The 144,179-nt window shown below is 30.4% G+C and overlaps 4 protein-coding genes across 5 annotated transcripts; 2 read left to right on the forward strand and 2 right to left on the reverse strand.

The window, feature by feature from the left end:
* The first annotated feature begins 15,578 nt into the window (after positions 1-15,578).
* On the forward strand, positions 15,579-66,670 carry LOC119616166 (tetratricopeptide repeat protein 21B-like). Its single transcript, XM_037972447.1, has 7 exons — positions 15,579-15,862; positions 16,003-18,308; positions 30,300-30,441; positions 43,896-44,148; positions 45,834-46,031; positions 64,451-64,691; positions 64,755-66,670. The coding sequence occupies exons 2-7, from the start codon at positions 16,197-16,199 to the stop codon at positions 65,811-65,813; spliced, it is 4,005 nt and encodes a 1,334-aa protein (XP_037828375.1). The 5' UTR covers positions 15,579-15,862; positions 16,003-16,196; the 3' UTR covers positions 65,814-66,670.
* On the reverse strand, positions 46,033-47,104 carry LOC119616167 (survival of motor neuron-related-splicing factor 30). The gene is made up of 2 exons (XM_037972448.1): positions 46,942-47,104; positions 46,033-46,885 (listed from the first exon to the last, which is right to left on the reverse strand). Exons 1-2 carry the CDS (start codon positions 46,981-46,983, stop codon positions 46,202-46,204), a joined length of 726 nt encoding a protein of 241 aa, XP_037828376.1. The 5' UTR covers positions 46,984-47,104; the 3' UTR covers positions 46,033-46,201.
* Positions 50,186-50,708, forward strand: LOC119616168 (mitotic-spindle organizing protein 1-like). Its single transcript, XM_037972449.1, has one exon. The coding sequence runs from the start codon at positions 50,304-50,306 to the stop codon at positions 50,580-50,582; it is 279 nt and encodes a 92-aa protein (XP_037828377.1). The 5' UTR covers positions 50,186-50,303; the 3' UTR covers positions 50,583-50,708.
* Positions 66,671-101,920: 35,250 nt separating the features above from the next.
* Positions 101,921-141,072, reverse strand: LOC119616165 (proton-associated sugar transporter A). 2 transcript variants are annotated; one of them, XM_037972445.1, is made up of 8 exons: positions 140,807-141,072; positions 140,412-140,639; positions 127,001-127,263; positions 126,622-126,909; positions 126,196-126,530; positions 121,627-122,087; positions 116,399-116,573; positions 102,086-102,316 (listed from the first exon to the last, which is right to left on the reverse strand). In XM_037972445.1, exons 2-8 carry the CDS (start codon positions 140,597-140,599, stop codon positions 102,086-102,088), a joined length of 1,941 nt encoding a protein of 646 aa, XP_037828373.1. In that variant the 5' UTR covers positions 140,600-140,639; positions 140,807-141,072. The 2 variants fall into 2 exon arrangements, with proteins under 2 accessions (XP_037828374.1, XP_037828373.1); XM_037972446.1 differs by lacking the exon at positions 140,807-141,072 and having other exon boundaries at positions 101,921-102,316; positions 140,412-140,599.
* Between the last annotated feature and the right edge of the window lie 3,107 nt (positions 141,073-144,179).

Raw genomic sequence — 144,179 nt, forward strand, 5'->3', positions numbered from 1 at the left:
CTGAAAGCAGCCAATCTAACAATAGGTTTAAAAAAGTCCATGTTCTGTTTTAAAGAACTTCGATACCTTGGCTTTATTATAGGAGGCGGAGTATTGAAACCCGATCCCGAAAAGGTTGCTGCAATTCAGCGTATTTCACTTCCGAAATCACCAAGAGAAGTTCGTAGCTTTTTGGGAACGGCTGGTTGGTATCGAAGGTTCATTAAAGATTTCGCCTCGATATCTGCACCACTGACGGACACATTAAAAAAAGGAAAGAAGTTCGAGATGACGCCGCAAGCTATCGAAGCCTTCAAATACCTAAAATACTCGCTAACAACCGCACCTGTACTTAAACATCCAAATTTTGCGAAGAGCTTTTACATACAATGTGATGCCTCAGAATATGGAGTTGGCGGAGTATTATTTCAAAAAAATGAAGATGAATCCGAAAATCCAATAGCGTTTTATTCACAAAAACTAAATTCCTGTCAAAAAAATTATTCCGTAACGGAAAAAGAATGCCTGGCGGCCATTTTGGCTATAAAACGTTTCAGACCATATGTGGAAATGATGAAATTCACTGTAATCACCGATCACGCTAGTCTGAAATGGCTAATGTCAATGAAAGACCTAAGTGGTCGACTAGCCAGATGGTCACTACAGCTTCAGGCGTTTGATTTCACCATTGAGCACCGCAAAGGATCGGAAAATGTCGTAGCAGATACGCTATCAAGGATGTCAGTAGAAACTATAGAAAGTCTCGATGATGATTTTTTTGATTTTGAGACAAATGAATTCGAAAGCGAAGACTATGTTGAGCTGGCAAATAACATAAACAAAAATCAACATCAACTCCCAGACCTAAAAGTGGAAAATGGCAAAATCTATAAAAGAACATTTGAGCAAAATGAAGAGATGTGTGAATCAAATTGGAGATTGTGGATACCTCAACAGCTAACTCAAATATTAATTGAAAAAGCTCACAATTCAACAACGTCGGCTCACGGCGGTATATACAAAACAATAAATTCTTTAAAACGTTTATATTATTGGCCCAAAATGAGCATACAAGTGAGAAACTATATTTCCAATTGCCAAATCTGTAAAGAAGCCAAACCGTCAAACCAAAATTTAAGACCAACGATAGGAGAGGAAGTTAAAACAGAGAGGCCTTTCCAAAAGCTGTATATAGATTTTTTAGGAAAATATCCAAGATCAAGAAATGGCAACGCTTATATATTTATTGTTGTAGACCATTTTTCGAAATTCTCATTTATCAAAGCAATGAAAGATGCAACTGCTAAAAATGTAATTGATTTCCTGATCCTTGAAGTATTTAACAAATTTGGAGTCCCAGAAGTTATTCACAGTGACAATGGTCAGCAATTTGTCTCCAATGCATTCAAAGAAATGATTGAATCTTATAAAATCTGTCATATAAAAACAGCATTCTATTCTCCACAGTCAAATGCATCTGAAAGGGTGAACCAATCTATTATAACTGCTATAAGATCCTATTTAGAAAAAGACCAGCGAGATTGGGATTTATATTTGCCCGAAATCGAATGCGCTTTACGTACATCAATACACTCCACCATTGGAACCACTCCATTCTTTGCATTATTTGGATATCATTGGTTTTCCAACGGAGCAGATTATAAATTAGCCAGGAAATTGAACTCAATGACTGATCACCAAATAATTAACCTCGATATAAATGATCGTAAGAAAATAATTCACGAAAAAATTAGAGAGAACATGCATGAAGCATACGAACGAAGCGCAAAAAGATACAATGAGAGAGCACGTGTTGCCAAATTTAGACCTGGCCAGGAAGTTTATAGACGAAATTTTATACAATCAGATTTTAAAAGCAATATAAATGCAAAATTCTGTAGAAAATTTCTAAAAAGTAGGATAGTTAGACCAATAGGGAATAATATGTTCGAGTTAGAGGATCTCAGCGGCAAACCAATAGGAATTTTCCATGCAAAGGACATAAAAATATAATTGTGATAGAATGAAACTGTGATATTAGAAGATTTTAGTGCAATATAGGTATAGAGTGCAATATAGTTTAAATCTATGTTTGTTTCTGTCCTATAATGTGGTGATTTTTTTTAAATATTATAGTTTAAGTTCTGTCAGTGCAATACAATAGAACAAAACTGAGATAATCTAAAAATTTTAATGCAATATAGATATAGAGTGCAATATTAGTTTAAGTCTATGTTTGTCTCTGTTCTTTATTGTATGGATTATTGAAAGGATTATTATGTCACTTATTGTATGCACATTCGAATTATTAAAATATTTATACAAAAGTAAAACTGTCCATTGTATGTTTCCTAAACTTTACCGTAATGTAGATTCTTAACTTGGCAAATTGCTTTAATGAACTAACTTGACGACCCGTTGACATGACATAGCTAACTAATAGATTTACTCTTAGTGGAAAGTTGTATTTTTGCACTCACCTGAAAATGCCCGGCTGGTGGAATCAGGGGTGGGAGGGAGTTCCCCACGTGTTTTTCAATTGGCCCAAAAGGAAAGGACAAGCCCATTTGATTACACCGCACACCGTTTCTGTTGCAGTGGTCCTTTACAGTAGCGGAGTTTTGTTGCGTGTAGTAATAGTCTCCATGGTCACTGATGTGGTTTGTGGCTCACAGATGGAACTGTTGAAACAAAAGGAAAATTAATATTCAAACAACCAATAATCTTAACTTACATGAGTATGTTAGCTGTGGATGATGTGGTTCCATTTCGCGACCGATCCTATATGCTCCGGTTGTGTGTTGATGTTGTTGTGTTGTCTTTCCCGTGTTGTTTTGTTCGGTTTTGTTATGTCCTGTATGTTGTGATCTGAGTTTCATGTGGTCCCTTGTTGGTTGTTTCTTGTGCGTTGTGATTGTTTTGTTTGTTTGGTTTATTGTTTGTTTCATGTAATGTTTTATTTTATGTGTATTTCGAGCAGTTTTTGTGTTTTGTTTAATATTGTGATGAGTGGTAAATTGCAATGTGTTGATCAGCTGTTGTAGATCATGTGGATTGTATGTGCGTAAAAGTTTTTGTAATAGATTAAAGAAAGAAAACTTATAGGTATTGCCAGATTAAAAAAGTATAATAATGACAGAGATGTATACGTCAGGAAAATTCATTCATAAATTATCGTTATAGTATGATGAACATTCCTGTTTTAGTTTCGAAATGTCAGGAAAATAAGTGTAGCTTTATTGTAGTGTCTGGAAAGGAAAATTTTTTGGAAATGTTATAGGGCATGATAATATGGCGAAACGTTCACAAGCGCCATTACTAGATCAAAGTTACAACACAATAGAAGCACAAATCTGAAAAGGTGTTAAAAATTTAATAAATAAATTTAAAGATTAAATATTGAAATAAATTGATAATAACAACAAGTAAATTGAGGACAAAATTTTACATTGTTATACACAAATACATAAGCTGAAGCTGGTATTAAAACAAAAAAAAAAGTAGGTACAACAGGTTATAAATTAAATAAAGGCTTATGGAAAATAATAATAATTTATTTAGCTGGAGGCTAAAGGAAAATTTACCGCAAGGAAAATTGTTTTTGAAGAAGCTACGACAGGCCATCTTTTACCAACACCAAATATAAGTCAAGGTGGAAATTTATTTTGGGTAAAAAGCCAAGGCAATTGTAACCTGTAAGTAGACAATAAATAAAACAAGAATCCTGGGCAAAAGCAGCCTCCAGTGAAAAATTAAGTGCGAAGATATTTGAAGCAAAAAAAAAAAGGTTATTAAAAGAAGAAAAGTAAATAATACAGACATTGAAAATTAAATCAAACGATTTCATATATGTATATATAGTCCGACATATTTAAAAATGGATGCTTTATATAAGCCGATAAATTAGCTCCATTTAAATCGCCATCTTAAATTAGTTTTATATATACATATTAAGTGTTGTGACTAGCGATCTTAATAAAAAAAAAAAAAAGGAGATTTAGACGTTAATAATAATAAGCTTTAGTGTTAGTTTTTTTTTTGTACAATTAGTTTTAATTTTTTTTATTTTCACATAGTCATAGTTCTTTAAGTTTTGAATTGTTGTAATAAGGGGAATAATAGAGTAATAGTACCTACATTTGTGAGATTGTTTTTTTTTTAATTGCGATAAAAACATTTTTTTTTGTGATTCCAATAGAGTATTTTTGCAACATATAAAGTTTAATAAAACAAGTGAGGCTGAAGTCAATTTAAACAAGAACATTTAGTGTTATATTAAAGACACTGTGGTAACCTAAGCGAGCTCCTTTAGGTTAGGTTTATTGATAAATAGTAATTAAAGTTCTTATAGAAAGCCTGAGGTAAACTTTATAGGTTGTGGAAGGTCTGTTGTTTGTTAATTAGAGAAATAAAATTTATACTTATATATCCACAAATTTAGGTTAGAGTATATTCTTGCCCTTAAAATTAAAATAATTTGTTAGTCGTTATTATATTTAGACATTAGTTAAAAGACAATTTTTTTTTATATTTTTTTATTATTTCTGTTTGAAGACAAATTAACAAACAAATAATATTACCATTGGTTTTCATTAACCGTTCGATTTAAATTTACTCTAAAAAAAGTTTCTATTTGTAAAAGACCAAACAAAAGAATAGTTAAGGCTAGTTTAGTTTTCTTTTTAGATTACAATTTAAGAATAAATTTAATAAATTATTTGTAATGTGAAATTAGAAATGTTTGTCATGTGGTAATTTTTGTTTCTGGGGTTTAAGTTAACGATGTGAGGTAAGTGTGGTTGAAGTGCAATAATGGGGACTGCAATAAAAATATGAAAGTTTAGGAATGAATAGCAGTCCAGGTTGGGAGGGCAGTCGTGAGGTATGTAACAGCTCTACCTATCTCGAGGTGCAATTTTCGTTCGTGATAATTTTTTTTTGTTGTTATAGTTGAATTATTTTTAATTCGTTGTGCTTGTCCTTTGGGTTGTAATGGTGGGTTGGAACCTTTCCCTAGGTGAGCCGTTGAGCTAGTTGGCATCACCATTACAATGCTTTTTGGGACACGTAACAATATGGCGCCCAAACAAATAACGAAGCGTTAGGATGTATAAACATACAACTCCCTAACTTGCTAAGTAAATATGTATGTATGTCATCTAAATGTACAAAATAATAAACCAATAGAATTCTACCATAAACTAAATGTCGTACAACGTTGGTTATAGACAATATAATCATGGTCTGTAGACCTAATGGTTCCAAATTATTAAAAATTTATATATTTGTGCAGCAGTTTCATAGATTGTAAAACTATAACCAACTGAATGTACGAGTCCATAATACAGGAACAGTAAAAATCCGGAACGTGCAAGATTTTAATAATAATAATAATAGAAAACTGTCATTTGGGGATTTAGCTGTTCATTTTCAAAATTTAGTTTCAGTAAAGTTTTACTTATATATAATTTGTTTTCTGTTAAATGTAATGTTAGAGAATATCGGTCTTGAGCCCGAAGTCAAGGCTTGTTATAATATTTATCTAGATTACAAATATACTATTTATATGCGTATTTGATCCATAGAAGATAAAAATATTGTGAATATAAGGTATACAGAATACAATCATTTTCTTTTTGTTTAATGTTTAAATTTGACTTATGCACATTCGAGAAGTCCTTAAAAGGCACGAGATTGATAACTAGTGAAGACGAATAATAAAATTATGCACAACCACAGATAAACCATTTTTGTTAACTGAACCCATATACATATATATAGTCCTTGTTTTGAAAAGATTTTTTTTTGTTTTGTTGTGATTGTTTTTCATATTACATTTTTTTTTACAGTATAAAAACCAAAAAAAAAAAAAAAAAAAAAAAAAAGAGAAATTTTTACAATTTAAAACAAATCAAAAATTAACCTTGCTATAGTAATATTATCAGTATTTTTTTTATGTATACATCTAGTTTGTTTAAAAGTAGTATAATAAATTAATGTCAAATAAATGTTTTTTTTTGTGTTTAGATAGTTTCAAAATTGTGTATGATTAAATTATATGTTTTTAGTTTCCACACAATATAAAAATATAGTCGCTATAGTTTAATACAAACATAAAACTCTTGCGGATAATATAAGACAATTAATTCATATTTTCAAATTAGGTAATTAATTTTTATTTGGCTTTAACAGTTATGTCTACAGCTGACAAAAGCGATTTAAAAAGACATAGGGCTAGAAACATTTCATTTGATTTAAATAGGTCTTCACCACAAATTAAAGAAAAATACGCAAAAGACAATAGAGCGAGAAGAATGCCACCACCACCTACTAATTCTAACATTATTGACATGTCAAATACAATAAATACACGTAACGTCAACACGGGAGCAATACCAAAGAACCGCACCGATGATGGCGCTGCATCCATTCAAAGTGCAAATTTATCAGATGAATTGCCTCATTCTGTTAAAGAGATGGTGATAGATAGTGTTGATAATATGAGGAAATCGTTAAAACACTCAGTGCGTGATATGGTGAACGAATCTGTGAATAGAGAAATAGGAAAAATTCATAACAGTTTAAGTCTATTAAATAATGCGGTTAGGGCTTTATCGTTAAGCCAAAATAATATACAAACTCCCAATGCTCCGGTCGGAAATAACCAAAATCCGAGCGTGCATCAATTTGATTTCCCACCTCCAACCATTGAGAGTAACAATATAAATGTCAATCGTACTAATGCGACACAGCCCGAGTATTCCAGACCTCCTCCATCATCAGCCCCACAGTTAGCCCCAAATTTTAATCCTGTAAATTATTATGCAAATAGAGCACGTGTAGATAGGTTTGGTTTGAAATTTGATGGAGAAGAAACTCACCTTTCAGTAGAATCTTTTGTTTTCCGATTGGAATATTGTCAGCGTCAGTATCAAATTCCTTGGAAGGAGATATTGGATGATTTTCACCTTTTGGTAACTGGCCAGGCAATGGACTGGTATTGGCTGTATGTGGAAACCAATCCAGTGTCAAACTGGGAAACATTACGCCATTCCTTATTGAGCCGTTTCAGAACACACAGGACCAATCTAGACATCATGCATGAATTAATGGAAAGAAAACAAAAAGTAGGTGAGAGTATTAATAGCTTCTTCTATCAACTAAATCTATTACGCTCAAAATTACAACAACCGATTTCTGAATTTGAGTTGATTAAATTAGCAAAAATGAATTTAAGAGACAATATAGGTCGTATAGTTTATCCAATACCTATTTCTTCACTTGAACAATTGAGAATTTAGTGTGTAGAGGCGGAAAGACAGTTTTCAAAACGAGACTTTAAAATCCCAACACCACCAACTCGTAAATATGTCCAAGAATTAGATATTTCTCAGGACGATTATCAAATAAGCCATGTTGAAGAAATAAGTAGTCTTGTAACTTGTTGGAATTGCAGACAAACTGGGCACATATTCATTGATTGTCCCTCTACACAACGTCATCTTTTTTGTTATAAGTGTGGTAAGCCTGACGTCATAACCCCTAATTGCCCAAATTGTAAGAATCGGGAAAACCAAAGGCGGGGCGTGAAGTATACTGGGGAATCACGTCCTTTGACCGGGACCCCAAACCAACAACAGTAGAGCCTAATAGGGAAATATGCTTTGCCAAAATGCGTCACGTTCTTCCAATAGAAGTGCGCCAACAAAACTATAAAGAGACCAGACAAAGAATATTTAATGAAAATTCAACAGAAAATTTTAATGATATGAATAAATTTCGACCTAACTTAACAGAAAGATTAGATAAAATGGAGAAAAGATATTTAAAAATTTTGCAATTAAGGTCCGATTACACAAAACGAAAGCAAAAACGTAAATTAATATCTGAATCCATAATCCTAGCTGCTAAAAATGATCCGCGACCTTTTGTACAAATTTCAATTGAAAATGAAATCTATACTGCCTTATTAGATTCGGGGGCAACAGTAAGCATCCTTGGAAAAAATTGTAGGGAAGTTGTTGATCGAATTAAACCTGAAATAACTAATTATTGTGCAAGTGTCTACACAGCGTCAGGGCAACCTTTCAGGGTGCTAGGCCGAGTAGTTTTACAAGTGCAATATAAAGGTGAATGCAAAAATATAACTTTCTACTTATGTCCAAAGTTAGAGCAGGAAATATATCTCGGTATAGATTTCTGGAAAGAATTTAACATTGCTCCGGATATATTGAAAAGTGAGGAAATTAGTATAGAATTAGTAGAACAAGTACAGGGAAAGGTAGAAAATGAAAACATGGAATTACACCAATTGACTTCTGAGCAAAATAAGAAACTTCTGGAAGTCATAGGCAAATTTGCGACATTTGAGGATCAAGGTTTAGGTTGTACCAGTTTTGAAAAGCATGTGATAAAAATACTAGATGGTTCTGAGCCGGTAAAAGAAAAGCATTATCCAATCTCTCCGGCAGTACAAGAATTAGTCTATAAAGAAATAGATAACATGTTGGAGCTTAAAGTCATTGAAGAGAGTAAAAGCCCGTGGAGCAACAGAACAACATTAGTTCGAAAACCTGGTAAAAATCGCCTATGTCTAGATGCCAGAAAGTTAAATGCGGTAACGATAAAGGATGCGTATCCGTTGCAAAATATCGACGGAATACTTAGCCGAATAGATCAAACGAACTATATAAGTAGTGTCGACTTAAAATATGCGTTCTGGCAAATTGAACTCGAAGAGGAATCCAGACCATATACCGCCTTTACCATACCCGGTAGACCCTTATATCAGTTTCGCGTAATGCCATTTGGATTATGTAATGCGGCCCAACGTCTTTGCCGTCTAATGGATAAAGTCATCCCTGCCAAACTGAAGTCCAATGTTTTTATCTACCTTGATGACCTACTCATAATTTCCGACAGTTTTTCGATGCATCTGAAGCTTTTAGAACAAGTAGCCGAATGCCTGAAAGCAGCCAATCTAACAATAGGTTTAAAAAAGTCCATGTTCTGTTTTAAAGAACTTCGATACCTTGGCTTTATTATAGGAGGCGGAGTATTGAAACCCGATCCCGAAAAGGTTGCTGCAATTCAGCGTATTTCACTTCCGAAATCACCAAGAGAAGTTCGTAGCTTTTTGGGAACGGCTGGTTGGTATCGAAGGTTCATTAAAGATTTCGCCTCGATATCTGCACCACTGACGGACACATTAAAAAAAGGAAAGAAGTTCGAGATGACGCCGCAAGCTATCGAAGCCTTCAAATACCTAAAATACTCGCTAACAACCGCACCTGTACTTAAACATCCAAATTTTGCGAAGAGCTTTTACATACAATGTGATGCCTCAGAATATGGAGTTGGCGGAGTATTATTTCAAAAAAATGAAGATGAATCCGAAAATCCAATAGCGTTTTATTCACAAAAACTAAATTCCTGTCAAAAAAATTATTCCGTAACGGAAAAAGAATGCCTGGCGGCCATTTTGGCTATAAAACGTTTCAGACCATATGTGGAAATGATGAAATTCACTGTAATCACCGATCACGCTAGTCTGAAATGGCTAATGTCAATGAAAGACCTAAGTGGTCGACTAGCCAGATGGTCACTACAGCTTCAGGCGTTTGATTTCACCATTGAGCACCGCAAAGGATCGGAAAATGTCGTAGCAGATACGCTATCAAGGATGTCAGTAGAAACTATAGAAAGTCTCGATGATGATTTTTTTGATTTTGAGACAAATGAATTCGAAAGCGAAGACTATGTTGAGCTGGCAAATAACATAAACAAAAATCAACATCAACTCCCAGACCTAAAAGTGGAAAATGGCAAAATCTATAAAAGAACATTTGAGCAAAATGAAGAGATGTGTGAATCAAATTGGAGATTGTGGATACCTCAACAGCTAACTCAAATATTAATTGAAAAAGCTCACAATTCAACAACGTCGGCTCACGGCGGTATATACAAAACAATAAATTCTTTAAAACGTTTATATTATTGGCCCAAAATGAGCATACAAGTGAGAAACTATATTTCCAATTGCCAAATCTGTAAAGAAGCCAAACCGTCAAACCAAAATTTAAGACCAACGATAGGAGAGGAAGTTAAAACAGAGAGGCCTTTCCAAAAGCTGTATATAGATTTTTTAGGAAAATATCCAAGATCAAGAAATGGCAACGCTTATATATTTATTGTTGTAGACCATTTTTCGAAATTCTCATTTATCAAAGCAATGAAAGATGCAACTGCTAAAAATGTAATTGATTTCCTGATCCTTGAAGTATTTAACAAATTTGGAGTCCCAGAAGTTATTCACAGTGACAATGGTCAGCAATTTGTCTCCAATGCATTCAAAGAAATGATTGAATCTTATAAAATCTGTCATATAAAAACAGCATTCTATTCTCCACAGTCAAATGCATCTGAAAGGGTGAACCAATCTATTATAACTGCTATAAGATCCTATTTAGAAAAAGACCAGCGAGATTGGGATTTATATTTGCCCGAAATCGAATGCGCTTTACGTACATCAATACACTCCACCATTGGAACCACTCCATTCTTTGCATTATTTGGATATCATTGGTTTTCCAACGGAGCAGATTATAAATTAGCCAGGAAATTGAACTCAATGACTGATCACCAAATAATTAACCTCGATATAAATGATCGTAAGAAAATAATTCACGAAAAAATTAGAGAGAACATGCATGAAGCATACGAACGAAGCGCAAAAAGATACAATGAGAGAGCACGTGTTGCCAAATTTAGACCTGGCCAGGAAGTTTATAGACGAAATTTTATACAATCAGATTTTAAAAGCAATATAAATGCAAAATTCTGTAGAAAATTTCTAAAAAGTAGGATAGTTAGACCAATAGGGAATAATATGTTCGAGTTAGAGGATCTCAGCGGCAAACCAATAGGAATTTTCCATGCAAAGGACATAAAAATATAATTGTGATAGAATGAAACTGTGATATTAGAAGATTTTAGTGCAATATAGGTATAGAGTGCAATATAGTTTAAATCTATGTTTGTTTCTGTCCTATAATGTGGTGATTTTTTTTAAATATTATAGTTTAAGTTCTGTCAGTGCAATACAATAGAACAAAACTGAGATAATCTAAAAATTTTAATGCAATATAGATATAGAGTGCAATATTAGTTTAAGTCTATGTTTGTCTCTGTTCTTTATTGTATGGATTATTGAAAGGATTATTATGTCACTTATTGTATGCACATTCGAATTATTAAAATATTTATACAAAAGTAAAACTGTCCATTGTATGTTTCCTAAACTTTACCGTAATGTAGATTCTTAACTTGGCAAATTGCTTTAATGAACTAACTTGACGACCCGTTGACATGACATAGCTAACTAATAGATTTACTCTTAGTGGAAAGTTGTATTTTTGCACTCACCTGAAAATGCCCGGCTGGTGGAATCAGGGGTGGGAGGGAGTTCCCCACGTGTTTTTCAATTGGCCCAAAAGGAAAGGACAAGCCCATTTGATTACACCGCACACCGTTTCTGTTGCAGTGGTCCTTTACAGTAGCGGAGTTTTGTTGCGTGTAGTAATAGTCTCCATGGTCACTGATGTGGTTTGTGGCTCACAGATGGAACTGTTGAAACAAAAGGAAAATTAATATTCAAACAACCAATAATCTTAACTTACATGAGTATGTTAGCTGTGGATGATGTGGTTCCATTTCGCGACCGATCCTATATGCTCCGGTTGTGTGTTGATGTTGTTGTGTTGTCTTTCCCGTGTTGTTTTGTTCGGTTTTGTTATGTCCTGTATGTTGTGATCTGAGTTTCATGTGGTCCCTTGTTGGTTGTTTCTTGTGCGTTGTGATTGTTTTGTTTGTTTGGTTTATTGTTTGTTTCATGTAATGTTTTATTTTATGTGTATTTCGAGCAGTTTTTGTGTTTTGTTTAATATTGTGATGAGTGGTAAATTGCAATGTGTTGATCAGCTGTTGTAGATCATGTGGATTGTATGTGCGTAAAAGTTTTTGTAATAGATTAAAGAAAGAAAACTTATAGGTATTGCCAGATTAAAAAAGTATAATAATGACAGAGATGTATACGTCAGGAAAATTCATTCATAAATTATCGTTATAGTATGATGAACATTCCTGTTTTAGTTTCGAAATGTCAGGAAAATAAGTGTAGCTTTATTGTAGTGTCTGGAAAGGAAAATTTTTTGGAAATGTTATAGGGCATGATAATATGGCGAAACGTTCACAAGCGCCATTACTAGATCAAAGTTACAACACAATAGAAGCACAAATCTGAAAAGGTGTTAAAAATTTAATAAATAAATTTAAAGATTAAATATTGAAATAAATTGATAATAACAACAAGTAAATTGAGGACAAAATTTTACATTGTTATACACAAATACATAAGCTGAAGCTGGTATTAAAACAAAAAAAAAAGTAGGTACAACAGGTTATAAATTAAATAAAGGCTTATGGAAAATAATAATAATTTATTTAGCTGGAGGCTAAAGGAAAATTTACCGCAAGGAAAATTGTTTTTGAAGAAGCTACGACAGGCCATCTTTTACCAACACCAAATATAAGTCAAGGTGGAAATTTATTTTGGGTAAAAAGCCAAGGCAATTGTAACCTGTAAGTAGACAATAAATAAAACAAGAATCCTGGGCAAAAGCAGCCTCCAGTGAAAAATTAAGTGCGAAGATATTTGAAGCAAAAAAAAAGGTTATTAAAAGAAGAAAAGTAAATAATACAGACATTGAAAATTAAATCAAACGATTTCATATATGTATATATAGTCCGACATATTTAAAAATGGATGCTTTATATAAGCCGATAAATTAGCTCCATTTAAATCGCCATCTTAAATTAGTTTTATATATACATATTAAGTGTTGTGACTAGCGATCTTAATAAAAAAAAAAGGAGATTTAGACGTTAATAATAATAAGCTTTAGTGTTAGTTTTTTTTTTGTACAATTAGTTTTAATTTTTTTTATTTTCACATAGTCATAGTTCTTTAAGTTTTGAATTGTTGTAATAAGGGGAATAATAGAGTAATAGTACCTACATTTGTGAGATTGTTTTTTTTTAATTGCGATAAAAACATTTTTTTTTGTGATTCCAATAGAGTATTTTTGCAACATATAAAGTTTAATAAAACAAGTGAGGCTGAAGTCAATTTAAACAAGAACATTTAGTGTTATATTAAAGACACTGTGGTAACCTAAGCGAGCTCCTTTAGGTTAGGTTTATTGATAAATAGTAATTAAAGTTCTTATAGAAAGCCTGAGGTAAACTTTATAGGTTGTGGAAGGTCTGTTGTTTGTTAATTAGAGAAATAAAATTTATACTTATATATCCACAAATTTAGGTTAGAGTATATTCTTGCCCTTAAAATTAAAATAATTTGTTAGTCGTTATTATATTTAGACATTAGTTAAAAGACAATTTTTTTTTATATTTTTTTATTATTTCTGTTTGAAGACAAATTAACAAACAAATAATATTACCATTGGTTTTCATTAACCGTTCGATTTAAATTTACTCTAAAAAAAGTTTCTATTTGTAAAAGACCAAACAAAAGAATAGTTAAGGCTAGTTTAGTTTTCTTTTTAGATTACAATTTAAGAATAAATTTAATAAATTATTTGTAATGTGAAATTAGAAATGTTTGTCATGTGGTAATTTTTGTTTCTGGGGTTTAAGTTAACGATGTGAGGTAAGTGTGGTTGAAGTGCAATAATGGGGACTGCAATAAAAATATGAAAGTTTAGGAATGAATAGCAGTCCAGGTTGGGAGGGCAGTCGTGAGGTATGTAACAGCTCTACCTACTATCTCGAGGTGCAATTTTCGTTCGTGATAATTTTTTTTTGTTGTTATAGTTGAATTATTTTTAATTCGTTGTGCTTGTCCTTTGGGTTGTAATGGTGGGTTGGAACCTTTCCCTAGGTGAGCCGTTGAGCTAGTTGGCATCACCATTACAATGCTTTTTGGGACACGTAACAAAAAGCGCGTTTTATTCGCAAAATTTGTCTTCCCAATAGTTAAAGTTATGATTTTCAGTCATTCCACGTTTAATTAATTTAATATATTAATATTAATAGTTAAAATTTGAAATATTTGCTAAAAAATCGTATTTTTATTTTGTTTATTTGTTGCTTTTCCATTCTCCGCATGCAGTTTATTTTGACAGATGGGATTATTTACAATAACAAATAGCCTGCTGTTTTTGTATTGTTGTATTTGTTGTAGCGACGAGGCTACCTTATTAAGTGTACACCAGGGTGCACTTATAAGGTGAAGTCAATTCAACAGCTGATCACACATTTTTTTTATTTGAGGTAGATACAACTGTCAAAGTACACCATTTAGAGTTGCCACAATCCGAAAAAATATGTACATCTATCTAGGGATTCATTATATTTTTAGGACAAAAAATTAATAAATAAATTTTATATTCATTTTAATCCATAGTAAATTTATGCGAAATACTAAAAAATTGCACAAACTATTTGTCTTAAATATGAATCTATTTTATCAATTATAGGGAACTTTTTACTAATCAATTGAGAGTACAAACATTCCACAATTGTAAATAAAATTATTAAAACTCGATTTTATCATAGATATCTTAATTTTTGACAACTTTCCATGGTAGTGGTTTGGTCACATTTCTATAAAGATCATTATATATTTCTTATACGACAATAGTAGAGACCTACACGGTATTATAAGATCCCAATATTGACTGATAAAAAATAATATGTATATACATAATTTGTATTTTTGTACTTCTTACAATTTTATAATCTAATACTAATTTTTTGTTATTTTAATTGATGATTTATTTACTTTTTTAATAAGTAAATAATAAATAATATTCCAACCACCTTATTCACAAACAACATTTTTATTTTATAAAAGGTTTATAAAACAAAATTTCCATACAAAATACCGTTTATAAAATAAAAATTTTGTTTGTGAATAATTTTTCAATTCATGTATAATTTTTAATAAATTTTATCTTATAATACATATTTAATTTACGTGAAGATATTTTTGGGCATGTGGGATTGTCTTTTTGTAAGGTAAATCAAAAAAAAAAACACGGTGGCAACATGTAAATTTTTTGACAGAAGTATCTACTTTTGTTGTTTTTGTAGAATTGACTTCACCTTATAAGTGCACCCTGGTTTACACTGTACCTTATTAAATGTACACTGGCCGCCACTTAGTGCCAGCCGTCGTTAATATTTGTCGGCGGAGGGCTCTGATGTGCATACAACAACAATATATGTTATGCATTGTAGATTTTTTTGTTTGGTGTGAAATATTTTCATTTGTTTCCATCGCGTCCAAATAAAAAAATATATATTTTTCGTAAGTGTTTTGAATAATATTTTTTTCTTTCTATTTCTATCAAGTTCACCTTCTTTATTTACTGCACAGTATTTTGAAATGATAAGCACCTTAAATTTTACCAAACACTTACGACGTTATGCCACTGACCACAGAATAATACAGAGAGTGCTATCCAGTGAATTGCGGGAAGCATTTAATAGTCGTACATATCATCATCAACTTTATGTTTTAAGGGAAATTCGAAAGTTAAAGACATATGTGGGAGAAGCAAATGTCGTTTTCAGATTCCAAATGCTAATGAATAGTAGATCTTCATCGTCTGCAACTGAGAAAGGGAGTGATATTGAACTAATTGTAAAACATGATCCCGATGAAGGAAAGTTTTACGTTGACGTGGAAGATGTTGGTAGCGCATATATAGAGTACGATAGAAATGAAGAGTTGGTTATTATAAAGCACACAGAGGTACCGAAAGAATTAGGAGGTCGGGGAATCGGAAAAATACTAGCAAAGGTCAGCTGGTCATTCAAATACTCTAAATAAAAATTGTTTGTTATTTCCATACTATTTTAATTGATTTCTGATCACAAAGAATACTTTGTGCTCTGATTTCTTCGCCATTAACGAGTATTTGGTTTCTTTTCTTATTACAGATAGCTTTGGAATATGTGGCTAAAAACGATTTGCAGCTAGAAATAAAATGTCCTTTTGTTCGTAGCTATGTTTGTAAATATGAACCCAAGTACATAAAATATATACAAAAATAAAATTATATTTTAAGTAAAAGCTGATTAGTCTTTGAAAACGTTTATATCGTGCTGAAATATTATTACTGTGTACTGTAAGTATGTTGGATACGGATGATTTTGAAAGCCTCTTACTATACTATGGGCGATCAGAGTTTTTTCACATTATGCAGAAGACTGCTTTAGACGGATTGGCACGCTTTCCGTCACATATTGTGTTTAGACTTTACAATGGCATTGCACTAGTGCTAGGAAACCGGGTACAAGAGGGAATACGCGAATTGAATCCTTTAAAGAATGATTCAGATCTTGGAATTGGCGCTGTAATTGCTCTACTTTATGCACACAAACACTGCAGTGTTGTCGATCGCGATGCAATTGGAGTGCTTGAAAAACGATTAACGGATGACCTAAAAAAGGGAAGTGCAATTGGATTTTACAATGCAGCAGTATTCCTTTTCTTAGCAAGGAAGTACGAAAAGGCTCGCGAATATGTTGATAAAGCATTACAACTCGATAGTCAGCACGAGTATTCTATTGTGTTGAAGGCGTGGACGGAAATGTGTCAAACTGTAGGTCTCGTTGGTGGAAATATATTAAACACCCTAGAACACGTATTGGCTAAGAGCAGCAAGAATATTGATTTATCTTTGGCACTAGTGAGATATTATCAACTAAGAGGTGAATTTGAGAACGCCATTAACAACTTGAATAGACTTTCCGTGCGATTTCCGGAACTTAATATTCCCTTAATTGAGAAGATGAACACTCAGTTGGCTGCTTTAGATTGGGATCATGCCTATGAGACGGCTTTACGCATAATAAACTTGGAGCCTACTAATATACCGGCTTTACAGGTAAAGGCACTATTGTTGATTACACGAGAGGGGAACATGAAGGGTGGTATTTCTACTCTGCAACAATTACTAGTTGCTACTGAGCGCGTAGAGTCTAGTAATTCGAAAATTCTTTTGAAGATATGTCAGCTATTTGCTCACATAAGTTCACGCAATGCAGAACTATTGTCGCTAACGCTACGATTTATTGACAAGCTTATTCAATCTAATCCATCGGGTGTAGAATACATTGTTGAGTTGGGAAATGAACGAATGCTATTAGGAAATATCAAAGAGGCGGCGATATGCTATCGCTCAGCAATTAAAATAGATAGCAATAACTTTAACGCTCTTTGCGGCCTTACTGCTTGCCAGTTGTTAGAACATGGATGTACTGAGCAGGCTCAACAACAAGTTGAATTTTTGAACGAGTTACGTCCGGGCGACTGTGATCCATTGTTATTATTTTTACGAGCGAAAATTACATCTAGAAGTGATCAAGCCATTGCACTTTTGACCAAAGCAACGGAAATTCATATGCGAAAGTTGGAAGGACACGCTTTTGGACCAGAATATGCTCACATTATGAATCCAGAATTTTTATTACAGATTACAGCTGAATTTTTGCACCATTCACCGGTTCAAGTTAACATTAAGCATGGACTCAATTTATCTCAAGACACGTTGCATATAACACTTAAACATTGTATGACGATCTTAGATAATATTCTTAAGTTTTGTCCTTCACATATACAAGCAATATTTATGAGGGCCAAGGTACATTTCTTGTGTGGTGAAGTGGCTATGGCAGCTACAATATTGCAAAAAATTCTCAATGATATTGATGTAACTTATACGGATGCATACCTCCTATTGGCCCAGATCCAAATGCAGCAGCAACAGTATTCTAAGGCACTGCAGTCTCTTGAGTTAGCCCTTTCATATAATTTTGCAATTAGAGAAAATCCTCGATATTATTTACTGTTGGGCATTGGACAGCGTCATCAACAGCAGTACACGGAGGCTCAAAAAAGCTTTATATCTGCCATGCATTTGGTAGGCAATGAAACTTCACTACCAGAACGCATTCAATCGCCTAATAGCAGAGCTCGAACTGAGTTGCTCAGTAATTTTACTGTCGCCGATAAGGTGACCCTGTATCTGGAATTGATTAGCACTTACAAAGATATTGGCGACAGTCAGGGAGTTTATGAGAGCGAACGTCTATTACAATGCGCTATGGAAGAATTCAACGAAACATCTGAGGAAGGACGTTTAGTTATTGCTCATGCTGAATTTATGCTACAAAATGCTAATGTCAATAAGGCCATTGATCTTTTATCAGCCATACAGCCAGGTCAATCTTATTACATTCAGGTTTGTTGATTATTTGTTGTTTTAAAATTTAAATTTAAAATAAGAACGAAAATATTCGATCGATTTACTGAAGTAGTTATTATTGTTAGCAATGCTGTTTTATACGAGTAATCAGGAAACAAAATTAGTTTATTTAATATCATAATTAGCTTTAATGGTTTATTACTTTATTCATAACCAAGTTTGAAACCCGATATCGATTAAATACCGTTTAAAATTGAATAACTGTATTGATACCGATACCAAAATAAACGGTATTCAAATACCGTTTACCCTTATACCAGTATCATACCGGTACAATACCGTTATCATAACGGTATCAATACCGGTATTATAACAGTTTCAATTCCGATATTTTGTAATAAAAATCTACTGGTCATTACCAAAACATGAACATTTTTAATAGGTATATATTATGCAGAGACTGAAAATAACTGGTCCACATAACCAAAGTGAATGAATTGTGATTTATTTTTGTTTTTTAAAATAAATCACTCAGAATAACAGTTATAAAATGATTTTTACTTAAATGTTTTAGTATAACCTTTACTACTTTTGTTTTGTTACTTATGTTTTTGTCTGAGCACTTGGTTTTTGTATTCCTTTTTTCTCTTGCTTATATGAGAGTGGGAGAGTATATTGTTGTTGTTTGCTATGATTTCTGAAGTAGTATGTGTGTGTCCTAATCGTGTATTTACATTTGCGACTTATTGTTTTGCTTTAAAAATAAAAATCATAAGCAGACCTTATTAAAAATGTTTACAAAATAAAAATCAATTGTAGCGAGTTATTTTGTTTTTCTTTTCGGTTTCTCTCAACCACTTATCAAAAAAAATCTAACATAAAGGTTTCTCTCAGTGATAAACTGCAAAAACACAATTATAAATGGTGATCACAGCAATTAACCTTATAAAAACCAAGTGGACCCGTTATTTTCAGTCTCTGATATTATGTATTATTTATTTTTAAATTAAAAAAAAAATACTATATAATCTGGGTCCGTTTTATGATGATCTGTAAAACATTATATTGCCCAAGCCGAGGATCCTCTAGAAAATATGCAATATCAGTCCACAATATCTCCTAGCCCTCATACCAGCTATAAAATTCTGTAGACTTTGGTCCAAGATAGTACTAAGTAATTTAATCTTAATCCAAAATGAAGGGCACTATTTATTTCATTAATTTTTGAATTAATTCGTGAATTAATTGTGAATTGAATTAGCAAATTTTCTTTTTACATAAAAAATGAATTGAATGAAATTTGAGTCAATTCATATGAATTTGGTAAAAATAAAATGCAATTAATTTCCAATTCAAATGAATTTGGTAAATGAATTGCAATTCGTTTCCAATTCATTTGAATTGAATTGATTTTTAATTAATTCAAATGAATTAAAAAAGGAATTAGCGATTCATTTCCAACTCATTGAAATATGAATTGATTTTGTTAGTAAATCTACGCTGTAGATTGAATTACAGAAAGTTATTATTATTGAAGGAGAAGAATGAATTCTAATTAAATATACTTGATTTTTGATTTAGTTATGAAGAATTGTTCATATGTGAAAGATCGTTTTATTATTATTTTTTTTTTTAATAGATATTACCAAAAAGTTTGTAATTGGGTGGTGGTGGGTCACAAAATTTAATAAAATATTCATTGACTCTTAAACATTTAATGTGTTTTGTCGTTCGGAGTATTTCAAAATAAATTAGTTCTTCTCCATACTCCAAACACCATGTTTTCTTTGATGAGGTGCGGATCCACGACAGAGCTTTTCAATTTTGATACAGAATTATTTAATTTTGGTTTGAAGCATTTCCTTTTGTTATTCCCCCTAGATCTGCTTTTGAATTTGTTTGATTGCTCACATTTGATTTATTTGAATTGCAATTTATTGTTCTAATTCATTTGAATGAATTGCAATTCATTTGACAAATTCATTTGAATATGAAACGAATTGCAATTTGACAAATTCATTTGAATATGAAACGAATTGCAATTCATTTGAATTAGAAACGAATTGCAACTCATTTGGTAAATTTATTCGAATTGGAAATGAATTGCAATTAATTTTTATCAAATTCATTTGAATTGATTCAAATTTCATTCAATTCTCTTTTTTGTGAAAGGAATTAATTCAAAATTTAGGCAATTCGTTACGATATAAAATCAGAAATTAATGATTTATTTACAGCTCTTTCGGAAATTCAGATTTGGCAAATATAACTCTCTTGTTTTCTTTTTTTATTTATTTATTATTTATTTATTTCATCTATTGTAATATTTTAAAGCCACATTTGACCAATAATATTAATATTTATACATACATATTAATAATAATAGTAAATACTACAGAATTATTTATAATTACAAGTAAAAACTCAAAACTATGAAATATGGCTTTTAACTTTTTATTTCTTTTAACTTTTTTTTAATTCTAATATTTTTTATACAGGTATACTGATACCATTATAATTTAAATACCGTTACCGATACCTAAATAATAAAAAAATTTAATACCAATTTCGATACCGTTATTACGGTTGCCTACCATGTTCATAACTACTATGGATGAGTAATATCTTTGTTCTAAATAATAATGATTACAAATTAATATTTTTTGTTTGCTCATTGGATGGAACATATATTTTTGGAAAGGGCTTTGTCCGGTGGTTAATTTACATTTGAACAAATGAGAATTGTTTTGGGAACCTAACTATCAACTCAAAAAGTTCAATAATATAAAATTTAGGTTTTCATTAACACACTTTTTACCAGATTTCTTTATTTTTGGCCCAATTTTTAGTAATTTTTTGATAAATTAAAAAAACGTGAATTACAGACTTACAGATCTGAATTTATCCCTCATAGTTCATTTCTTACATTCCCATTTATACCTTTTCCGAAAAACTGTTGGAAATGTGAGTGATAAAAATAGCATCAATTCACTAAGATTTAAGGTTATTAACATAACTTTTAATATTTTTATGACAGGAATCCATTGTTAGAGATAGTGAATGGTATGAAAAGCCAATAATCGATTTTCGATTTTTTCAATCAACTATTTTAGTTTCCATTTTTAAGTCGAATAATCGGGCCCAATAATCGATTATTTTGACCGATTACGACTATTTTTAAGATTTTTTATATAAAAATTTTTCAGTTTTTAATTAAAAACAGGTAAAAATGTTATATTCGTTCGAAATCTAATTAAAATATTATATGTATCTCAAAGAAGGTACTTTAATTACCCTTCTTAAAATATTTATTGTTATGGGGTTTACTGTTGTCCCTTCGTAAGCATATTTAGAAGGAAAATTCACCCAGCTTGAAAAATTATTGTTTTATTTTATAATGGTTCCCAAAATATTTTGAGTATTCGTGACCTGTTACAAAAAAGCTCCCTTTTAGATATATTTTATTTTTTTAACTTTTATCATTTAAAAGGTTTTTTGAATCCGCGTTTAACAGTGCACTATGTTTCAGATGACCACTTTTTTGGCCAAAACTAAAAATGTGTCCAAAAAATATTTTTATGGCGTTCTAGATGGTGTAATAGATCTACTATTTTGCTTAAAATTTAAGTGTAATGACAGAAAAATATGCCAATTTACATAGTTAAGAAATTTAAGTTTTAACAGAAATTTAAAATATGGAGTTATTATTTTAAACCTTTAGATATATTTCAAATTTTTCGAAAACATAAATATGAGTTATTTATTTAATTAAGCCATATTATAGTTATAAATTACTATCCAACTTAAAATTTGTATTCACCAATATTTAACGATATTTGCTAAATTTTGGAATATTTAAAGAAAATATCCCTTTATAACAACATGTCCGTTTTCCCAAAAATCGCAAAATATTGCCAGTTGGAATAAAATCCTACTATTTCCGACAAACAGATTCTTAAAGTTTCATACTGGGACGAGGTCGGACCTTTTTTAAAAGCTTATATGAAATTGGTGATCGCAAAGATTTAAGAAGTTATACCAAACATCCATGTTTTACGTACCCCCCACATTCTTTTTAGGTCAGCTTTTAATTAGTGTAAGTTTACAACGATTTTGCTCATGATACAAAACCTATATGAATTTCTTTATTTTGGCCGTCTAAGTCCAGAAAAAATATTTAAAAAATCTAGGACGTAGAATTTTTGAATTATTCATAATGAATGAAAATGCTAAAAAAGGGTTAAATTATGAGGAAAAAATTGGATATTTAGAGTTGTAGTTATTTTTTATATAAAAAATTTTACTGGTCTTCCTTACAACACTCTAACAATGGATTCCTTTCACGAAAATATTAAAAATTACGTTGCAATAATCTTAAATCTTGGCGAATATGTGTCATTTTTATCACTCACACTTTTAAGAGTTTTTTAGAAAAAGTATAAATGAGAATGCAAGAAATGAATTATAGGGGATAAATACAGATCCGTAAGTTTGTAATTCTGGTTTAAAATGTCAATATTTTTTTTTTCTTTAATTTTTAAAAAACGTAACAAAACAATTACTAAAAATCGGGTAAAAACAAAAAAAGTGGTAAAAAATTTTAAAAAAGTCCTAAATTTTATATTATTGAATTTGTTTCTGAGTTGGTTGTTAGGTTCCCAAAACATGTGCAAGCTCCCAAAAAACAATTCTCATTTTCAAATATTTTTCCAGCACTACAGAAGAAGGATGCTGGTTTTTATCACTTTATATCAAAATTTCGACGTATAGGAAAAAAATAAAAATTGTTAATTAATATTAATTTGTAAACTTGTGTTATTAAAGTACTTCCTTTTATATTTTATATCCAACATTAATTTTTTAATTTTTTTTTTTTTTTGCTTAAGTTGAAAAAAGAATCTGCAAAAATCTGTATTCGAAATTATATATTATTTTTTTTTATGAATAAAGCAACTTTAGTGGCTTGTTATTAAAGAGTAATTTAATGTTGATGGATAAAAATACATTTTCTATAGCTCCGAAGTATGGCCTACAATACTGCATTGAAAAATTTTTTAAAATGCGACATAAAAGAACAGGTTTGGCCAAAGAAAGTGGTCGTCTAAACCATAGTGCAGTGTAAAAAACTTGATAATGTTGTGCATTTTTTTATTTTTATAAAAACCTTACAATTATATACATATTTTGTTTGGATTATGACAATTATAAGGAGGCCGTTATTTATGATTTTTCACCAATGGATGCGGCCTTACAAATGATAACCCATATACATATATTGTATCAAAAATATATATGGGCAAAATTTCGTATCAAGTGACCCAACTCAAAAAATTGATTTGGATGAAATTTTGCACCAAGGTTAGTACTATTGAATAGTAGCCAGACACAAATTTTCAGCTCTATCGGTCAAGAACTGCCGGACTTAGAGGGGGTCGTTGCGAAACTCTGCCATGATGTAATCCTACTTACATATATCACTAAAAAATTTCATTGAAACTAAAATCGTGTTATTGTTACCCAACGAAATTGCACATATACTAAATTTAAAAAAAAAAATAATTAGAAAATATCTTTTTTAAAATTGGTCCAGCTTACGAATGGTTATCGCTAGACTCAAAATACCTATATTGAAAATCGTTCTAAAACAGAGCAAAGTAAATTTTAAAAGGGGTAACAACACGATTTTAGTTTCCATGAAATTTATTAGAGATATACATATCGTGGGACTATATTCAATAGTCGCTATCTGTCATTTTCATGAAAATGAGATTTTGATGGCAAAATATTCAGCAAACTATCCCGCATCAGTGATATAAATCTCAAAGAAAAAAATATTTTTTTGGCAATTTTATAACATTTTTTAAATTTCTTAAAAATTTAATTTCTTAAAAAAATAAAAATTCTGGATGCAAAACTCTCTATCTTATCCAAAAATTGCTTCAAACTCTATTATTTTAGATAATTTTCTGTTGCAAAACAAGTCTTCTTGATAATTTGGACATACTGAACACAAATCCATCTAATAGTTCTTGAGTCTAATAGTTTTTGAGATATCGCTCATTATGATACTAATTAAATTAATTTTATTGTCGTGTTTAACCGTATATCATTGATTTTGTACAAAAACATTATAATCTGTTGCTTTTTCAACAATTTGGTTTCTTTTATTCCATTAAATTGCATAAAATATAATATTTATTGATATTAATTCAAATAAAAATGTTATATTTCTACGAAAAACTCTCTATCTGTTGGTTGTATGAAAATTTTCGTAGAAAAAAAGCTCTATCTGATATAAATTTGTGAATAATTTTGTAAATAATGCAAAATTTAAAATTCTTTTTATATAAGGATTTAGAATATGGTCGTAGAAATATATTGTTGAAGAAAAAATTAAAAAATCCTCACGAAAACAGTTTTTTTTTGCTCTCCTGAAAACTTTTATTAATTTAGATGTATGGCAGAGCTATGCCATGGTTTACATAAAACTTGTTTGTTTAGAATTGTATCCCTATACATATAGGTTGTTGTGCTTTTTTATAGAGACTGCCGACAAATGTGGACTGATTTTCATAATATTTAAGAGAGTTATAGAAAGATAATTTGTGTAAAATTTGATAATTAAAAATTTGAAACATTATGCTTTTTATTTTGAGAAGCAAAATTTTCGATTAATCGATGCAGAAAATCGATTTCAGTATAAAATTGGTAGTGTAGAATCGATCACAAAATAATCGATTTTTTACAGCAATAATCGATTAGTGGTCATAATCGAAGTCGATTTACCATTCCCTAGTTAGAGAGTTGTGAGGAAGACCAGTAAATTTTTTTACATAAAAAATAGCAACAACTCTAAATATTTCATTTTTTCCTCCTAATTTAACCTTTTTAGCATTTTCTTTATTTATGAATAATTTAAAAATTTTACGTCATAGATTTCTTTTAAATATTTTTTCTGGACTAGACGGCCAAAATAAAGAAATCCATATAGGTTTAATGTTATGAGCAAAATCGTTGTAAACTAGTGTTATTTCTTAATTTACTTCTCTATTTTACAAGAATTATTTCGAATAAGAAAATTTCAACTAGTCAGTGACGCAAAAAATAATGCAAAAGTTTTAATATACCAAATATTTATATTTGGTTAGAGTAAATAAAGTACAAATATACTTTTGTTGTTGTTGTAACAGATTGGCTGCGACTGGATGTTCTTCCCTGAAAATATTAGATATTATTAATTATTTGGTGTCATGAGATATTATTGGAAGCTGGAGAAATTGTGCCACCTCAGTCGGTAGGCCTATGGGAGTTAAGTTTGTGGGCCAATAGGGACAGTTAAAAAGAAGCACTGTGTCATGAGGGATTTGGAGACAGACAGGGCATTGGTTAAGGGTGCCTGAAATAATTCGTTCTTGGTAGCAGTTGAGAATACTACTCCAACCGGCTCTTAACTCTGCGAGTGTAGAACGAGTTTGCCTGGGTAATTGCCTCTCACTATCCGAAATCGCAGGTGGATGTTAATTTAGCCTTTGACGTCGTTGGGTAGAGTGGAGTTCGAGATGTCAAAAAAATCGACAGTATCAAAAGCTTTGGATAAGTCCAGAGCCGCAACAATTGTGTGTTGACACGGTCGCTGCTGTTTGAGGCCGTTAGCGATTTGAGTAGTTATCGAGTTTAGAGCTGTCGTGGTACTATGAGATTCCCTGAAGCCATGTTGGTGGTTGGCTAGTGAGAAATGCTCTTTCAGGGATGGTAATAGTAGCGATTCTAAAACCTTTACTACTGGTGATACAAGTGAAAGTGAGTTTATCAGGTTTTAGAATGGGAACAATTCGCGCAACTTTCCAAATATTTACATAAATTAAGTACACGCTTTCGAATGGTTTTTCTTTTGTCAATCAGGCTTCTTTAATATTCACTTTTATAATTATATTTTATTGTTTTTTTATTATTTATTTTTTTATACTTAACGTGAACGTGTGGCGCGTGTCGGTGTCCCTCCAATCCTGCCCTTTAACTCCTACCTTTGGAAATATCTAGAATGTAATTCTAGATTTCTTCTTGCCCCTAAGTCTTCCGAGTGTGAACTTCCAGGAAGATTTCCTATTGCTTTTGCCCTGAGTCAGTGCTTGCTTACGGTATTACATCTAGAATGTAATTCTAGACTTCTTTCTTGGCCCTAATTTTCCCGAGTGTATACTTCAAGGGAAAATGTCTATCACCTCTGCCCTAATTTTCCTTTAGCAAATGTAAACCCGTTAAAGGGTTTGTTTGTCCACTGATTGTAAACCAGAGACCTAATCTTAGCCTTAATATGTTTCTTGCTAACCTAGCACTGCACACTGTAATTTTCTCGTTTTTTCTGTTCTTTTTTCGTTTTTTCTGTTCACTTGTTAAACCGCAAAAGAGACTGATTGTTCGTTTGTCTTATTTTATATTAATACTAGCTAACCCAGTGTGCTTTGCTACCCTAAAAACCACACTTTACGATTTTTGAAGATTCTATTTCTATTAGTTTCCCAGATGTATGAATTTTTATTTTAATGCATATGGGAGGTACCATCGCCCCTTTTCTCGTTTTTTCTGTTCTTTTTTCGTTTTTTCTGTTCACTTGTTAAACCGCAAAAGAGACTGATTGTTCGTTTGTCTTATTTTATATTAATGCTAGCTAACCCAGTGTGCTTTGCTACCCTAAAAACCACACTTTACGATTTTTGAAGATTCTATTTCTATTAGATGTATGAATTTTTATTTTAATGCATATGGGAGGTACCATAGCCCCTTTTGATAGTCCACAATAGGGGTATGGTACCTCCCATGTTCACATCAATGTGAAAATTCTTCGTGCAAAATTTGAGGATTCTAGATTCAAATATTCACATGTCCGAGTTGTTAGCGGAAAATTTATGGATTTTAGCTCTAATAGTTTCTCAGATATACAAATTTTTGTATTTAAATCATATGAGAGGTTCCAAGAACCCCAAATGAATGTCTGAACATTTTACTTCCAAATGTTCACTTTTATGTTAATATTAAGATTTTACCTCTAATAGTTTCCCAGATAAACGAATTTTTTATTTAATTCATATGGGAGGTACCACGGCCCCTATTGCTAGTCCGCCAATTTTCCCCCAAAATGTTCACATAGATGTTAAAGTACTTTGTCCAAAATTTACAGATTCCAGCTCCAATAATTTCCCAAATAAACGATTTTTTTATTTAATTCATATGGGAGGTGCCACTCCACCTATTGCTAGTCCGCTAAATTAGAGGACTCTAGCTGTTATATTTTCTCAGATATACTAATTTAAGGTTTTCTTTATATGGGAGGGGCCATGCTTACTATAGCTAGACCGCCCATTGTTCATGTGGATGTCAAAGTTGTCCATACAAAATTTGAGGACTCTAGCTGTTGCAGTTTCTGAGATATGTGATTTTAAATACTTATTATGTATGTGGGCGTGGCACTTTGCCCACATGAAATTTTAAAATAAAAAGTAGCCTGTAGCTCCCCCAAAATGTTCACATAGAATGTGCTTCGTGCAAAATTTTAAGATTACAGCTCCAATAGTTTCCCAAATAAACGATTTTTTTTATTTAATTCATATGTCCTAAGTATTCATGTTGATCCTAAAGTGGCTCCGAAAAATTTGAGAACTCTAGCTGTTTTTTCTCTGATATACTAATCTAAGGTTTTCTTTATATGGGAGTGGCCCTTACAAAATTTTAATACTTTAGCTGTTGCTGTTTCTGAGATATGTGATTTTAAATACTTATTATGAATGTGTGCGTGGCACTTTGCCCACATGAAATTTTAATTTATGCTCTTCTCAAAGTTATATTTTATTATTTTTTTGCACAATTTAAATACATTTAATAGCCCGAAAAGAATCTATTTTTTACAAACGAAAAAAATATTTTTTATTTTTTTGACATTAAATTTTTCGTGTTGAAATTAATACCCCATTTACACATACACGAAATCTAGTACTTATGAGATTTCGAGCCAAATCTACTTGATTTTAACTTGATTTCCCATACAAAACAAAATCTACTTCGTAACTAAATTTCGTTAAAATCTACTCAAAATCTAATAGTTTTTAGTGATGCAACTCTGTTTTTTCCTAAATAATACTAAAAAATACGACACTACACAAGAAAAAAGAGGAAAACAAAACAAACAAAAAAAAATTAAAATGTCGACAAAATTTTTATAAATTGAAAAACATGAATGAAAAGTTAATCTAAAATAAAAGGTAATGTTATATTTAAATATCTATTTTTTTTATTTTAAATGGAATTTTGATAAATATCCCATTTTTCCTTCTTATTTTTCATATCACACACTTTTTCAAGAAATATTAGAAAAAATGAAATCTTCTTAAATGTCAAGAATAGTAAGTGTAAACGGACTAGATTTGGAAAAAGATTTTAAATGAAATCTACTAGATTTCGTGTATGTGTAAATGGGTTATAAAACTGAAAAAAGACAATGTTGTAAATTTTCGTATGGTACAAGAAAAAAATATTTCAAATAAATTATTTACTTTTCAATATTGCAGATTAAAAAGCCAACATACATTCTTCTAAAATGTGTATAGATAAATTATGTTGCAAAATATTTAAAGAAATCTTTTAAAATAAAAATTTAAATGTAATATTTATTTCCAATATTTTTAAATCCGACTTTTTGCAACTATATTGACTTGAGAATTCTACTAATACATTCATAGAGTTAGGTACCGACTGAAAGTAGACTTAGGTACTTTTTGACAGCGTTTCACTTCTTGATGTTCAGTGGTTTAGTTTATGAAATTATTCTTCTGTTTTATCTTCTTTAAAATTGGGCATTCACATGAGAATGATAGTTTGACATTGAATACGAAATAAATAAACATATGAAAAAACGTAAAGTTATACGAGCTTTTTTAATTGAAATTACCAACAACATTTATACACAAGTGTAAACTAAAACAAAAATACACACGTACATATTACAACACTCCCTCTCAATTAGATAATTTTGATAAATCTCTAATTGCAACAAAGTTACTTTTATCTAACGCTTTCGTAAATACATCAGCAACTTGATTCTTCGTAGAAATATGTTGTATCTTCAAATGACCCTTTAAAACATGATCCCGTATGAAATGGTGCTTAATGTCAATGTGTTTTGACCTTTTACATTCAGCATTTTTGCCCATAGCAATACATCTAGCATTATCTTCAAAAAGTACGATTTGTTGTTCTGCTGTTGTTACCTTCATATCATCTAAAACAACTTTCAACCATTAGCCTTCCGAGGTAGCCAAGCTTAAAGCGACATACTCAGCCTCGCTTGATGATGTGGCAACTGTAGTTTGCTTTTTACTACACCAAGACACTGGACACCCGTACACATAATAAATGTAGCCACTTGTTGACTTTCGGCCATCTGTATTAGAAGCCCAATCGGCATCAACATAACCCACCAGAACATCTTCGCTTTTATAATGTTTGTCAAATTTAAGCTAAGTGACATAGTTCCTTTTAGGATTTTTTTAATAATATTGAAAAAATAAATAGATATGTATTAAAGGATAAACATTTTTAAAGGCAAAGTATAAAAAATACAAAGTATTTGCCAACTCTTCTTTTTTTTTTGACATCAAATTTGTCATTATTTTAAAATATTTTTTGAAAAATTAACTTCTTTAAAACTTTGAAGTCTTTGGAAAAGGACACAGGAACACGAAATAAAAAAATGCAATTTTTCTCCATTAAATTTATATTTTCAGACGTATGTATATCATTCGGTTCAGTCTAACGAATTTTTTCTCTTTTTGTCGGACGGTGTTATTGGCCATGAAGGTTTTTTCATTGATATTGAATAATAAACAAATAATTATTAAAATATACTATGCTTAAGGTATATAAGATTCAACATTTTCTAATTTAGCACTGTTTCTTATTTATACAAAATATATACCATGTTAACCTACACATATTTATAGATATTTTCCAATTTTTATTTTAATATTATTGAAGGCAAAAACACATTTGGCAAATATACATTTACAATATCGTAAAGACCGTGTCGCGTTTGCAAGGTGTTTCAAAGAACTGGTAGAAAATTGTCCTGAATCTGAAAGTTATTTAATGCTGGGAGAGGCGTACATGTCTATTCAAGGTAAATTTTATACATACATATAAATATATATGTATATATATAAATTTTATTTTTACTCCTTATTAGTATTTAATAAGTAAATATTACACACGTATTTTAAATTTAATAACTAAATAAATGTATTTATTTCAAATCAATTATAAGAAGTTAAATTCAGTTAGATAGATAATTAAAAATGTGCAGAGTTGTGAAAAATGGATATTTGAAATAAAAATAAAAAATAATCAAATACTTTTATTTTCATATAAAAATACAAAATAGATCATATTCAATTTCTTTGAAATTAAAAATATAAATAACTATTTTCAAAATATTTTACTCAAATAAAATAAGTTTTTTATGGTTCAAATGGATGAAAATTTAAACAAAAGCAAATTGCTCCAAAATAAGATTGATACGGAATTTTACACAGCTATTTTTGCATTTCAGGTGAAAAAATACAAAATAAGTATTTGAAACGTTTCAAATAAAATATGAAATATTTTTTGAGGTAAAAAAATTTGTTCAAAATAAAATACATATTTTCTATTTTTATTTTAAATAAATTTATTTGAAATAAGTTACAACTCTGAACATGTGAGCAAACCAAACAAGTTCAAGAGAGAGAGAGAGGTGGCATAATTAAAATAAAAGTGTTGACCACCAAGGCACATACAGCTGTGGTCAGCTAATTGAAAACGCTCTCTTTATATTACTGCTTGAAAATATTACGTTAGATTTTCAGTTCCAAACACTTGTATAAAGTGATGTTGTTATAATAAAATGGTATGCATTTTGTTGTGGAATATTTCTTATTTCCTTTTTATACCCTCCACCACCATCAGTGGTGATAGAGGGTATATATAAGTTTGTCATTCCGTGTGTAACACCAAGAAATATTCATCTAAGAACCAACAAAGTATATATATTCCTTATGAAATTCTGAGTCGATTTAGCTATGTCCGTCCGTCCGTCTGTCTGTCTGTCTGTGTAAAACACACTCACCTTAAAACGAAGCAATGTAATTTAACCGAATTCACCCAAAATATTCATTATTATCCGGTACAGTTTGGTATTGAAAATAAGCAAAATCGGTTCACATCGGGAAAAGTTATGAATCAAAATTTAAAACAACTCCGAAAAAATAAGCATTTTTACACATTCTGATGTAATTTTCTCGAAAACTATGCAAGATAATTTCATGAAAGTCATCATACATTCGTTTTTACACAAGATCTTGATTCCTGCTGAAAATTACCATACCATTACATATACCTCCCATACAAAAGTACATATTCGCGGAAAATGAGTTTTTTGTTAATAACTTCTGTCAGAATGTTGATATCTTCACAAAATCTTACAAATTAAAATCTTATGTCAATGGAATTCATTGAGAGAAAAAATTTTCTGGATCGGTCCATAATTGGACATAGCTCCTATACAAGGTCCCCTCCCGAAAATCACTTAAACGCACATAACTCACTACTAAATTAAGATATCCATATAAAATTTGGTACAAGTATTGCTCTCAAATACAGAAATATTACTTTGAATTTTTTCCGATCGGTCCATAATTGGTCATAGCTTCTATACAAAGTCCCCTTCCGAAAATCACTTAAACGCACATAACTCATTACTAAATTAAGATATCCATATCAAATTTGGTACAAGTATTGCTCACATATACAGAAATATTATTATGGAAGATTTTTTCGGATCGGTCCATAATTGGTCATAGCTCCCATACAAGGTTTCCTCCCGAAAATCACTTAAACGCACATAACTCATTACAAAATATTGATATCCATACATTTAGCACAAATATTGCTCTTATATACATAAATTAAACTATAAAATTTTTTTACGATCGGTCCATATTTGGTCATAGCACTCATAATAGGTCCCCTCCAGAAAATCACTTAAATGCACAATTTTCAATGCCAAATAATGATATAGATACAGAATTTTGAAATTTTGTCTTTATATACATAATTGGTCATACAAGGTCCTTTTACGAAAATCTCTTAAACGCACGTTACTCATTACCAAATAAACCTATTGATACAAAATTTGGCACAAATATTAGTTTGGTATACAAAAATTCTATTTCAAAATTTTTTCACGATCGGTCCATAACATGGGTTCGGTCGGTCCCATGCAAGTATCCCTTCAGAAAATCACTTGAACACACATTATTACTAAATTACGATATAGATACAAAATTTGACAGAAATATATGAAATATGCTTAAAGAATTTTTTACGATCGGTCTATAATTGGTCATATCTCCCATCCTAGGTCCTGTCCCTAAAACCAATTTAACCGTATTTAACTAGTTGCATTATCAATTTGTGTAGAACAAAATTATATATATGTATTTTGAAAATCCTTAAATCTTACACACACATGCATATATGCACATTATTAAATATCGTTAAAGCATATCTTAGGGCGCTATAAAAATATAAAAGAAAATGGGGTTTGTAATGTTCAATAAATCTTGGAATTGTAACAGATTTAAGCTGTTTAAATCTTTGGGTTTTTCTATTTAAGACATGAGAAAACTTATTTCTACAAATATTTGATCAATTAAAATGGTATTAATATAAAAGTAGCTGGTGGAGGGTATTTAAGATTCGGCTCAGCCGAATATAGTACTCTAACTTGTTTAATTTTGTATTTGGTGAAAATCACCCAAAGACAACTAATTGGAAACGGCCATATTTTATAAATTTTTTTAAAGTTAAATCTAATTTTGATAAAAAATTTAGTATTTTGTTATTATTTTTAATTTAATGTATAAGAAATTATATATCATTATTTTTAGGACTAATAATGAAAATAGGCCAAAGAAATACTCCTGTCCGGGTTGATCCATTTTCGCAAAGTAGTTATATCTAATTTTTCTCAAATTTACCGCTAGATGCCCGTGGATGTCATTGGGTCTGCTTTGAAGATTCGTCTTATCATTCGGTTTGGGATGGGCGGATGTTTTTCTGGAAAATTTTTGACGCGGAGCGTTAATATAAGTGTCATATTTTTTAATATGCTATAAATAACTAAAAATATTATTTTTCGAGCAATAGGGCTGTTCTTTTATATTCTTTTACGACTTACAAGCTTTTTGAAGTTCAAAAATGGATCTACCCTGGGCAGGAGTATTTCTTTGGCCTATTTTAATTATAATAATAATTGATTGTCATGCTTTACAAACGATATTTTAATCACATCCAAAAATGCAATTACATATATTTCGCATTTATAAACCAAATCTTTCCTTACAAATGAGAACCCAGTTAAAAGTGAGGAAAGAGATGTAGAAAAGTCACTACAAAAAACATTCGAAGTACTTAACATTTGGCTGAAAAACCAATGCAATTTACATAAGCGTTTCATTGAAAGAATGTGGTTTATTTTTGACATACAAATATCGGATTTTTACAGCTTCTAAAGATAAGATTAGATGTAGTTCATAGTTGTCAAAAATTAACAACATCCCTCCAATGACACGCTAATGTAAAATTCATAGGTTTTTCACCTGAATTTGAAGCACTTCGGGTTACTAGTTCCCAGCAAAAAAATTTTGAAGTTGTTAAAGAAGAAGGGATATTTTCATGATTTCTTTAGTAAGTATTCTATTTAATGCTTTTTAAATACATGCCTAAATTCTAATAAATTTGTCATCAGTGAAGGCATGAAAAATGCACCCAAATTCACTCATGTAACTCCACTATAGGAATTGTAATATTTTACTGTAATTTGGTATTCTCTTAGGAGATTTAACGAAAACGTGCATTTCATACAATAAAGATTAAAAATGACATTAATTTTTTTATTAGATTTTTGTTAAAATTAGTAATATTAAGTCCATTAAAATTAGTAATATTAAGTCCATTAATAAGAGAAGGAAAAAACCAAGACTGCTTAACGGATTTTAAAACACAATGGGTATTTTTCCTCTGCATGAATTTAAATCCAATCAAAATCAGTTAGTTATGTTTTATCTTATTCTATTTTTGTCAATATCACTCAACAAAATTATTTAAATATTGATAATTAAATCGAAGTACCATTAATGCATTTTTAAATAAATATAGTGCACCAATGAAAATTCGCTTGAGAATCATCGAATATTCATTGGTTATAAGAACTCATTTAAATGACGAACTATTTTTGCAAATACGAACCCATGCATGCCAATGACACGCTAATGTTAAAATCATGCATGTTTCCCCTAAATATGAACCAGTTCATTATCAGTTCAACCCATGCATTTACTACTTTTTTTGCACGTCTTTTTTTGCTGGGTTGTGATGAAAATTCTACATCTTTTTCCACACTTTTTTTGCTAGGTTGTGATTGCTTGCTTGATATGTCATGTTGATTAAACAGTTCCTCCTGGGATGTCATCGGAGGAGTCATCCCAACTTTAATATCACACAGTTGGATGCTCCCCCGAGGCATGTCAGAAAGGATCTTCGTATATACGAGGAAACATATGCAGATATGTGCAGGATCCATTGGATCAGTCGTCGTATACGATCGGGATGGAGCAACATGCTTAATATCTACTGGTCACGTATAGACCGTGCCGTCCCCAACGAATCCCAGCAAAAAATAATTGATGTCATACTTTACAAACGACATCTTAATCACATCTAAAAATGCGATTGCATATTTTTCGCTTCTATAAACCAAATATTTCCTTACAAATAAAAACCGAGTTAAAAGTGAGGAAAGAGATGTTGAAAAGTCACTACAATAACAATAACATATACATCAAATTTTGGTGAAAAACCAATGAAATTTACATAAGCGTGTCATTGAAAGAATGTGGTTTATTTTTGACATCCAAATATAACATTTTTACTGCTTCTAAAAATAAGATTAGATGTAGTTCAAAGTTGTCAAAATTGAATAACATCCCTCCAATAACACGCTAATGTAAAATTCATAGGTTCACCAAAATTGGAAGTAATTCAAGTATGTTATTTGTAGTGAAAATTTTACTTCTTTTTCCTCACTATTTTGCGTGTCATTAGCGTGTCATTGGAGGGATGTTGTTAATTTTTGACAACTTTGAACTACATCTAATCTTATCTTTAGAAGCTGTAAAAATCCGATATTTGTATGTCAAAAATAAACCACATTCTTTCAATGAAACGCTTATGTAAATTTCATTGGTTTTTCATCAAAATTTGAAGTACTTCGAATATGTTGTTTGTAGTTACTTTTCAACATCTCTTTTTTCATTTTTAACTGTGTTTTCATTTGTAAGGATATGTTTGGTTTATAAAAGCGAAAAGTATGCAATCGCATTTTTAGATATGATTAAGATGTCGTATGTAAATTTCATTGGTTTTACATCAAAATTTTAAGTACTTTGAATATGTCGTTTTTAGTTACTTTTCTACATCTCTTTCCTCGCATTTAACTGTGTTTTCATTTGTAAGGAAATGTTTGGTTTATAAAAGCGAAAAATATGCAATCGCATTTATAGATGTGATTAAGATGTCGTTTGTAAAGTATGACATCAATAATTTCTTGATGGGTAATTTTGGCGAAATTTTAGGCATACCGCCGCATGTAGCCTATGTTGTATAAGTAATGAATATAATTTATTTGGGTCATTCGGAATTGAAAACATCACGCATCAACACCAATTTCTTCGATTAACCAACTTTTGTACCCATTTCATCACCTAAAACGTTGGAGTTTCTAAAAATCCTTTCGTAATGGATCTATGAAATGCCAAGGAAACCTAGATCGAAAAATTCATGATTCTAGTTTTAATTATATTATTATATATGGTAAATAAATAAAAAAAAAAATAAGGCAATGTTTTCAGTCTGGAACGGCTCGTGTCAACCAAAAATTCATATTCATTATTTAAAAATTTTCCAAATTATTTCTTAAAAAAGTCCAGTAACTACATCTTTTTGAAAACGCAACTAAAATGACATCCTATATACATAATCGAACCTTGAGTTTTCTTCTGGAAACATAATTGAAATTGCTCTTTCTATTACTACTTTATCACACTTTGATGACATGAATCGGATCAACGTGATATTTATATCATTTACTTTGGAAAAGTATTTCAGAATGCATGTTAAATTAACTTTACCTTATAGGTATGGAGAAATTAACGCAGAAACGGATATTAATTCTAAATTAATTAAATTAATTCAAAATAGCACATATATAATTTTGTTTTTCAAAGCTTATATTTTTGGATCAGGGATTTCTGGAAACTTGATTTTCCCCCTCATTGTAATATTTTTTGTACTGAATAAAATGTGATATGAATGGTTGTCATATCTGTGATATTTGATTTTATATAATTTTTTTTTTTTGTAAATTAACCGAAAAAAGCTACTGTTAAAAATTCGCCACTTGGATAGAACATCTCCCAGAAAAAGTGATTTTATAGCAACTTTTGTAATTAAATTACACTGAGGGAGAAAAACAAGTTTCCAGAAATTCCTGATCCAAAATATAAGCTTTGAGAAAAAATAATTATATATGTGCTATTCAAGTGGCGAGAAGTGTATGTAAATTAATTTTCTAACTTTCATTTTAATAAGGACCGACATGAATCAGGGTTAAAATTTAGTTTAAATTTGCCTCAAGGCTCCAAAAATATTTCTTTTCTAGAGAAAGGAAAGATAATGTTAAATATCTAGGAATTATTGATTATGTACATACATACATTCATACATACATACATACATACATACATACATACAACATACATACATACTACTACATACATAATATATATACATACATACATACTACATACATACATACATACATACATACATCATACATACATCTACATACATACATACATACATACATACATACATACATACATACATACATACATACATACATACATCATACATACATACATACACATACATACATACATACATACATACATACATACATACATACATACCTCATACATACATACATACATCAACTACATACATACATACATACATACATCCTACATACATACATACATACATACATACATACATACATACATACATACATACATACATACATACATACATACATACATACATACATACATACATACATACATACATACATACATACATACATACATACATACATACATACATACATACATACATACATACATACATACATACATACATACATACATACATACATACATACATACATACATACATACTACATACATACACATACATACATACATACATACATACATACATACATACATACATACAACATACATACACATACATACATACATACATACATACACATACATACATACATACATACATACATACATACATACATACATACATACATACATACATACATATGTGATAAAGCTGCACAAAATGTTTAATGTTCTTGTAAGGAAAATTACTATCATTTAATGAGAAATGCGGAACGTATTATGAATTACAACCAATTTCAGTTGTAATTGTGTTGATGTTGCCAACCTAAAAAGTGCTTTTTTGTCATAAAATTAAGTGAAAAGTTTATGAATTTGTGGTTTTCGTAAATGACCATGATACAACCATAGAAAGGTAGAATCAGTAGGGAGAGTTGCCAATTCTTTGCCTTCTTAAGTCAAACAAAGAAGAACTAAAAAGGGAAAAACTTCAAAATCTTCAAATGAAAAACAACGAAAAATACCATGAAATGTTAATTGGACGGCACACGCAAATAGTATTCCACTCTGCTTATCCTGCTTTTAAACCTCATGCTTTTAAACAGGTATATAACATTGTTGGGAAACATAAATCACCTTTTTGCCACAATATCTGTATTGACAACGTTACGGTAACCAACAGTGATACATGTTCTGCGTATTTTAAGGAATACTATTCCAACATATATACGGAAAAACTTCCTGTTAATCCGGTGGCCGATCTTGCTCATCGTGTAGGCTCGCATATTGAGAATATATCACACCATATATATTCTTTCAATAGTGAGTTCAACTCTCTAGACAATGAGGATGCGTACCATTTTACAAATGTCCACAACATTAAATCGATCATATCGAACATAAAAAACAAAAAATCCAGTGGCCTCGACGGCATTTCAAATTTCTTGATAAAAAAATTCCCAGACCCAACTATTGAGCTTTTGACTATTCTCTTCAACAACTGCCTCAATAATTGTTACTTTCCACGGGCATGGAAAATAGCGAAAATTTTGCCAATGAAGAAGAAAGGCAGTTGTAATAGAGCTGAGGACTTCCGTCCAATTTCACTACTGTCAAACATTGGCAAACTGCTTGAGCATGTAATCAAATCAAAACTTGAAAATGAATTTCTGATCGAGCCCATCCCATCATATCAATTTGGGTTTAAACGCCACCATTCCACTCAACACGCCCTAATGAAATTCCACGATGATGTAACTGTGAATCTGAGGAAAAGATGCTGTACTCTGGCCATATCACTGGATATCGAGAAGGCGTTTGATTACACATGTCATAAAGGCATCCTGTATAAACTGGTAGAACTCGCTGTAGATCCATTTATTGTTAAACTTTTTAAAAGTTTCTTTACAGACCGACAATTTTGTGTTCAAATAAAGGACAGTATTTCCTCGTGCGGGTTTGTGAACAGTGGTGTACCACAGGGTAGCATTCTTGCTCCATATTTATTCAACATATTATTGTATGATTTTCCGCATACAAAAGATAACTCCACAGCAATCTTATATGCTGACGATTGTTTGGTTTACAGCCACAATGATTCGCCATTACAAGCACTGAAAAACACCGCCGCACATTTGGGTTCTATCCGTGATTTCTACGACAAATGGGGAATTAAGATAAATGCTGCAAAATCGAAGGCTATATGTATTAGAAACGCATCGGGCAAATGTGCAGACTACGTGGTCCCCCAAAGTAAATGCCTACTTCTCACACTAAATGGGATAGAAATCCCAATAAAAGACAATATAACATACCTTGGAGTTAATTTCAACAAACTTTTTAAGTTTAACTGCCATGGACGAACACTTCTGACAAAAACTAAACGCATTGCTTCGATGTTCTCTAGGTTGCTGAATAGTACTTATTTTCCCAAAAATACTAAACTCCTCCTGTACAAAGTGGCAATAAGATCCGTCTTAACATATGCTTTTCCAATATGGTTTTCCATATCTCCAACGGTTGCGAAAGAGATAGAACTTCTGGAAAGAAATATTTTACGTAAATGTATAAACCGCAACTTTAAAAATCATACGGAAAGATTTTCCAACTCATTCATCTATGAGACTGCTTCTGTGACTCCATTTTGCAAGTATGCTCTAGCTCTACAAAGGAAGTTTGTGGACCGTCTCGCTGATCATGAGAACCATCTAATGAACGAGATTTTTGCGGCACAAAGGGATATCAGCTGGCATAACCCCTATTATCTATCTCCTGTTGGAATACTCAATGAGAATATTATCTTGGACGACGCCATCTACGAACTGCCAGATTTCTTCAGGAAATCCGACCAGGGGACACACAGGGGCTGATATTTTATATACACTTTTTTCGAATTTATCTGTGATATTTATACATACATATATGTGATATTTTATATACTTAGTTTACTGGATTTTGGTACCATTTTTTAAGGTTACGGGTGGTGAATTGTATTATTTTCACTGAAAATTCTACTTATTGCCTTCTAAACTGCTTTATGGATGGTTTATTGGAATCAGATAGAGTCCGATTTTATATCTATCTCTGTGAGATGAACTCCTTTCGGATAATTATATTAATTTGTGATCACGATCTGGAAACCTTTCGGTTTTAATTGGTTTAACGTTCTGTTAACTGTAAATTTTGATTTGTTCAATTTCACTGTTGTGTTAACGTTACTTGACAGTATTGTTTGTATTGTATATATTAGTTTTGATTATTGTATTGTTTATTTATTTTTAACAGACATAGCTCTGTTAGTCAACATAAATGCCGCGAGCAAGCATTGACATTTCATAAAAATATAATGTACACATAGTGTTACATCTTCCATCCATTTTGCAGGCTAGTAGCCATTTCAATTCACCGTGTATTAGAATAAGACGAATATAGTTCTAAGAAACCTTGTTACATATATCTTTACTCTTATAAGATTTTCGTAGTGTCAAAAATGAAATAAGTCTCAATAAAAAATTACTACTACTACTACTACTACTACTGCTTATCCTGCTTATGATTTTTTGCGATCTTTTTTATTCAAATTATCCAATTTTATTTTCTTCACAAAAAAATTTTCAATAATTTTTATTTGATGTTTTTTTATATTTTTTAATTTTCTTTTTTGTGACAATTCAAGGCATGTCAAATTGAGAACGTACTTTTCTACTGATTCTAACTTATTATTGTTTGTTATGGTAAATGACAAAAGTATTGAACATCTTTTTATTGTAAATTCGATTGAAATCAGTGATTAATGAAATTTAAGGAAATTAAAAAAAAAACTTTGCTTTGTTTTATTTTAAAAATTTATTCTAAACAATTGAGTTGTAAAATTTCCAAAAACGTTGTAATAAATTTCAACTTTAAATTTTAAGTTGTTATCGATAATACCAAAGAGCAAAATTTCAGCTAAAGAAGAGTTAAGTTGTAAACCACAATAGGGGCAATTAATCTGATACCCAACAAAGTATATATTCCGGGTCCTTATCAAATTCTGAGTCGATTTAGCTATGTCCGTCTTTCTGTCTGCCTAAAACACACTCACGTTAACTAAGCAAAAGAAATAAACCTATTTCACCAAAAATATTCATTATTATCCTAAGCAGTTTGGTATTGAAAATTTTCAATATGCAACACTATTTTTGGGGGGGCGAAAAATTCCTTCACAAAATGAAAGTATGTCATTAGTGTATTAAAACCCCCGAAGAAACTTTTACGCTATCGCTAATTGAAAGTTCATAGTGGGTTAACGGGATTTTTAACTTTAATTAATAGAAACTATTAACGAATGGGGTAACATATGAAAGCTCCTTCGAAGTGCCATTGAATAATATGTAAATGAAGAACATCCATATCGAAATTTTCGCGTTTTCCGAATAAAAGCACATTTTTTGGAAAATCGAAAAAATGATATTTAAACGGCTTACTAAATGGCGAAATGCACTGTTTAATGTGTAAAAGTTAAATGCGGAAAGTTTGAATATATTTAAATTCTTAAAATATGTTTTTTTTTGAAAACTTTAAACTATAATATTTTTTTTTTAAAAGAAAATTTTTGATTTTTTACACATTTGGTATAAAAAGGTGGGGGAAAATATTTTAATTTGAAAATAATTGCACGTTTTAGATATAAATTTTGAGACTGTAAAAGAATGGACAAAAACGCGAATATAAAAAATAATAAAATAGAAGATTCATTTAATCACATAGAAATTAAATAAAATTTGACTAATTTGTCAAAATAATCCGTATACTATTCGAAAAAATTTAATCTTTTATTAATATTTTATAATTTTACGGAAGCTGCGTTATGAATATTGGAGATTTTTACATTTACCAGTGCGCTTTCGAAAGACCTTTTAAATGATACCACTGTCGCCCTACTCCGATAAACATTTATATCTTTGCATAACAAGTGTTTACAAAATGGACCCGAATGACCCATTAAAAAATCAATATTTGTGGTCCGAAATCTGCAAGATATATTCCTTGCAAAGTTGTTCTGCAGATAGCTGAACAAAACATATGTTTTTCAAGTGAACTCTGAAAGTATTTGTAAAGTTTTAATAAACTTAGTGTTAAAAAGCGCAACTTTCAATGACCGATAACATAAAAGATTGACCTACCAACGCCGAACGGTTTGGGGGCTTTAATACTCTAACCTAGTACTTTAAGTTATCATGGGAATTTTTCACCCCTCCAGACCATGACCCTCAATTTGTTGCATAGTGAAATCAGCAAAATCGGTTCACAACGTTAAAAGTTATGAGTAAAAATTTCAGACTACCTCAGTTTTCTCAGCAACTACAAGATAATTCGATAAATTTTGTCACACGTCATTTTTTTTACCTAGGGATCAATTATGTTTAATATCATAACAATCGAATTTCCCATAGCCCCCATACAAGGGTACATATTTCCGTAAATTGATTTATCGTTAATAACTTCCTCAAATATATCGGTATCAACTCAAAATTTTGCACATATAAATATAATATGAACAGAAATCGTACCACTAACGTAGATTGTTATCGGTCCACAATTGGTCATGGCTCCCATATAAGGCCCACTTCCGAAAATAACTTAAACGCGCATATATCATTGATAATTTAAGCTATCGAGGTATAATTCGACATGAATATGTTTTGTGTATGTATCAAGCGCTTTACGAAATTTTTTCCAAATCGGTACATAATTGCTCATAGCTCCCATATAAGGTCCACTTCCGAAAATCACTTAATCGCTCATATTTCATTAACTAATAAAGCTATGGGGATAAAACTCGACACGAATATGTTTTGTGTATATATTAATTTTTTTTCGAATCAGTCCACAATTGGTCATAGCTCCCATATAAGGCCCTCTTCCGAAAATCACTTAAATGCGCATATTTCATTAATAAATAAAGATATCGAGATAAAATTTGCCATTAATTTTTTTGTATGTATCAATCACTCTACGAATTTTTTTCGGGATAGATCCGTAATTGGTCATAGCTCCCATATTAGGTCAACTTCCGAAAATCACTTAAATGCACATATAATATTATCTAATAAAGCTATCGGGGTAAAATTCAACGTGAATATGTTTTGTGTATAGTATACGGATTTTTTTCCAGATTGGTCCATAATTAGTCATAGCTACTATATAAGGTTCACTTCCGGATTATATCCGGATAAAATTCAACATAGATAAATCATATTGCTAACATGTTTTCTAATTGGTCCATTATAAGTCGTAGCTCCCATATAAGGGAAAAAACATCGTTTCAATAAATACTAAAAGGAATATATTTCATAAAAATCTCGACGTTGGATTAAAACTCGACAGAAATATGGTTTGTAAATATACAAATCATTCTCCTAAATTTTTTGGCATCGGCAAAAGTCCATATCCGAAAATATCCGAAATTTTTTTTCGACCTAATTAAAATAAGTTCCATAAAGAAATTACTAAATGATGGTACCCTCACAACGGAAACAAAACCTATGAAGTGTTATAATGTGGGTTTTAATAAAAAGTAACTTGCTGGTGGAGCGTAATTATGATTCGGCATAGCCGAATATAGCACTCTAACTTGTTTAGATTACTTTTCCTTTCTTTCGCTATTTTTTGTAGTTTCTTTACATACTTTTTAAGTTGTTAAATGTTTTAATAATTTTAAGTAAATATTCAAAAGATAAAAATAATAATAATAAAAATTTTTTTTCGTTAGGAAATTTAATTAATATTTCTGTTTATTTTTTAGAGCCGGATTTAGCTGTTGAGGCATATCAAAAGGCGTTAGAGTTAAATCCACATGATTCTCATTTAGCTAGTAAATTGGGTAGAGCCTACGTTAAAACACATCAATATGTTAAAGCTATACAATTTTATCAAGAGGCACTAAAAAACCAAAATCATGAAAGTTTAAATCTAAATTTAGCCGAACTTTTTTTAAAGTTAAGACAGTTTAAAAGCGCTGAAGAAGTTTTAACAAAAAATGAAGATCAAAAACAAATGTAAGTACATATTTTTTATTTATTATTTACAAAATTTTAAAAACTTATATTAATTATACAAGTTAATAAATTAATATTTTTTGTTTGCTCATGGAATGAAACATATATTTTTAAAAAGGTCTACGTCCTGTGGTTATTTAACAATTTTTATTTTTTTCCTATACGTCGAAATTTTGAGATAAAGTGGTTTTCATTTACCATCTTGTTTCAGTAGTGCTGGAAAAATATTCGAAAATGAGAATTGATTTTTGGGTGCTTGCACCTGTTTTGGAAACCTAACAATCCACTCAGGAAAAAAAGTCAATAATATAAAATTTAGGTCTTAATTAACCTACTTTTTACCAGATTTTTTTCTTTTTGGCCCGATTTTTAGTATTTTTTTATACATTTTTTTTATTAAAAATATAATAAATTTCGAATATTTTATTCGCATTTTATTCCTGAATTACAAACTTATGGATCTGAATTTATCCCTCATAGTTCATTACTTACATTCTCATTTATACTTTTTCCGAAAAACTTTTGGAAGTGTGAGTGATAAAAATGGCAGGCATCCATTGTTAGAGTGTTGGGAGTAAGACCAGTAAAATTTTGTATATAAAAAATAATTAGAACTCTAAATATTAAATTTGTTCCTCCTAACTTAACTATTTTTTAGCATTTTCTTTTTTATGAATAATTGAGATTTTTTTACGTCCTAGATTTTTTAAATATTTTTTCTGGACTTAAACGGCAGAATAAAGAAATCCATATAGGTTTTATATCATGAGCGAAATCCATGTAGTTTTATTAGATTCAATAAGTAAATTTAAAGAAGTGTTAATCTATAGACGCTTTGACCACTTTAACCCCTCCGATTTAGTTATAAAATCTTTTTTAATGAAATATTGTAATCATTTTTCAAAAAAATTATCAGAATTTCACACCTATCAAAATGTATATTAATTCAGTAGATAAAGATTTCGTAATATACATACATGTTACATATCGTCACCCGAAACGCAAACGGCCCTGTCTAACCAAAAATCAAAACAAATGTCTACACAAAAAATTGGACTCCTCCGACCAAAATTTACGATTTTATTGACAAAAAACAAAAGGCCCTATCTAAAAAAATTTAAATATTCACCCCTATTCTGTATTTCAATTCGAATCGAAATTTTCTCCGTTTCGCAACTTTGATATTCGGCATTTCGATTCGAAGATCCGTCGTAATGTAGAATACATGCAATCGTTAAGCATTGAAATAAAATGAAATTGCTTCCTCTTTTTCTTACGATTCCGTTTTTGTTGGAATGCCTATTTTCGCTCGTGGCGTAGCTGAATGCGGAAATGTAATCGAAATGCTGAATAGGGGTGATTAAAGGTAAAAAGTCCAATTTATACATTTTCATATACACCATTTTCAACTATCATAACAACTGATAGGTTTCTCTATTAAACAATTTGTTTATTTACTAAAAATAAATCGCGTTGATAGAAACAAACCTTTCAATTTCAATAGTTTTTTGCCGTTTGCGTTTTAGGTGACGATATGTATGTATGTTACTGATAACATATGAACAGATATCTGTTCAAACTCTACAAGATCTTGCTATGGAAGTTGCATGAAGTTTTAATATCTACATACAATAGTTCTAGATTTTATTACAATAAATATTTTTATGCAAATTTTTTTATAACAGAGAATTGTTGGACATTGATGGACTACAATTGAGAACTAAGCGACTTTTATTATTGGCTCGCGTCCATGAAAAAGCTGGAAATAATAGTATTGCTATGCAAATTCTTAAAGATGCTAAAGAAAATCAATATAGAATACAGAAGCGAATCAGTGTTGATCAATCAGGAAGCATACAGGAGCAAAATAAAACATTGTCCAAGTAAGTATGCGAAATATTTATTGTATCTTTACTGTTATAATTCTTAAACACTTACATTTGTATTTACGATTTAACGTTTATATCTAATGGTAACTATTATATGTATCTGTAAAAAATCTTACATCAGAAATGACAGGAAATTGAGAGGCGGCAGTGTAAACATAATAATATTATAGTCCCTTGCGATATTTTTCGCCTACAGTAAAATCAGTCATTCCTTTGCCCGAAACGCCACAGGTACCAATTCCAACTCTACCTTCTACATTTTCTGGTGATGCAAATATACTTTTTGACACCACGCCATGTTTTTTTGAATTTTTTGATGTAAAATTAAGCCACTTGTTCTTATCCTGTTCTCGTTCCTCTTCTAGCTCTTTGAATCGTTGAAGCTTTTTCTGTTTACGTTTTTTTAAGTATTCTTTTTGGTTAGGTCTATGTCGTTTATTTGATGGAAATACTTCGTTGCGTGCCGAGCGTTCCCGCAGCTCCTTCAGCAGTGTGGTTGAGCGATTCTGATAGGCATCGAAAATAACACTAACTTCGCCATCATCTGTTATGCCTTCTATGGTAGCATCGTAATATTGCCCGTCTTCTGTCCATTTCGCTTGACATTTATCGCCAATTTTCCATATTTTTCCGGGAGCAATAAGTTTTTCTGCTTCCAATAAAGCTGCCTCTATTTCATCGTAAGAAGCAGATGCCTTGGAAGTTGATGGTTCAATATATGAAGACTTTTTTTGTTCTTCCAACTGTGTTTTGATAAGATCGCGAGTTAATTCAATAACTTCTTCCAAGTCCTTTTTTAATTTGAGTAATTCATCATTTTCCGGATCAGTCAATAATGCAGCCTCCACCTGCAAAATAACTCAAGATTACTACAGAAATTTAGAAAACTTCCTTAATTCTTAACCTGCTGAAGTTGTAATTTATAGTTTTGTAGATCGTCGGCCATTATGCTGATGGTAAATTAAATAAATTCTAATAATTCTTTTTTTCTTTTTGTACTTATTACTATTTACGTTTGCTTCGAATAAAACCTACCCGTAATCGTAGTTGCCAGATAAAATTAGTAAAATGTTGCCAGACGTCAAAAAATCGCGATTTTAAATCATCAAAAGTAGGGTTCTATAAATCGATTGTCTAGTAAGAAAAATTTCGAAGAGGTTTACACAAAAATCTAGTAGAATTCAAGCCAGTGGAAACAGTGATAACTGTTTAAAAAATAACAGAATTCTACATAAATAAGTTTTACACGTACCAAATCCGGTCTATATATGATGAAGATGACTTTAATACCAAGTTCACACGAGCAGTTGAATTACTTAATTTAGCCTCAGAATGATAATAGGCAATTAACCCGTATCTACGACACATTCGTGATTCCTTTTTACAGTTTATCGCCATGTTTTTTGTTTCATACTTTATTTTGTCATGTTATGGAATATTAGTGTATGTGTATGATACAAAAATACGTTTGTTACATTATTTTAACAAATTAAGTTATATATTTTCTATTTATTTGCATTTTTTTTGTAATTTTATTTTTTGTTTGTCTCCAACAAATTAAAACAAACAGCTGATTATGATTAAAATTAAAGATGACACTCATTCATTCTTAATTCGTTTGTTATTCAAACTGAATTACGTACAGCTTGTGTAATTCGCAGATGAAATTTTGTATGTCATTTATTATGTAATAGGCGGTTGAATGATGAATGAGAGCGTGAATGACGGATAATTGCATCATGTGAACGGGGTATAACGCTCATTACTGGCTTTAAAATACGTGTGCAGAGATGAAATTCAATATAAATTTCAAAAGAATTTTGACAAGTAGTGTGTGTGAAAAACTTGAACGTGTAACTGCAGGGTTATATATTTTGGTTGTTGGGCAACACTATAGTGGTGGTTCACACAGAGAAACTTTTTTTGGAAAACTTGATTTTTGGTGGGAGAAAGAGATGGTTCAAGGCGAATTTAGATAAGGTGGTGGCAGTTCGGCAACAACAAAATTTTCCATTTAATTTGTTTTTGCATTTGGTAGGCACCAATCAAACTACATATAAAAAATCAAAAGTGTATTAGCAAAAAACAATCAGCTGCTCTATTAACACTACCTTATAATTAATATACCTTGGTAGGCACTGATGTCAAAAACAATAATTGCGGCGAATTCATTTAATGAAACCGGAAAAAACTGCACAACCCTGTGATTATACTGCTAACTAGGATTCCATAAATCGACTTCAAAAAATTCAAAGAATCGACTTTTGTCGGAAAAATTCGAATTTATTATCTTAATAAATTCGGTAAGCCGACTACTTGTAAGAGAATGTTAATTAAGATAAATAAATTTTATTTAATTAAAAAAATACTTGCAAACATTCCAAAAGTCTTTATTATATTTTTGCTTCAAGTATAAAGTGTACAATTAACAATAACCAATGATTTCAATTATAATTTATTTACAAACTTAGAACAAAGTTTGAAAAACTAAATAGCAGTTTGGTTGGTTGGTATTTTTGAAATGGTTTTAATATTACGGTAAGAATAAAATCTCGAAAAGTCGACTTTTTGTTTTAACTATAGAATTTTATTATTTTGTTGCTAACTTTTATGCAAGGCGAATTCATATAAGGTGGTGTTATTCAATCAGCTGATAATTTTTTTCTTAATTCGCTTGGTTTACGTAGCTGTCAAAGTTTGTTATTGTTTACATTTTTATATTTAAAAATGTCCCTTAAACGGAGAAAAACTTCGTTAATATTTTGAATTATTTATGTAAAAAATCTGAAAATAGCAAACATCTCGTAAACAAATATCATTTTATTTAAATAATGGCATAATTGGTATGTATAAAAATATGTTATTTAAGAAAAATATTTTTCTATTAAATGTTAACATATTACACAATATTGTTTTATATTAAAATTGTGCAGATAACGTGATTAACTAAAAAAATATCTTCCGGAACACTTAATATTAAGAAACGCATATGAAGTATTTACCCGGCTGGCGGCAGCTGACTTCTTTCTACGTTATGGCTTAATTTTGAAATCCTTTAAATGTTAACAAATTAAATAATATTGTTTTATATATACGCTATGTAGATAAAGAGATTAACTAAAAAAAGTCTGTTCCGGAACGTTTTATATAACAAAACCCATATGAGGTATTTACCCGTCCGGCGGCTGCTACATTATGGCCAATTATTGAAAATTACTCCGCCGGAGTAGAATTATCCATTCGCAACAAATATTCATTTATTCGTAATATAATATTTTCATGAGTATGTACTTTTTTATGTTTATATTTCACATAAAATTAAGTTTTACTTAACTTCAGGCACTCACTTAAATTTTGCAAATTAATCTGCCGGAATAGAATTTTTCGTTTGAAACAAACATTATTCAATTCAGAATATATTTTCCTCACAAATTTTAATATCTTTATCTTTATTTTTTAATAAAATATAAACATTTTACAAAAATTTTTCATCAAATGAATTCGCCGTACTTATGGTTTTTGACATCTACGTAAACCAAATGCAAAAACATAATACGTGTAAAATGTTGTTGCAGAACTGCCATCACCTTATCTGAATTCGCCTTGGTTGGAGGGGAAGAAGAATGGTGTTTTTCACCTCTTTTCCTATATGAAACAAACTCAAAGTTGAAGCGTGTAAACGTTATATCTGTGGCAGAGATACAACCGTGAGGGCTCCAGAGATACAAGCCGAGACGGCTCAAATCGGCGGCGCCTGGCCGCCGGTAATGTTTTGCAAGCCGCGCCGCCGCCGACTTCTTTCGGATCAAAAGCTGAGCCGGCTTAAACGTAGCCGCTGATGAAGATTGGAATCGCACATGTATTTCAGAAAATTATTTCGCCAATTTGAATTCTTATGGCAAATTGAAAAGAGTTGCCAAACAATATTGTGCTAATATTAAAAAAGTGAAACTACTATAATAATGTCCATTTTCTGAATGAAAAATTTATACAGAGACAGGTTTCTATATAACAGACTATTATACAGAGTTTTTTCAATATAATAAACCTTTATAAGGTCAATTTCTGAAGAAAAAGTTAAATTGAGCCGACAATTTAGCCGCCGTCGATATTTCCTATAATATGCCGCCGCCTCCGACCTAAAATGGTTGCGCCGTCGATCATTTTGCATCGGCTTGTATCTCTGATCTGTGGTGTAAACATCGACAAACAAACAAAATTTTTTTATGTTTCTGTCTGGAGTAAACTTACTGTATGATAAACTAAATGACTTTATTGGCCAAAATGTCAAATAATTCATGTGGAGATTTTGTTGATGGAGGGTCTAACAAAGTTAATGGAAGTAATTACTTAAAACTTCAACAATCACAAGTAATACGCAATAATATACATGGAATATCACAATTACTCAATACTGGCCTCAACGCGGAATGTTTGGATACTTGTATTAAACTTATTGAAGCAGGAGTTCATCCTCAGGCGTTAGCTGAAGTCATCACTCAAATAAGGCGTGAAGTTACTGCTTTAAACAACGATGATAATTAAGATACATATGAATATCCATACCTTTGTTTATTATTACTACATTATATACATACATCCATGCATACATAGTTTACAATAAATATGGTTGCCAAGATATATTAATTATAAGGTAGTGTTATCAGAACAGCTGATCGTTTTTTGCTATTATGTTCATTTTTCGCCGTGGTGTATAATTAATGTCAAACTTTGTTTACATTTTGTAAATGTCAAACTTTGTTTTCATTTTGTTAATGTCAAACTGGTTTCATTTTGTATCTGTGAATTTTGTGATTAAAGTGAAATTGTGTGATTAGGGCATATTTTTGTGTTTTTAATCTTTAAAAGTTAAAACATCAGAATAAATTATAAACAGATTCAAATTTATAAACATTTTTTGTTTAATATAAATTCGCTTTGATTTATTTGTCAGCTGTTTTTGAGATTTTTCCCTTACAGCAAATTCGCCTTCAAGTGCAGGCACAATCAAGGTATATTAATTTTATAAGGTAGTGTCATCGGCGAATTCAGAATACCAAGCGAATTGGTTATATTTTTTTTATATGTAGTTTGACATTGTGCCTGCACTTGAAGGCGAATTGGCTGTAAGGGAAAAATTTCAAAAACAGCTGACAAATACATCAAAGCGAATTTAAATTAAACAAAAAATGTTTATAAATTTGAATCTGTTTATAATTTATTTTGATGTTTTAACTTTTAAAGATTAAAAACACAAAAATATACCCTAATCACACAATTTCACTTTAATCACAAAATTTACATATACAAAATGAAACCAGTTTGACATTAACAAAATGAAAACAAAGTTTGACATTTACAAAATGTAAACAAAGTTTGACATTAATTATACACCACGGCGAAAAATGAACATAATAGCAAAAAACGATCAGCTGTTCTGATAACACTACCTTATAATTAATATATCTTGGGCACAATGTCAAACTACATATAAAAAAAATATAACCAATTCGCTTGGTATTCTGAATTCGCCGATGACACTACCTTATAAAATTAATATACCTTGATGGTTGCTATAAGCAAATCATTTTTAATATTAACGTTCTAAACAAATAAATACATATTGAAAGTGTAAATTAATAGCCGGAAGTATAATGTTGATTTTAAAATAATTCCACAGGCCGTTCTTTTGCCGATTATTTACTTAACTAAAAAAATATGTACATATATCGCCAAACCATGATATGTCGTCAAACAACACAATTTACCAATCTTTGCTCGAGTGTAACTATGCTCGTTCCGGAGCAACGATTCAATTCGTTCCGAAGCAACGATTCAATTGTCATGAGAAAGCATGGTCTTTTGTAGGTTTTTGAACCCAAATCGGCTGCTTCATTGATTCCAGTATATTGCATCAAAACAAATGTCAACAAAAAAATTGGACTTCGCCGACAAACTTTTATAATTTTATTAACACAAAATAACGGCACTATAACAAAAGTAGTTGAACATAAAAACTAAAAGACCTAGCTTATCACTTATGTATAAATATAACATAAGATGTGTTTGCATATTTTCCAGTAAAAACAAGGTTAAAAAAACTACATTTCCTACTAAGTTTTTTATTATTGCTTTAACTACCGCTCCAAAGAATTGTCTGAAGTTGTAGTAGTATGTATTATGTATTTGTCTTGGTTTGTAGTCAAACGTTTTTAAAACTCTTGATACTTACCCCAGGAAAATTAGGCAAAAAATGAGCAATCTGGGGAATTTCAGATAGCTAATTGAAAATTTGCACATAGCTTCCCCTTATCATAATTGGTAAGGAATTAAAATTGCTACATTTTGATTGGAGAATATTTTTACGTATCATTAGTTTTCGAGCTATAGTGCATTATTTTTCAATTGCACTAATATTTTCAATTCTTAATATAGATTGTACTAATAACAAATTTGTCATAATTTTTACGTTATTCATAAGCAATTAGTATATCATGAATTCCATGAGAAATCAATTAAGAATTGACCGATGATCTTCAGATTTCTTTAATTTTTTGTTAACACAGGTACTCTATTAGACAAATAAGACATACCAACGTTATATCCTCAAAATTTCCAAAAAACGCGAGTTTTGTGGCGATTTTTATTTGTTCCAAAACTACAAAAAATCAGAAATGTAAAAAACTTTGAAGGTTCGTATCATTGAGAGTTTATATAGGATTTTGTTGATTTATAACACAATTTAATACTATGCTCTTTCATTATAATCCCAGCAAAAAGTTACATGATAAAAATGTTGTTTCATCAGAGGTGCAAGTGATGACGAAGTGGTTCGATTTAGGTGAAACATGCATGATTTTAACATTAGCGTCTCATTGGTTTATGCGAGAATTTCGAATGAGTTGTATTAGCACTGTTATTAAAGAAGTCATGAAACTTACATTCACTTTGCACTACCGCAATTTTTTTTGCTGGGATATAATTTTGTTTATGCGAGAATTTCGAATAATCGAACCAATGCAAATTCGGTAGATATAGATATATGTAAAGCACGCCACAAAAAAATATTTTTATATTTTGCATAAAAAGCTTCAAATAATCGACTTATGATTTAGTATAAAAATTATATTATAATGAAAGAGCACAGTCGTAGTATTAGATTGTGTTTAAAATCAACATAATCCGATGTAAACTCTCAAAGATATGAACCTTCAAAGTTTTATACCTTATTAATTTTTTGTAGTTTTCGAACAAATTAAAACCGCCACAAAAATCGCGTTTCTTGAAATTTTTCAAAATAAAAAACGGTGTTGTTTTATTTTCTACATAAAGAACATATATTGATAATATGAAGGACATTGAAAGACATGAGGTCAAAAATTGTCAGTTTTTCTGTATTCTTTTCTGGAATTTATGATTTGCTTAAACATTGCTCCATGTTTTATTTCAAACTCTCTCTATAACCCATAGTGCAAAGTCTGTCTTTCCATAATTTCAGAAAGTACCAGTTTATGATCAGAATTAGAAAAAAATTGGTGGTCACAATCCCCATATTTGGTGTAATATTTCCACCAAATTTTGTTTAAATCATACTTTGTTTTAATTTTAAGTTGCCCCCTTAACAGTATGATACCACTAAGGAGGGATTATTTGGCCTTGAAATATTCATAACGCCATCACCAATTACGGCGTTCGCCTAAAAGAGCCTCGTCCAAGAACTGCCAATCCGACCTATACCTTCGTATAGGAAGCTGGAATTCCCGAACTCCGCTCCTGAGTTTACTGGTCTCCACCAAAACCTTAAACGAGTTTTGTTTGGTACCTAGGTTTGCCAGACGTACTGTTTTCAGCAGTACGCGTACTTCTTTTTAGTGATTGTACTTTTAACTGCATAACCCCTAAAGAAGTACGCAAATGTACTTCTTTTTAGTATTTGTACTTCTTTTTTGAATTTAACCATAATTTTATAGATGTAATCATGACCATATACAAATATTCTATAGAATCGCTATTTAAGGACTTCAGAGATACATAGTTTGAAAGTGGATTTACTAAGCTCAGAAAGGCAAATTCAACTATAAGAGGTTTCGATGCATTTGTCATGCATAAAATAGTGCGTTTATTCAAAATGCTTTAAAGTTGTTAAATTTTAATTAAGATATCACTGTAATGAAAGTTTTTAAGAATGACAAATTTGAATAACAGAGTAAACGAAACTAAAATTTAGGGAATTTTACACTTTTTAAAGAAAATATATAAATTAATAGCACACTAATATAAAAAAAATGTTTTGTAATTGGATTAATTTTATTGTCATAAATTAGTTTTATATAAGTTTTTTTGTGAAAAATCATAGCAACCAATGTCAATATAGCGTTTTTAGAACAATTTAATTTAATTTTTTTTTTTAAATAAACAATTGTACTTCTTTTATTCAATTGTACTGCTTTTTTAACTACGATGTACGTTTTTCGTTGATTTCAAATCTGGCAAGCCTATTGGTACCCCACCATGTATCAAATAAATTTTTAGGTTATCAAAAAGAATGCATATGGTTAATGCATGAAACTTCGAAGAACCGTAACGCGGTACAGTTATGCGACTCCACTTTACATTAAACCAATGCGAGAGTGAAACGCAAAATTCTCGAACACGGGCGGCCTGATTACCCTTAAACGATAATCGCAATGACGCGCGTAGGTCTTTATCCACCCAGAGCTGAATTACGAATGTAAAAAGAGTAAAAACACTGTGGTTTACATTAACCGTCTTGTCTATACCCGAGCAAAATTACGTACATCCACACCCATCATACTCGGGTATGTCATACAATTAATATGGCTATTTCATCTTTTTATACATTTATAGTGTATAATTCAGATAAATAATACAAATAATTTAATAAAACGAATGAATAAATAAATTAAATAATTTTTGAACACATACCATTAAATTTTACGATTTTTTTAAGTTTTCTCATTGTTTCCCTAATTACAAAAATATCATATGCAAAAAACCTAAAGTAAAACGCCTACATAACGTATAATATACATTATGCATAATTTGACTTTGTAAAATTTTGACTTCAAGAAGCTATTACACAGTGACCCGGAAAGATAATTGAACATCATATATTATTTAATAAGGTATACAAAATCAATTACCATCAAAATCGTTCCGTATTTGTAAATGTTACTGGGTCCATAAATATTTCGCATTCAAAATTATGAACAATGAAAAATTTGTTGTTTAGCTCAATATATATAATTCTAATAATAAAACATAAAATTTATAATGAAACTTAATTTTTGTCCGATTACTGACATATAATTTTTATACATACCCGGGTATGTCGGGTATTGATGTATGAGGTAAAAATAAAAAATCGGTCATAAATCGGTTTAAAAAATATATCTAACTAATTTTTGGAAAATTTATAGCAAACATTACTCTGAAAGCATAGTCCAAATTTCAAGTCGATACGATATATAGATCTCGAGATATATCACTTCAAAAATGAAAAACATACCCGGGTATGTGGGTATTGACATAACGGTTGATATTTTAAACAAATTAGAGTCGGTTGTCTATATTAGAGCTAGTTTAAGTCGTAGTCGGATTTCAATGAAAATTGGTGGAAATACATATATTCCTGACTTTGTAGATTATGTCGATTATTTTATTTTTCAAATTATAATCATAATTGTGGCCTGTGACTCCATCGGAAATTTCGGATAGACGGACATTGCACTATGGACCTGAGAGTGATACTTTGATAAGGGATGTAACAAAAATTAATTATGTATTTTTAGCTAATATTGGAAAGAAAAAATGCGACATTATCTGTATTGGAGTTAAAAATATTAAGATTTGAAAATGTGATTGCAATGAAAAAATAATGCACTATGGCTCGAAAAAACTAATGTTATGCGAAAATATTCCTCAACCAAAATGTTGGAAATTCGATTCTCTAGAGAAATTATAATAACATCAAAACGTGTACAACGCATAATAAGCGAGATATTCGTTAAAAACAGAATGTTTTAACCTTTGACCTCCAATATCTCGCTTAGCGTACACGATATTTTCGGTGACTTTTAATTCCTTACTAATTATGCTAAGAAGAAGCTATGTGCCAATTTTCATTTATCTATCTAAAATTCCGCAGCAAAACCCTTATTTTACTGGGCTATACTATAAAAAATGTTATTCTCAAAATATAGCAGCAGTAACAAAACAGTAGTAGTAGAAATAGTTATAAAACATTAACTACAAATGGAGTAGTAGCTTAAACATAGAAATAATATTATTGCTACATTGATAAGCAAATCGTTGTTGATGATTGCAGTTAAAGTTATTGAAGTAGCAATAGAATAAAACAAAAAATTTCGTCAGCCAAAAACAGAGTAACAAACATATCCCAGCGGAAAAAAATACAGTATAGAATAGAAGCCTTACCAAAGGCATTCATGTCTGTCCTGTAAATCGAATCGGTTACAAAACCGATAAACTTTTAAACCCGAATTTGGTCTTCTGCAAATCGAATTTTTATTTGAACGTAAAAGTCAGAAAAATAACCATATTTATATTTAGTTACAATTGTATTAAAAAACGCAGAAAAATAATTATTTACTTTTTTAGAATAAAACTAGCAGCGCGTACCCGGCGTTGCCCGGGTTTCTTCTAAAAGTAAAGAGATTATTTTTCTATCTGTAATGACTACACCTTTTGTAATAGATGTCAATATTTAGCTTATAACGATAAAATAGTTATTATATTTTTCTGCATTTTGTTTAATACTTAAAGTCAGTTTCTGGACCAAAATGTCCCTTAAAAATTTACAAATTGAAAATTAACTTTAATTAGGGAATTTTGACTAATTTTTAGAAACATTTTTTGAGAAATTAAACTGAAATCATCATTCTCAATCACTGGTAGGGAACTAAGGACACTTTCAAATTAGTTGTTTTATTTTTCCCATGTGCAGTAGATTTAAAGAACTGTTCAGTTTAAATTCGGTCACACTGTACTTTGAATTGTAGTGGCCCTGGTGTATAGAGGCAAAAGGCTTTAATTTCGGAATTTGTGATTGGAAAATATGTGCTGGAGTTATTCAAAATCATTATTTAATTTGAAAAGCTTGGAATAAATACAGCAGAAAAAGTTGTGCAGAATTTTTGGTGGATAATTTTCTAAAAGTATAAAAAGATATCGAAAGATCAATTTATCCAAATTTTATATGAACAAACAAATTTATATCAAGATAATTTTTTGATGGCATATTTACCTGATCATAGATTTTTATTGTTATCTCCATTAACCATAAATTTAAATTTTATATTTTTGATATAAAACTCGATTTGTATGGAAAATATGAGTGATTACGGATCTTTATTGTTTTCTCAAATTGAGAGTTATTTAAAGTAAATTTTTAAAGAGTTATATAAATAGAAATTTTAAGGGAAAATATGAATGATTTTCTAGATAGATTTAGGTGTTATAAAAGGAACCACAGCCGATTTAAAATTCGACTTTTAGTGAAAATGTGATATGAATATATTATTTTCCCTATTTTAGCGGTTTTTGTCCAGTAGTTTTTATTTTGCATACAAATGTGGCATCGTAGACATTCATTCAAGATCTAATAAAGATTCTGCTTTAAAATAGTTATTTTCTGAGAATATACAGCAGATTACAGTTTTCGAAATAAAAACAGTTTTCTGGTGGAAAACACTTTAGATGAAAATCGATCTTTGATAATAAATTAAATTGAATACAGATTTTAATTTTACCCATAATAAAAGTAAAATAAAATAATAAAAAAAAAGAAGTAAAAAACCTTGGGAACCCCTGCTTTAAAGGGTTAATTTAATTTAGCTTTTTTCGCTCTATTTTAATTTCCAAATATTTCGGCTATATATTTTATATTATCTGGACTATAAAACTTTGAATCAACATAAGAACTCTGATATCAACATTAAACTGTCCTTCAGACTCCCTGAGGTATGTATTGTCTTTCAAACAGAGATCCTAGCGATCTGGAAAGTGACGGAATCATATCGATCCGGTGTCAGTTGTGACAATTTATGTTGATAGTCAAGCTGCTCTCAGAGCATTGCACAGTAGGAAATGGTAGAAAAAATATTCAAAAAATAGACTTCCTACCTTCTATTACCGTATTTTTATCATTAAATCATAGAAAAGTTGTTATTCGGTTTAACGAATTTTTCGTTTTTACGAATGGGCCTGACATTATATCTTTCGTTAAACCGGGAAACCACTGTATTTTAGTCCCATTTAATAAAGCCAATTCAAGAGAATGTTTGTTTAGTATGCAAATGTGCAATATCGGTCCACGTTTTCTCATAGTCCCCTTACAAGTGCCTCCCCGGAAAACAGTTTTAACAGTCATAACTGGTTTAGAAATACCAGTATAGCTTTGAAATTCCACATAAACAAGTTTTATATGAAGCAAAATCTCTCTACCAAATTTTACGAGGATCACGCCATAATTAATCCTACCCCCCATATAAAGTTCCCTTTATAAAATGACTAACGCTCATTATTGGCTTAAAAATAGGAGTAGAGCGACGAAATTCGACTTAAACAAGATTTGTACAAGTTAAAATTTCTCTTCAAAATTTTATAAAGATCGGTCTATAATTGTCCCATACAAAGTCGCCTTCTGAAAATTACGACATAACTGGCCCTACCACCCATATAAGGTCTCCTACAAAAAATTACTTTAAAGCTCATTACTGGCTTCAAAATACGAGTACAGCTATAAAATTCGACATAAACAAGATTTGTACGAGCCAAAATCTGTCTACAAAATCGGTAGATAATTGACCCTACCCTCTCAGGAAAACTTTTTTGAAATAAAAAAAAAAAACAAGTAAGAAATTATAGTCAGGCGAGGCCGACCATATAATACCCTACACCTTTGACAAAAATATAATGTGATTTAGTTGCCATAATAAAGTTGAATTGTACCATGCCTTAGATATACATACTTAATCCGTTTATTGTTGAATAAAATTGTGGACATTTAAGTGAAATTTTGATGGGGGCTTTTCATAGGGGCTAGGGTCATATGAGAACCTATTATTATGGAATTCGTGAGTGTCATCAAGTCTTGTATACAACTTGGTTTTTGCAGCTTTTTGTCGAGATATGAGTATATTAAACATAATTATGAACTTAAAAGCCCTATTCGGCGGGTTCAGTTGTATGGGGGCTAGGTGAAATAATGGACCGATGTAAACCATTTTCAACAGGCTTCATCTACGGCACCATAAAAGATCATGTGCCAAATTTCATTGAATTATCTTTAAAATTGCGACCTGTAGTTTGATTACAAAGTTTAAAAGCCCTATTCGGGGGTTCAGTTGTATGGGGGCTAGGTGAAATAATGGACCGATGTTAAACATTTTCAATAGGCTTCGTCTACGATACCATAAAAGATCATGTGCCAAATTTCATTAAATTATCTCCAAAATTGCGACCTGTAATTTGATTACAAGGATTACAAGCCCTATTGGGGGGTTCAGTTGTATGGCGGCTAGGTGAAATAATGGACCGATCTTAACCATTTTCAATAGAAGATCATGTACCAAATTTCATTGAATTATCTTCAAAATTGCGTTCTGTAGTTTGATTACAAGGTTAACATGGTCGGACGGACATAGCTAAATCGACTCAGAAAATGATTCTGAGACGATTGGTATACTTTAAGGTGGCTAGAGGACCAATATTATTGTGCGTTACAAACATCAGCACAAACCCAATATACCCTCCCCACTAAAGTGGTGTAGGGTATAAAAAAAGACATACATCACGATATACTAAAGCTTTTTAAAGAACCTGAACATATCAATTATCTCAATGAGAAATAAATATAAAAAAGTATACATACCCAGCAAAAACTCGGTAATGCTTGTACTTACATAACACTTACTTATTAATGACTACTACTTACTTTTAAGCATACTTATAATGACTTACATATAGTCATATAATTAAGTTCTTTATTTTGAGTTTTTCAACACACAGAACGCTTTTCTGTGAAAACGAATATTGGACACAAAATAAAATAACTAAGCATTGGTAAGACAGCGAACTAAAAAACAAGAAGACCGACCCATATTCTGTGTTTTAGTGTTTTTAAAACAAAACAACTTTTTATCTCTTTATTTATAAGTACTTATATAAGTAGTGATTTATAAGAGAGCGTGGTAAGTACTCGCCTCCAATGTCATGACCGTGTTAAAATAATGATTTAAAATGCTATTGAATAAGTAGTGAAAAACGGATTTATTAGCTTTTAACTCATTACTTTTCAATATAAGTTTTTGCTGAGTATTGGTAGGTTTTTATTTATTCACAATTAATTTATATGTATAAATTATATTTAGATAAAACTTATTTCTATATAAGTAGTTAATAATATCAATTATTCATTAAATCATTACATTCGAAAAGAAATATTACCACAAAAGTTGTGTTCAAGCTGTTGCAATAAAAATATTCAATTTCAAACATATATTACCAAGCAACCATTGAATTTTTAAAGCTCATATTAATATATATGATCAGAAATATTGTCAAAATTATTGGTGTCAAATTTTAGCCATTTCTAACAGATAGAAAGTTACAGATTTATGATCAGAAAACGACAAAAATTTCCCACTGTGCATTGGCTTGTCACACGGTACATTCGGGCCTGGTTGTAGGGACATTATGAGACCTTTTGCCATTAGAATGTGTTGGGTGCCGGGGCACTATAATGTGCATGGTGATGAGGTTGCAGACGAACTGACTATATTAGGTTCGAATCTTGATATAGATGACAGAGAAAGGATGGTAAAACCACCCTTTTGTCATTATTATAGGTTGATATTCGAATGATGCCGTGACATCATAGATCAGTCCTGGAATAGTAGAATGAAACCAGTCTAAGGATTCTGATAGGAATGCTAAAGGGGCACTGCTCAGTTATGGCCTTTGTCAGTAAGTGGGACAGCAATTTACTGGACTATTGCAAGTTGTGCGAAGATGAGGAGGAAATAGAATCAATCGAGCATATAATTTACTACTTTCCTCGGCTGAAATGGCTAGGCAATAGATTCCATGATGTAATGCGGGATATTGCGTGTCTCGACCCTCGCTGTTTACTAGGTTTTGTTAAGGGAATTAGTCACTTCTTCGGCTGGGCTTTATAGGGGCTCAAAGACTTTCTCTCTCATATCTGCAGTCTTTATGTCATTGACTGATATTGATTGATTATTTCTATCCTTTTACCTATCTTCTTTCTTTCTTTCTAGTTTTTCTTGTAGAGTTTTTGTTTCTCTGTTTTTGAATCTTCACTCTTTGAAGGGAATCGCAGTGGACCTTATGTCTCCGAGTGGATATGCATCTTTTTATGGTGCATAACCCTTCCAAAAATAAACCTATAAAACTCTGGAAACACTTTATATAAATAAAGTGTACAATAGGGTGGGTCGAAAAAAAAGTTGAGTCAGTCACCCCCTACGATTAAAGATATGGCTATACTGGAATAAAGTACATTTAATTACATAAAATATAGGCTTTTAAAATGCTCACTTTTTTGCATAAAGAGCTATTTTACAGGTATTTAAAAATACCTGTATAGTTCAAACTACAAACAATTAATTTGCTAGGGATGTGGTCGAAAACAATTTTTTTCAAATTAATTTACAATACAAAAATTGCATCCTACCCCTATCTTAACAAAAGAAAGATCATTTTATTCAGCATTTAATTCTATTAATTAATAACAAAATCGCGTAGGTACATAAAAATTAAACATTTTATTCTATAAAAATCGATGAAAAATTAAAGTGTTATGCTAAGTTTTACAAAAATGTATGAAAAACATTTTTTTCCATACAACTACTTGCATGTTTCTTTTTTTTTAACAATTTTTAAAAATGTTTACACTGATTCTTTTAAATAGTTGCATATTTCTAAAGAAGTTCTTTAAATAATAAAAACTAATTAAAAACGAATAATCGGGAATGGCCGACCATATGATACCAGATATGAGCATAACTAAAATATGATTTATGTTTTAATATAGCATTTATATTGAATTTTGTCTTAATTTCCATATCGTCACCTGAAACGCAAACGGCCCTAACTAACCAATAATTAAAAATCGATTTTATTGTTGATTATAATGTATTGCATCAAAACATATGTCCACACAAAAAATTGGACTCCTCCGACCAAAATTAGCGATTTCATTGACAAAAAACAAAAGGCCCTATCTACAAAAACATTTAAATATTAAAGGTAAAAAGTCCAATTTATCCATTTTTATATACGCCATTGTCAACTATCATAATAACTAATAGGTTTCACTATTAAACAATTTGTTTATTCACTAGAAATAAATCGCGTTCATAGAAACAAACTTTTCAATTTCAATAGTTTTTTGCTTCTCCTGTAAAATTTTAAAAATGTTAGATAGGGCCGTTTGCGTTTCAGGTGACGATATACTATTTGAGCAACTTATTGATGAAAAACTGATTTTCTGAAAGAGACTATATATGGGAGCTAGGATCAATTATGGACCGATCCTATAAACATTTGGTGGAGGGTTTTATGTTCTTATAAGAGATAGATATGCAGAATTTCATCCTAATTGTACTGTTTAAGAGGGAATTAACGACCTTGAAGCCATTATTAAGAGCTCCAAAGCCCTATTCGGGGAGTACGGTTGTATGAGGGCTAGTGGAATAATCCATTTTTAAACATTTTCGATATAATCTATATTCAAACAACTTCGTCCTTGGGTAAAATGAAATATATCAGCCTATTTGCATCGAATTATCTGGAAAATTTCGACTTGTGGTTTGATTACAAGTTGGATGGACAAAGCTAAACTACTATAGTGCTGTAGGATATAATAAACTTTCCTCTTTTTTGATAGGAAGTAGGATCTGGAAGGGTTTGTAACTGAAAAAATAACAGTTTTATAATTCATTTTCAAAAAAAAAAAAATGTTTTCGACGGTTTTTTCTGGCAAATTAATTATTTGTTGTGAGAACGGTTGATAATGAATATATGAACATTTTTAAATATCTATAAAATAGCTGTTTATGCATAAAAGTGAGCATTTCAAAAGCCTATATTCCATATAATTAAAAGTTAATAAAGAACTTGTATAGCCACAATTTCAGATTTTGGAGAAGGATCCGAGATATCAGAAGTCGGGCATAGAATGTTACGTCTAATTTAAAAATCGTCTAAGGGTGAAATGTAGCTACAGCCAAGTCATAAATATTGATATATGATATGTTACGATCGGACTTAAAATGGCGGAGTAATATATAAAAAACAAAAAGGGCGGTATTTCTAGGCGTGGCAAAAAAATAATTTTTATATTTTTGGAAATGTTATTAACATATCTTTAATCCTAGGGGGTGACTGACACAACTTTTTTTTTTGTCCATAGAGACCGACCCACTCTAGTGTACAACCATAATGAATTAATACGTATTTTCTAAAATATTACAAAAAATGCGATTTTCCAGAAATACACTGAGTTTAAATCGCCTTTTATTTCCTTATCTATAGATTAGGAAATAAAACGCGAGCATGAGTTCGTATTTGGCAAAATAGTTCGTCATTAAAATGAGAGCTTATATCCAATGAACATTCGATAAATCTCAAGCGAATTTTCATTGGTGCACTATATTTATTTTAAAATGCATTACGAATTAATTATTAAAATTTAAATTAATTTTTTAGCGTGATATTGATAAATCTTAAATATGATAACAAAATAAAACTGATTTTGAATTGCATTAAAATTCATTCAGAGTAAAAATACCCCTTATAATTTAAAATCGGTTAAGCAATCAACTTGATTTTTTCCTTCTCTTATTAAGTAAGATGTTAAAATGTACTTAATATTACTAATTTAACAAGTATTAAATACAAAAATCTAATAAAATTAATGTTATTTTTAATATTTATTGTATGAAATGCACGTTTTCTTTAAGTCATAAGAGAATACCAAATTATAGTGAAATATTAGAGCTACTACAGTAGAGTTACATGAGTGAATTGGATGCAATTTTTCATGCCTTCAAATTTATTAGAATTTAGGCATGTATTTAAAATGCATTAAATTGAACACATACTAAAGAAATCATGAAAATAACCCTTCTTCTTGAACAACTTCAAAGTTTTTTTGCTGGGAAGTAACAAAATGCTTTTTTTTATAATATATCCCAAAAAAAATTTACAGCATCTGAAAATGTATGATATTACAATATTGAGAAACATTTTGTTTTTTTAAACGAAGACTAATAAATATGAATAAATAAAGATTTATCGACCGACGCTCATGTTTTAATTTAAATTTTTGTTCTTATTTATTTTAGAATTTGTTTGCTTATGGCACAACATTCCATTAATTTGAGAAATAATGAGCAGGCATTATCTTGTTTCAAAGAATGCTTAAAATATACACCGAATGACATTGAGGTATTGACATCGCTCGGTCGCCTTTACATGCAAACGAATGCAATGGAAATGTGTCGCGACGTGTGTCTGCAAATTTTGCAGATTGACAGTAACCATGAAGCAGCATCTGTAATGATGGCCGATTTGTCGTTTCGAAAAGTAAGGTTTTAATTTAAAAAAATCAATAAGAGAAATAATTAACATCACCTTTGATTTATTTAGATGGATTTTGAAAATGCAGCTTACCACTTTTCGCAGTTGTTGTTGGCCCAACCTTGTTATTGGACAGCATTAGCTCGTTTAATTGAAGTTATGAGGCGCTCTGGTTCATTGCTGGATGTTATGCCATTTCTACAGCGTGCAGAGCAAGGAACTCAAAATCCCAACCAAGCTCCGGGACTTAATTACTGCAAGGGACTATATGAATGGTATAATGGAAATCCGAATGGTGCACTGAGATACTTTAACGCCGCACGAAGAGACTTTGAATGGGGTCCTCAAGCGATATTTAATATGATTGAAATTTGTATCAATCCGGATGGAGACATTCCAAATGGTTCTGATCTATTAGATAATGGTGACAGTGGAGACTTTAGTGATGCACGTGCTATAGCACTACGAACTGCTGACAGATTGCTCAAAGAATTGCGTCCTCGACCAATTGGTTTAGACAATGAGACACTTAACCATCGAATGTTACAAAACTTTTTAAAATTGGCCTCAAAGCAAAAGTTTCAAATCGAATCTGCCCTTCAGGATTTTGCCGAATTGGCAGCTCGTGATGAATTTCAGAGTTCTGTCGGAACAATATTAGGCATGGCAACCGGTCTCGTGCAGTTAAAACAAACACAAAGGGCTAAAAATCATTTAAAACGTTTAGCTAGAGTTAGTTGGAATTTTGAGGAGGCCGAGTATTTAGAGCGTAGCTGGTTATTATTGGCTGATATTTATGTTAACGCCAACAAATGGGATGTCGCTGAAGGTTTGGTTGATAAAGTTCTGGAACATAACAAATCAAGTGCAAAGGCATACGAACTGTCTGGGTATATAGCTGAAAAATCGCAAAATTATAGAGACGCTGCAAAAAATTACAATAACGCATGGAATTGCTGTGGACGTTCTAAACCTCATATTGGATATAAACTGGCTTACAATCATATGAAAATCAAACGGTTTGCAGATGCTATTGAAATTTGTCAACAAGTACTTAAATTACATCCAGATTACACTATAATTCGTAAGGATATTCTTGAGAAATGTCGAAATAATTTAAGACCTTAAATAATTAGTAATAACAGGCTTGATTTTAATTCTTTTGCTTAAAACAAAGGACTCAAAAAAGTAAAACAGCCCTGCAGGAAATGGAACTAGTACCAAACTAGTATTTTACTAGTACCAAAATCACCAGTACTAGTTCCCAACTGTAAACTTTCCTATACCATCATAATGCTCCAATTAACATTGAGTGTGTTTGAAAAATTAGTAGTACCATTAGTTCTAGACTTATACTAGTACACTTGGACCCAATTGGGTTCTTTAGAACTAGTTTGATACTAGTTCTAATATTCATAAAAGTCGCACAATTCCAAGTTAAAATTACTACACAACTAGTTTTTTATAAGGTTTTATTTCTAAAGATACAAAAAAAAAAAATACAATAAAAAATGTTGTAAATACATTTACCTAACAATTCAATATGAAAATTTGAAGAAATTCTGGTTTCCAAAAATTCCTTTCAGGCACATATCTCCATTTCGTTATAAAAACATTTGCCGTACGATAAAATTTAATAGACGTACTTACATAGGGATTTGCCAGCAACCGGACCTAAATTTGCATGCACTATTTATCCTCTCATTTGAAGGGATATGTTTGAAAATATCGTTTTTTATGCAAAATGTTTCAAAATTATATTTTAATAATTTAAAAAATTTATTTTTTTCAACACATGTCAAACAAAAATCAGCTTTAGAAAATAAGCACAGTTTTTAGTAACAATGCAAGAAATCTAACATTTAACTTTTATCTTAGAAAAACCTATTTTTATACCCACCATCAAAAAAGATGGGGGGTATATTGATTTTCTCATTCCGTTTGTAACACATCGAAATATTGATCATAGACCCACAAAAGTATATATATTCTGGGTCCTCATTAAATTCTAAGACGATCTAGCCATGTCTGTCCGTCTGTCCGTCCGTCTGTCTGTCTGTTGAAAGCACGATAGAGTCCGAATGGAAAGAGCTAGTGGGTTGAAATTTCACATAAATATTTCTTATAGGTAAGGTTTGCTTGGTATAGAAAATGGGCAATATCGGTCCACGTTTTCGGATAGCCCCCATACAAGAGGCCCCTCGAAAAGCAGCTTTAACAGCCATAACTTGTTTAAAAATACGAATATAGCGATGAAATTCGACATAAGTAAGTTTCTTGTGATCCAAAATCACTATGCAAAATTTTATGAGGATCTGTCCATAATTGACCCTACCCCCCATATAAGGTCCCCTTCAGAAAATGACTTTAACGCTCATTACTGGCTTAAAAATACTAGTATATAGATGAAATTCGACATAAGTAAGTTTCATATGAGTCAAAATCTATCTAAAAAATTTTATGTTGATCAGTCCATGATTGACCCTACCACCCATATAAGGTCCCCTTCAGAAAATGGCTGCAACGCTCATTAATGGCTTAAAAATACGAGTGTAGCGATAAAATTCGACACAAATAAATTTAATACGAACCAAATTCTGTCTACCAAATTTTATGAGGATCGGTCCATAATTGACCCTACCTCCCTATATAAGGTCCCCTTCAGAAAATTACTTTAACGCTTATAACTGGCCTAAAAATACGAGTATATAGATGAAATTCGACATAAGTTTCATTCGATTCAAACGAGGTTTGATGGTGGGTATATAAGATTCGGCATAGCCGAATATAACACTTTTAATTGTTTTGTTTGGTTCTGACATACATACATACATACATACATCCACACATACATACATACATACATACATACATACATACATACATACATACATACATACATACATACATACATACATACATACATACATACATACATACATACATACATACATACATACATACATACATACATACATACATACATACATACATACATACATACATACATACATACATACATACATACATACATACATACATACATACATACATACATACATACATACATACATACATACATACATACATACATACATACATACATACATACATACATACATACATACATACATACATACATACATACATACATACATACATACATACATACATACATACATACATACATACATACATACATACATACATACATACATACATACATACATACATACATACATATATACATAGACTTATCGCGATAGCATCACGTTAACTGGTGACACCACGGCTCTGAGGGGAAAACGATTTTTACAAAAATTTTGGCATTAAATTTATTTTTATGGATTTTAACATCAATAATTAGAATATATATTCTATTATCGTTCCAATAAGATATAAAACACATAAATCGGTAAAAAATTGAAAATGTTATTACAAATTCCTCCGATCCTTCAGTGTCACAAAACACTTAAATGCAAAATATTAAAAAAAAAAAATAACAAATTTTGGGAAATATTCTAATAAGATCATGTGATTACGTTAAGACCGGGTTTTTGAGTTGGCAATTAAATGCCAATTAATAATTAGATTAGTTAATCTAAACATAAATTTAATCCGATGTTAATACCATTTGATGTTTTTGAGTACAAGATTAAACTTCGCAGTGTTGCCATACAAAACAACAGAAAACGTCACTGTTTGTTATCAAAACAATGCATGTTTTTTAAAAAAGAAGAAGACAATTTAAATTTAATATGAAAATTAATGAAAACTTAAATTTAAAACAAAAAAAAATTATTTTGAATAGTCCGTAATTTATACTAATCAATAAATAGAACATTTTAATGTTTATTTTTATAAAAATTGTATTAATTTTTTTGCATCAGCTGTTTACACATTTTAATTTTTTGCTCAAGTTTAAACCACCTCCATTGGGCGCTTAAACTTGCAAACAAAATTAACTAATTGAGTACTCAAAAACAACTTTCGAGGATTAATTTTAATTTAATCGCTAATCTTTCACCTAAAGATTGGCCCTAAATATATTCATAAAATTAAATTTAATCAAATGAGATTTCAAAAACACATACAAAAGAAATAGCTGACCCAAAAAGTGTAATTACCCAGCAAAAAAAGTGAGGAAAAAGAAGTAGAATTTTCAACACAAATAACATACTTGAAGTACTTCCAATTTTGGTGAAAAACCTATGAATTTTACATTAGCGTGTCATTGGAGGGATGTTGTTCATTTTTGACAACTTTGAACTACATCTAATCTTATTCATAGATGCAGTAAAAATCCGATATTTGGGTGTCAAAAATAAACCACATTCTTTTAATGACACGCTTATGTAAATTTCATTGGATTTTCACCAAAATTTGATGTACTTCGAATATGTTATTTGTAGTGACTTTTCAACATCTCTTTCCTCACTTTTAACTCGGTTTTTATTTGTAAGGAAATATTTGGTTTATAGAAGCGAAAAATATGCAATCGCATTTTTAGATGTGATTAAGATGTCGTTTGTAAAGTATGACATCAATTATTTTTTGCTGGGTACATATATTGATATAGACGTTCATTACTAATTTATTTATTAAATTATAAAAATGACGTTTGAAGTACAAAATATGTTGAGGTTAGAAAAACATATCTCAATTGTTGATTTATGAGTAATGACTCTCAAATACGTAGGATGCATTAGAAGAGAGATATGTATGTACTGTGAGCGTCAAAAGAAACTGTACACCAGTGGCATTTATGTTTAAACTTTTATTTTATTATTTTTTTTATAATGTAACTTAAAATTTTTTTAGTTTTTATTTATTATATGTCCTTCTTAAACTTTTTATTAAAAAACAAAAACAAAACTTTAACAACAACAAAAAATATATAACAAAAACAAATAAATCTTCAAATTCCACGCGTCAAAAGAAACTGTACATTATTTCTACATTAAAATAATAACGTTAGTTAAAAATAATTAGTATTTAGTTTGATTGCCATTTGCTTTTATTACAGCTTGCAGTCTTCTGGGCATCGATTCCACAAGTTTTCTAGTAACTTCAGGGGAAATTTTCAGCCATTCCTCCATTATAGCTGATTTGAGGGAATCCTTGCTTGTAATTTCCCTTTTTCTTATTTGTTGATCCAGATGTTCCCACAAATGTTCTATGGGGTTGAGATCGGGTGACTGGGGGGGATGATCCAACTGTTTTGGAGTATGGTAAAGCAGCCATTCCTTTACTATTTTGGCAGTATGCTTGGGATCGTTGTCTTGCTGGAAGACCCAAGTTCGATCCAAGCCCAATTTTTCAACGCTCTGTGCCAAGTTGTCCTTTAAAATGTTGAGATAATCTGTTTTATTCATAGTATTTTCTATGAATACCAAATTTCCTACACCATTCGCTGCCATACATCCCCACACCATCACCGACCCACCACCATGCTTTACTGTGGACATTACATTTTGCCGATCGAATTCAGAATTTTTCGTTCTCCAAATTTTAACTGGTTTTTTCTTACCAAATATTTCAAATTTACTTTCGTCAGTAAAAAGCACATTGTTCCAGAATATATTAGATTGATTTTCGTATTTTTTGGCAAACTCCCGACGCCGACGTTGATTGATTGGTGAAATATATGGCTTTTTTCTTGGAACTCGTCCATGCAGTCCATTTGCATGTAAGGCTCTGCGTATTGTGCTGGCACTGACACTAATACCGGAGCATTCTGAAATATTTTCGGATATTTTTACAGCACTTTCCGTTGGGTTTTTCTTCACTTGTCGCACAATGGACCTTATTTGAGTACTGTTTAGTTTAGCTGGCCTTCCAGATTTAGGGCGATTTTCTAAATTTGAAAATTTTTGGTACTTATCAATTATATTTTTTACAGTGTTGTGACTTCGTCCAATTATTACACCAATCTCTCGTAAAGATTTTCCTTCTTTGTAAAATTTTAACACAAGTTCACGAACATCCAAAGAAGTTTGTTTGCCCATTTTTAAAAAATACAAAAGTTTCCTTGTTTGAACTGCTTGTGACAAAACCAAATCTATTAATATCTTTAATAATTAGTTAATATTGCTTAAATTGTCATATGAAAGAAAATAAAAAAAAATAACGGAAGGTTTTTACTGTAAAATTGCTTATTATTTGTTGTACAAAATAGTTGTACAGTTTCTTTTGACGCGTGGAATTTGAAGATTTATTTGTTTTTGTTATATATTTTTTGTTGTTGTTAAAGTTTTGTTTTTGTTTTTTAATAAAAAGTTTAAGAAGGACATATAATAAATAAAAACTAAAAAAATTTTAAGTTACATTATAAAAAAAATAATAAAATAAAAGTTTAAACATAAATGCCACTGGTGTACAGTTTCTTTTGACGCTCACAGTATATCTAAAAACTTGATTATTTTAACCAATATTCGTACAATTAAGACATGATCTCAGATCATTTTTACCATCAAAATTATAACATCGAGGTTATTGTCTGTGGTAATTTTTGCTTTATTCGGCATTAAATCCTTAACGAGAAATGTATTAAAATGTTTAAAAAGCACTCAGTTCCTATGACAATTATAAATGTAGCTAAATAAAAACTGCAATAACTTCCAAACCCATTGAGATCGCATTTTAAATTTTTAACATCGCAATAATAAACAAAATATCCTTTTTAAGGTATTCAAGGATAATGGAAATTTTCCATTATTTGGACGTCATGTAATTTTTATTAAATGGCAATAACGAGAACAGTTTTACGCTCTTGGTTTTGGCTTTTGCAAGTTTTTTAGTAAATTAATGCTTTTTCTGCAAAAATTACTGATAATTTATTCTAATTAGTAAAAACTTTTAGTTGTTGAACGGACCTAATGAAACTCTTATAGTAATACAAAGTATTGTAGTGTAAACCCACTTTTTATATTAGTCTAATTTACAATCTACTATAAATGGTCTTGTATCATTGCATTTGCAAATGGTTTAGTATATTTTTACAATACACTACTAACAAAATATACATGCTACGGTTTTTAAAATATACTACACTTAAATACGTAGTTTTTATTTGCTCAACATTTTGCTATACAAACTGACAGCTCAAAAAATAAAAAAATTATATAAAAACAATTAAAAAAAAAAAAAAACAAACGAAAAAAGTAAAAAAGCAATAAAAAAGAAGAAATTAAACAAAAAATGGACCAAAGGCGACAAATATGATTATAATATATCTTCTAGAAGCACCGGAGATAGAGGTAATAACGAATTTAAAGCGAAAAGCCAGCAAAATGCCGTGTATTATGTGTGTTTGTAATGGGTGTTGTAAATAAAAGCAGAAAAAATAGTTCACAATTAATAGCAAATATTTACAATAGCATAAATTCAATTGCAAAAATACACTGGATAGTGAATTGGGCTATTGATTTTATATTTATACTATGATTAAATTATATTTACTTCATTCGATTTGGGAATCTTTATTGATTTTATTAACATTTTTATTCTATAATCATGAAAATTGCATCGATTTTTATAATAGTTATAATAGTACATAAGTAATAACAAAATATTTCTCTTTTTGTAATAATGTATTTTAATATAGTTAAACCAATAAAACATAACTTAATTAGCACTTTGCACTTGCCTAAAAATCTGTATTCAACTTTTATTATTTTGTGTCTACATTGTTACGAAATTGAATTTCAATTTAAACTCAAAGGTTTGTAATGGCTGGTTTTAAAATTCATCTGTTTATCAATATTATCCCATTTCCTTACAGTTTTTCTTCTCCTATGACCCAAAAATGTTCTCAAAATGTAAGTTAGGATCCAAGAGGGAAGAATTAAGTTGTTCAAGTACAATGGAACAACAGCCATTTCATTACAAAGGCCACTGTTCGTTTTGGGTTCTTATTATGCTAGAGGTATCACCTAATAAATGTGCCCATTACTGATACTCACTTCTTCATATTATTACCCAGCAAAAAAAGTGTGGAAAATGATGTAGTATTTTCATCACAACTAGTAACCCCGAGGTGCTTCAAATTCAGGTGAAAAACCTATGAATTTTACATTACCGTGTCATTGGAGAGATGTTGATCATTTTTGACAACTTTGAACTACATCTAATCTCAGCTGTAAAAATACGCACAATCTTTCAATGACACGCTTATGTAAATTTCATTGGTTTTTCACAAAAACTTGATGTACTTCGAATATGTTATTTGTTGTGAATTTTCTACATCTCTTTCCTCAGTCTTAACTGGGTTTTTATTTTTAAGGAAATATTTGGTTTATAGAAGAAAAAATTTGTAATCGCATTCTAATATGTTCCAATATATAAATATTTTTACTATTGTGCAAAAAAAATGTATTGTCGCGGCCCCACCGTAGAAATGCAACCTCATAACATGGTTATTATGTTATGAGGTTGCATTTCTCACCGTCTTAAGCTATTTTAGTACTAAAATTCCATTATAAAGGATTTAAAATCATTCTTTGAATTTAAATTCTAAATTAATTCCTAAGAGAATTCATTATTCATAGGAATTATGAAATGAATTCAATAATCATTCTTATTTGTTTAATTCCTTACATTGAATGAAAGAAAAAGTGTTTAATTAAATTTTTAATAATATTATGTATATTATACAGAATGCTTTTGAATTATAAAAAAAAAAAACTTTCATTCAATCTACCTTAAATTAAATGGTTGAAAAATTTTTAAATTCAATTTGTAATAGATTGAATTTAAACAAAATTTTTATCATTCAGAAGGAATTTAAAAATCAATAGGAATTATTAAAATTTATTTTAATTAAATTTGTAACTGATTGAATGCAATCAAAATTCATTTAACATTTAAAATTCATTTAACATTCAAATTCATTTAACATTCACTAGAAATTAATTCATTAAAGAATTAATTGAACTACATCGAAAGCTTTAAGAATTAATTAAAGAAATTAAATTTAATGAGTTTGAAGAATTGTTTATTCTTTAAATATAACTCAATTTCAAAAAAAAAAAATAGGGAATTCTTTTAGAGCTTTGTATGTAAGTCCCCAGAAAAAATAACTGATGTCATACTTTACAAACGACATCTTAATCTCATCCAAAAATGCGATTCCATATTTTTCGCTTTTATAAATCAAACATTTATTTACAAATGAAACCAAGTTAAAAGTGATGAAAGTGGTGTAGAAAAGTGCAAGTACTTCAAGTATGTTATTTGTGGTGAAAATTCTACTTCCTTTTCCTCACTTTTTTTGGTGGGTCGTTGTCAACAGTAAAATTAGCATTTTTTTAGTAATTTCCTATAATTTTTTTATTATTTAAAGTTGATAGCAAATTGATGGTATCGATAATGACTTACATAATATTGGTGAATATTTATATGATCCCTGCAAACATTTTCTATTGCGCTAAAAGCTCGCCAGGGATATTGCGGAAGTATACGAATTCTTGTCACCAGTCGGAAAGAACAGATGCCTAACTGGGTAACGTCTAAGCGTAACGTGGAAGATAATATTATAGTAATATATAAAATATATATATATAACTTTTTTTGGCATTGTATACAAAGTGCCATATTTTCTATTTTAATTGATTTATTCAAAATTATATAATTGATAATAATAATATTATGTGTCTTCATTATAATAACAACAACAAACGTTTAATTCCATTTGGCTGTGAAATACAAGAAAATAATAACTGAATTAACTCCATAAATAACTGTTCGAAACTTAAGCAACTTTTTGATCTTCTTATGAGAATATTTGGTCCTTTTGAGTTCCAAACACCTATATTCCCCAGCGACTTTTAAGCCATTCGCAAGCTGCAATATTTTCTAAAACGGCGAGTTTCGACCCAGCGCTTCAGAATGCCGAACAGCATCTCTAAGGGACTTGAGTCGGGAGATTTTGATGGACAATCAAATAATTTGGGTTTCATTACTCTATAACTACTATTAGATCAACTTTGCCAAAGGTTTTGGTACATTATCATTAAGTTGTTCTGTTCGTTGTTCTCAATCATATAATTCATTTTGTTGGCGAAAAACGTCCGAAGAAGAAAAACAATCCAACTCTGTTTGTGTTTCAACATCAGGACTAACCCTTCTCTTCAAAAAACATGGCCACACCCTTAAATTTTTGCTCTCCATTCATTATTGGGCCTTCACTAAAAGGATATGTTATAATATTTCCTTCAGCCTTTGAGCCTCACATATTCTGTCTGAATTTAAGAAGGAAAATGTGGACCCGTTTATAAATAAAACAGTTTTTTATTAGTCTTGCGTAATCTATTTCAATATTCTACCCAAAATTATACAAAATTTGTGAAAAATCAAATTTCTTTAAGTAAACTCTGTGCCATGTCACTGCGGGATTCATATGCGGTTACATGATCGTACATTAAAGGCTTAAAAAAACAAGGAGGTCAAACAATTAAGGTTGTGGACAAGATTTTTGGTGAGTAGAGTAAGTCCTGATGTTGAAATACAAATAAAATTGGATTGTTTTACTTTCTGGGACATTTTTGGCCAACAAAATGAACCATAGGCTTAAGTACATTGAACAGAACAACTTACTTTATTGCGATTTTCAGTATAATAATCTGGTGCTAACTTTTGAGCAAAAAAAAAAAAAGAAATGCTCGTTTTGAAAAAAAATAAATAAATGAAAGCTATGAGTGTTTTCTATCAAATGATAGTTTAAGAAAATCATACTTTTCTCACTGATTTATGAAATTTATTATAATATACAGTAGGATCAACTTCTAATAGAGAAATTATGTTGTATTTTAACGTCAAATGGAAGACTGTAAAATATTATTGAATTATTTTGAGGGAAAGATCCCGCGCATCGCTGCCAAAGTTTGTAAATGCTTTTATATGGAAACAAGTTAGAGTGCTAAATTCGGCTGAGCCGAATCTTAAATACCCTCCACCAGCTACTTTTATATTAAGACTTTTCTAATTGGTCAAATATTTGTAGAAATAAGTTATCTCATGTCTTAAATTGAAAAATCCCAAGATTTAAACAGCTTAAATCTATTACAATTCCAAGATTTATTGAACATTACAAACGCAATTTTCTTTATATTTTTATAGCGCTTAGCGATATTTAGTAATTTGCATGTATGCATGTGTGTGAAAATTAAAGGATTTTCAAAATACATATATATAATCGACACAAATTGATAATGCAACTAGTTAAATACGGTTAAAGTGCTTTCAGGGGCAGGACCTAGATATGACCAATTAAAGTCCGATCGTAAAAAATTCTTTAAGCTAAATTTCTGTACATAAAAGCTATATTTCAGTAAAATTTTATACCTATATTGTAATTTAGTAATAAGTAATGTGTGTTTAAGTGATTTTCGGAAGGGAACCTTGTATGGGACCGACCGCACCCATGTTATGAGCCGATCGTGAGAAATCTTGAAATAGAATTTTTGTATACAAAACTAATATTTGTGGCAAATTTTGTATCAATAGCTTTATTTGGTAATGAGTAATGTGCGTTTAAGAGATTTTCGTAAAAGGACCTTGTATGAGAGCTATGACGAATTATATATAAAAACAAAATTTCAAAATTCTGTATCTATATCATTATTTGGTAATGAATATTGTGCATTTAAGTGATTTTCTGGAGGGGATCTAGTATGAGAGCTATGACCAAATATGGACCGATCGTAAAACAATTTTATAGTGTAATTTATGTATATAAGAGCAATAATTTTGCTAAATGTATGATATCAATATTTGGTAATGAATTATGTGCGTTTAAGTGATTTTCGGAAGGGAACCTTATATGGGAGCTATGACCAAGGTTGGACTAATAGTGAAAAAATTTTGAAATAACATTTATGTGTACAAAAATAGTATTAATGCAAAATATTTTATGGGTATCACTATTTCCTAATGAGTTATGTGCCTTTAAGTGTTTTCTGAAAGGCACCTTGTATAGCAGCTATGATCAATTATGGACCGATAGGAAAACAATTTCACAGTAATATTTCTCTGTATATGAGCAATACTTCTGCCAAACTTTATAGTTAGTAATGAGTTATGAGCGTTTAAGTGATTTTCGGGAGAGGACCTTGTATGGGAGCTATGACCAATTATGGACCGATCGGAAAAAAATTTCACAGTAATATTTCCGCGCATATGTGCAATACTTGTACCTAATTTTATATGGATATCTTAATTTAGTAATGAGTTATGCGCGTTTAAGTGATTTTCGGGAGGGGACCTTGTATGGGAGCTATGACCAATTTTGAACCGATCCAAAAAAATGTTCACAGTAATATTTCTATGCATGTAGGCAATTTTCATACCAAATTTTATATGGATATCTTAATTAAGTAATGATTTATGCGCGTTTAAGTGATTTTCGGGATGGTACCTTGTATGGGAGCTATGGCCAATTTTGAACCGATCGGAAAAAACTTTCACAGGAATATTTCTATGCATATGGGCAATACTTATACCAAATTTTATATGGATATTTTAATTTAGTAATGAGTTTTGCGCGTTTATGTGATTTTCGGGAGGGGACCTTGTATGGGAGCTATAACCAATTATGGACCGATCGGAAAAAACTTCCACAGTAATATTTCTGTGAATATGGGCAATACTTATACCAAATTTTATATGGATATCTTAATTTAGTAATGAGTTATGCGCGTTTAAGTGATTTTCGGGAGTGGACCTTGTATGGGAGCTATGTCCAATTATGGACCGATCCAGAAAATTTTTCTCTGAAAGAATTCTATTAACATAAGATTTTAATTTGTAAAATTTTGTGAAGATATCGGCATTGTGATGGAAGTTATTAACGAAAAACCCATTTTCCGGGAATATGTACTTTTGTATGGGAGGTATATGCAATTGAGGACCGATTCTGGCAATTTTCTGCACGGATCAAGATCTTGTGTAGAAACGAATGTATGGTGATTTTCATGGAATTATCTTGCATAGTTTTGGAGAAAATTACATTAGAATGTGAAAAAAATGCTTATTTTTTTCGAGGTTGTTTTAAATTTTGATTCATAACTTTTCCCGATGTGAACCGATATTGCTCATTTTCAATACCAAACTGTACCGGATAATAATGAATATTTTGGGTGAATTTGGTTAAATTATATTGCTTCGTTTTAACGTGAGCGTGTTTTACACAGACAGACAGACAGACAGACAGACAGACGGACGGACGGACGGACGGACAGACGGACATAGCTAAATCGACTCAGAATTTCATAAGGACCCAGAATATATATACTTTGTTGGGTCTCAGATGAATATTTCTTGGTGTTACACACGGAATGACAAAGTTATATATGTATACCCTCTATCACCACTGATGGTGGTGGAGGGTATAAAAATGACACTTTTGGAGTTGTTATTTCGCAAAATGAGGCTTTTTAGTTTTGAAAAATTTTACAAAAAAATATTATTTTTATCTTTATAAGATTCTTAAATGTGTTGGTACGAATTTTTGTTCAAATTGGATAACGCTTGCTTGGTTTAGTCTGTGGTTAAAAAATTTTGTTAAATGGATTTTAAAAAATTAAAGTTTTCTATACTGGATATTATAAAGGATATATATATAAAAATTAAACACATAAAGAATGAGCTCAATACCTCTCATAGTTTTACGTACCTCCGATGCGAAGTTGAAGAATTTCGAGAAAAAGTCAATTTTTGCCAATAAATAAGTAAAAATTATGTTATTAAAAATTGTTGCTTAATTTTGATCAAGTAAATTACGATTATTATTTCTGAGTCCATGGAAAGTTATTTCTGATCAAATTTTCGAAATTAAAAATTATTAACCTTCTAAAAACCGTTAAAATAATGGCCCTTTTTTGACACAGACAGACAAAGATAAACAGAATATTTTTTTTTTGTTAAATGTTTAAAACTAAAAAAAATCTTATATTTACTTTTATGTGTCTTCAGAATCACAAAATTCTCAAAGGAAATTTTAATAACTCAAAACTTTTTTAACCAATTTTGCTTTTTGGAAAGACAATTTTGTAGACATTACGATTTTGCTATAAAATGGTGCAATAATTAATACTTAAAGCCTCATTTTGTGAGAAAAAGTTCCATATAAACGCATTTACAAACTTTGGCGGCGATGCGCGGGCTCTTTCCCTCGAAATAATTGAATAATATTTTACAGTCATCCATTTGACGTTAAAATACAAAATAATTTCACTATTAGAAGTTGATCCGAGAGAAAAGCGTATTTTCGACCCACCCTAGCATACTCTCTTCATCTTCGGTTCACTGTACCTGTAATCTCACAAAATAAGCAACACATTTAAACAAAATTCAATTCCACATAAGATTTATTAATAAAAATACTAAAACTAAAAAAAGTAAGAAATTATACCCGGGCGAGGCCGATCATATAATACCCTACACCAGTTATAAAAAACAAAATATGATTTAGTTTTCATAAAACAGCATTTAAGTGGAATTGTAATTTGCCTAAGATATTCTTAAGCCATTTATTGTTGAATAAAATTGTAGACATTTATTTCATATTTCCAGATACGAGTATATTAAACGTAATCATGAACTTAAAAGCCCTATTCGGTGGGTTCAGTTGTATTGGGGCTAGGTGAAATAATGAACCGATGTTTAATAGGCTTCGTCTCTGGTACAATAGAAGATCATGTGCCAAATTAAATTTAAATTAAATTTTTTATTAAATTATCTTCAAAATTGCGACCTGTAGAATTAAATTATCTTCAAAATTGCGACCTGTAGTTTGATTACAAGGTTTACATGGACTGACGGACATAGCTAAATCGACTCAGAAAACGATTCTAAGCTGATTGGTATACTTTAAGGTTGGTATAGGACCAATATTATTGTGCGTTACAAACATCAGCACAAACCCAATATATCCTCCCTACTGAAGTGGTGTAGGGTATAATAAATAAAACTTGTACTTAAATAAATAATCAGAATGTCTTTCTATATAACGTACGGAAAAAGGTCTTATACACATATTTTTAATCTTAAAATATCAGTTACCTACTATTGTATCATTTATGGTAAAAATTGTATTCTAAATTCGTTTCCCTTTTAAATACTAAAATTTTAGAACCCTAAGGTTTAAATCGAACGGTCTTTTGACCTGTTATTTAAATTCAAAACCAAATCGAATCAATATACTTTTTTTTAAATTTAAAATTGTATAATTATTTAAACTCACTTGACCTTTTAGGCAGTGAAAATGATCATGTCGAGGGACTATATTCAATAGTCGCTATCTGTCATTTTAATGAAAATGAGATTTTGATGGCAAAATATTCAGCAAACTATCGCGCATCAGTGATATAAATTTCAAAGAAAAAAAATATTTTTTTGGCAATTTTATAGCATTTTTTAAATTTCTCTATCTTAAAATAAGAAAAATTCTGAATGCAAAACTCTCTATCTTATCCAAAAATTGCTTCAAACTCGATCCCTTTGGATAATTTTCTGTTGCAAAACAAGTCTTCTTAATAATTTGGACATGCTGAACACAAATCCGTCAAAATATTTAAAATCGGTCTAATAGTTTTTGAGATATAGCTCATTATGATACTAATTAAATCAATTTTATTGTCGTGTTTAACCATATAACATTGATTTTGGACCAAAACATTAGAATCTGTTGCTTTTTCAACAATTTGATTTCTTTTCCTCCATTAAATTGTATAAAATATAATATTTATTGATTTTAATTCAAATAAAAATTTTATGTTTCCATGAAAAACTCTCTATCTGTTGGTTGAATGAACATTTTCGTAGAAAAATAAGCTCTATCTGATATAAATTTGTGAATAATTTTGTAAATAATGCAAAAATTAAAATTCTTTTTATATAATGGTTTAGAATATGGTCGTAAAAATATATTGTAAAAGAAAAAATTAAAAAATCTTCACGAACTAGCGAAATAAACAGTTTTTTTGCTCTCCTGAAAACTTGTATTATTTTAGATAGAGACTATTGAATATAGTCCCTCGATATGTAGAATTTTCATCACAACCAAAAAAAAAGTGTGGAAAAGGATGCAGAATTTTCATCACAACTTGTATCCCGAAGTGCTTAAAATTCAGGTGAAAAACCTATGAATTTTACATTAGCGTGTCATTGGAGGGATGTTGTTAATTTTTGACAACTTTGAACTACATCTAATCTTATCTTTAGGAGCTGTAAAAATCCGATATTTGTATGTCTAATATAAACCACATTCTTGCAATGAAACGTAAATTTCATTGGTTTTCATCAAAATTTGAAGTACTTCGAATATGTTGCTTGTAGTGACTTTTCTACATCTCTTTCCCCATTTTTAACTGTGTTTTCATTTGTAAGCATATGTTTGGTTTATTAAAACGAAAAGTATGCAATCGAATTTTTAGATGTGATTAAGATGTCGTTTGTAAAGTGTGACATCACCCAGCAAAAAATAATTGATGTCACACTTTACAAACATCATCTTAATCACATCTAAATATGCGATTACATATTTTTCGCTTTTATTTTTGAAAACTTTGGACTACATCTAATCTTATTTTGAGAAGCAGTAAAAATCCAATATTTGGATGTCCAAATAAACCGCATTCCTTCAATGATACGCTTATGTAAATTTCATTGGTTTTTAATCAGAATTTGATGTACTTTGAATATGTTATTTGTAGTGACTTTTCTACAACTCTTTTCTCACTCTCAACTGGTGTTTCATTTGTAAGGAAATACTTGGTTTATAAAAGCGAAAAATATGTAATCGTATTTTTAGATGTATTAAGATGTTGTTTGTAAAGTATGACATCAATTATTTTTTGTTGGGGAATTGCCGGTATTGAAATTCACCGCTCAATAATCACTATTCTTCGAATCATGTTTAAATTTGTCCATTTTCTGATTAATAGAGCATTAACATTGAAAATAAACCATATATGAGGTCTGATACTTTGAAACAGCCACGTCTACATTACTAGTATGGTTGTAATTCAAATAAAAATTATTCGATTAATCGAGGAAAAAAAATAGTTTTTCTTCGAACGAATAAAAAATTTCCAATTTAGAATAAAGAATAATTCGAACAGTTTTTGTCGATTAATCGAATATTCAAATAATGTTTGAATGTTTTATTTTACGAATATTTTATTATACATAGCACTGAAATTATGTTAACATTTTGTGAAACAAATCTAACTAATTTATAAAAATTTTAGTTTTGCAATGTTAAAAGTAAAATGGTTCTAGTTTTAAAAGGGATTCTCTTCATTTCTTTTAAAATGTTTGCAATAAGTGAAACAGATAAACATTAATTAATTTGGTTCTTTAAGTATCTGTCTTTTCATAAGAAAGACAACAATTTCTAAGTATAATGAACCCTGTTTCCTGGGCAAGAATATACCGGTGATAGACAGAGTGTAGTAACCCTTTACCGAAAATTAAAATGGAGATACCACATAAAGGATCAACAAGGCACATCGGTGCTGGGCGATATTTAGAAGAACTATAGGCATGAAATGGGGTTTTAGTCATACTATGAGACATTGGCTTTATAAAAGTGTAATTAGACTAATTTTAGCTTATGCTTCAATAATCTGGTGAACTTCTCTGGGCAAAAAGTGTAATATCAAACTACAACAGGGAGTTCAGCGTATATGCTGCTTCGGTAAACTAATTTGGTGAAATAAACACTTACAAGAAGAACGGTTGACGATTTTTTTATTGCCAAAAATGGAAAGTGTGAGTGGGCAATATAACGCTGCGCAACTACGTCATTGACTACAGAATCTTGGTTTGTCTTCAACGGGTAGGAAAAATGCACTCCTGCTAAGACTAAACGAAGTGCCGGCAAAAGAATGAGGAGAATACCCGGGAGACGACATGATTAATCAAGGTGAAAACATAGGTGGCGAGAATGAAAATTTTGAAAATGATATTGCTGGTGGACTAGCAACAAATGAGGGCCGCGATACAAATGAAAATTCAACAAATGAGGGTGAGACAAATGATCGAAACATACCACAAATGAAGGAGAAACAAGACTTTGAATTTCTTGGAAATTTATTGAAAAAGGAATTGGAAATTGTTAAGCGGGAAAAAGAGTTGCTAAGAAAGGAAAATGATTTGTTAAAGAAGATTGCTATGTTTGAGAAGACACGTGAAGATAAAACTACCGAAAATGTTACTGAAGATGTCAATGACAAGGATACAATGAGCATAAATGCATCAAATGATCAAGGATTTAGTTCCAATATGCATAGAAACAAACTGAATGCATCCTTTGGTATTTTGAAGGATATGCTGCTGATTACGATGGTGGGTTGTTGGATTATGGATAACCCAATTTAAGAGTATTATTAATGTGTATTCTGTGGATGAAAATACAGCGAAGGCCTTATTAATGTGCAAATTGAGAGGAAAAGCTCAGACGTGGTTACATTCAAAACCGAATTTTATTTACACACACACATTGGTAAAGTGAACCAGTACCAACAAATAAACTTTTAACAGCCATACATGACACTATTCTGCCGAAGGATGAAGTCTATTGAGAATTGTTGAAATCAGTCAACAACGGAACATCTAGAAAAGGGTTTTTAGCTCATAATTTTAAAAACGCTAGTATCTCTACAAAAATCGATACAACTAAATTATATATAAACCTAAATAATATTGTCGATTTTCATAATGATCGGACCACATTTGACCAAACCCGGTATAGAAAGTCCCTTCATAGAATGACTTAAATATCCATAATTCCCATATAAATACTAGTGTATCGATGATATTTGGCAAACATAACTTCAATATAAACATAAATACCACCACCAAATTTAATCAAGATTGGCCTATGTTTGACCCTAGTCCCCATATATAGCCTTTTTCAAAAATTAAATTTTTCACCATTAAATAGCCTTAATATTGAAAATAAATTAATGATGCGTCGTAAATTTGAAGCACGCATATGAAATTTGGTGAAACGTTTACTGATTATTATAATGACAAGATTATTTTGGCCAAAAAGGTTGATATTTCGGATGATGAGTTGATAGATAACTTCATTGAAGGTACTCCTGATAAGCAGCCTAGAGTTCAGACTAACTTGCAATTCTACGCTAATAAGACGCAACTCCTACAGGCCTTTTCTAAAATAAGTCTGAAGGAACAATATCGTCCAAGTGAGAATAACCAGATATGTGAGGTGAAGGAAAGAAAGTTGAGATGTTATAACTGCAATTCGTTTGGACACTTTGCAGCTGAGTGCAAAAAACCGAAACGTCAGGTGGGTTCCTGCTACGGATGTAGCAGTCTGTCCAGAACGAAAAGCGACTGTCCAATTAGTAGACCAGAATGAATATGTAAGATATTTTAAGTTTTGCATGGATTCTAGTTTTAATTATAATTTTTTCTTAGAATGCCTGATCGATTTTTGTGAGGAGGTTAAGTGTTTTGAACATGATAAATATGAACGAACATTTATCTTGTACTTCTGTATTTTTTGGAATAAATAAATCAAAATTGAATGTTTATGGGAAATTTAGATGCTTTCTAGTTTTGAATGGAAGGGTTATGAAAATGGAATTTTTAGTAGTTCCTGATGAGTCTGACATTTGAATGTGTATTGTGTAGGAACTTTTTAGCGAAGGGAAATTTTGGAATTGTGCCTTTGGACAAAGGGGAGAGCGCAATTCTGTCTATTGATATAGGTGAAAGAATAATTTTACATTGACTATTGGAGATGGAATCGATCAGTATGGCAAGGATACACTCTTATAAATTTTCATTTAAATTTACTCTGTTTATTGTAGGTGACCAGACTCCTAGTATAATTAGGGTAAAATTACATACTGAAAAATTTTAAACACATTGTGTGTAAGAATTCTAGATTCTAATTTTATGTTTTTTATGTTTTTGTTCATCCCCATTCTGTTAAATTTACGGCTTTTGTGACACCATTAGGACAATATGAGTTTTTGAGAATGCCTTTTGGACAGAAGAATGCACCATCCATTTTTCAATGATTTGTTAACAAGGTTTTCGCGGATATGGTTCGAAGTGACAAGATTATAATATACTTGGACGACATTATGGTGGCAACGGATAACATTGAAGAGCATCTGGAGATTTTGAAGGAAGTTTTTACAAGATTAGTTGAGAATAATTTGGAATAATATGATCTTACGAAAAAGGATAGAAAATTTGTCTTTGGGGAGAGGGAATTGAATGCTTTAGAGCTGCTTAAGAGGAAGTTAACAGAGTTGCCCGTGCTTACACTATACAACCCGAACAGTGATACTGAGCTACATTGTGATGCCAGTTCAATCGGTTTTGGAGCAGTGCTGCTGCATAAGAAGGAAGATGGCAAGTTCCATCCAAATAAAAAAAGTTAAAATATTCCAAAAGTCAAAATATCATAGTTTTCAGCTGGAGACGCTGGCGATAATTTATGCATTAAAGAGATTTCGTATTTATCTTCAGGGTAGGAAATTTAAGATTGTCACTGACTGTAACTGGTGAGAAATTTTGATTCCACAGCTGGAATAACCCGGAAATTGATTCCAAAGTTTAAGGGTCCTTATAAGATTTCTAAAGTACTGAGGAATGATCGTTGTTTGATTGAGGATGTTGACGGGTTTCAACTGTCCCGCACACCTTACAAAGGCGTTTGGGCTGTCTCTAATATACGCCCACGGTTTAGAGGACGCGAAAGGTCATGTAAACTATGAGAGATCAGGGGATCTCATGGTCAGGATGGCCGAATTGTAGTAATGTATATGTATGTAGCCTTATTATGTTTTGTTGGTAGTGTACCGCTTCAATTATTTAAGTTCGTATATATGTATGTATGTATGTATGTATGTATGTATGTATGTATGTATGTATGTATGTATGTATGTATGTATGTATTATATATATGTTTTTTCAGAACATTTTATGTAATTCAGGATAACGGTTATTATTTGTACATATAATTATTCTATAATATTATTTGTATGTCTGTCTCTTTTCTTCTTCTATATTATGAAGAAGAAAAGAAATAACCTAGATAATAAGCTAGATCAGAGTATTATATGAATGCTGTGAAAAGCGTCATTAATAAACATGTATACAAAAATAAAAGACGTGGCGTGATTATTTAAAAGCGCTTACAGCACCAACATCGTTCGCCTGTTTGGCCAGATAATATACTCCTCATTCATTCAATACCTGAATGGCTAGGAGTCCAGACTATGTGGCATAGATCCATCTTTGACTCATTTATTGTTTTATGAATATAAGCATTCGTTATTCGTCTCATCTTTCATGGGTGATTTACATGCCGCCAAGCTATCAATAAAAATAACAAGTTTCTCAATATCATCTTCAATGTCATTTGAATAGCCTTAAGATAGCCCATAGTTTACCAAACATGCAGGATGTTCTAGCCTAGATTTAAAACATAAAACGTTTGTCATCAGAGACATTATATATACCACAACCAGTAGTTTCCTCCATTACGGACGCATCCGTCGCAAAGATTTTAAATTTTCTGGATTTGTAATCAAGGAATTCTCTATTATATATTATTCTAATAATTTCATTAGGGTATTGCCCCAAAAAACGAATTAAATCGTTGTTTTTGCTTTCTGAACAAATTTTTAGGGAGTTATTTCATTTTTGTTTTGGGGAGTTATTTTATGACGCCATTCCAAATATCACCCTCATGTTTAAAGGGGAGCATTCCTTTTACGACATACAATTTGATAACGGGTATATGAGATTCAGCACAGCCGAATATAACACTCTTAGTTTAGTTTAGTTTAGTTTATTTGAGACTTGATTTGATTAAACATTTGTAGTGATACATATTAATATGAAAACAGTATAAAGATTCGAAAACTTAAAATTATAATGTTTTGTTTTAATAACATGTGAATAAAATTTATACAGCTTCTAACTTGGCATTGATAGTAGTGTTAATAGAAATGGTTAACATTATATAGAAGTGTGCTTGCTCCCGGCACGATTAAGAATTAGAATAATAGTTTACATAAAAATAAGCTTATATCTATGTACATATATAAAAATATAATAATAAAAAATATGAGTTATCCCCTATGCGTTCCACTGATAGTGGAAACATAAAATTTTGTCGATAAATTGTGATCACATGCAATTTCATTATCCAAATAACCTAAAGATGAAAAATAATTGGTATTTGACCAATTAAGATTAGATTGTTCTTTAATAATATTTTTGATCAAAATATTATCATGAAGATGTAGTCTGTTAATGAAATTTTTCATTAATTGAAACGCGTAGCAAGCTAGAGCTTTAATGTTTGCCAAATCGTAAATAAATTTATTAGAAAAACGTTTGTTTTCTTCTTCAAAATGTTTATCTAAACAAAGTCTAATAATTTTTCTTTCTAATATTTAAAAATTTTTCATTATAGAGGGTGATAAAGAAAACCAGATTGGAAAGGCGTATAAAAGAATAGGTCTTATACTGGTCTTATATAGTAATAATTTAGTCTTATGTGATAAATATTTGTTTCTAAATAAACTACCAAAAGATTCCTTTACTCGATTGGCCTTATTGAGAAAAATTCTTGAATTTCAGAAAATTTAACCAATTTATTAAAGTAAACTCCTAAATAACGTAGGCTATTAACAAATGGAATTTCATTTCCATTTAAAAATAATTTAAGTTCTTTACTTTCCGGAACAACAAAGTTCTTGCATTTACCCGAAGCATTTCTTAGACAAAGTGCTTTACTTTTGGAAACATTAATGGATATTCCCCATTTTTTATAATAATTGTCCACAGCATTCAAATGTAAAGAAACCGTTCTCAAATTTTCTAATGGAGGGATACCATGTGCATATAAAAGAGAATCATCAGCATAAAGAATACTTTTTGAATTTAAAATAGTATGGGGAAAATCGTATATAAAGATGTTATATAAATGTGGGGATAAAACAGAACCTTGAGGTACACCCCGATTAATATTTCCTAAATTTGAACAGTTATTTTGAAACTCAACACAAAATTTTCTATCTGTTAAAAAACTTTGAAATAATTTTATTATAAATGGGTCGAATCCAATAAAAATCATTTTAAAAAGTATACCATTATGATAAGCACTATCGAAGGCTTTTTCAATATCAAGAGATATTGCTATAGTACATTTTTGTTCTCTTAAATTATTAATGACATCATTATGAAATTTAAGGAGAGCATGTACGGTCGAATGTCCTTTTTTAAACCCGAATTGAAAATCAGGCATATATTGATTTTCCAACGAGATATCCATTTTTTCCTTGATTACTTTTTCAAAAAGTTTTCCAATATTAGATAAAAGTGAAATTGGTCGAATATTAGAAATGTTAGTATTGTCAGTTTTTTTGGAATTGGACAATTTTTTGCAATTTTCCAAGCTTTTGGAAAGTAAGAATTATTGATAAAGTTGTTAAAAATAATAGTAAGAAATTCAAAAGCTTTTTGTGGAAATCTTTTAATAAGGAAATTTGAAATATTATCTAAACTTGATGATTTTTTATTCTTACAACATTTTGTGTGTATTAATAAACTATCATATGTTGTCAATTTAATATCATTTTGAACATTCAAAGATGAGAAATTTTTATTAAAATTATATATTCTATTTGGCAAATTGGAAAGATATCTCATAATGATTTTAGTAATTTCACAATTATTTGCAATTTGGGGATTTGATGTATATATGGATGTAAAATGAACTTTTAAGGTGTATCAATTTTTGTTCATTATCAGTAATTTTAATATCATTAACAGATAATTCTGAAAGACTAAATTGTTTTCTTTTTCCGATTATGTTATAAATCATCTTATAAGCACTTGGACCAGGTTTATTTTTTTTTATACGTTCATTAAATAAATTTGCCTGTTCTATTTGTACTTGTTCTTTGATTATTATCTTAATCAGATCTATTTGTTTATTGATAAGTAAATAATCTGGATTGGTTCTATTAAGAGTTCTTGTAAATATTTTCTTTAATTCCTTTTGCCAAATGTATTTTAATTTAAATAAGTGTTTTATATTATCCGAAATATAAAAACGTTTATTTTTTATCTCAATCTTTTTTGAATGGTTATTCGAAATTTGGTTTATATGATCCGAAAATTCATTTATATAGTTATCTATTTCAGAATTTGTTAGATTTAAATTTGTAGGAGGAAAGTTATTCTGAAGTTTAATTTCAATTTCATTTTTAAAATTTGTCCAATTTGTGTCTTTAAAAGATGTTAATAATCGAGGTTGTTTTAATATGAATTCAAAGCTTATAAACTCAAGTTTTAATTTTAGAGGAAAATGATCTGAAAATGTTGGTAAAGATATTATCCTATAATTTGGGTTTGTAATGTTTATCAAATTAGAGCTTATTATAAAGTGATCTAAGTAAAATAAATTATTGGGAAATGAAGGAATTTTGTCAGAAATTCTTAAAAATTCTGCAGAAAAATCCTGTAACCAGTTAAATAATGTATTTCCGTTTAAATTATTCAAATTATCACTCCAGGCAATATTTCTTGAATTTAAGTCACCGCCTAAAATTATTCCATCATAATTTTTACAAAAGTTTCTTATTGTACAAAGGCTGTCATAAATTATAGAAAGAATTGAATTACATGGAATGTATAGAGAACCGAAAATTAAACGCTTTGATGTGCCATTTATTATAATTGTAATTTCAACAAATAAATTTGGAAATAATACACCATCAATTTTAATTCGACGGAATAAATATTTTTCTTTCAAAATAATTCCAATACCAACTGTATTATCATCTCGTATAGTACAATATTCTTCCAAGAAATTTTATGTTTTGAGTTCAGATGAGTTTCCTGAAGAAATGCTATGTAAATTTTATTGTTTTTAAGGGTATTTAATAGATCGATCCTTCTACTATGAGAAATTAAAGATCTTACATTATAAGTTAACATATTTAAACATTTATTTACCATAAGTATTTTGAACTTCTTTAAGAAGATTTAAACAATCATTCTTAGCCTGTGATTTTGTACAATTTTTATAATTATTTATAAAATTTTCAATTTTATCTTCTAAGGATAAAGTTTCCTCTTTACATAAGATTCGAGCAATCTTTAAAAATTTTTCTATGATTGAAGGAATTTTTCTTTCAGTAATTTTAGAAGAATTTTCAAAGCAATTAGCAAATGATACATTATTCGATATAAAATTTGAGTTATTAACTGCTCTGTTGACATTTCTTGCAGCTAATAATTGTCTTTTTTTTAATAATTTCTATAGAATTTTTTCTAGCATTAGCATATTTTTTAAAAATAGGACATCCACGCCAATTAGCTGGATGTCCTACTTGACCACAATTTACACAAATAGGTTCCGTTTGCCCTTTAATGATTATGCATTCACTCGAGTTATGAGATTCCGAACATTTAACACAAGCCTGAGTTCGGTTACAATTTTTAGAGAAATGTCCCCACTGTTGGCATCGCCAACATTGGATTTCTTTGGAATTTGCTTTGGGTGATTCCCAAGATACTACCTGACGCAACAAAAATTTTATGTGGGATAATAACAACCCTGTGTCAATATTATTTTTTCTTGAATGTGTTGTTTTAAATTTGGAGGCATTGTCGACGATATTGGGTAGAATTGCATCAATTTCTTTTTTGATTTCATTTTCATCTGTTTTATGGTATAGGCCTCTTAAAACGACATTTTCTTTCTTAAATTCCTTAGGTGTGAAGGTATATGAATCGATATTTTTTTCTCTTAGTTGAGCTATAATTTCTTTATGAACACAAGCATCTTTCAAATAAAGCTTACTTTTGAAACGTGATTTGTTAATTATTTTAAAGTCAATATTTTTGGATTTTAGTTGATTAACATTTGAATATCCAAATTATGTGAAAAGATGGGAGGACAAAATTTTTCTTTATTTGGTTTGATTTTATATTTTTTTTGCTTATTATCATTAGAATTATCTTTTTGCATGTCAAGTTCACCTAATATTGCAAATCGATTATTGTTGTTTGTAGTGTTAAAATTGGTCATATTTAATTGAATAGGTTGAATATTGTTTTCATTTAATCTTTTGCGTTTTCTTAAGTTTTCTGTTCCAAAATCATTAATGGTTTGTGAGTTGAGATTATCAAATTCCATCGTGTCTAAGGATTCTGAATCTTGATTAGCTTCATGTTCTTCTGTCGTTTTTGATGCTATGGATGAAGCATCTAATTGAGTAAATGTTTGCGATTTGTCCGGTTGTCCTTTTAAAGAACTTGGGGGATTATGTTTCAAATCCATATACAAAAAACGAAAATATAAAATATATAAATTTTTTATTTTTATTAAAATAAATTTTAAAATTTACTTGTTTGTTCTTAAATTTGAGATAGATAGATATGAGATAAAATATGTTATATTTGGGCTTTTGCATTAAATGTTTCTATTACCCTAATTAATGTTAGTATTATGTAAGTCAAATTAGTTGAATTCTATAATACTACAATTTTACTTCGTAATAACTTCCAAAAAAGAGCATTAAAATAACTTCTTGAGAATGACTTCGGAAGTAGTGAATTTGGAATCAAATAAAAAGGACATCCCTCCTATGATAAGCCTGTGTTAAAATCATTACTTCTTCAGGTCTTTTTCAGTACTTCCATGGAGTAAATTCTACTTCTTTTTCGCCTCTTTGGAAGTTCTTTTTTTGCTGGGTGGTGTTTTGAATCCAAAAAGCGTTTATTTAGTAGCAACTAGTTACATTTTATACATATTTTATTAGATCTGTGCTTTATGCGCTTCATTAATGCTCCTATATAAGGCATTATTGAATGTATTCTATTTATACGTTACTAAAACCCTTTTAGTAATGCTTTTTTTACCCCCATTTTCAACAAAATATTTTATAAATTAAACTGAAAAAATTACTAAATGCCAGTTTGGCTAACGGAAACTATTTAACTGTAAGTTAAAATTTGCGTTTTCACCATGCTTCAGTTAGATAACTTTAAAATAATTGTTTACTGTAGGCAACACTTTACTTATATTTGACAAAATACAACGTTAAACATAATATTTTGAACAAATGAAAATATTTTTATAGATATAAAGAAAAACTAAATCAGTTTATACGCTATTTATCCATTCTAAAACTTAATTCTTCATGCTATTTGAAAAATGTTGTGTGTTTACGTTATAAAATTCTTTTTAGGTACTAAATCAAGTACATTATGAGGCTTATGTTGGCGATATTTTCTGAACAGTACCGCAATTCAGTAACTTTTTAACTACAAAATTTTGTCGTTAAATAGTAAAAATTCGTAAGTTAACAACAATTGTCGTTATGTGGTATTCTGAATTTTATTTCACCGATTTTTTTTTTCGTTAAAAATAATCATTAGTTAACGAAAAGTATCGGCAGTATAACGACAAATAAAAAGTTCACGTTAATAATTTTAATTTTTAATAATATTTCAATACAAAACTTTTGACATTCTCATATTTTTCCGATCTTTGTCGTTAAAATACTCTAAGGTCTTTAAAAATTTACAGAATTTAAAATTCGTAAATGCAACCGATATTTGTTGTTACTTTACGATATCGGTAGTTAAAATTACAGAATTGCGGTACAGGTAATGTAATATGTTCAAAATGTTTGTTTACGAATGAATGTCCTTTGTGAACCTCAATATGGTTAAAGTGTATGGAAGTACGTCCGTGTTCATACATTTGAAACGGTCTTATATGTACATATGCAAGACTAGTGGGAATTATACTACAGATCGATTACGGTCTACATATTTACATAGTTATTCGAAATTATGTTTTTATTCTATAGATGAGGAAGTCAAACTTCCACCTACAATTCATTCAAGTGTTATATAATAAACTGCACATTATGGTTATAACTTTTTGATTAAATATTAAGAAATACACAATTTTACTTTTTCGCTGTTGTAAAAAAGTTCCCGCACCAAGCAAGTTAAATTTTTTGTGAATTTTGATCATATCTCCGATAAGTATGGACCGATTTTACTGATTTTAAGTACCAACATTTTTGAAGAAACATCTAATATCAGAATGATATAAGATTTAAATTTCGAAGATATCTGGGGCCTACTAAAACCTATTATATATATAATAAACCGACGGACAAACACGATTTCTATTATAGCAAAAGAAAAAATGTTGGCAACAAATTTCAAGTTTCAGCAATTGTTTGTATTAAGTCACAAGCGCGTATGATCCAAATTTCATCGAAATATCTTAAAAATTGTAGCCTGTAGCTTGCGAACAAGGTTTACTGAACAGCAACCCAGACGGGCAGATGGACATAATACCAAGGAATAGGAATGTGCAGTCGGACATGACTGACCTATATATGTACATGTTTAAGCAATTTGTTGATGAAAATATAAAACAGGTATTATATTGCGACTATGGGTCAAATATGTACTAATGTCCTACCATTTGGGGTTGGGATTTATAATCATATAAAACTTATTTATGGCAATATTTATCTTAATACTAGTGCTTATAAGTGAGTTATGGACGTTTAAGAATTTTTTATGACCACTTGCAACTTTTTGGGCTTTTGATAAAAAGGTTCTTTCAGGAATTTTCCAAAATAGACCCGTCTCGTCTGCAATAAAGACTTGATCAGGAGTGTAAGAATTAGCAGCAATAATTTCAGAAAATTTTTCGGGATATGCTTTTGCAGCATGAATATCTGCCGATGCTTGTTCACCTTTTACTTTTAAATTATGTAACGAATGACGCTTTTTGAAATGTTCAAACCAAACATGACTCGCTGTAAATGATTTGGCTGACGAGGAAGTTGATGGTAGTTTATTATTAAGTTTTTCATAAATCTTCAATACTTTATTTGTAATAGCATTAGAATCAATAGGAATTCGCTTTTGGGTTTGGCCCTCAATCCATATCATTAACGCCTTTTCCATTTTTTCAATTACACTGTCCCGAACGTACGATGTTGTACTTCTAGACGCATCAAACCCATCTGGAACACTTTTTCTGATAGTGAGTTCATTCCTTTTTATTGTTTTTATTGTGGCTTCTCCTTCTCGAAGACAATTCAAAATTTAAATTTTTGTTTTTAAAGATATTGTTTTTCGCTTTAATTGATTTTTTATGACTTTTGACGACATATCCATATAGTAGCATATAGGCGAAAGGGATTGTCAAAGACCTCTGTCAAAAACCTAACTGATGAGAATGCATTAGTAGAAGCACAAAAATAAACACAGTTGTTCAAAAGGTACTAAATAATAAATGTATTTCTGATACGTTATTTTTTTGTATGTTATTACTGGAATTTTATATACTAGTGAATGAAAATAATAGTTAATTAATTTTTTTTCATAAGATATTTTATCTTAAAATATATTAGCGGAGTTCAGTGTTTAGTGCAAATGGCTTTTCATAGATTTTTATTGCAATCCAACAACAAAACACACACTGTTGCAATTGTCACACCATTGCATTGATGCAATACTTAAATGGTGTAGTTTTTTTGGTGCGTTATTGAGTTTGCAATTCTCTCATTAAAACAGCTTTCAGTTGTAAACAACAAAATAAATGAAACTAAAACAGTAGAGGCAAAAATTATTACAAATAAATTAAAAAGTGAAAAACCAAACAAAAAGTGGTCAACAGAAGAAATATAAATGTTCTTTGATTATTTGGAGGAGACACCAAGTATAGAAGTACGTTTTTTTTAACAAATAAGTGTTTTTTTTACAAACCGCGGAACTGTTACAAAAAAATTAATGTTAGTTGAGGCCGTATACATAAATGGAAAGTTACATTCAGTCCAAGTTATTTCCTGAGCAACTTTATTTATTTATTTATTTATTTATTTCGCCAATGAAATTACAATTTCTTACTGGCTAATTACAATTGATTTAAAACATTAAATAAGATAAAGCATAATAATACTAATAATAAAACTAAAATAATAATGTTACTTTAGTAGGGAGGATATTGATTTAAAAAGTTTAGGATGCTTGTTTTGATGACTTTTGGATCGGTTGAAAAGTCGATATGATTGTATAAGTTGTTGACTTGAGCACACATTCTACGCATCGGATCAAAGTTGGCGTAATTTGAACGGAAGTATTGTAGCTTAAGTGGAATATAATTTCTTGTTGGACGAATTGGGACTATTAACTCGATTTTACGTAGTAAGATCTCAGAGTCAATTACTCCATTCATTAGATTACTTATGAATGATATGTTCATACATATTCTCCTACTTTGTAGAGAGGGAAGTTTAATGAGAGCTAAACGGCTTTCATATGATGGAAGATTAATGTTAGGATTCCAAGGAAGTTTTCGAAGACAAAATAAAAGAAATTGCTTTTGTACGGATTCAATTTTCTTAATATGGATTTCATATTGAGGATCCCATACAACTGAAGCATATTCTAAAATAGGTCTTACAAGCGACGTGAATAATTGTTTTGTGACGTAAGGATCATCGAATTCTTTTCCCCAGCGTTTGATAAAACCAAATACACCTTTTGCTTTATTAACAGTTTGGGAAATGTGGGAATTGAAACACATTTTGTTATCGAGTAGAACGCCAAGATCAAGGAACACATCAACTTTATCTAGTTGATAGTTATTTATCGAGTAGCTACAGACTACTGGACTTCGTCTGAAGAATGTCATTTGCTTACATTTTTTCAAATTCAAATCCATTAAATTCTCATTACACCATTGGCTAAAATTGTTTAGATCTGCTTGGAGTAAGGAACATTGGTTGGAATGGTTCAAATTAAGGAAAAGTTTGACGTCATCGGCATACATTAATATATTGGAATTCGTGATGCAAGATGGTAAATCATTTATGAATATTAGAAATAATACTGGACCCAAATGACTACCTTGAGGGACCCCGGATATAACTGGGATGGTTTTCGATGTACATCCTCTAAACGATACACATTGATATCTGTTTTTAAGATATGAGGAAATCCAATTGAGGAATATAGGTGTAAGTCCAAGTTTGTCTAATTTGTAAAGCAATAGGTTATGATTCACCTTATCAAATGCTTTACTGAAATCCGTGTAGATAGTATCAGTTTGATAGCCGGCATAAAAAGATTTGATCACGGAAGTTGTAAATTCTAATAAATTAGTGGTGGCTGAACGTCCTTTTTTAAATCCATGCTGGAATGGTGACAGAAATGTTGAAACTTGGTGTGACAGTGTTTCTGTGACTATCTGCTCAAAAAGTTTTGGAATAACACTTAATTTGGCAATACCTCTATAATTGGAAATGTTGGATCTGTTTCCGGATTTGAACAAAGGAATAATATATGATTTTTTCCAGAAATCAGGAAAATAACCGTTGGAAAGTGATGCATTAAAAAGGTATGTTAAGGGTGAAATAAGAGGATATATACAGTTCAGTAGAACACAACTTGGTATACCGTCAGGACCATATTTATCGGAAAATTTTAATTTTCGTATAGCCAAGAGTACAGTGGATGTGTGTATTGTTGGACAGTGGATTGGAGTTGCCTCTAAGATTGAATATGGATAATTTGATAATATATTTAGTGACTTCTTTGAATAAGAAGAGGAAAAGAAATCAGCAAACATGTCGCAAATCTCCGAATCAATTGAAGATTCTGAATCTCCGGATTTCATCATGGAAGGATATCCAGATATCCGACGTTTCGAATTAACGAATTGATAAAAAGATTTCGGATTGTTTTTGAAATTTGTCTTTACTTTAAAAATATAATTATTGTAACACTGGATATTTGCCAAGTTGAAAGTTGATCTGGATATTGAGTATTTCGCGTAATCAGTAGATAGGCCGGATTTCTTGTATTTTTTATAGTATTTATTTTTTAAGTTTTTCAATGTAGTGAGCTGCTTTGTATTCCATGGTGGGCCATTTGGAATTATTAGTTTTCTCATCGGAATAGATAATTTAAAACATTTAAATAGGACGTCGTAAAAGTTATTTAGAATTAGATCGATGTTATATGGACTTAAGTTTTTGTGAGAATCATAATCGAACCAATTCTCTGATGAGAGTAGGCGATTTAACTTGGAAAAATCAGCTTTCCTAAAGTCAAAGACTTTTTCTTCTTTCGGAACTAGTTTTGCCGTTATTTGCATATTAATATTTGAACTAATTTCAAGTGTAGGGTGATAAACATCTTCTGGAGTCGAAAGTGGATCTATGCGTTGTATTTTAAATTCATCTGGGCGATCAACAAATACTAAATCCAGTGTTTTACCATATAAATTTGGTATGCTATTTATTTGAAAAAGCGCCAATTCTGCAATGGAATCAATAAAGTCTAAACTTGATTCCGAGTTTATTGATGGACTTAAAAAACTTGAATCCGGAGTTTTAGACCATATTATGTTGGGAATATTAAAGTCTCCTAAGACAATAATTAAGTCATCGGGTTTGGATAAATTTACTACGAGCTTTATCGCTGTAGAGTGTCGTTCATATATTTGGATACTTGATGCAGGAGGAATGTATGAGCATGTAATAAAGATAGTCTTTAATTTAGTTTTAACACACGTTGCAATGAATTCGATATCATGGACTTCATTAAGGATTATTTCTTCGGAAGGAAAAAGAGTTGAAACTGCAATCAAAACTCCGCCACCTTCCTTTCCTACTCTATCACGTCTATAAATTTGGAATTTACTGCACATTATTTCGGAGTTGTGGATTTTCCTCTCAGGTTTGTCTCGGAGCCATGTTTCTGTAAGGACTATGATGTTTTGCTCAATGTCAAAGCTTTGTAGGAAAAAGGACTTCAATTTTGAATTCAAGCCACGAACATTCTGATAAGCGATTGCAACTAATGGAAAATCAGATTTATTCAGTTTTTTGGAGCATAGTCAGCAGCCTTAGGAAGGGTAACGTTATTATCTTCCCGATAAATAAATTGCCGAACTATTGTGTTTTTTGGCCAAAAATTTGGGTGTACCAATTGGTCAAAAATAGTCTCTGGCACAATAATTTTGAATGATGCTCTATTACGGGCATTAATCTTATAGATTTGAATATCATTATATAGCTCCAATCCGAGATTGTTTCTAATGTAGAAGTCAATATCATTAGCGGTTGTATCTAGCGCAAATCGGGTAGCAAATATAGTTTTCTTAGGAGGAATAGTTTTTAGAGGCTTGGGCGTAGCAACGGTGTCAAACGTATTTAATGATTGGTTGTTAACACTTGTACTTATTGCAACATTTGAGGAGTTGGGCGGTAAAGGGGTTTGTACCGGAAGATAATTATTGGATATTTGTTCGTTAGGATGAAGTGCATTCAATGATAAGCTTTGTGAGGGAAATACTAAAGGATTCGAACAAGAGGGAGCCGTATTTACGGTCTGATCAGAAACAACGTTCGCGTAAGTTGGGATATTCGAAGATGAAAATGCAGTAACGTTAAATGGATTTGGAGTTAGACCTAAATTAGTTTGTTTTTCATTCATTTGTTGGGTAACGGCAAACTGATTAGTAGGATTAGGATTTATGGGTTGAGTAACGGCAAACTGGTTAGGAGCTGCAACATTTGAATCTTTAGGAGATGTTGATGATGCCTTAGTAGTTCGTTTGCGTTTTGGTTTCGGAGAGACAGCGAAATTGTCTAAATTTGTGAATTTGGAAAATAGTTCACCATATTTAGACAATTTTCCTTGTAAAGTTGAAAAATCTTTCTTAATTTCATCAAATTCTGTTTTGTAACTTTTGAAAAATTTATAAAATTCAATACCAATTATTCTACAGTTTGGACAAGTCCATTGAATATTCTTGGTTTTATCGGATAGTGCATCTGCATCACGAGCTTTAAGTCCACTACATTTTAAATGGTAGTTTCCCAAGCACAGCCAACAGAACACCATACGTTCATCACCAGAAATATTACAGTTTCTACTTATACAGTCCATATCAGATATTATTCGATTGGCAATATTGCAGATAATTAGTACAGACACAAACCTAGGATTTGTTCTAAATAATGCAATTAGAACAGAGTGGCAATACCGTGAAGAAAACAAACAATAGTAGTTTGGTAACTTTATCAAATTGACAATTAAGGAAAAACGGAACAAAATATAGATGAAAATCCAAAAACAAATTGTATGGAAAAATAAGAACTTGAATATTTTTATAATGTTGTTGTTGTTGATCGAAGAAATAAAACAAATAAAATAAGGCTTTATTTAGAAATAATACAACACAACTTGATCATTCACTTGTATAGAATATTCAGAGGAATACTTAGCTTTTAGACAGGTTATCAGGAACTCAGTTTTATTAATGATTTCACCAATTAAAGTTTAACAAAATCGGAGCACAATTAAAATCTTTCAAAGATTATTGAAAAAAATCAAACAAAAACTTTCATTAATTGTTGACTTCTATCAGCTGTTAAAAAGCTTAATTTGCATTGCATTGCAAATATCAAATATGAAAGAAAGAAGCCGCTCACAATCGTTAGCAAAATATTTGCAAGATTAAACTTTTACAATACAAAACGCATCGAATACCGCTATTATAAACACGTCTTTTTGTTATTTTTTTCTGCACTAATGGAAAAAGAAAAAAGTATGTGAAATACTTTTTTCATTTTCAATACGAAAATTTACAACTTTTTTTTTCAGTTTTAATTAAAATGAAATGTCAAAGAATAAAAAATATTTTTTTTTTCATTTGTAAAATATAAATTATTTTCGTGGTTTTCAATACAATAAAAGTGTCGCAAAAAATAATAAATATTAAGTTTAAGTGATAAGAAAAACTATTAAGTGCTAATATCCTCGCAATTTCGCGAAAAAAATTTGAAGTTTTGTGAGTGCGTTTAGTTCTCTCGAGTGTGTTTTATTCTCTCAGAACTCGTCTGTGTGAAGAGAAAACAAATTTTGTTTGACAGCTCCTTCAGTTTCGCCTATATCCCTACTATATTGACATATCTATATTTTTAAATTAAGAAAATTAATTTTTTTATCCTTCTATTAGTTTATAACAATTAATAATATTTTCACTTAAAATAACACACACTTGTTAGCTAAATACTGACTTAGCTAACAAGTGTGTGAATGCACACATTAATAAAGGCTTTTTAACATATAAACGGGGAATTCCTTTTAAATATTGTTGCTAATGTTGCCAGATAGATGTTTATTATCGTTATTTTTTAAAAATAGTTAAATTACCTGTATTAAATTTTAGAATTTATATTTTTTAAGTACATAAACGTGAAATTCCGTTTTTAATGCCATTATTAATGTTGCCAGATTATATGTATGTATTTTTTAACAAAATAGTTAAATATCAGTAAATAAATGTTGTTAAAGCTATTTACTTACTATAAATTGTGTCAAAAGCTTTTTTTATTTAAATAAAAAAATCGTCCAAAACGAGGTATTTTTCATCCCTCGATTTACACGAGAAATAAAAAATCGTGTTAAATAGAAATAGTGCAAAACAAGTATTGTGCAAAACGAGGGATAGGTGTACTAAGTTTGATCAATATTTATAAAATAATTTTAATGTCGTATTAGATGATATCATTGCGAATATATATTTTTCCTTGCCATACATATATATCTGAATTCTTCATTCTCTCCGATAATCCAGGAATATATTCTATTGATTTGTAAATCTTTGGTGTCTCAACACTTCTCTTCTTGTCATTGGATTTTCTATTTTTAACGTCACTAATCAATTGGTTTATAGTATTATATGGAAATCATTTCCGCGTCGAGCCGCGGCAAAGTTGAATATTGTTGAACTTTTCCACACCGCCGCTTGAAAATCAATTGCCTTACAAATTTTTTTAATTTTAAATTTTGAAAATCAACAAAAAGAAAAAAAATTTATATATAATATTTAAACAAATATATAAAATATTTCAAAAACAAATGAAAAATTATATTGGAATTAATTGGTGTTATTTTTAAATTCAGAAGTGTTTCACTTGCAATGGCCCTTCACCAAATTTTTCAAGCGGGAAGCCGAGCAGCTGATTGCCTACGTCCGCAAGTCTCGTTTCATTGGCCCTGTACCTTAAACATATTTTTAAATTCATTAAAACAAAATCGAAAATTTTTGCTTTATGCATTGAACACATTGAAGACACGAACACAAATGCTGCTGTGTTGTAGTCGTGTGGTAGCTACTGAATTATTTTAAAGACTACAGCTACAAAGTAATATAAATAAACAGCTGTTTCTTGTTGATATGAATTTATAATTCAGTGGTGTCACTTTATCGTCTTTTGTTTTTACTTTTTTTTTAATTTATGATTTAAACTAATATTTTGAGTAAAAATATATATGTTGTAATAATTTACGTACCTATTATTAATTAATTCCAATATGGTTATCAGAACTTCTCTCAATAAAGTAAAAAAATTATATTTTTAAGCACTTACATTTTTTATTATATTAGCAACACTGTTTCTGTTTTGTGGTTGACAAAAATAGAAATTAGCTTAATTCGACTGCAGCTACAAAAGCAGTCGAGTGGTCGTGTATCTTTGCTGTCGTCAAAAGAATCGTCTTCATATAAACGTGTGTATTTTATTTTTGACAAATTGCAGTTGGTAGTCTGCTGTCTTCAAAGTGTTCAAGTCAGTTCCATCGGTCAAGAACTGCCGGACTTTGAGTTAACGGCAGGCAACCTTGATAGACAAGTAAAGTAAATAATTTATTTATTATTTTCTTTTTAAATTGTGTTAAAGTGTCCAGCGGGCTAATTTTTTTGTAAGAATGTCCCTAATGTGTGTAATAAGCATCTTTTGCATTTTTATTTACTTTTAATTATTACCGGGAATCAGGATGTTAAAAATCAGTATATTTTCAGAGAATTGTTTCCCGACGCTTCCTGTGAAGGAAGCCCTTATTTCATTGTTATGCTTCAATAATCTGGTGGACTTCTCTGGAAAAAAAGTGTAATATCAAACTTATACAGGTAGTTCAGCGTACATGCTGCTTGGGTATAAGTGGAGCCATGAGCACTATTGGCCAATAAAATTGTAAAACCGCTGATATTTTGTTTGTTCATCAAAAATATTTTGTGTTCACATGACAGCAAGCAAATATTTTAAAGGTGTGAACTTACATGCTTTAACAAATTGGTGCCAAAGTATTTAAACAGTTCTAATTTACATATATACATACATATCCTCGCGACTCACAGGAATTAACATAAAAATGTATGTGTTATGTATTTCGTGATTATCAGTACTGTACTTGAAACTTAGTCACAAGACTTCATATTTATCATAACTATATATTATTATATAATATTTTTTAATTTAAATATAAATACATATATATGATTATAAATCTAAATACATTATTTGAGTTGCTGATATAGCTCCACAGAAACTGAGAAAACTTGCTGTACTCACAACGGCTGTTGTTGTTCCAGACACTGAGACAATTGTTCCCATACATATCGACAATATAAATTGCGCTAGAAATACCATACTGCTGACAATAGCCACATCAGTCCCTAGGCCTCGAACGGATGATCCAAGTTTTGCAGTGCCATCAACATCAAGTTCAAACTAAAATAATAAAAGATATATTTTCGTTTTTGTAATCAAAATTTATCAAATGATCTGAAAAGTAAACTTAAAATTAAAATTGCGGGTTTACAACAACACAACATAATTTTTCAAAACAAATAATAGGACAGATGCCCACGACCACCAAATTTTTTATAAAAATATTGAATAACAATTTTGTGGATTTATTCCGTTAGTTATGTTGCAAATAAGAAAATCGTACTATGTATTAGAAAATTATGTTTATTCTTTGTAAATTACAATTTGTTTTTTATTGGATAATTTATTGATGTTTTTCTTAAAACAAAGTTGTTCAAAAAACGATTTTCTTAAAGATGCTTTATATGGGGCAATACAGTTAAATGTGCAATAAAATTGATAATAAAACTAATACTTAGGTTAGGGTTAGGTTGATAGGATGTACATATACTACATTAAATCCGACCGATCGGGCCAATAGTGGCCTGTTCTGCACTGCTTTTTATGAAGAAAAAGGTTTGTTTACAAAAAAATATATATATTCTTTTGATAGGTAATGCTGTTCTAATAAATTTTCTAATTGCAAAAACTTTAAATAATTCTCTATTTTTTTGGAAATTATTTTTTAAATGCAACACCTCTATAATCAAACTCAAAAAACGTTGCATTAAAATGAGGTGTATTCTAATTTCTTATGTTGTCAGGACTGCTTTAAAGTCTTTTCGTCAAATTTTTACTTTGTTTACATTTAAAATAAGTATAAAAATAATGCCGGTGCCAAAGATCCTGTCAATATCAAAGAATTAATAAATTAAATGAGTAATTAAGGAAATTGTTTTGCAAATATATTGTTTAATATATTGTAGAATGTCTGTAGAATGTTTCGGAAACATCATATTCGTGGAAGGACAAAAGATATTGTTATTAATTAAATATTTTTAAACAACATTTGGAAGCCAATGTAGTAAAATTAGGCATAGAAAACGATTTTCAGTTCGTTTATGATAACAACCCAAACTGCTCACCGAAAATTTAAAGTGAATGGTGACAACGTAAAAGAAGTACTTCCTACCCTTCTCTCAGTCTAGTTCTTAATCCCATAGAACACACATGAGGAATTTTTGGAAAAAAAAATTTATAATATAGAATTAATAAAAAACCAATGTTAAAATATTCAATTCATGAGGAAATGCTGATATTTGTATTGCACAATAATATTGGTCCTATACCCACCTTCTGAGTCGATTTAGCTATGTCCTTCAGTCTGTCCGTCCGTCCATGTAAACCTTGTAATCAAACTACAGGTCGTAATTTTGAAGATAATTCAATTAAAGTTGGTACATGATCTTCTATTGCTCTAGGGACGAAGCTTATTGAAAATGGTTAAGATCTGTCTATTATTTCACCAAGCCCCCATACAACTGAACCCCCAAATAGGGCTTGTAAAACTTGTAATCAAACTACAAGTCGCAATTTTGAAGATAATTCAATGAAATTTGCGCATGATCTTCCATTGTACCAGAGACGAAGCCTATTGAAAATGGTTAACTTCGGCCCATACGATTTAAATGTTCACAATTTTATTCGACAATAAATAGCTTAAGTATATCTGAGGCAAGGTACAATTCCACTTAAATGGTTTATTATGAAAACTAAATTACATTTTTATAACTGGTGTAGGGTATTATATGGTCGGCCTCGCCCGGCTATAATTTCTTGTTTATTTTTAACATTGCAAAACAAAAAATTTTATAAACTGCAAAAAGTAGTAAAAGTTTTATTTCAATTATAACATTTATTTATATTTAGATTTGTTTTACAAAATCCATATCTATATATATAATTTCCTTAATTGTTTGTTCCCCTTTTTTTTGTCTTTCCAGAGCTTTTTGAAGCTTACAGATGGGCTAGAAAGCTGAAACTCCGCATGTGGGCGTGTCAAAGTTCACCGTTTTAACCTTTTTGCCTATCCAGAGCTTTTTGAAGCCCACAGATGGGTTAGAAACTTGGTACAGGTATAGTAACATAACTAGGACAATTCCTAACGTAGCCGGAAAGGGCTTGACAAAATTCTATTTTTTAACATTTTAGCTTATATTAAAGGCCCGTAAAGATGTTGGAAGCTGAAAATTGAAGTAGTCGGATTTAAGATTCTACGGGCGTAGAATTGAGAGGAAAAGTGGCGTGGTAAAATTGTGTATTTTTTTTGCATTTCAGCTAATTTTGATGTCCTCTAAAAAACAATGAAGTTAACTGACGTTGGAGCTTACTTTAAAACATTAGAATTAAAATTTTTGCAATATGGACGGAGAATTAACAGAAAAAATTGACGTGGAAAGGTTTTTTTTTACATTTTAACTAATTTAGAAGGTCCTGAGCAGTGTTGCCAGGAGCTTCAGAAATAAAAGGCTAAATCGAACATTTAAAAGGCCAGAGAAAAGGCTAAAAAGATTAAAAAATAAGGCTATAAAAATGCTAAATTTTTATACCTTAAAAATATTTTTTTGAAACAACTGAAACAAATGATTTTGAACAATTTTCTGAGTCGATTTAGTCCATAGTCCGGCTTACTAGCTGGATGTCTTCGCGAATTTAATAAAATGCATCTATTAATACCCTAAACCATTTTTGTGGAGAGGGTAAAAAATATTTGTCATTTACTGACCTTATAGTATACATCGGCTTAGAATCTTTTTCTGTCCATGTTAAGCTTTTGCTCAAGATACAGGTCGCTGTGTTAAAGGCAATTTTGAAATTTGGCTTCAGTTTCAGTTAGACGAAGCCTGTGGAAAACGGTTAAAATCGGTCTACCAAGCCCCCATACAACTGAACATCACGAAAAGTGCTTTTATCAAATATGTATACCTTTATCTTGAAAGAAATTAGAACAATGTTGTATAGTTTTTTTATAAGCACTGATGATAATAGTTGGATCATATTTGACCCTAGCTCTTATAAACACTAATATCACGATGAAATTCAGCATAAATATAATAGTCCCTATCCCGTAGACCACATATAAAGCCTTTTCTGAAAATTGATTGTTCATCACTGGAGTATCATAACCCTGCCAGCAATTTTTTAGTCGACTACGAGAAAAATTCACATCTAGTTTACTTTTACAGACTGACTATAAGCTAACTGCAATGTAATGCAGAGCTGTCCCGAAATTTTGTATTTGGCAACGTAAAGAACCGACTTTTAAATACTAACTACAAGCTAACTATAATGTAATGCAGAAGTGGCTCAAAATTATCTGGTGAGAATTAATTGTATTTCAACATGTTTTCTTTTGTTTCTCTATTATTATGATTTTATTTGTTAACTTTAGTAGACTGACTATAAACGAACAACAATGTAATGCAGAAATGTTCCAAAATTTGGTATTTATTAACGTAAACAACCGACTTTTAAAGACTAGCTACAAGCTAACTATCATATAATGCGGGAGTACCCCAAAATTATCTGGAGAGCATTTTGTTTCGACATGTTTCCTCATGTTTCTTTATTATTTGGAATTTTGTTTTACATTTTTGTCATTTTCTTGTATACGTTGTGAAATTAGAGTCAGTAAATTGGAAAAATTAATTATAAAAGGTTAAATATTTCAAAACTCGGTCCCTAAATTCTAAATTCTGCTGATTAATACTGTAAATATAATACATTAACAGTTAACATTACACATAACATTTTAAAATTTATTTTAGATCAATGGGAATCATGGAAATAATGAACAAATCATTCATAATTTTATGGATACCGGTGTTATTATTAGTTCCCCTGCAGAAAACTGATGTATATTTATTTTAACAAACTAATATCATAGCTTGTATTAAACGAAATGTAATTTAGATAAGTAGTAGTTAAATTTTAAATATATTTAATTAAAATGTAATTAATTAATACAGTAGGGAATACAAAAGAAAACTATTACTTGACTTTTCTGCAACTAACTTTAAGGCAGTTAATAAAGAGTTACCTTTAAGCTAATTTTTTATTAACTAACTTTAAGCTAGTTGAAAAGTCATGCAAAGTCGAACAATTGACTACTGCGTAGGACATCGCCATGTTAAAATAGTCAGTTGGCTCCATTAAAAATAATCCAAGAATCAACCATAACTAGTTGATGAAAAAGTCGGCTTTTAATACATTTAAAGTTAGTTGAGTTGCTGGCAGGGAAGTTCGCCAACGCATGAGTATAAAATTCTGTTAAAAAACAGTATACCTACGTACCAAACTTATTTGTGTTTTGCCAAAAACTAAAGAGTTTTTTGGATGGGTCTTATTTTGTTCACAAGAATCTAAAATTAGTTTTTCTAAAACTGATCAGTTAAAGTAGACGGAAATCAGTTAAAAGTTGTGAAATAGATTTCTTTCATAATATTTACTATAGCTATAATCAAAAGATCCTCGTAATAAACAATCCTTTTATTACAAAAACTTTTTAAATTTGAAAGTTTTTCTAAATATTCCTGAAATTTAGCCCTTTTAAGGCTAAATAAGAAAAAAAAAAAAGTAAACAAATACACTGTATAAGCTAATATAAGGTCAAAGAAAAATTAATTTTAGTGCAAAAATGGCGGTTCTGCAGCTAAAAGAAGTAAATCCATTTTGGATTTATTAAATCTAAATGGATTTTGATTTATTAAATCTAATTTCAATATGGCAATGCTTTGTATTCATAGAACAAAATTAAAATAATTTTAAAATAAATTAATTTGTTTTATTCTGCTATTTACCAATAGATGGCAAATATTTTTTAAAATGTGTAAAAATAGTAAAATACACAAAATTCCTGTAACTAAAATATTGCACACATGATATTTCTGTGCAAATACTAATTTTTGCAACAAATTGTTACAAATTTTATGATTTGTAATTTTAAAATAAATTTTGAAATAACTCCATCTGTTGGTCGCTGCTGATATTAGGTCTGTTCGCGTACTCGAGAATTTGTAACAATTTGCAACAATTGTTACTGGATTCCGTTCGCGTACTTTTAAAAACTTGCAACGGGAGAGTAAGAGAGCGATAAAAAATGACAGTTCGTTGATAGAGAATTTTTTGATTTTACTGGATATTTTTCGCCAGTAAAAAAATATCCAACATATATTCACAACATATGGTTGATATATGAATTTGTTAACAAACTAAAGAAAACGAAAACTTGTTAAATTTTATATTTTTTTAAAGAAATATATAAATTAATAACACACGAATATTAAAAATATATTTGTAATTAGATTTATTTTAATTTTGTTTATTATAAATTAGTTTTTAAAAGAGTTTGTTTGTTGTGAAAAATCATAACAAATATTGTCAATCTAGCGTTTTTAAAACAATTTAGTTTGTCTTTCTCTTTGCGATTTTGTGTAAATTTTTATTTTACTAATATGTTTGTAACATGAAGTTTTAAAACAATAATATTTCAGTAATGATATTACATGTTGTTAATATTAAATATCCATTTATTTATAAGAAAAATCATAGTTTCAATTGTTTGTTTTTTTGTTGTTTTGTTAGTGATTACGATTTCAGCAAAAGGACATTACTAATCATGGTTTATAAACAAAAACTTGCATTTTTATGCCCTCCACCACCATCAGTGGTGATAGAGGGTATATATAACTTTGTCATTCTATGTGTAACACCAAGAAATATTCATCTGAGACCCAACAAAGTATATATATTCTGGGTCCTTATCAAATTCTGAGTCGATTTAGCTATGTCCGTCTGTCTGTGTAAAACACACTCACGTAAAAACGAAGCTATAAATTTATGAAATTCGACCAAAAGATTCACTATTGTCCTAGGCAGTGGTATTGAAAATGAGCAAAATCGGTTCACATGGGGAGAAGTTATGAATCAAAATTTAAAATAACTCCGAGAAATTTACACTTTTTTTGCACCTTCTAATGTAATTTTCACAAAAACTGTGCAATATAATTCCAAGATAATCACTACACTTTTGTTTCTCCATGAAAGCTTGACACCGGTTGAAAATTAGCAGAATCGGTTCACAACTTCATATACCTCCCATACAAAGGTACATATTCCCGGAAAATGTGTTTATTGTCAATAACTTTCGTTAGAATGTCGATATCTTCACAAAATTTTACAAATTAAAGTTTAATATCAATAGAATTCATACAAAGAAAAAACTTTTACGATCGGTCCATATTTAGTCATAGCTCCCATACAAGGTCCCCACCCGAAAGTCACTTAAACACCTATAACTCATTAAAACATCAAGATATCGATACAAATTTTGGCACATGTATTGATTTTGTAAACAAAAAGGTTACTGTAAAAGTTTCTTCCGATAGCTCCATATTTGGTCATAGCTCCCATACAAGGTCCCCACCTGAAAATCACTTAAACGGCCATAACTCATTACCTAATTAAGATATTTATACGAAATTTGGCACAGATATTACTTTTACTATGCAGAAATATTACCGTAAAATGTTTTCCGGTCGGTCCACAATTGGTCATAGCTCCCATACAAGGTCCCCTCCCGAAAATCACTTAAACTCACATAACTCATTACTTAATTAAGATATTTATACACAATTTGCCACAAATATTACTTTTGTATACAGACATGTTACCGCAAAAATGATATGATATGGCACAATTATTACTTTTATATACAGAAAAGATACTGTAAATTTGTTTAACGATCATCCGTAACTGTTCTTAACTCCCATACAAGGATCACTTTCACACACATTTAACAATGCAAATTATTATATAGATAAAGCATATTTTAGGGCGCTATTAAAATATAAAAGAAAATGGTGTTTGTAATGGTCTATAAATTTCGCATTTGTAACAGATTTAAGCAATTTAAATCTTAAGGTTTTTCTATTCAAAAACATGAAAAAACTTATTTTACAAATATTTGATCAATTACAAAACTATTAATATAAATGTAGCTGGTGGAGGTTGTTTAAGATTCGGCACAGCCGAATATAGCACTCTAACTTGTTTTTTATTACAAATATGCGTTCGCGAACTTCGATAGAGTCAAAGGTAATAATATATCCTATATATATATATATATATAAAACAGACTGTTTGTTTGTTTGTTACGCTTTCACGGCAAAACTACTCAACCGATTTACATGAAATTTGGACCGCTAATAGGTCTAACCCCAAAAGGAACAATAGGCTATATAAGATCTTGATCGGATACCACGCCCCTTTTTACGCTCATTTTTTGTAAAACTATTATTACACCAATCACAATATGTAAAAACTACTAAACCGATTAACCTGAAGTTTTGCATACCGATAGGTATAAGCTTGGAAAGAACTATCGGCTATATATAACTTGAACTTGATCCGATGCTACGCCCCTTTCTACCCCCACTTTTTATAAAACTATCATAACCTATATCTTATCCTATAATTATATGAAAGAGAACGTCTGTTTGTTACGCTTTCACGGACAAACTACTGAACCGATTTACATGAAATTTAGAACTCTAATAGTTCTATTCTAAAGTGGAGTAAGAGGCTATATAAAATCATGATTTGACGGCACAATTCTTCTTATGCTCACTTTTTTCTATATAATTGTTATACGAAATTTTCATTCGAGACTTACAGAAAACTACTGAACCGATTTACATGAAATTTGGTATACCGATAGGTCTGATCTCAGGATCTGGATTGGACGCCACGCCCCTTTTTACAGCAACTTTTTGTAAAACAATTATTAAACCAAATTTACGTTCATGCACACAAAAAACTACTGAATCGATTTTCATGAAATCTGTTGTAATGAATGTTGTGGAATGAACAGTACGACACATTACATGTTCAAAACCTATAATATATAATAATAAATATATATGAGACTCTTTTTTTACTCTTTTACTACATAACTAATAAACTTATTTACATAAAATTTGGCATTTAATAGGTCTAATCGTAGAAGTTAAAAAACTCTATATGATATTGATTAGATGCTACGCACATTTTTATGTTCACTTTTTGAATAACAGCTATAAAACCTAAACACTAGGCTAAATATAAATAACATGAAACGATTTTCAAGAAATTTGGCAGCATACAGTGTATTTTTGGAATCAACTTTTTGATCTGGATTTTATGCTTCATGAAATTTTGCATGATAATAGTTCTATCCTGGAAGGTTAGGTTAGTTTGAGGAAGAGAATGTTTAATACACCAAATCCGAATAAATACACCTATAGCACTAATTTCGGGCCTGTTGTGATCTTAATGAAATGCAATAACCTTTTTCCGTCCACTTTTTGTTACATTAATAATGCTAAAGATCATCATAGTATATGAGAATTATTATTTAGTTAAATTTTTTTATGAAAACTCTAAAATGTTTGTAGATCCTTAACTAACTTTATGATTAGGTAAAATTAAAATCTGTATTCAATTTAATTTGTTATCAAAAATCGATTTTCATCTAAAGTGTTTTCCACCAGAAAACTGTTTTTATTTCGAAACCTGTAATCTGCAGCATATTCTCAGAAAATAACTATTTTAAAACAGAATCTTTATTAGATCTTGAATTAATGTCTACGATGCCACATGTGTATGCAAAATAAAAACTTTTATTATTTATTATTTTTATTTTGACATAAAGTAATTTACTAGTACTACAAGACACATTTCAGCAAAAATAACCAAAAACAACTGCTTAATATTTGTCACTTCAAATTAAATAGGACTTAGAAGCATAGACAACTGTCCTTTCTAATAATAAGTTGCAATTTTTCAAAATTAATGAACATTTTTATACCCTCCACCACCATCAGTGGTGATAGAGGGTATATATAACTTTGTCATTCCGTGTGTAACACCAAGAAATATTCATCTGAGACCCAACAAAGGATATATATTCTGGGTCCTTATGAAATTCTGAGTCGATTTAGCTATGTCCGTCTGTCTGTCTGTCTGTGTAAAACACGCTCACGTTAAAACTAAGCAAAGGTAATCAACCAAATTCACCCAAAATATTTATTATTATCCTAAGCAGTTTGGTATTGAAAATCAGCAAAATCGGTTTACAACGTAAAAAGTTATGAGTAAAAATTTCAGACTACCTCGAAAAAAATTACGTTTTTTTTCCTAATTCTTTTGAAGTTTTCTCAGAAACTACCTAAGATATTGCGATGAATTTTGGCACACTTTATTTTTCTAGGGCAGTGATCAATTATGTTCAAAATCTTTAGAATCGATCCAATATTTCCCATAGCCCCCATACAAAGGTATATATTCCCGGAAATTAGTTTATCGTCAACAGCTCAATCAAATATATCGGTATCAATACCAAATTTTGTACATACAAATATAATATGAACAGAAATCATACTACCAACGTAGATTTTAGTCGGTCCACAATTGGTCATAGATCCCATATAAGGTCCACTTCCGAAAATCACCTAAACGCACATATTTCATTGTCGAATAAACCTATTGTTATAAAATTCGAGCTGGATATGTTTTGTGTACATACAAATCATTCTACCAAATTTTTTACGGATCGGTCCATTATTGGACCATTTCCGAAAATCATTTAAAAGCTCATATTTCATTGTCAAATAAAGCTATTTTGATAAAATTCGACACAAATATGTTTAGTCTAAATATGAATCACTCTACGAAACTTTTTCCGGATAGGCTCATAATTGGTCATAGCTCTCATATAAAGTCCACTTTCGAAAATCACTTAAACGCATATATTTCATTAAATTCTAAAACTATAAGGATAAAATTCGACTTGAATATATTTTGTGTACATATAAATCATTCTACCACTTTTTTCCTGGATCGGTCCATTATTGGTCATAGCGCCCATATAAGTTCTACTTCCGAAAATCACTTAAACGCACATATTTCATTGTCAAATAAAGTTATCTTGATAAAATTCGACACAAACATGTTTTGTGTTTATATGAATCATTCTACGAAATTTTTTCCGGATAGGCTCCCATCGGGATAAAGTACGACTTGAATATGTTTTGTGAGCATATAAATCATTCTTCCAAATTTTTTCCGGATTGGTCCATATATGGTCATAGCTACCATATAAGGCCCACTTCCGAAAATCACTTAAAAGCACATATTTCATTGTCAAATAAAGCTATCGTGATAAAATTCGACACAAATATGTTTAGTCTAAATATGAATCACTCTACGAAATTTTTTCCGAATAGGCTCATTATTGGCCATAGCTCCCATATAAGGTCGACTTCCGAAAATCACTTAAACGCATATATTTCATTGAATTATAAAACTATCGGTATACAATTCGACACAAATCTGTTTTGTATACATACAAATCTTTCTACAAAATTTTTTACGGATCGGTCCATTATTGGTCATGGATCCCATATAAGACCCACTACCGAAAATCACTTAAAAGCACATATTTCAATGTCAAGTAAAGCTATCTTGATAAAATTCGACACAAATATGTTTTGCCTTAGCATGAATCACTCTACGAAATTTTTTCTGGATAGGCCCATAATTGGTCGTAGCTCCCATATAAGGTCCACTTCTAAAGCTATCGGGATAAAATTCGACTTGAATATGTTTTGTGTACGTACAAGTCATTTTACAAAATTTTTTACGGATCGGTCCATTATTGGTCATAACTCCCATATAAGGTCCACTTCTGAGAATCACTTAAACGCACATATTTCATTGTCAAAGAAGGTTATCTTGAGAAAATTCGAAACTTATATGTTTTGTCTTTACATAAATCACTCTACGAAATTTTTTCCGGATAGGCCCTTAATTGCTCATAGCTCCTATATGAAGTCCACTTCCTAAAATCACCTAAACGCTCATATTTCATTGATTAATAAAGCTATTGGAGTAAAATTAGACTTGATCTTTTTCTGCATATAAATCATTATACGAAATTGTTTCCTGATCGGTGCATAATTGGTCACAACTCCCATATAAGGACCATTTCTGAAAATTACTTAAACGCACATTTTATACATAGGTATACAATTTTTTCTGGATCGGTTCATATTTGGTCACAACTCCCATATAAGGACCATTTCTGAAAATTACTTAAACGCACATTTTATACATATGTAGGTATAAAATTGGACATACGGAATTTTTTCCGGACCGGTCCATAAGTTGTCTTAGCTCCCATATAAGGTTAACTTTTGAAAATCACTTAATACCACTTAATTCGTTATTAAATTATTATATCCGGATAAAATTCACTTATGTCGAATTTTGTGTTCTGTGTATAGATAAATTATTCTAAATTTTTCTGGACCTAATCAAAATTAGTTCGATAAAAATTTTGGCGAATTATCTAAAAATTAGATAGTTAGATGTGTTTCAATAAAAAGTAGCTTGCTGGTGGAGGGTATTTAAAATTCGGCATAGCCGAATATAGCACTCTAACTTGTTTAACTTTAAGATATATTGACAGTTCTCATACAAAAATTGTCTTAACTGGAAAAATAACTACCAGTTAAACGATAACTGGAGGTGATGAAATTGGGGGTAAATGGTTTTAAATAATTATCCTAATTTCTTTGTTGTAAAAATAATTATTTCAGTGAATCATTTTCAAATTTAAGATTGTCATAAACATATAAATGTTTACAATAACTAAAATATTAATGAAATTCTATCAGAATAACAATTGTTTGGTTATGACAACAAAATATTGTTACAAAAAACATAGAATAGGTCTCCTAAGTATGCCGAACCATGTTTTATCTCTGCGTGTACACTGTATATACTAGCATTTTGTTTAATCTATGGATAAGTATAATAGACTAGTCTAAAGTTATATTGTCTTATAAATATATTCTATATAGTCTATTGACTAACCTATGGACTACTATATGTATTGTATTGATTTGCCCATTTTCTAAAGAAGTCGGATTACAACGACTTTATTATACCCTTCACCTTCATGAGAAGGGTATATATAAGTTTGTCATTTCCACAATATAATTTTCCAACCTTATAAAGTATATATATGTATCCTGCATCCTTATAGAGAGCGGGTCGATTAAGCTATGTACGTCTGTCTGTCTGGTGAAATCAATTTTCTGAAGACCCCAGATATCTTCGGGATGCAAATCTACAATAATTCCGTCAGACATGCTTTTGAGAAGTTTCCTATTTAAAATCAGAAAAATCCGTCCATAAATAACGGAGATATGAGTTAAAATCCGAGACAACCTCTGAAAATTTCATCAAAACGAGAAAATTTGTGGCATGTTTGACAAAAAAGCAACAACAACATCGCTTATTGGCAAAAACATACACCACTTTAGTGGGGATGGTATATTGGGTTTGTGATGATCAGGGCAAAGATTTGTACGCAAATGCATGTTTGTAGTCAGTAACTCAAAATAACTTTTAAGTAGTTTTCTTTTCGAATCAAAGAATTTTCAACAAAATGGCATCGATTTGTTGTTGCATATGTTTGCATATTTTGTTATAAATGCATAAATTGCATATTTTGCTTTAAAATGCATATATTTAGCATATTTCTAAAATTTTTATAGCATATTTTTTTAATTTTTCGAACACAAACTTTGTTTTTTTTTTGTATTACATGTTTTTAAAATTAAAAAAAAATATTAAAAAAAATTTTAAAAGTAAGGAAATATCTAACTAAACTCCTTTCGACAATTTTTTCTAGGACCAATGCGAAAATTTACACTTATTTGAAAAAAAACCTGTATGACCAAAATGTCCAACTTTGATCCCCTCTAACTCCGGCAGTACTTGACCAATAAAGTTCTTGACCAATGTGTCCGGCCTACTATCCAATAGTACTGGTGCAAATTTCATCCAAATCGATTTTTTGAGTTGGGTCACTTGACACGAGATCGTGATTCTGTTAAATTGGTATTAGAGTACATAAAGCGGTACATCTGTCATCAAAAACCTATATATTTGTTGTCAAAAGCTATAGTTCTAAATATCTATACAAATTTACTTAAATACGATAAAAGAAAAACTAGTGTTAAAAATAAGTTTCACAAGGAAATATTTTTTGGTGCATATTTTTCACATTTTTAGTGCATATTTCCCATTTATAAGCGCATATTTTTCATTTTTTAGTGCATGAAAATCCTTGCCTTGGTAATGATGTTTGTAACGCATAATAATAATAATATTGGTGCTATACCCACCTTTACGTATACCAATCTGTTTAGAATCATTTTTGAAGTCGATTTAGCTATGTCTGTCCGTTTGTCCGTCCTCGTAAACCTTGTAATTAAACTACAGATCGCAATATTGAAGATAATGCAATGAAATTTGGTACATGATCTTCTATTGTCCTAGGGACGAAGCCTATTGAAAATGATTAAGATCGGTCTATTATTTCAAATAGCCCCATACAACTGAACCCCCGAATAGAGCTTGTAAACCTTGTAATTAAACTATAGGCCGCAATTTTGAAGATAATTCAATGAAATTTGGAACATGATCTTCTGCATCCTACTCCAATATATTCAAATTCGCAATTGATTTTTGTACAATTCCAAACGCTGCTCTACTGCACGCAGTCAAAATCGTCATTTTGCGTGTGATTTGATCCTGTTATCCATATTGTTTTCAAGAAATTAATGATGAAAAGGTCAGCATTTTCGTATATACTTACACAATATTGGAGCGCACAACAGGCCCGATAGTGGCCTAGGAGTATTTCTTCGGATTTGATGTAGTATATATCCTCCTATCAACCTAACCTAACCTACACAATATGAGAAATTGCAGAAGGAAGCTAGTAATTTTTTTTTTGTTTAAAACTAATTTATCCGAATCGAAAAAGTTGGGTTATATAAGCCCTTTAGTAGTAGTGAATGGGTTAATGACCGAACTAGCGTTCATTTTCGCATAATTTTGTTCTGATATACCTATTTGCTCCAACAGTGTAATAATTTAGTCGTTATTAATTTGGCACGGAAAAAATTTGGTACAATCGTAATTAAAAAAGAAAAATTTTTAATGATGTTTTGTACAAAAAAAAAAAAAAAATCAATTGCCTTCCTTGATGTACATATATACATACAATTATACATAGGAACACTTAAATATATTTTTGTTACTTTTACTTACAGTCCCCATGGAATGGTAATGAGCTACTAAAAGATACGGCATTGTAAATAAAGTTGAATACATAACACCTGCGGCCCAACTGAAGATAATGACACTTGCTTTTGCACGCGTAAGTGCCATTAGACACATCCCTGTGCAATAAAATAAAAGGCCGCCCACATAAACATTCTTCGCTCTGAAAAAAGAACAAATAAATTCAAATACAGAGAAACTTCGATATAACAAATCTGCAATAGTGATAAATATGTATGTATATATTATGTATGTATGTATCAGTGAAACTTTAGTTAAAAGAAACTTTAACAAAAATACTATTTAAGCCACCTTCACACGAGCACAGAAGTAATATGTCAAAATTTTGTGCAGAAGTGTACGGATGGAATCTTCTAAACTAACTAATGAAACCTTCACACATTAAGAGAAAATGTTGCCTTTTTCTAGCCACATTTTTAAACATTTTAGCCTTTTTTGAAGATCCTGGCAACATCGCATATTACATCAAGTACGTAGTGTAGAAAATACGCCATTTTGGCACTTTTTGAGACGTTATAACAGCTCCAAGACAACTTTATTTATAAAATATTGTATGCCTCAATCCTTTAGAGTAGTACACCGTGGTCTCTGGGCTAAAAATTTGTCGTCCAGTGTTATTAACCAAAAAATATTATTAAAACCAGTGCAACACGAAAAAATATAAACAGATACGGACACCACTACGTGATAGATGACAAAAAAGACCCTGTCACCCAGTTTTGCATGAAGCCATGCACTTTTTTATGGGCACCAAAGATTTGAGGCCTAGTACCCATTTTAGCTAGAATCTACGTTATATGCTTATAACGGTAACATAAATGATGCGTTAAATTAAAAAAAATATTTTGCTCGAAACTAATCGAAACTTTGAACAGCAATAAACAATTTGTGTCAAACAGCAGGTAATTTGTATGACCTCGAATGAAAGAAAATTTTAGATATTAATAGATATATTAGAGAAGGTCTATATCAAATTTTTAAAATCAAAATACAAATGGATCACTTTATGAACTTGATATCTTTCCTTGAAAGAAAATAAAAAAAACTTCTGCTCGAAAATGCCTCTGCTGAACAATTTTCTTAAATTCTAATGGCGTGTTATTAGAGAGTTTTGATTTACTCTCTGAGGCAAAGTTATAGCTCTTTCATTAAGAACAACAATTGTGAATATGTAAAATCAGATCAAAATCACAAAAAAAAACTTAAAAAAACGATTTTTTATTTTCGAGTGCTTCTCTAAATTATACGTATACTTAATATTTTTAATATCAATAAATCATTAACACGTATACGTACAGGTGTATTTAATAAAATCAGTGCAATTTCACAATTTAAAACTTTCGACTTGAAATGAAACAAGTTAGAGGGCTATATTCGGCTGACACGAAGTAATAAAAGTATAATTTGTGCATTTAATATCGATGGGGAAAAAATTTTCAGTAAAGGGTTTCATTTAAACGCTTAAGTGGACTTGTTTCATGAAACCCCTGTTCAAATTCTGTTCAATTACAATAGTTTTAAACATTTTAAAACCAAAGTATAACAAGTAGTCCGACTCTTTGACAGCAGTACCTAACTCTAAGCATGTGTTAGTGAAAAAGCACCTAACTCTAAATATGTGTTGGTTACGAAAATGTATATGTGTTGGTTCATTCTGAACACACAGAGTTTTATAAAAAATTACAATTTAAAATTTGTTTGAATTTTCAATACCAAAAATTGAAACTCTGTTTGTAAAATAAAATTCAACAATAACAAAAATGAAATGTCAATAATTAAAAAAAACATTTTTTTCCAGTTCAAGCAAATTAAACAAAATTCTTAATAAAAAGTGCTTGAAAACTATTTAAAAAAAATGCAGTTTTTTTGTGGATAAGTGCAATTTCGCGTACGATGCCTTAAAGTGGCCAAAAAAGTAAGGTGAACATTTGAGTGCTTTGACAAGTTTAATTTTCTCACAAGAGAGCCGTATTCACACGGCACTCGTACATGTGAGAGAGTAATTTCCCATATGTGAGAGTCGGACTACTTGTTATACTTTGTTTAAAACTATGTCAAACGAAATTAAAAATTAAAAAATTAATTATTTAAACAAAAAATTATAAAAATACATTTAAAATGTGAATATTCAAGTGCTTAAGTTAAAAAGTGATCAATGCAGAGAGGTTCTATTAAATGCACAATGAGACTATTCAAGTTTGCCACTCTAAATAGTCGCTCAAATTTAGAAGTGTTGAACAAATCAATTCTCATACAACTCAATTGCGAGAATGGAAATATGCACAGGTTTCACAGTTTACGAGGGTTTTGAACGTTTAAATGAGAACCCTTAGTATCTTTTCTGTGTATAAAAGTAATATTTCTACCAAATTTTGTATGGAGATCTTTATTTTGTATTGAGTTATGTGCGTTTTAGTGTTTTTCTGAAGGGGACCTTGAATGGGAGCTATGACCAATTGTGGACCGATCCGAAAAAAATTAAAATAACATTTTCGTATACAAAAGCAATATTTGTGCCAAATCTTGTATGAATACCTTAATTTAGTAATAAGCAGGGAAACCGAAAACATGCTCTAAAAAAGTGTTCTAAGCGCTTTAAATATGCCGTAAAAAACTCAAAATATACTCTTAAAATTTAAAAAATAAGCTATAAAATTTTTCATTATTTTTTAACATTGAAAAGCTCAAAAAGACAGAAATTGTAATGAAATAATAAATGGTTAGTGTCATATTTCATCCTACAAGATTTTTTATAATTGATTCATCTCATAGTTCGAAGAACTAGTTTAATAGAATTCCGTTTTACGTTCAGATAACTAATAAATATCATGAAACCATTTGGACCGCAAAAAACATATTTCAAACGACAAAGTTTGACACATTTCTTCCAATTGTATTCATAGCTCCTAAACTGACATTTTAATCGGTGTTGTCATAAATTCCAATAATTTTAAACTATAAAAATGGATTGGTCTCATTTAAAATGTAATGCTTTATTGAACAAAAAATGAGAGTAATGTAGTTTTTCAGTTTTTAAGTTCTACAAACGATTTTTTTTTTCAAAATTGTAAAATAGGCTAAAAAATTAAAAATAAAATTTTATTTTTTTTTAAATAAAGTTTTGAAAATGTACAAAAACGAAAAAAAGCGAAAACATCAAAATATGCACTAAAAGAGTAAAATATGCTCTAAAAACTCGAAAATATGCCTTAAATATGCTAAAAAAGTCAAATCATGCAAAATTATGCTCTTATGGGTAAAATATGCAAAAATATGCTCTAACAAATCGATGCCAAAATTCGTAAATTGGTCTGAAACGTGTAAATATCTTATCCATGAGTCCATACGACGCACCACAAAAAACATGCATTTGCATATTTTGGTTTCCCTGGTAATAAGTTATGGGCGTTTAAATGATTTTCGAGAGAGCACTTTGTATGGGACCTATGAAAAATTTTTTGTGAAAATTACATTAGAATGTGTAAAAAAACTTTTTTTTCTATTTTTTTTTTTTTTTTTTAAATTTTGATTCATATTTTTTTTCCGATGTCAACCGATTTTGCTTATTTTCAATACCAGATAACTTAGGAAAATGGAGAACATGTTGGGTGAATTTGGTTAAATTCTATTGCTTCGTTTAATCGTGAGCATGTTTTACACAGACAGACGGACATAGCTAGAAAGAGTCAGACCCAGAATATACATATCTACCTTTTTGAGTCTCAGATGAATATTTCTTGGTGTTACACACGGAATGACAAAGTTATGCATATATTACCCCCTATTACCACTGATGGTGGTGGAGGGTATAAAACCAAGATTAATTTTTATGGCTTTATTTACACTGCAGCTAGTTGAATATGTAGTTTCATTGTTTTGTTTAGTTAGTTAGTTAGTTTGAAAGGAGGATGTATATACATCAAATCCGAAGAAATACACCTAGGCCTCTATCGGGCCTGTTGTGCGCTCCTTAACCAGTGCCTTAGGTGGGAATCGAACCCACCACCTCCGGTCTACCAGACTAGAACACTAACCACTAACCTACCGGAGGCCTTGTTTTGTTTACATTCAAATTAATTATTTGCAAAAAATAATGGACTAATAAGTCATATGTATTTAAAATAGTAACATAATGTCTTATATATTACTAGAGAGACAAAAATTAGTGCAATACTTAATAACAGATTTTTAATAATTCTTATTACGCGTTTTTGCATATGTTTGTAACACCCAAAAATATATTGGTCCTACACCCACCCTAAAGTATACGAATCGGCTCAGAATCACTTTCTGAGTCGATTAAGCTATGTCTCTCTGTCCGTCCGTCGCCTGTAGCGCGCGGTAGTGTATGTCTGATTATATGTTTCTAGATTCAATATTGCATAAAAACAAAAAGTACCCTTTATAGAACGTAAAAGTACCAAAAATCCTTTCCTACATATTCTTATTCACTGAATGTTTAATATTATGCTTCTAGGTACAATATTATAGAATATTCAAAAAGTACCTTTTTAAGAAGGAAAAAGAACCAAAACGACCCTTTTTATAGGTTATCATCTACTTCGGGCTCTACATGCGTTCTAGAGCTTGTCTCGGATTTTTGCGCATATCTTCGTTATTTATTGACCGATTTTGCTGATTTTAAATAGGGTTCGTTCCGAACGCATTCCTGATAGAATTATTAGAAATTCGGATCTCACAGACATCTGGGGTCTTCTGAAAACTGATTTCAACATACACACAGACAGAGCCATCTTAGTGGTGTGGTTGGGAGACTTTAAGAGGTTAAAGAATGCATTGGGGTGAATCTTTAGATGATAAGAATGCCGAATATCACTGCATTCCTCATAGTATCAATAGGGTGTTTTTACCTGATGATGGGTAACCAGTGATAGCCATTTCCTTTGTCGGGGTTTGAATGAGCATGACTCATGATACCTATTATTCCTCAACGGGGTTAGTAGACAATAGATTGGATAGCTCGAATACTTCGTCAAATTGCTTGTACATAGACAGGTACGTTTACAACAAAAATATGGTCTTAAGCAGAAAATAATAGACATTATTGAATATGAATTTAATTCCAAGAAAGGTATACATTGAATTGAAATAATTTTTTTCTGTGTAGGATTATTCAAAAATGTTTTTATGATATATGTATATATGAACAATTGAAATTTAAAAATTAAACTTACTTAAAACGTTGTATAAGTTTTTCGATGACAAATGAGTAACAAGCACACGACAATGAGTACATTGCCATACCCCAGCATCCGAAACGAACGCCTTCTTCGTATAAGATTTGTGCTTGCGAACCCTCAAGAGCCTTAGGGTCACCGTTGAATACTGCTTCACCCACAAAATCCGTAAAATACAAAGAGTAGCAGACATGAGCCATCCAACAGAAGAGATTTGTGAGACAAACCATACGCAATGAGTGTGGCATATAAACAATAGAGAGTAAATAGTGTGACAGATTTTCAACAGGTTGTTCTGCGGCAACATTCTCATTCTCGTTTATGTTGGGGTATATTTCTTGTTGTTGTTGAATACCATCAGTTGCCATAAATGAAGTCTCTCCAATTTCATTTTCATCTGCATTACTCTTAAAATAATCCGATTGCTGTTGGACATCGTTAGATGTCAGCTTATCAAACTAAAGGAAGAAAAATGTTAAATTGTATTTTATTAAATTATATAAAATACTAGGGTGGGTTTTTATCTCCGAATATGAAGAATTACAATTACTCGTAATTAAGAATAGACCAATAGTACATTGCAATTATTTAAAGTTATAACTTTAATTGATTTTTAAATTATAATAACAAATAATTATTATTAATAATTTAAAATTTAATTAATTAATTAATTAATTAATTACAAAAAATAAATATTGACATCAGGACAAACAGTTTTGAAATTAACAAAATTCTCATTTTGGACGCGAACATCAGCAATTTCTATTTTAGGGGCCACCCTAATATATGTACATACATATGTATGTAGATTGTGTTTACTTTTATTGTAGTGTAAGTAAAACTCAAGAATGGTAAACTAAAGACTACGCCTTACGCATGATTTACCCTTAGATGGTGAAGTTGTTCCTTTTTAGAGGTGTCCAAGATTCATGTGTAGAAATTACAATTTATTGCAAAAATCTTATTTATATTATAATAGTTGGTAACCCTTTTATTAAAATTACTTCTACAGTACTAGTAATTTTCTGAATCCTCCTCATCAAATTTTCAAAAAAACCTTATAAGAACCATTTTGGTTCATTAAAAAACTTGTTTACATTGACTGTCATCGCATTTTTATGTCAGTAATTAGTTTTAAAGTCATTTTCTGAAGGGGGCTTATATGGGGGGTAGGGTGAGTTTCCGACACATTCCCCATGAAATTCGGTAGCAAGATTAACGTTCGTATAAAATAATCTTATATCGAATTTCATAGCTCGTATTTTTAAGCCAACAGTGATCGTCTAAGTAATTTTCTGAAGGAGACCTTATATGTAGGTAGGGTCAATTATGGACCGATCTTCACCAAATTTGGTAGAGAGATTTTGGCTCATATAAAACTTATATGTTTCGAATTTCATCGCTTTACTCGCATTTTTAAGGCTGATGTCAGAGTGCCTGCTACAAGCAATGCGAAACTTTGCGCTACAAACCTATGTCATGTTAGAGTGAAAGCTAAGATTGATGCGAGAAAACACAAGAAAAAGTTTGTGCGCAAAGCTTCGCATCGCTTGTAGCGTCCACTCAGCCTAAGCCAGTAATGAGCGTTAAAGTAATTTTTTGAAGGGGACCTTATATGGGGGGTAGGGTAATTATGAGTCGATTCTCAAAAAATCAGTAAAGAGGTGTTAGATCGTCATTTATGTGTCGATACTCAAAAAAAAAAAAAAACATTATTACAGAGATTTTAACTTAAATAAAACATATGTTTGTCGAATTTCATCACTATATTCATATTTTAATTACTATATTCATATTTAAAAATTTCATCGCTATACTCGTACTTTTTAAACAGTTATGACCGTTAAAGCAGTTTTTCAGCTTTTTCACTTGTATAGGGCTATACGAAAACGTGGACCGATATTACCCATTTTCAATACCAAGAAACCTTATCAATAGGGAATATTTGTGCAAAATCCAGCTCTTCCCATGTGGTAGCTATCATGATTTCAACAGACAAACGGATGGACATGGCTTGATTGTCTTAGAATTTAATAAGGACCCAGAATATATATATAATTTTGGGGTTCTATGACCAATATTTCGATGTGTTACAAACGGAATGACAAAATCAATATACCCCCCATCTTTTTTGATGGTGGGTATACAAATGTATTCGAATATATGCATAAATAAATTTAAATCCTCACAATTTTTAATCTATCAAACATAAATGCATAACTTTTTTAGTTAATGATTGTAAATTAGTGTATTAATTCACTATGTTAAATAATCTATAAAAAATAATAAAAAAAATTTGAAGAGCCTGAAAAACTCTTAAAAAACGAATTTATCCACGAATATTTAAAGTATTTGGGTTAATTTCATTTGTATTTTTGGTCCTTCTGCTTATATTTTTGAGTTTGAGGTAAAAACGAGATTTTCGGATTTTTAAACTTTAAACCGCAACAACTTTGGCGGCTTTTGCTAAAAATTATTCACGAGAAGATAATTGAACTTCTAAGATGTAATGTTCATACACATGTGTTATTAAAAGAATTTCAAAATTTTTTGAACCCTGAATTGAGAATTTCCCATATAACGAATTTGGTCTTAAATTTAATCAAACATATATGGGGGGTAAAGTTAATTATGGGCTGATCTCCATAAAATTTTGCAGAGAGGTTTTAGTTCTCCGAAAACTTGTTTACGTCGAATTTCTTTGCTTTACTATAATTTTGCAGCAAGTTATGAACGTTATTGTTATTTTATGAGGGGACCTTATATCTGGGGTAGGTCAATTATGAACCGATCTTCATATTTGGCAGAGAGATTTTAGTTTCTCTAAGACTTATTTATGTTGACTTTCGTTGATTTACTGGGATTTTGAACAAAGTTATGAACTTAAAAGTAATTTTCTGAAGGGAACCTTATATGAGGGTAGTGTCAAATATGGGCCGACCTCCATAAAATATGGGGGAAATATTTTAGTTCCCCAAAAACTTGTTTATGTTGAATTTTGGTGCTTAACTATCATTTTGAAGTAAGTTATAAGAGTTGAAGTCTTTTTCTGAAGGGGGGCTTATATGGGGGTAGGGTCAATAATGGGTCGATTTCCAAAAAATTTAGCAGAGATATTTATGTCCCCCTAAAACTTGTATATGCCGAATTTCGTTGCATTGCTATCATTTTGAAACAGGTTAAGACTGTTATAGTCGTTTTCTGAGAGGAACCTTATATGGGGGGCACGGTCAAATATGGTCCGATCTCCATAAAATATGGGGAGATCGGACCAAAAACTTGTTTATGTTGAATTTCGTTGCTTAGCTATCATTTTGAAGTAAGTTATAAGAGTTAAAGTCTTTTTTGAAAGGGGGGCTTATATGGGGGGTAGGGTCAATTATGGGCCAATTTCCAAAAAAATTTGTAGAGATATTTACGTCCAACTAAAACTTGCATATGTCGAATTTCGTTGCATTGCTATCATTTTTTCAATTATGGGCCGATTTCCAAAAAAAATTGTAGAGATATTTACGTCCAACTAAAACTTGTATATGTCGAATTTCGTTGCATTGCTATCATTTTGAAGCAAGTTATGATCGTTATAGTCGTTTTCTGAGAGGGACCTTGTATGGGGGGTAGGGTCAATTATGGACCGATTGTCGTAAAATTTGGTAGGGTGATTTGGCTCATATAAAAATTGTTTATGTAGAATTTATGTAGAATTTCATTTTTAAACCATCTATGACTGTTTACACTGTTTTTCGTGGGGCCACTTGTATGATAGATATGCGAAAACATGGACCGATATGGCCCATTTTCAATACCAAACTGCATCAAAAAAAAAATATTTATGCAAAATTTCAGCTCCTTAACTCTTCTCGTTCGGACTCTATAGTGCTTTCAACAGACAGACGGACGGACATGGCTAGATCGCCTTAGAATTTAATAAGGACCCAGAATATATACTTTTGTGGGTCTGTGACCAATATTTAGATGTGTTACAAACGGAATGACAAAAACATGATGGGGGGTATATCTTTTTTGATGGTGAGTATAAAAATATAAAACGATAAAAAGTTTAGTAAAGTTTTTTATAAAGGTCCAGAACATAGAAAAACAAACATAAACATGAAGTGAACAGTGCGCAAATTGTGATCAAAATTAATTTTTTAAAAAGCGAGTGAGAAGTTGTGAAAAAATATAACATTTTTTTAATAAAAATTTGGTTACTTTTTTGTATTTAAATATTGTTAAATTTTTAATGAAAAAATTGCAATATAATTTGTAATTGGAAATAAATTTATGAAAAAATTGTTTACTATCCATTAATTTGAAGATAAAAATAATAAATTGTCCGACTTCATACTTATAGCTAAATATTATTAACCAATTGGAATACACGTTGCATGACGTCAGAGTTGCAATATACGCAGAAAGTTTTAATTATATTCGCTTGATGTCGTAATCTTTAGTTTATCATTCTTGAGTAAATTCTACTAATCTACTAAGAACAAATCTTAGCTATATTTATATGAAATTAGATAATAATAGCACAATAGATATTAAATAAATATGTTCACTTACCGGATTCTCATTAAGTTCAGACGCATTATATTCGGTATTTTCTAACGTTCCATAGTTGATAGCACCATCTTGTAAATGATCCGTTTCTGTTCGCGCCGATTTAGAAGTCTTAGATGGAGCTAGGGCCCACAAAGGAATTTCCTTAAAACTAGTCACCGTGAATGTCACACACGCGATAAATATGAATGTTATAATCGTGAAGACAGCCTTTACATGTCCTCCTAATCGACGGCCAAGGGATGTATCATCCCAATTAATGCCACCCATTGAATAACCCATAAAACCTCCAAGTCCAGCCATAATAGTAAAAGTTGAAAGACCTTTAGCATGATCATCTGTTATAGATTTTTGTTTGTGAATGAAAAAAGCATAATAATGAAAGAATACAGTAGTTGTAAAGTTATTTTTATCAAAATTCCTACATACCTGGTACACAAACATCCAATAGATATGCTCTTGAGGGGCTTTGACAAGCATCAGCATCAAAATCCAATAGAACAGTTCCAAGTACTGTGAAAAATATTCCCCATGGATGAGATGTCTTTTGTATTGTTCCCAACTCTGTTTTAGATGCTGTAGCACGATGTGGGGAAACATTTATGTTATTGTGCGTCGTACCATTTAGTGTTAAATTCATGGCAGAGATTTGAATGTGTGGATCAATGTCACCAAATAAATAACCCAAATCCTCACCATTGGGTACCAACAGTAATCCTGTTGTTTTGTGTTTTTTTATAGACATAAAAATCGCATTATTATATAATTTTAAATTAAATTGAAATAAGATTGAAGTAAAATTTATTACCAAGAAAAACACCAATAGACAACAGTATAATGAACGGTCTTCTACGTCCCATATTTAGTTTACAGCGGTCGCTCATCGAGCCAAGAATTGGTGTAAGGAAGAAGCCAACTAGAGGCGAAAGTGCCCAAACTAAAGTCATGTGTTGATGTTCAACGCCAATCTTTAAAAGGGTGGGTGACACGAAAGCCGTTTCAGCAGCATATGAAAACTCAATACCCATCACAGCAGCAGATACACGAACTAATTCCATGCGAGATTTATGTCTAAGTGTATCATCATCATTAGAAATACAATTGTTTACATTGAAATACAAAGAATATAACAATAAAAGACAAAAGATTTAAATAAAAGACATACAATGTTAAAATATGTATGTATATGTACATATGTATGTACATACAGATGTGTATAAAATAAAAATGGATTTATATAAGAATCTTCATGTGTTTATACCTATGTAATTACATTAGGGTGGATTGAAAATACTTTTTTCATTCGAATCAACTAAATTCTCCTAAATTGGCACCTCAAATGATTTACAATATATAACTCCCTTAGTCGGAGGTTTCTAAAATAAATGCAATATTAAAACAGCGAAAAATTTCCTATCCAAAACTTATGTCTAGCCGAAATCTATGATCGATAACATGGACAGAAAACTGAAGGATATAGGGTAGACAATGAAACTCCTAATGGACTTCCATTTCCCACACGGTATATCGAGGCTAATGCAGAGATAGTTATTACAACTGGCATGGTTAAGGAGGCAATTAAGATCAGCATGACCGGAGCGTATTTTCCTGGTATTTTTACAGATGAAGGCGGGACTGGTTTCGGTGCATCTGTACCTCAAATATAAGCAGCATGCTTATGTGAAGGGATGATCTGCGGAAACCGCGGTATGAATTGTCATCGAAGGCGTCTTCAATAACATACACACTAATACTCTTATCCAATCCTTAGACCAGTTTTATGTTGACCGGGAGCTTCTATAACTGGATCAACTATATGCCAAGGAACAGATAGATAAGCTGAATAGCCTCCTAAGGAACCTAACCGAGAATGGACTTAGACTGAAAACTGTCACTTCACAAGAAAGAGTATGTTGTAAGTGTGTTATATGTAAGTATGTTGAAAGTGTGTTATATGTAAGTATGTTGAAACCTATTTCCCGGTTAGAGTTTGGGAATTCCCGGACTTTTCAATATCCCGGGAATTGGGAATGAAAATATGGCCGTTTATAACTGTGAATAATAAAAATTTGTTTGCTAAACTTTTTTTATTTAACGAAATAAATTAAACAAAATAACTAAAATATTCTGACTTTTAAGGAAAAAAATAAAACAATTTTTTTTTAATATTCATGATATTTTTGTTAAATATTTTTGGTTGAAACTCCCATTAACATATCGAGTTTATTGTTGGTGGAAAGTATATCGTCACCTAAAACGCAAACGGCAATATTTAACATTTTTAAAATTTTACAGGAGAAGCAAAAAACTATTCAAATTGAAAAGTTTATTTCTATCAACGCGATTTATTACATTAATCTTTTATAAAAATATTTATTTTACCTTGTAAAAATTGAGATTATTTCTCAAGTTCTCCGCAAGGGACTGGCCCAAAACTAATCCAAATATGTTAAAAAAACATTATGAATTTAACATTGTCATGTTAAATGGAGGACCAAGTACTTCAAACATATATTACATCAAACTAATCCAAAAACCTTTGCCAAAATTATGGGATAACATAATCCACTACAAGGTCGTTGAAATCCACGTTTTTAAAAAATCAACATGATATAAATATGTTTGCATGCCATACTACTATTAAACAGATAATTAACTCCAATAATGTTTGCAGGGAACTAGTTAACAAAAAATTCAGTATATTAAATTAATGAGATTCATTCTTACTAAAAAATATTAATTAAAATTAAGAAAAGATCAACTATTCCGTAATTTTGTGGAAAAAATATCCAGCTAACTCAAACGCTTTTCACAGCGTTGGCTTAGAAATTAATTAAAGAGAAAGTCTAAATTTTTGGTTCAATTTGTACTTACTTCAATTTAAGCTAGTTCTCTTTTACATAGATTGATAGTTTTTAATTTTGGATTTTTTTCATTTCCTTTAGCATCATTAATGGCGTTTTGTAATTTTTCTTTAAAAAATCGCTGATAAATTATAAAATCGCTAGTTTTTCCAAAACATAAAAATACGTTAACTTAAAATTACATGTTTGATAAGATTAACGAGGCATAAGGCACTTGAAACTATGCTAGATATTCAACCCATTGATATATGTAATATATAACGAACGTCGCTTAACTTTAGGCGAACTGACAAAAGGCGGTTATAGGAAACATCATCAATGTATACTGGAAATATTGGAAGGATATACACAAACATCGGGCATATCCGAACGAATACCAGACACAAAATATGTCAGGAACTTTGAAATAATGATCCCATATAGAATGTTTCAGACGAAAGTCATTTAATTTGTTTTTTATAAATTCAGATTTTCTACATTGTAGTTAAAGAGCGAAGGTCGTTTTGATCGATGGTCAGTGTAACTAACATTAGAAATATGAAAGACTTGTTTTATTTTCTTCTTTTTAAATATCAAGCCGATCGAAAGTGTGTGTACTTTGCATACTCAGAAAACGAAAAATTCTTTCGCTTTCAGTTTTAAAAGTGGAATTGAAGCGTTTTTCTTAAAATTTTAACGTTTGATAAAAACTCAAATCTTTTTTTAATATGCTATACAACAATAAAATCAATTGTGTTCAATTTTTTTTGCAAATTAACATTTAATTCGCAATATGAAGAAGCGAAAACAAAATTGATGGGTATAATAACACATATACATAATATCATCCCTGCGAACACGGCTCAATTCCTTTCGAAACCTTCTGTTCACTCATAACCCAAAATATACTGAAGAGTAATTTCGAACACAAATCAAAATTTCTAATAAATGTGGATCCCGGAAGTATCTTAGATTTTTTTTTCTGATTTCATAAATCATACGGACGAAAAGATATTTGGCGCGGAAGGTTTTTCTACAAAAGCGACCCACGAACACGGTTTTTATACCCACCATCAAAACAGATGATCATAGACCTCAAAAGTATATTTATATATTCTGGGTCCTTATTGAATTCTAAGATGATCTAGCCATCTGTTGAAAGCACAACAGGGTCCAAACGGAAAGAGGCAGAGAGTTGAAATTTCACACAAATATTCCCTATAGGTAAGGTTTGTTTGGTGTAGAAAATAGGTAATATCGGTCATGTTTTCGCATAGTACCCATACAAGTGGCCCCCCGGAAAACACTTAACAGTCATAACTGTTTTAAAAATTCAAGTATAGAGTTGATTCGACATAGACAAGTTTTATACGAATCAAAATATCTCTGCAAAGTTTTATAAGTTTCGGTCCATAATGAACCCTACCCCCCATTTAAGGTCCACTTAATGACTTAAAAATACGAGTACAGTAAAATTCGACACAGACATGTTTTATAACAAATTTTTTGAGGATCGGTCCATAATTGCCCTTATCTCCAATATAAGGTCCCTTTAGAAAATGACTTTAACGCTCACTACTAGCTTAAAAATACGAGTATAGCGCTGAAATTAGACATAAGTAAGTTTCTTATGAGCACAAATCTCACTACCAAATTTTATGAGAATCGGTCCATTATTGATCCTATCCCTATATAAGGCCCCCTTCAGAAAATTACTTTAACGCACATTAATGGCTTTAAAATGCGAGTATAGCTATGAAATTCTATTTACAGAAGTAAGTTTCTTACAAGCCAAAATCTATCTACCGAATTTTATAATTGACCCCAATTGACCGCCCATATGGTTCATGGTTTAAAAGTTAGACAAAAATATGTTGTTTTTAAAAATTTATATTTTGTTAATCCCAAAGGGATGTGTCCATAATTGACTTAAGCCCTATTTCAAATATCAACCTAATGTTTATAGGGGAGCATTCCATTTACGGCACACGGTTTGATGGTAGGTATATAAAATTGGACATAGTCAAATATAACACTCTTACTTGTTTGTTTTAATTTCGTGCACTATGGGACATATTTTTCATTTGTAATCCATAATTTGTAAATAAAAAAATTAATATAATTTTATAATGAACATTTTTGAATATCGTACGTGACACATTGTGACAGATTTTTCTCCTGAGTTTTTTTGAATATCGTACGTGACACATTGTGACAGATTTTTCTCCTGAGTTTTTAGGTTATAAAATATATATTTTGGAAATATGCATAATATATATTGTATATGCATACACACACTTCAACAAATAAAAAGCAGTAGGAAAGTAAAGTCGGACATTGCCGACCTATATACACGTATAGATAAAAATAAAAAATAGGAGTTATATGGCGACTACAGTCAAACATGGACCGATCCTCAAAAAATTTGGGGGTGGGATTTTTATTCATATAAAACTTATTTGTACCAAAATGTATCATAATATGTACTAGTGTACAGTAACCGTCAGATTTAGGTTTTTGCAAAAGCAAAAGACTATAGACTAGACTATAGACTAGACTATAGACTAGACTATAGACTAGACTATAGACTAGACTATAGACTAGACTAGACTAGACTATAGACTAGACTATAGACTAGACTATAGACTAGACTATAGACTAGACTATAGACTAGACTATAGACTAGACTATAGACTAGACTATAGACTAGACTATAGACTAGACTATAGACTAGACTATAGACTAGACTATAGACTAGACTATAGACTAGACTATAGACTAGACTATAGACTAGACTATAGACTAGACTATAGACTAGACTATAGACTAGACTATAGACTAGACTATAGACTAGACTATAGACTAGACTATAGACTAGACTATAGACTAGACTATAGACTATACTATAGACTAGACTATAGACTAGACTATAGACTAGACTATAGACTAGACTATAGACTAGACTATAGACTAGACTATAGACTAGACTATAGACTAGACTATAGACTAGACTATAGACTAGACTATAGACTAGACTATAGACTAGACTATAGACTAGACTATAGACTAGACTATAGACTAGACTATAGACTAGACTATAGACTAGACTATAGACTAGACTAGACTATAGACTAGACTATAGACTAGACTATAGACTAGACCATAGACTAGACCATAGACTAGACTATAGACTAGACTATAGACTAGACTATAGACTAGACTATAGACTAGACTATAGAGTAGATTATACACTAGACTATAGACTAGAGTATACACTATACTATACACTAGAATAAAGATTAGATTAAACTATAGACATTTGTAGTTATTTATACGTGAAAAAACGTTAAAAATCTCCAAATGCTGGTTAAAAATTGCCAAATTTCCCGCTAACCGCTAAAACGCAATTTTTCTCGCAATTGCCATTTCAAAAACGTTAGATTTGACGGGAAAAAAGTCAAATTGGCAACAATGGACGAGAAGTATGTGATGAAATTGTTTCGAAAAATAAAACACTTTTTTTGTGCCACAAATTAAAAAGAAAATGATATAAATTACATTCAGTGCTACCTAACATTTTTGTTGATGTCAATAAAATTTTGCCTAACATTTGTTCTGATATTATTGAAGCAGAAATGAAAGGTGAAAATGATATTGAAAGTAATAAACACAGTGTTGCCATTTTAGGACTTTCAGTGCTAGATTTAGCATTTTGCATCATGAAAATACATTGTAGTTTTTTAAAATTATGCAAAATGCTTTTTAGCATAATTTGCTTGATAAAAAATTAAAAAATATTTCTATGTTTTCTATAAAAAATTAAGTATAGTTTAACTAATAAAAATACTATTGAAAATCAGTGGTTGGATATTACAAAATATCATTATGACGAAAAATCTGTTACAATGGCTTTTTAAATTCAAGTATATAATTTTGAAAATTTTATCGATGGAAATGCATTCAATGCATCGTCTATTTTTGTATTGTCAATACTCGTTTCACCTTTTTCTAATGCCGAAGTCGAAAGGCTTTTTATTTTAATGGCTATAATTAAAAATAAAATTCGAAATCGTATTTAAGATGAATTTTTATATTCAATAATACAAATTCGAAAATGCCTGTTCTTACTTAGGGCCTTAATCATAAACAAATTTTAATTTTATACAAGTTTTATAAATCAAATTTTGTATGGAAATTTAGTATTAAAAATCTTTTACAAAATAAAATTTTGTTTATGAATATATACCTAATTATATTACAAACAAAATAAGATCATTTGAAAAATATCAAAATGAGGATAACGATAAAGATATAGTAGCAGAAATATGGGAGTCATGCAGTATATTTTAATAAAAACTAGAAAAAACAATAATTTATATTGTTTTGTTATATTAAAAAATTTAATCACTTTTTTCTTCTGTAGAACATTTTAGCACTAAGTTTTTTTAAGTTTTAGCATATTTTGAAATTAATTTTCTGGCAACACTGAATAAACATTTTTATGAAGATATGTACATATTAGAGCCCTGCATGAGTAACTCTATTTGCTACACACAATGAGTGACTCATTGCTTTGCACTCAACTCATTGTTTGTTTAGAATAGTATTTACAAAGTTTTGTTATGCTCAAACGTTGTGAGTACTATCAAGTGAATGTGCAACTACATTCAAATCGAGCGAGTAAACAATTTGTTTATGTTAAAACAATACAAAATAGATTGTTTGAATCGAATGAATCGATTCAAACTTTTTCTTGAATAAATGGTGAAAATTTTGAATGCTGTTAAAACTAGTTCCTGTGGCCCGAATTCGCTGAAATTTGGTAGTCTTGAGTACAATTGATGACAAGATAATATTATGTTCGAATATTCGAAATTAAGTTCGAAAATTCGAAGTTATGTTCGAAAAATTTTTTATGCTTTTAAATTATTCTTTGAGTCCAAAAAACTAAAAAAAAAATTTTCGAAAATACGAACTCATGTTCGAAAAAAATTTAAAGCTGATAAAACCAGTTTCCGTGGACCAAATTGGCTGAAATTTGGCAGTGTTAAGTACAGTTGATGACGCTACTATATTATTTTCGACTATTCGAAATTAAGTTCGAAAATTCGAAGTAATATTCAAAAAATCTGTTAATTTGTCGAACTTAAAAATTGTTTTGCTTTCACTCGATTCACTCACTGTATACTACTTGAATTGAATCACACAAACACTCTCATTACTTGTTTCGTTTGAATTGAGTATTGACTAACATTCCTTATTTTCAAATATACTATTCATTTCATTCATAAAACAATGAGTGAGTCAAACACAGTGTTTGAAAAAAATCAAATGTTTTAATTTATTATTTAAGTCACTCATGCAGGGCTCTAGTACATATACACTATTTACCGAAACTAAAGTTAGACAAACTTATGTTAGATTTTCCACGCTGAAGATATGCATTTTAAATTTGGTTATTTGTTCAAGTATTGTATATTTAAATAAACAGAAAGAAATTCATACTAGATTTGAATTGGCTTATACCCTATTTACACATACACGAAATCTAGTACTTATGAGATTTCGAGCCAAATCTAGTTGATTTTAACTAGATTTCCCATACAAAACGTAATCGACTTCGTAACTAGATTTCATTAAAATCTACTCAAAATCTAATAGTTTTAAGTGATGCAACTCTGTTTTTCCCCAAATAATACTAAAAAATACGACGCTACACAAGAAAAAAGAGAAAAAGAAAACAAACAACAAAATTTAAATGTCGAAAAAATTTTTATACATTGAAAAACATGAATGAAAAGTTATTCTAAAATAAAAGGTAAGGTTATATTTAAATATCTATTTTTTTATTATAAATAAAATTTTAATAAATATCCCATTTTTCCTTCTAGTTTTTCATATCACACACTTTTTCGAGAAATAATAGAAAAAATTAAATCTTCCTAAATGTCAAGAAGATAAGTGTAAACCGTCTAGATTTGCAAAAATGGGGTATTAAACAAAAGCAACTTCTTCAAAAACATTTAAATAAAATTTTAACATAATAATTCATAGCATCTAGGAGTCAGTCGTAGAAGCCTTTTGGCGCATTTCTTGATCCTTTGAATGTTGTTCCATGCAGAGTTTAAAAGTCTGAATAAACTATTTTTCTGTTTACTATTGACTATGCAATAAATAATTATCATTTCATTTTTAAATGCAAACTCAAAAATTTTAAACAATTTTCCTATTTCATATACGTTAGTGTTTTTCTATCGAACTGCCGTTTTAGTTTTTCTAAAAAATATTTTGTATTTGTAAACTATTTCAACAGTAAAACTTTTTTGAATATGACTATTTCTGCTAGTAAAAATTTTTAATTTCAAAATATATAATTGCCGAAAAAATAAAATTTCAAAAACTAAAAAATTATGAGAATATATAAATATGTCTACAATTTTGTATATCAAATTTTTTTTCGAATTCCGAAAATTAAACTGATGTTTATATTATTAACGATTTAAATATGACTAAAAAATTCAAGATCATTGTAACAAAAAAATGTTTTTAAAGAAAAAAGATACATATTGGCATTTTCATGAGGTCTACCAAGACTAAAAAATAAAAACCCTTCTAACTTTTGTATTTTTTAAGATAATTTAAACAATTTTATGCATGGTCTTCTATTATACTAAAGACGAAGTGTGTTGAAAATATTTTAAATCGGTTCATTATTTAACTTAGGTCCCATACAACCGGGCCCCTAAATAAAGCTTTAGGGCTCATAATTTCGTTTTTAGTATTTCTACAAAATCGTCAGATCTATAATTTATACTTATGACCGTTAAGCGTACCGCCGATTTTTTAATCGTTGATCCTCGTTTGGCTCTAGTCCCCATATAAGGAATTTTTCAGCAATTTATTTAAAACTCCTTAACTCACTTATAAACACTAGTCTTGTGTTCAAATTAGGCATAAGTAAGTTTTATGAAAACGTTAATCGAACCAAATTTCATAAGGATCGCTCCATATTTAATCCTAATTCTCATTTAACACCACTTTTTTATTTGTATTAATAAAGTGCTTAAGTATGGTAATCGGTGGACCATGCTAGACGTGATTTCTTACATCTTTAGTATAAGCGATTGTATATATGAGAAATGGTTTCAGGTACCTGTTTTATTTAAATAAAATAAGTATTCTCCAACTTGACTTTTTAACGCGATGAGAATCAACATACCGCATGATTGAAAGTTTGAGGCTAGCAAGATCTTTTATCGAAAATTTTCTGTTTTTTAGTTCGATTGTTTTATTCAACTTTTCAAATTTTTTTAGTTTTATTTTTATACCCTCCACCACTATCAGTGGTGATAGAGGGTATATATAAGTTTGTCATTCCGTGTGTAACACCATGAAATATTCATCTGAGACCCAACAAAGTATATATATTCTAGGTCCTTATGAAATTCTGAGTCGATTTAGCTATGTCCGCCTGTCCGTCCGTCTGTCTGTGCAAAACACGCTCACGTTAAAACGAAGCAATGGAAATTAACGAAATTCAGCCAAAATATTAATTATTATCCGGTACAGTTTGGTATTGGAAATGAGCAAAATCGGTTCACATCGGGAAAAGTTATGAATCAAAATTTAAAACAACTCCGAAAAAATAAGCATTTTTTAAACATTCTAATGTAATTTTCTCGAAAACTATGCAAGATAATTTCATGAAAGTCATCACACATTTGTTTCTACACAAGATCTTGATTTCTACTGAAAATTGCCAGAATCGGTCCATAATTTCATATACCTCCCATACAAAAATGGGAGAATGTTGAAATCTTCACAAAATTTTACAAATTAAAATCTTATGTCAATAGAATTCATTGAGAGAAAAATTTTTCTGGATCGGTCCATAATTGGACACAGCTCCCATACAAGGTCCCCTCCCGAAAATCACTTAAACGCGCATAACTCATTACTAAATTAACATATCCATATAAAATTTGGTACAAGTATTGCTCACATGCACAGAAATATTACTGTGAAATTTTTTTCCGATCGGTCCATAATTGGTCATAGCTCCAATACAAGGTCCCCTCCCGAAAATCACTTAAACGCACATAACTCATTACTAAATTAAGATATCCACACAAGTATTGCTCATATACACAGAAATATTACTGTGAAATTGTTTTCCTATCGGTCCATAATTGATCATAGCTCCCATGCAAGGTCCCTTTCAGAAAAACTCTTAAAGGCACATAACTCATTACAAAATATTGATATCCATACATTTAGCACAAATATTTCTCTTATATACATAAATTGCACTATAAAATTGTTTTACGATCGGTCTATATTTGGTCATAGCTCCCATACAAGGTCCTTTTACGAAAATCTCTTAAACGCACATTACTCATTACCAAATAAAGCTCTTGATACAAAATTTGGCACAAATATTAGTTTTGTATACACAAATTCTATTTCAAGATTTTTTCACGATCGGTTCATAACATGGGTGCGGTCGGTCCCATACAAGGTTTCCTTCAGAAAATCACTTAAACACACATTAGTTAGTTAGTTAGTTTGAAAGGAGGATGTATATACATCAAATCCGAAGAAATACACCTAGGCCTATATCGGGCCTGTTGTGCGCTTCTTAACCAGTGCCTCAGGTGGGAATCGAACCCACCACCTCCGGTCTACCAGACTAGAACACTAACCACTAACCTACCGGAGGCCACAAGTTACTTATTACTAAATTACGATATAGATACAAAATTTGACTGAAATATAGCTTTTATGTACAAAAATTTAGCTTACAGAATTTTTTACGATCGGTCTATAATTGGTCATATCTCCCATACTAGGCCCTGCCCTTAAAAGCACTTTAACCGTATTTAATTAGTTGCATTATCAATTTGTATAGAACAAAATTATATATATCGTCACCTGAAACGCAAACGGCCCTAACTAACCAAAAATCCAAAATCGATTTTAAAACATTTAAATATTAAAGGTAAAAGATCCAATTTATCCATTTTTATGTCGACTGTCATAACAAATAATACGTTTCACCATTAAACAATTTGTTTATTTTATAAAAATAAATCGCGCTGATAGAAACAAACTTTTCAATTTAAAATTTTAAAAATGTTAGATAGGGCCGTTAGCGTTTTAGGTGACGATATGACGATATTTTGAAAATCTTTAACGCTTGTATTTATAAAAAAATCTTATTTTGCTTTTAATGCACTCAAAAGTTAAAGCACACTTTAGCCTTAAAAACCATTAATAAAATTGTGATATTCATAAACAAATAATAAATGTATATTAACTATTGTGCTGATTTATGTTTAAGTTGGCAGCACTGTACAATATGGCTGTCATTTTATGTGTTAGTGTTGCGTACAATTAGGATAAAATATTCGTTGATTCGGTTTTCCTAATTTCACATTTTTGTTTATAATAGATTTTTGACAATAAAAACAAACTTTTAAGAAAAATAAATATATATGGCTTTAATAAATGTCTATTTAGTTCAGATGTATAAATATAACATATAATTTCTAATTATTATTAAAAATATCCGAATAACGGATATTTTGCGATAAAATATACATCACTATGAAACATTTTCTTATTTTTACTTATTTTCCTTGTAATTTTTGATAATTTTTTGCAAATATTGATAAATTTCTTTGATATTTGACTAATTTTAATGCCGGCGAATATATTTTGCATTAGTATAACACTAATCAATATAATTTACATGGTTAATTACTTTATGGCATTATATTTAACCAACAAACTTTGAAAAAGCCAAATCAAATGATTTTGTCCATCATTTGGTTGACAGACGCGCATTTCCAAATTGCCTAAAAATAGTGCTGGACAATTGGAATATTGTCAAATATTCATGCATTAATCCAATAATGCCTAGATTTGAGTTTTTTCCTCAAAATATAATCGTTTAAAAATTTTCTGGGATTTTATTTACAAATTTGTAAACGTTGAAATTAGAATTTTTAAATTTTTTATTTTAAAAGAAACCATAATTAGTTTTCGCAATCAACCTAAAATTACCGGAAAAATCTTTATCTGAGAAAAAAATTGTTAAAAATCAACTTATTGTTGGCTTAAAGAAGGGTCGAGCCTACAATAAAATTCTTCTAATTGTCAATGGTTTATTGAAGGTGTTTTAAGCTATTTCACGTTTATAAATACGATTTTCCTGAATTTTGCCTAAAATTGTTTAATAAACCAAAAAAAAGTTTTTATAAATACGTCCGTAAATCTTTCACACACATGCATACATTACTAAATATCGCTAAAGCATATCTTATGGCGCTATAAAAATATAAAAGAAAATGGCGTTTGTAATGTTCAATAAATCTTGGAATTGTAATAAATTTAAGCTGTTTAAATCTTGGGCTTTTTCTATTTAAGACATGAGAAAACTTATTTCTACAAATAATTGATCAATTAGAAAAGTATTAATATAAAAGTAGCAGGTGGAGGGTATTTAAGATTCGGCTCAGCCGAATATAGCACTCTAACTTGTTTTGAAATAAAATGTTTGACTTAAAAAATATGAAATTGAAAATGAAATTAGACTGTTGACTAAAAGCAATTTGAAATAGTTTATATATGTAAAATATTTTAAGTAAAACTAAACAAAATTTATGTAGAAAAGCAATTCATGTAAGTGATATAGGAAAATTGTTTTAAAATTTTTAGTTTGTATAATGTTAAATATAAAATTTTGAAAATATTTTAATAGTTTTCTATTAAAAATATGGTTTATACAACTTTTTTAAAACTATTTTAGTAGTTCTTTTAATCTTTGGTTCCATGCATATTTCAGAACAGGAGATTTAGTTGTTTGATGTTAAACGTGAACAATTTATGCTTCCAAACTAACACCTATGAGTTTTTTGGCCATTTTCGAGTTGGAATACTAGAAATTTTTACAATAATCTGTGTGTTTTAATCGCTTTCTCTGATATTTGTCTTATACATACCTCTGCAATACTCAGAATTATGATGGCTATTCAATGGCCTTCTCACAGTTTTATGTTCAGACCCATTGAAATAGTGACCTAATGGCGAAATATTCTGCTCTACGACGATGCTCTGAGGATCAGACATGAAAAACTTTACTGTGAAAAGGCCAGTAATGCGCTACTATAAATATCTTTCTGTGTATTTAAATCATGTTTAACGAAAAAAAATTTGGGAAATTATTTTATTATTGTTTAGTTAGTAGTCGCAAAGCTATACAAATAATTTGTCATCATATTCAATTATATTTTTGTAATATAGCATATACATATTTCCGTTTATTTTTAGCATTTAATGGTGTACTGTCAATGAATTTTTATAACAAAAATTTACCTGTATATGTGAGAATAATCCTGATCTGCACTGGCATTGCCCTTCAACTGATCGGTGGCTGTTGTTTTGGCCAATTCTACTATATTATTTGGATTTTGATCACGAAAATTTGAAACACTTTCTTTTATGTTGTCACGCCATTGATGCAATCGACCAGTAAAACCTTGATATTCATGTAATTTTTCCATATTGATTGTTCTTTCTATTGTTCTATTCTGTATTCGTATTCTAATGACAGTTTAAATAACACAAACAAAGTTTTAAAAAATAATATATTTATTATTGTATGTATAGATTTATTAGTTGTGAATTGTAAAACATAATCTTATGCAAATTGGTAATTGATAGATAAGTATTCACACATTCATCATTTAATAATTACAATAATAACACACTTTTACACTGGTATAAATGACTAAAACACAGTTCGATTTTAATTTAATTAGTTACATTTGACTTTTCCAATACAGCCTTGTATTGGTTTTAAACTGTCGAATTTAATAAAATTTCAGAAGTGTTTTTATTATTATTTTGATATTTTGCACCCCAAATGGAGAAAAATTTTTATTATTAAGTTTCGTAAACTCCGATTAAAGTTTATATTTTTACTTATAAGACACCGCGAAAGATGTATTTGACTTGACTTTTCAATGTATCAACATAAAATGATTTGAGAGATTGTATTGCAAAAATATTTGAATTGGTTAAAGAAATGAAACTAACAGGTCTTTCTATGGCATGCGCATGGAAATATGTACATATATGTATGTGTATGTATATATTAGGGTGATTGATTATTCGACATTTTCCAAAAACCGATTTTCGAAAAGTTGACGTTTGAGTTCACCGGTTTTTCACTCTAAATAAAAAACACCTTTTTAAAAAAATAACATTTATGTTTAAATTTGTTTAATAAAAACTGACCCGAACTGATTTTTTAACATTTTAAAATATTATAACTTTAGATCTAATCGTCTGATTTACATAATTTCTCTAATGTATAAACAATTAAGTTACCATAAGTTTACCAAAAGTGTCCCACTTATTTTCTTAATTTTTAATTAATCCTAACTTATTCTAAAATTTCTTAGTTTTTTAACAAAGTACTCTTCTATTATTTTTGTAATTATATTACAATCTTTAGATTGATAACATTTATTAAAAATAAAATGTTATCAAACAGTTGTGTATGGTTATTCCAATTAATTTTACAAATAAAATTAACAAGAGTCCCTTTAGAAAAAATATTCTAGTCCCTCCAACATCTTCAAATTTTGTCGTGCTGTATTATTATTTATTGAGATTAAGTATCCGTTGAATATTAAGAAAATAAAAGTATTCGAACCGGGTTAATCGATATTCGAAAAATCAACATTTAAAAAAAATCGACAGTAGTAAAACAGAAAAAACCGGGTTTAAAACCAAGTCGATCACCCTATTATATATGTTTGTTATAGGTTTGCTGCAATGAAATCTAACAATAGAAGAGACAAATTCTTAATGCATATTATGTATTACATTAGACCGACTCATGGAAGGGTAGAAGTGTTTTTGATACAACCATCTCTCTCCCTAATTTAAATGCTTTGTCTTATCACGGTATCTAAAATATCTTGGGTCTAGTGATGACCATTCGTGAGATTTCGGCTTCCAATTTTTAAACAGTTATTTTTATACCCGCCATCAAAAAAGATGGTGGGTATATTGATTTTGTCATTCCGTGTGTAACACATCGAAATATTGTTCACAGACCCCATAAAGTATATATATTCTGGGACCTCGTAAGATTCTAAGACGATCTAGCAATGTCCGTCCGTCTGTCTGTTGTTGGCACGATAGCGTCCACAAAAAAGAGATATTGAGATGAAATTTTCCCAAAATATTTTTTATTGATCAGAAATGTTTGGTATTGAAAATGGGCAAAATCGGTCAACGATTTCACATAGCCCCCATACAAATGTACCCTCCGGAATATTGTTAAAGAGCTTCAAACATTCACAAATTCGTTGTTTATGAAGCAAATGGCACAAAATTTCGCATAAGTCAGTTTTTTGACCTCCGAAATAAAATTCTGAATTATGTCGGACATAGGACCACAATTGGCCCTACCCCCCATATAAGGTCCCCTTTTGAAAATTACTCTAATTCTGATTACTGGCTTAAACATACGAATATAGCGATGGAATTCGACACACATAGGTTTCATGCAAGTCAATATCTCTCCACCAAACTATATGTGGATCGGTCCATAATTGACCCTACCCCCCATATAAGGTCCCCATCAGAAAATGACTTTAACGCTCATTATTGGCGTAAAAATACGAGTATAGCGATAAAATTTGACATAAGTAAGTTTCATACGAGTGAAAATCTCTCCACCAAATTTTATGTGGATCGGTCCATAATTGATCCTACCCCCATATAAGGTCCCCTCCATAAAATTACTTTAACGCTCATTACTGGCTTAAAAATACGAGTGTAGCGATGAAATTTCACAGAAGTAAGTTTTATATGAACCAAAATCTATCTACCAAATGTTATGTGGATCGGTCCATAATTGCCCCTACCCGCCCATAAAGGGTACCCCTTCAGAAAATGACCTTATCGCTTATTATTGGCGTAAAAATACGAGTATAGTGAAGAAATTTGACATACCAAAACCTTTCCAGCTAATTTTATGTGGATCGGTCCATAATTGACCCTACTCCCTATAAAAGGTCCCCTCCATAAAATGACTTTAACGCTCATTACTGGCTTAAAAAGAAGAGTATAGCGATGAAATTTCACAGAAGTAAGTTTTATACGTGCCAAAATCTCTATACCAAATTTTATGTTGATAGTCCATAATTAACCCTACCCGCTTATATAAGGTCCCCTTCTGAAAATGTCTTTAACGCTCATTATTGGAGTAAAAATACGAGTATAGCGAAAAAATTTGACATAAATAAGTATCTTAGGAGCCAAAACCTTTCTACCAAATTGTATGTGGATCGGGCCTTAAATAGGGTCCCGCATATAAGGTCCCTAACATAAAATTACTTTAACGCTCATTACTGACCTAAAAACGAGTAAAGCGATAAAATTCGATATAGTTTTGTATGAGCTAACATCTCTATACAAAATTTTGTGGGGATCGGTCCATAATTGACCCTACCCTTCATTTAAGATCCCCATCAGAAAATCACTTAAACGCTCATTACTGGCGTAAATGAAATTCGACACTGATAAGTTCTATAGGAACCGAAATCTCTCTACCAATTTGTATGCGGATCAGTCCATTATGACCACCCCATATAAATTTCCCCTCAGAAAATAGTTAAACCCCATTAATGGACCTCTTTAAAATATTACAATGATGTTCTCATTAATATCGATACATAATAATAAAATATTCAAAATATCAAAGTTTATTTATATGGCAGTGATTTGATGGTGGGTATATAAGATTCGGCATAGCCGAATATAACGCTCTTACTTGTTTAGATTTAAGAGGGACTATAGTCAGTAACTATCTAAAAAACACAAGCTTTTCGGAGAACAAAAAACTGATTATTTCTTGAGATTATGAAGATTTTTAATAAAAAAGATGTGGATATACTGATTTTGTTAATACATTTTATAACACAATGAAATATTGGTCTAAGATCTAGAAAAATATATATAATAGAATCCGTACTAGATACTATGATGGCCTGGCCATGTTTGTTCGTCTGTTGAAATTACGTTTGGGACCCAAAAGAGAAATTTTGTACTTTTGAAAGTTGTTTA

This window comes from Lucilia sericata, unplaced genomic scaffold (assembly GCF_015586225.1).
Source record: "Lucilia sericata isolate MDLA Ls3-8-SP2 unplaced genomic scaffold, ASM1558622v1 Contig000060F_arrow, whole genome shotgun sequence".
Taxonomy (NCBI): domain Eukaryota; kingdom Metazoa; phylum Arthropoda; class Insecta; order Diptera; family Calliphoridae; genus Lucilia; species Lucilia sericata.

Excerpts from the sequence above, each read along its gene's own strand:
- LOC119616168 (XM_037972449.1), top strand. The coding sequence starts at position 50,304 with ATGACTTTATTGGCCAAAATGTCAAATAATTCATGTGGAGATTTTGTT.
- LOC119616166 (XM_037972447.1), top strand. The coding sequence starts at position 16,197 with ATGTTGGATACGGATGATTTTGAAAGCCTCTTACTATACTATGGGCGA. Across the intron at positions 44,149-45,833 it reads AATGAAGATCAAAAACAAAT|AGAATTGTTGGACATTGATG; the intron begins GTAAGTACATAT and ends TTTTTATAACAG. Across the intron at positions 46,032-64,450 it reads CAAAATAAAACATTGTCCAA|AATTTGTTTGCTTATGGCAC; the intron begins GTAAGTATGCGA and ends TATTTATTTTAG.
- LOC119616167 (XM_037972448.1), bottom strand. The coding sequence starts at position 46,983 with ATGGCCGACGATCTACAAAACTATAAATTACAACTTCAGCAG. Across the intron at positions 46,886-46,941 it reads ATAAATTACAACTTCAGCAG|GTGGAGGCTGCATTATTGAC; the intron begins GTTAAGAATTAA and ends GTTATTTTGCAG.
- LOC119616165 (XM_037972446.1), bottom strand. The coding sequence starts at position 140,599 with ATGGAAAAATTACATGAATATCAAGGTTTTACTGGTCGATTGCATCAA. Across the intron at positions 126,910-127,000 it reads GTCTATTGGTGTTTTTCTTG|GATTACTGTTGGTACCCAAT; the intron begins GTAATAAATTTT and ends ACAAAACAACAG. Across the intron at positions 126,531-126,621 it reads ATTGGATGTTTGTGTACCAG|ATGATCATGCTAAAGGTCTT; the intron begins GTATGTAGGAAT and ends AATCTATAACAG.